The sequence below is a fragment of the Mytilus edulis genome, chromosome 2 (genome assembly GCF_963676685.1).
Source record: "Mytilus edulis chromosome 2, xbMytEdul2.2, whole genome shotgun sequence".
NCBI lineage: Eukaryota > Metazoa > Mollusca > Bivalvia > Mytilida > Mytilidae > Mytilus > Mytilus edulis.
Window position 1 is genome coordinate 106831297 of NC_092345.1, and position 105401 is coordinate 106936697.

The window sequence follows — 105401 nt, forward strand, 5'->3', positions numbered from 1 at the left end:
CTCTGTTTCCCCGGGGTATACGGTGTGTTTATCATGGTTTTTATATGATTCTTCATGCTCTGTTTCCCCGGGGTATACTGTGTGTTTATCATGGTTTTTATATGATTATTCATGCTCAGTTTCCCCGGGGTATACGGTGTGTTTATCATGGTTTTTATATGATTCTTCATGCTCTGTTTCCCCGGGGTATACGGTGTGTTTATCATGGTTTTTATATGATTCTTCATCTTCTGTTTCCCCGGGGTATACTGTGTGTTTATCATGGTTTTTATATGATTATTCATGCTCAGTTTCCCCGGGGTATACGGTGTGTTTATCATGGTTTTTATATGATTCTTCATGCTCAGTTTCCCCGGGGTATACGGTGTGTTTATCATGGTTTTTATATGATTCTTCGTCTTCTGTTTCCCCGGGGTATACTGTGTGTTTATCATGGTTTTTATATGATTATTCATGCTCAGTTTCCCCGGGGTATACGGTGTGTTTATCATGGTTTTTATATGATTCTTCATGCTCTGTTTCCCCGGGGTATACGGTGTGTTTATCATGGTTTTTATATGATTCTTCATGCTCTGTTTCCCAGGGGTATACTGTGTGTTTATCATGGTTTTTATAGGATTCTTCATGCTCTGTTTTCCCGGGGTATACTGTGTGTTTATCATGGTTTTTATATGATTCTTCATGCTCTGTTTCCCCGGGGTATACGGTGTGTTTATCATGGTTTTTATATGATTCTTCATGCTCTGTTTCCCCGGGGTATACGGTGTGTTTATCATGGTTTGTATCTGATTCTTCATGCTCTGTTTCCCCGGGGAATACGGTGTGTTTGTCATGGTTTTTATATGATTATTCATGCTGAGTTTCCCCGGGGTATACTGTGTGTTTATCGTGGTTTTTATATGATTCTTCATGCTCTGTTTCCCCGGGGTATACGGTGTGTTTATCGTGGTTTTTATATGATTCTTCATGCTCTGTTTTCCCGGGGTATACGGTGTGTTTATCATGGTTTTTATAGGATTCTTCATGCTCTGTTTCCCCGGGGTATACGGTGTGTTTATCATGGTTTTTATATGATTCTTCATGCTCTGTTTTCCCGGGGTATACGGTGTGTTTATCATGGTTTTTATAGGATTCTTCATGCTCTGTTTCCCCGGGGTATACGGTGTGTTTATCATGGTTTTTATATGATTCTTCATGCTCTGTTTTCCCGGGGTATACGGTGTGTTTATCATGGTTTTTATATGATTCTTCATGCTCTGTTTCCCCGGGGTATACGGTGTGTTTATCATGGTTTTTATATGATTCTTCATGCTCTGTTTCCCCGGGGTATACGGTGTGTTTATCATGGTTTTTATATGATTCTTCATGCTCTGTTTCCCCGGGGTATACGGTGTGTTTATCATGGTTTTTATATGATTCTTCATGCTCTGTTTTCCCGGGGTATACGGTGTGTTTATCATGGTTTTTATAGGATTCTTCATGCTCTGTTTCCCCGGGGTATACGGTGTGTTTATCATGGTTTTTATATGATTCTTCATGCTCTGTTTCCCCGGGGTATACGGTGTGTTTATCATGGTTTTTATATGATTCTTCATGCTCAGTTTCCCATGGGTATACGGTGTGTTTATCATGGTTTGTATATGATTCTTCATGCTCTGTTTCCCCGGGGTATACTGTGTGTTTATCATGGTTTTTATATGATTCTTCATGCTCTGTTTCCCCGGGGTATACGGTGTGTTTATCATGGTTTTTATAGGATTCTTCATGCTCTGTTTCCCCGGGGTATACGGTGTGTTTATCATGGTTTTTATATGATTCTTCATGCTCTGTTTCCCCGGGGTATACGGTGTGTTTATCATGGTTTTTATATGATTATTCATGCTCTGTTTCCCCGGGGTATACTGTGTGTTTATCGTGGTTTTTATAGGATTCTTCATGCTCTGTTTCCCCGGGTATACTGTGTGTTTATCATGGTTTTTATATGATTCTTCATGCTCTGTTTCCCCGGGGTATACGGTGTGTTTATCATGGTTTTTATATGATTCTTCATGCTCTGTTTTCCCGGGGTATACGGTGTGTTTATCATGGTTTTTATATGATTATTCATGCTGAGTTTCCCCGGGGTATACGGTGTGTTTGTCATGGTTTTTATATGATTCTTCATGCTCTGTTTCCCCGGGGTATACGGTGTGTTTATCATGGTTTGTATATGATTCTTCATGCTCTGTTTCCCCGGGGTGCACCGTGTGTTTATCATGGTTTTTATATGATTCTTCATGCTCTGTTTCCCCGGGGTATACGGTGTGTTTGTCATGGTTTTTATATGATTCTTCATGCTTTATTTCCCCGGGGTATACGGTGTGTTTATCATGGTTTTTATATGATTCTTCATGCTCTGTTTACCCGGGGTATGCCATGTGTTTATCTTGTTTTTTATATAATTCCTCATGCTTTATTTCCCCGGGGTATACGGTGTGTTTATCATGGTTTTTATATGATTATTCATGCTGAGTTTCCCCGGGGTATACGGTGTGTTTGTCATGGATTTTATATGATTCTTCATGCTCTGTTTTCCCGGGGTATACTGTGTGTTTATCATGGTTTGTATATGATTCTTCATGCTCTGTTTCCCCGGGGTATACTGTGTGTTTATCATGGTTTTTATATGATTATTCATGCTGAGTTTCCCCGGGGTATACGGTGTGTTTGTCATGGTTTTTATATGATTCTTCATGCTCTGTTTCCCCGGGGTATACGGTGTGTTTATCATGGTTTTTATATGATTATTCATGCTCAGTTTCCCGGGGTGCACCGTGTGTTTATCATGGTTTTTATATGATTCTTCATGCTCTGTTTTCCCGGGGTATACGGTGTGTTTATCATGGTTTTTATATGATTCTTCATGCTCTGTTTCCCCGGGGTATACTGTGTGTTTATCATGGTTTTTATATGATTATTCATGCTGAGTTTCCCCGGGGTATACGGTGTGTTTGTCATGGTTTTTATATGATTCTTCATGCTCTGTTTTCCCGGGGTATACTGTGTGTTTATCATGGTTTGTATATGATTCTTCATGCTCTGTTTCCCCGGGGTATACTGTGTGTTTATCATGGTTTTTATATGATTCTTCATGCTCTGTTTCCCCGGGGTATACGGTGTGTTTATCATGGTTTTTATATGATTCTTCATGCTCTGTTTCCCCGGGGTATACGGTGTGTTTATCATGGTTTTTATATGATTATTCATGCTGAGTTTCCCCGGGGTATACGGTGTGTTCGTTATGGTTTTTATATGATTCTTCATGCTCTGTTTTCCCGGGGTATACTGTGTGTTTATCATGGTTTGTATATGATTCTTCATGCTCTGTTTCCCGGGGTATACGGTGTGTTTATCATGGTTTTTATATGATTCTTCATGCTCTGTTTCCCCGGGGTATACGGTGTGTTTATCATGGTTTTTATATGATTATTCATGCTGAGTTTCCCCGGGGTATACGGTGTGTTTGTCATGGTTTTTATATGATTCTTCATGCTCTGTTTTCCCGGGGTATACTGTGTGTTTATCATGGTTTGTATATGATTCTTCATGCTCTGTTTCCCCGGGGTATACGGTGTGTTTATCATGGTTTTTATATGATTCTTCATGCTCTGTTTCCCCGGGGTATACGGTGTGTTTATCATGGTTTTTATAGGATTCTTCATGCTCTGTTTTCCCGGGGTATACTGTGTGTTTATCATGGTTTTTATATGATTCTTCATGCTCTGTTTTCCCGGGGTATACTGTGTGTTTATCATGGTTTTTATATGATTCTTCATGCTCTGTTTCCCCGGGGTATACTGTGTGTTTATCATGGTTTTTATATGATTCTTCATGCTCTGTTTTCCCGGGGTATACTGTGTGTTTATCATGGTTTTTATATGATTCTTCATGCTCTGTTTCCCCGGGGTATACGGTGTGTTTATCATGGTTTTTATATGATTCTTCATGCTCTGTTTCCCCGGGGTATACGGTGTGTTTATCATGGTTTTTATATGATTCTTCATGCTCTGTTTTCCCGGGGTATACTGTGTGTTTATCATGGTTTTTATATGATTCTTCATGCTCTGTTTCCCCGGGGTATACTGTGTGTTTATCATGGTTTTTATATGATTCTTCATGCTCTGTTTCCCAGGGGTATACGGTGTGTTTATCATGGTTTTTATATGATTCTTCATGCTCTGTTTCCCCGCGGTATACGGTGTGTTTATCATGGTTTTTATATGATTATTCATGCTGAGTTTCCCCGGGGTATACTGTGTGTTTATCGTGGTTTTTATAGGATTCTTCATGCTCTGTTTCCCCGGGTATACTGTGTGTTTATCATGGTTTTTATATGATTGTTCATGCTCTGTTTCCCCGGGGTATACGGTGTGTTTATCATGGTTTTTATATGATTCTTCATGCTCTGTTTACCCGGGGTATGCCATGTGTTTATCTTGTTTTTTATATGATTCTTCATGCTCTGTTTCCCCGGGGTATACGGTGTGTTTATCGTGGTTTTTATATGATTATTCATGCTGAGTTTCCCCGGGGTATACTGTGTGTTTATCGTGGTTTTTATAGGATTCTTCATGCTCTGTTTCCCCGGGTATACTGTGTGTTTATCATGGTTTTTATATGATTGTTCATGCTCTGTTTCCCCGGGGTATACGGTGTGTTTATCATGGTTTTTATATGATTCTTCATGCTCTGTTTACCCGGGGTATGCCATGTGTTTATCTTGTTTTTTATATGATTCTTCATGCTCTGTTTCCCCGGGGTATACGGTGTTTATCATGGTTTTTATATGATTATTCATGCTGAGTTCTCCGGGGTATACTGTGTGTTTATCATGGTTTTTATATGATTCTTCATGCTCTGTTTTCCCGGGGTATACGGTGTGTTTATCATGGTTTTTATAGGATTCTTCATGCTCTGTTTTCCCGGGGTATACGGTGTGTTTATCATGGTTTTTATAGGATTCTGCATGCTCTGTTTCCCCGGGGTATACGGTGTGTTTATCATGGTTTTTATAGGATTCTTCATGCTCTGTTTCCCCGGGGTATACTGTGTGTTTATCATGGTTTTTATATGATTCTTCATGCTCTGTTTCCCCGGGGTATACTGTGTGTTTATCATGGTTTTTATGTGATTCTTCATGCTCAGTTTCCCCGGGGTATACGGTGTGTTTGTCATGGTTTTTATATGAATCTTCATGCTCTGTTTCCCCGGGGTATACGGTGTGTTTGTCATGGTTTTTATATGATTCTTCATGCTCTGTTTTCCCGGGGTATACGGTGTGTTTATCATGGTTTTTATATGATTCTTCATGCTCTGTTTTCCCGGGGTATACGGTGTGTTTATCATGGTTTTTATAGGATTCTTCATGCTCTGTTTTCCCGGGGTATACGGTGTGTTTATCATGGTTTTTATAGGATTCTTCATGCTCTGTTTTCCCGGGGTATACGGTGTGTTTATCATGGTTTTTATAGGATTCTTCATGCTCTGTTTTCCGGGGTATACGGTGTGTTTATCATGGTTTTTATATGATTATTCATGCTCAGTTTCCCCGGGGTATACGGTGTGTTTATCATGGTTTTTATAGGATTCTTCATGCTCTGTTTCCCCGGGGTATACGGTGTGTTTATCATGGTTTTTATATGATTCTTCATGCTCTGTTTTCCCGGGGTATACGGTGTGTTTATCATGGTTTTTATATGATTCTTCATGCTCTGTTTCCCCGGGGTATACGGTGTGTTTATCATGGTTTTTATATGATTCTTCATGCTCTGTTTTCCCGGGGTATACGGTGTGTTTATCATGGTTTTATGTGATTCTACATGCTCAGTTTCCCCGGGGTATACGGTGTGTTTGTCATGGTTTTTATATGATTCTTCATGCTCTGTTTCCCCGGGGTATATGGTGTGTTTATCGTGGTTTTTATATGATTCTTCATGCTCTGTTTCCCCGGGGTATACGGTGTGTTTGTCATGGTTTTTATATGATTCTTCATGCTCTGTTTCCCCGGGGTATACGGTGTGTTTATCATGGTTTTTATATGATTCTTCATGCTCTGTTTCCCCGGGGTATACGGTGTGTTTGTCATGGTTTTTACTAGTATATGGTTCTCGTTGCTCAGTCTCCTGTGTTCATCATGGTTCGTATAGGGTTTTCAGGGTACAAGGCGTGTGTTCATCACGGCTAAATATGGTTCTGCTGTTGTCTGCCTTTTGGTCGGGTTGTTGTCTCTTTAACACATTCCCCATTTCCATTCTCAATTGAATTCTTGCTCAATCTTCCGGGGTACACGTTTGTGTTCACAGTTTTTATGGGGTTCTTGATGCTTAGTCCCTCGGGCTGTTTAACAATCTTTCAATATGACTTGCTACATTTGTTAAGATGAATGGGCAATGTGCATTTTTAAATATGCTATAGAAACTATAACAAGTTTACGTCAAAATCCTCTTGCAGTGAATGTAATTTGTTTCCATTTTACATAAAAACCAAATGCCGCTGTGTGTGATCCCCTACCGTCAGATACAAACGGCGTCTTGGAAAAAGTGTCCATCGTTATATGATCCTCGCCTAAAATATTTAAAGCTACAAGACGAGAAACCGAAGCTGGATACAAACACAGCTATTCATATAACCAAAAGGAGTCATACTATCTTCAAAACCAGTTTCACAAAAGGAACCATTCAATCTAAGGCCAGCTTTTATAAAGTCTTGAAAGACCTCGGGGATTTTTTTGGGGGGAGGGGTGGGGGTCAGTTAAGCAGCCCCGAAATTATAAAATCTACAGGTCTTAAAATTATGGCTAATAACGAAATACATTTAGTGCATTTGATACTGCTCAATCGGACTGTCCAGAAGTTGTACCAGTCCAAGTGTAGTAAGTAAACATTAGATCTTTAATTTCACTGCACATCATTTGTAATTTTGGAACTGCATTCATCCAAAACGCCACGAGTGAAGAATAAAATAGAAGACAAAGGTGAATAGATACATTAAAAATAAGGATTATTTTTTTAATTTCAACTGGTTCCATCAATTTCATTCATATTTAATACAAAACAAAATAAGTCAGTCGAAACATGTACACAAATAAGTGTCAACTACAGGGAAAGGGGAACTAACTCATCTTATCGACTTAACATCAACAAAATGTTTAACATTGCATTGACAAATACATGTTTGGAGGATTGGAATTCAAAAGATGCAGTGTTTTAATGTCAACTCATTTTACCAGCCAGCTTTTTTTTTTAACACTTCTGAAGCAAAATCATTACCAATCTCTCGCAAACTTGAAATAAAATTACGTAGTCTCAGAGTCTTTTATTTAGCTTGGTGCAGAAATATATTATCAAAAGCAAACGTGATAATCCTTGGTGTTACTGATTCACCATTCAATAGGAACTCAAGCATTTTGTAACGATATCGCCTCGTCTTATTAATATTAGTGTTGGGGTTGCGACTAGCTCATGAACAAAAACACATCTTACGTTCACGACATTTAATGAAAGAGAGAGTAAAACAAAAAGGCGTTTCCGGACATCACTTGTACAGTTCCGTAAAACATATAAACTGAATTACACATAAACATATAATATATATCTAAATATATAACATCCCCCGGCAGAAAGAAAATTCCCAATGAATTTTTGCATATGTGGAATTCATACCATAATCAAATAAAATACATGATCAATAATACCAATATATCTTTCTAACTTTCATAATATTCAAACTTTCAATATATAAAAACAAACAAGTAACTGGTATGGATAACTTTGTGGAATAAGCATCTTGTAACAAATTGCAGAGTACTACATGTATAGAAAATATCTTGTTCGTCATAAACGTGACAGTTAATATCATATGATATAAATTACTATGAAATCACCAGAGACCTTACTCTTATTTTGTAGATAAATGCTAAACGTGATAAAATATGCACACTTTCAAAGAGTCTCACACAAAAATACAATATAAGACCAGCTCATACTACTCTCATGCACTCTGAATTTCTCGTGAACCATACTATTCACAGCAATACTACTCAGGTTATTCGTGATTAACATATAAAAGTCACTGACAGGTATTCATACAATCTCATTTGGTTATCTATGCCTTACTATTCCAATTTCCATGTTTTGGGGGTATTTAACTTATTTCACTAACAATCCGCACTACAGAAAAAACAATGTTCATTTCTTAAAATAAAGTGTAGTTTTCTTTATAAAGTTTTGACAATACGATTAAGTCTTTAACTAATCCTTGCAACTTTCGAAATTACAAACAAAAGTTTTATACGATACGCAAAATCCTATATTCAAAATGAAAAAAAAAACTACAAACTTCTTTTAACTACATGTTCTAAAGTCAATGAATTTGCCTTTCAAAAGTAGTTTAGGCTAACTGCCTTTAAATTCTAATAAAAGCTTCATTACAAAAAAAACCATGTTTATCAAACAAAATTATTCATGTTATCAATAATCAATACAAAATATTGCAATAATCATATATGTAAGTGATGCCGGAATGATATAATAAAACATCAATGCATAATAATACAAAATATAATAGGGAACACACAATAAATGTTCACAATTCTCTTTCTTTTGCCTCTTGGTCTTCATTTACGGATATCCAGTATAACGGATATCTTACTATGAGATAAATCTCACAAGTAAGTTTGCGAAAGAATAAAATACAGACGGCAAACACAGATCCTTGACGAATTATTAATATCATGAGTCGATGTTCCGAATTTCGATAAATGTTACGTTGTACATAGCTACTTCATTAAATTGTCATGAGATTAATCTCACAGACGAATAGTAACTTGTGAATATATACAGTTGTATTGCGCATGTAGTCATGAGAAAACTCTCACAGACAAATAGTCTACTTGTGAATATATATATAGTTGTATCGCGCATGTACTCATGAGATAAATCTAACGAGTATACAAATGGTGGACGCTAATTAAATAAAGATGATGATATGACAATAAAAATGTTTAAATTTTTGGCGGAGGTCGAGATTTTAATTTGGCCTTTGCTTTCGGTCCAAGCTGATGTTCTTGAAGCCACATAGCGTGTTGGGCTGGTTCACCAACTATATGAGCAAGATACGCTCTTTTTCCATTCATAATTTTGTGCGCTAGAAATCTTTTCACTTTTAACTGACTTGCAGACGTTGATTCGCTAGATACGTCAACCTCACTAAAATGAATGAAATTATTATCTTTGAACCTAGCGGGTAATTTCTTAGTGCGCTTTGGGCGAGACATGGCTGTACTATTTTCAACAATCAAAATATTGTCTGATTTGCTTGTATTATCAGAATCGGAAGTATTTTCAGATAAATTGTCATAATTGGTGTTCTGGTTGTCCTTAACAGGCGTATTATCCTCATCCATAGATGTATAATCTTGGACTTCAACATCGTCTAGTTTCGTATGAACAGGGTCCATAAAATATTTTGACGGATTTGGTTTTCTCACATACGCAGATTTCAGTCTATTGATATGCACTGACTTTGGTAGAATTTTGTTCGTGTGTGGGTCCTTCAGGGTGTACATATGAGGGCTATTTACTGCAGAAATCACATATGGACCGGCAAATTTATTCTTAAATTTTTGTCCTGACCCGGTTGGCTCTTTCAACAAATAAACATAGTCGTTTTCATTAAATGAAATATTTGATATTTTGTCCTTATTTACTCGGTCCATCATTTTAACTTTTGAATTGATAGCATTTTTCTCGACTTCAGTACGTATAATGTTTAATTTTTCACATTGCTGTTTCAGATACGTATGGCAATCTTTAGGTACAGACGAAAAGTCGGTGTCCTTAATATGTAGAGACAACGGAAATTGGGGTCTTTTCCCAAACACTATTTCAAAAGGCGAAAATCCAACACTTTGGTTTGGCGTATTGTTCATACTAATACTAAAATACTATTCCCGGTAATACGTCCTCCCATGGTTTTCCTTTTACAATAAACGGTGTTAGTCTTTCCGATAAAGTTCTGTGAGGTCTCTCACATGCTCCCAAACAATGATGAGCGAAGCTAGGGGTATATTCCTGAATAATATCCAATAAACGACAAACTTCTCGGAAACATTTACCAATAAATTCCGATCCTTGATCACTAACGATAGTTCGACAAACTCCAAATTGCGTGACTAATCTAAAAAGAGAATTTCCGACTGTTAACGGATCAGTGTTAGGTATCGGCTCTGCAAACATGTATTTACTAAATAAGTCAATTGCAGTAAAAATGTAAGAATTGCCACTTCGAGAGACAGGAACGGGTCCATATTGAAGGTCCATTTCCCAAACTTCAAAAGGTGCACACGGCGTAGGAAATGACGTAATGGACGCTTTTGTTTTTAGAGTGGTATTTTTCCTGCTTTGACATTCATGACATGAACGAATATAATCAGTTACTTTTTCACTCAAATTCGGAAAATAGTACTGTTCTTGGATTAAATCAAGAGTATTTTGTATACCACAATGTCCACCTAATGTCGAATCATGATGTAATGCAATTATTGTTTTCAATGAAATTTCCGGGACAACTAGCTGAAAATTATTCATTGTTTTTGCACGCACTGATTTCCTATTTCGTGTATGAAATAATATTCCATTGATCAAGTGAAAATTTGGTATTAATAAAAGAAGTCTGCGCGCTTCTTTCTGCAGCTTTGGTAGTTCGTTTCTTTCAAGATACTTAATTAACGGTCTGCAGTTTGTATCATTACGCTGCAATTCATGTATCGACTCTATGCTAAATCCCTTTTCCCGAAAAATGTCAATCGATTTCAAAATATTTACATTTGGATCACTATCAATACCAGTATCAGAGTCTCGTTTGTTGGTATAATTGTTCGTAATTTCATTTTCACTGGTATAAGCAACCTGCGTTTCATTAACGTCAGTAGTTCGCTCAAATATTTTGTCCGAATCCTGTACATTATCACTTGCAGTGCTTTGGTTAAATATTTTGTCTGGCTCTTCATTTTGAGAACTTTCAGTGCTTTGATTGAAAAATGTTGCATCACATTGAGAAGTAGCACTATCAGTACTTTGATCAAATATTTGATCCGATTTTGGTAAATTAGTCGACTGAGTGATTTGTTGATAAACTTTTTCAAACTGGTTCAACTGATCAGAAATCGATATTTGAGTATGTTTTGAGTCACAATCGGTCAGTTTATTCAAAGGTTCTGATTTTTTCACTACGTTATATTTCTTTCGTGGGTAAAGTTGTATCGTTTTTCGCGGTTTACGTTTCTTTGCTACACGTGCAAACTGTTGATCAATGTCTTCAGTGTCGGCATCATATTCATTTTGTGCCTGTAACAATACATTTTTGAGTGGAACACTATTATCGACGGTGTACATTGGAACTGGCGCAGGCAGACAAATATTGTTCAATTGTAAATTTTTACTGTCGCTAGTATCCGAGTCATGTAATAAAGTGGTCAATTGAATACCTCCTGGAACAATTATTTGACCTGTATTTTCCGGTTCATATGGGAAGTACGGATCTTGCTCGTCTGGACTTTCAAAGGCGTTATTAGTCTCTTGCGTGCATCGTGACAAAGCATCCGGAGCTTGCATTTCCCTCGCAGGTTTGTATTGAATTTCAAAATTATATTGCTGCAAAATAGCAATCCATCGCTCATAAATGGCGCCTTTCAGTTGGTTGCTAAATAGCGGTTTCAACGCTTGGTGGTCGCATTCTATAACAAACGGCTGTGTACGTAGGTATGATGAACATTCTAAAACGGCGGTAACCATGCCAAGTAATTCTAGCTTTGTTGGGCCATATGATTTCTGCCATTTACTAAGTGCTTTAGATCCGAATCGTATAACACGAATTTCATCAGTTTCGCTCATTTTCTGATATAGCACGTAACCAATCCCCTTACAACAAGAGTCTTCAGCAAGTCTAAATGGTAAATTGAAGTTTGGAAAGGCTAAAATAGGAGAATCTAGCAGGAGTGATTTAACATTCTGAAATGCACGTTGTTGTTCATCGGTCCAGCTAAAACGTTCATATTTCTTTAAAAGTCTCGTCAGAGGTTCCATTTCAGCACTGAAATTTTTAATGTATTTACGAAACCAATTAAATAAACCAACAAGGCGGCGTAACTCTTTCACATTTTTTGGTATAGGATAATCAACGATGGCCTGAACACGGTCCGGTGGTGGCTCAATTCCTTTATTTGAAATTTTATGACCTAAGTATATGCAAGAGTTCTGAGCAAAAGTACACTTTTTGGGTCCCAGCTTTAAACCAGCATTCGAAAGTCTTTGAAAAACGTTCCGTAAATCTTCAATATGCTGATCGAATGTTTCGGATGCAATAAGGATATCATCAAGATAGCACAAACATGATTTAAAAGTTAATCCTTTAAGTACTTTATCCATCAACAGTTGAAAAGATGCTGGAGATGAGCTCAGTCCCATCGGTAATCTTAAAAATTTAAAAGTACCAAAACATGTATTAAAGGCTGTGTAACGTTGACTGTCTTTTGAAATCGGTAGCTGAAAAAATCCAGACGATAAGTCTATTGATGTCAGAAAATTCGGAGTTTTTGTAGAAAACGATTCAGTGAGATCTTGTAAATCTGGAATTGAATACGAAAAGTGCTGAGTCATGGAATTTAAATACCTAAAGTCACAACAGAAACGAAATTTTGACAAACTAGTCTCTTTCGATGAAGCATTTGCTTTGCCTTTTTGGTACGTTCTTTTCGACACAAGTACAACCGGACTTGTAATAGGGACATCTTCTGTTTCGTCTACCGGTGCAATTACACCTTGTCTCAAAAGTTCATCTAAATGATGTCTTAGAATATCCTTCTTTTCAGGAGTTAAACGATATGAACGTTGGTGTTTCGGTTTAAAGTCGGGCTTCAAACATATTTGGTGTTGAACAACATTGGTAAAGCCTAAGTCAGGGTTTTCCTCGGTTACAAATAATTCTTTATTAGAATGTAAAAATTCAATCAATGTCGATTTCTGTACTTCAGTTAAGTATTCGGGAATATTAAAATAAGAAATAAATTTAGAGTCGATCTCAGTATCTTTAATCACCGGTTCAGTCGACAATTGAATATTTTGAACAAAATGAGCGTCATTATTTTCACTCAAAGGCATACATACATGATCCTTAGAAAATGGTTCAATCTCCGCTAGAATCTGTCCTTTATTCAAATGTACAGTTTCATTAGTAAAATTCAATATTTTAATCGGGACTTGTTTCTCTCGATTTACTGTCACTACAGCTTTTGATATTATGACTCCTCGGTCTTTAGATATTTTAGAAGTACATATACCTTGCATTCCATATTGCACTTTTCCATTTACGTGTCCCCAAATAAGGACTTCTGAATTCGGAGGTAAAGAAGCAGGACTTTGAGTTAGAACTTTGAACTGTTTAGATTTTATGCAACAATCACTAAAGTCAAGAACGATATTCTTGGAATACAAATAATGCGTTCCTAAAATTAAAGGATGCGATGTTTGCGCTAAAATATATACATGAATCCAGTGCTTTCCTTGAGGCACAGTAATCTTAACCTTAGCAGTTCCATAAATTTGCACTGTTTGGTTATTCGCTAAAGTAATTTTGTCACTCGTAGCACTGAACTCGGACTTCATTGAATCTGGTATTGAGTTAAAAAGTTGTGAAGACATGACATTTATTGAACTACCTGTATCAATCAATGCTGAAATTTCCAGATTTGCAATTCGCACAGGCATATACAAAAATTTACTAACAAATGTTGAATCGTCGTCACTTGTACATTCAGTTGATTCTGAATAATTTACCGATTTATCAGAAATGTTAACATGGGCAGACGCGTGTACAGAAATTTTATCTAGATCTCGCCCCGGGGGTCCTGCCCTGTGAACCCCGGGTTCATTCGGTTTCCCGAACAGTTTACACACTGTGGACTCTTATGGCCCGTTTGTCCACAAATATGACATATAAAAGAGAAATCTATATTGCCTTGTTCATTCCAATTGCAGGCACGCGCAAAGTGTCCAGGCGCATGACATTTACGGCACAAACCACGGTCAGGTGGATATACCTGACGATCTCGAGTTCGTGAACGAGAAAAATTATCATTTCCTTGTACATCACGAGTACTGTCTTTTTGCTGAGAAAAATTGGTTGCAAGTTTTGAGACAGCTTGAGTTAGACTGTTTATTTGTCCTTGCAGTTCACTAACTACATCAGTTTTGAAATTGTTTAAATCTTTCACCGCAGCGGGTGTGTTATTGGCAGATTTAGTAACAGCAGCTACAAGTGGTGCTTCGTCCTTTCGATAACCGTAAGCTTCGCCCATTTTGGCAGCTGCTAGGCAATTTGCGCTATCACTATGGTGACCTGCCCGAACAAAAAAGGCGAGTTGATCAGGCAAACCCTTTATAAATTTAATCAATATTTCGTGATCACTTTTGTGCAAAATTGTTGCTTTTTCAAGTAGTTGAGCATAAAAATCGTCAATTGATTGCCCGTTTGAAAGTTTTAATGTTTCAAATATTTCACCTTCAAGAAGTATAGTTGGACTTCGAAAATCAATATCAATATATTGCTTCTTGTAAACCTGTTCAAAAGTTTGCCATAATTGCTTATTGTCGGCTGGAAGAGTATTGAACCAAGTAAGAGCTGGGCCACAAAGGTGTAAATGAAAAGCGGCAATTTTTCTAGCATCCTCTTCCGGTAATATATGATGTAACACGGCATAAGACTCAAACTCACTCAAAAACTGGAATGCATTTTCATGTGGGTATCCCCCAAATTTACGGCAATTGGCTAACTTTTCCATTTTGTGAAAAGAATTATGTTTGAAATTTGATATGGGAGGTTGAACTTCGTCGTCAAGTGTTGAAGAAACTACGGTATTTGGCGTACTAGAATCGGTAAAATCTGAGGTTTGAAATTTATCAAATTGTGTCCAGGCAGGGGTAATTGGTGTCTTTACATTTGGCAGACTAAACGAAGTATTTAACTGTAGTGGAAAAGCCGGTGGTTGCAATAAATAGCCAATATCGGGTTCTATGTCGTCTGTTATTTGGTTATATAATAGAAAATCGTCTGTAAATACAGACTCGTTGTCAGATTCCGACATTTACCAAATAAAAATACAATGTTTTATATATATATATATATATCACACGGAAAAATCAGTAATGAGAAAAATCTCACATACTGTACGCTCAGCTGTAAGTAGACGAGTAGAAATGAGATAAATCTCACATTCTACATAAATGAAAATAAATACAGGCAATGCATACTATAATTAATCTTTATTTTTGCAATCTCATATTATTCCAATTTATTCCGTCTATACAAGACCATATATATTTGAATATACCCACGGACGTCCATGATGTTTTCTGACACGGGGAAGAATCATCTACTATGTATAAATGACGATTCAATGTATTAAAATAAATGTCTCTATGTTTGTTTGGATATATAGTTTTAAAATAAATATTTGTTCGAATAATTCACTAGTCTAATGCTCTCATAATGTATCCATATTGACGAATCAACCACGTGTGTCGTCCTCGTGTATGGGGTCTACATGTATTATCAACGGGAGTCACATTTTTAAAAATAATTAAAATGTCTTTTAAAAACAGCAAATATTCTCATAAAATTGTTAAAAGTCTCCCAATAATCTTTTTAGGGTCACTCCACCATGTAACGATATCGCCTCGTCTTATTAATATTAGTGTTGGGGTTGCGACTAGCTCATGAACAAAAACACATCTTACGTTCACGACATTTAATGAAAGAGAGAGTAAAACAAAAAGGCGTTTCCGGACATCACTTGTACAGTTCCGTAAAACATATAAACTGAATTACACATAAACATATAATATATATCTAAATATATAACAATTTCACACTGTATACATTACAAAATATTTTTTTTTGTATTTTCCCCCGTCTTCTTTTCAAATGCATTTTCCACCTTTTTTATATTCATATACTTATTACAGAGCATGCCAGTATTTTTTGTGTAAAAGGAGACAGACTCATAAAAGAAAATTGCTTGTTCTGAATCCTTAATATTTACTTCATTTGTACAATATCATTTAATATTGATTTATCTTAATAAATATTATTCAAACTAACCCTAATACATGACCGAATATAAACGTTTGAGACAGTTTTCCTTGGAGAAAGAAAAGATGTTACCGTGAAAAAACCCATGAAACTTAAATAGCAAAAGGAGAAGTTTTCGATCGAGCATATAAGTTGGACTTTGGACTTTAGTGTATATATGATATGCAAATTAGAAATGACACTTTTTGGTTAGCCTTTGAACCTTTGTTTGTGTTAAGTATATCTAAAGTGTAAAGATGTCACTGAAAGAAACGGCGGCACTTCTCGCTGAAAGTCGCAAAATAGTTAACCAATCAAAAGAAGATGATTCGTACGTTCTTTTAAACATGATCCTCCAAGTCGTCACGACCATGGATAACAGAATGCAAAAAATAGAGAAAGGTGTAAATAAAATAGATGAACTGAAAAATATAATCACATCTATAGTAGCGAGAATTGGGGATCTGGAAAAAACTGTTCATGCCATTAAATTAAAGAATTCTGAAATGGAGAGTAATATTGAGGGCATAAGCAATGTATTTGACGAAGTAAATAATATAAATAAAGAATACAAAGCAAAAATACAAAATCTCTCGTCGAAATTTAACCAACTTGAAAACTCAACAAAATCTGAAATCGGCAAACTCAGGGTAGAAAATGAAAAGGTACAAAAACTTGAATCGAACATACTAGACCTCCAGTGCAGATCCATGAAAACAATTTAATATTTTCTGGCCTAGCATACAATAAAGATGAAAACTGTCAAGCAAAATTGAGAAACTTCATCTACGAGGAGCTGCAAATTAAACACCACATAGAATTTGGCAACGTCCATAGATTTGGGAAAATTGGGATGAATAGAGCTAAACCAATTGTAGCGCGTTTTTTGTATCGACAAGACCTCGAATGTGTTCTCCGAAAAGCATTTCACCTCAAGTGAAAGCCATTCAGTATAAACGAACAATTCCCCGCAGAGGTTGAAACTCGCCGTAAAAAATCTTTATCCTATTATGAAACAGGCGAGGCAAGAGGGGAACCAGGTGTCATTAGTGCGGGACAAACTATACATAAACGGAGAACAATTCACATTCACAGAACATAGTAATATAGATGATCAGCACAGAGGGCAACCGAATGAAGGGTTCAGAGACGTAATGATGACTCCAGCAAATGCTAACGGTCGACCTTACAAACGGCAAAGATTTGGGTCAAGCCCAAGTAGTGAATCAACTCACCTATAGGAATGCCAAGAAGAGCATAACCAACATTTGATAGATGTAACTTTTAACTGTAACAATACGTTAAAGACTACAAAAACTGTAAACATAAAAAATGATATAAATATTTTGTGCCTAAATTGTTGTGGGGTTAAAAAAAGATTGAACTATCCAGAATTCCAAACATTATTGAAAAATAACGATATCATTTGTTTAGTAGAAACAAAAACTGACGATATAGATATTATTGATTTACCAGGTTATGAATTTAAAATGAAAAATAGAAAGAAAGTGTCAAGAAATAGGTCAGGTGGTATAACTTTAGGATACAAATTAGAACTAGCAAATAAAATTAAATTTTTACCAACTGACAGTCAATTTGTTCTTTGGTTCAAAGTGTCGTCAGAGTTACTTAATATTGATGATGACATAGTTTTTGGCATAGTATATATTCCTCCGGAATACACAAATTACTCATCTCAAGATGCTTACAGTCAGTTAGAAAATGAATACATAATTTTTTCTAGTAATTATAAATATGTGTCATTACTTGGCGATTTCAACGGACGAACAGCAGACGACGACGATTTTGTTATTATACATAATGATAAACATATAGATAATTTAACAGATTTTATAGAAAATAAAGTTACTGTATATGCTTGAAGAATTGAATATCCCAAAGAAAAGAAAGTCTTTGGACAGGGTAAAAAATGGATACGGGAAACGATTGTTAGATTATATGATTATTCATGCTGAGTTTCCCCGGGGTATACTGTGTGTTTATCATGGTTTTTTATAGGATTTTTCATGCTCTGTTTCCCCGGGGAATACGGTGTGTTTATCATGGTTTTTATATGATTCTTCACGCTCTATTTCTCGGGGTATACGGTGTGTTTATCATGGTTTTTATATGATTCTTCATGCTCTGTTTCCCCGGGGTATACGGTGTGTTTATCATGGTTTTTATATGATTCTTCATGCTTTATTTCCCCGGGGTATACGGTGTGTTTATCGTGGTTTTTATATGATTCTTCATGCTCAGTTTCCCCGGGGTATACGGTGTGTTTGTCATGGTTTTTATATGATTCTTCATGCTCAGTTTCCCCGGGGTATACGGTGTGTTTATCATGGTTTTTATATGATTCTTCATGCTCTGTTTCCCCGGGGTATACGGTGTGTTTATCATGGTTTTTATATGATTATTCATGCTCTGTTTCCCCGGGGTATACGGTGTGTTTATCATGGTTTTTATAGGATTCTTCATGCTCTGTTTCCCCGGGGAATACGGTGTGTTTATCATGGTTTTTATAGGATTCTTCATGCTCTATTTCCCCGGGGTATACGGTGTGTTTATCATGGTTTTTATAGGATTCTTCATGCTCTATTTCCCCGGGGTATACGGTGTGTTTATCATGGTTTTTATGATTCTTCATGCTCAGTTTCTCCGGGGTATACGATGTGTTTATCATGGTTTTTATATAATTCCTCATGCTCTGTTTCCCCGGAGTATACGGTGTGTTTATCATGGTTTTTATATGATTCTTCATGCTCAGTTTCCCCGGGGTATACGGTGTGTTTATCATGGTTTTTATATGATTCTTCATGCTCTGTTTCCCCGGGGTATACGGTGTGTTTGTCATGGTTTTTATATGATTCTTCATGCTGAGTTTCCCCGGGGTATACGGTGTGTTTATCATGGTTTTTATATGATTATTCATGCTCTGTTTCCCCGGGGTATACGGTGTGTTTATCATGGTTTTTATATGATTCTTCATGCTCTGTTTCCCCGGGGTATACGGTGTGTTTATCATGGTTTTTATATGATTCTTCATGCTCTGTTTCCCCGGGGTATACGGTGTGTTTATCATGGTTTTTATCTGATTCTTCATGCTCTGTTTCCCCGGGGTATACGGTGTGTTTATCATGGTTTTTACTAGTATATGGTTCTTGTTGCTCAGTCTCCTGTGTTCATCATGGTTCGTATAGGGTTTTCAGGGTACAAGGCGTGTGTTCATCACGGCTAAATATGGTTCTGCTGTTGTCTGCCTTTTGGTCGGGTTGTTGTCTCTTTAACACATTCCCCATTTCCATTCTCAATTGAATTATTGTTGTTCAATCTTCCGGGGTACACGTTTGTGTTCACCGTTTTTAATGGGGTTCTTGATGCTTAGTCTCTCGGGCTGTTTAACAATCTTAGAATATGACTTGCTACATTTGTTAAGATGAATGGGCAATGTGCATTTTTAAATATGCTACAGAAACTATAACAAGTTTACGTCAAAATCCTCTTGCAGTGAATGTAATTTGTTCCCATTTTACATAAAAACCAAATGCCGCTTTGTGTGATCCCCTACCGTCAGATACAAACGGCGTCTTGGAAAATGTGTCCATCGTTATATGATCCTCGCCTAAAATATTTAAAGCTATACAAGACGAGAAACCGAAGCTGGATGATACAAACACAGCTATTCATATAACCAAAAGGAGTCATACTATCTTCAACCAGCTTCACAAAAGGAACCACACGATCTAAGGCCAGCTTTTGTAAAGTCTTGAAAAACCTCGGGGATTTTTTTGGGGGAGGGTGGGGGTCTTTTAAGCAACCACGAAATTATAAAATCTACAGGTCTTAAAATTATGGCTAATAACAAAATACATTTAGTGCATTTGATACTGCTCAATCGGACTGTCCAGAAGTTGTACCAGTCCAAGTGTAGTAAGTAAACGTTAGATCTTTAATTTTACTGCACATCATTTGTAATTTTGGAACTGCATTCATCCAAAACGCCACGAGTGAAGAATTAAATGGAAGACAAAGGTGAATAGATACATTAAAAATAAGGATTATTTTTTTTTAATTTCAACTGGTTCCATCAATTTCATTCATATTTAATACAAAACAAAATAAGTCAGTCGAAACATGTACACAAATAATTGTCAACTACAGGGAAAGGGGAACTAACTCATCTTATCGACTTAACATCAACAAAATGTTTAACATTGCATTGACAAATGCATGTTTGGAGGATTGGAATTCAAAAGATGCAGTGTTTTAATGTCAACTCATTTTACCAGCCAGCTTTTTTTTTAACACTTCTGAAGCAAAATCATTTCCAATCTCTCGCAAACTTGAAATAAAATTACGTAGTCTCAGATGAGCAAAATAGTCTTTTATTTAGCTTGGTGCAGAAATATATTACCCCCCCCCCCCCCCCGTCTTCTTTTTAAATGCATTTTCCACCTTTTTTATATTCATATACTTATTACAGAGCATGCCAGTATTTTTTGTGTAAAAGGAGACAGACTCATAAAAGAAAATTGCTTGTTCTGAATCCTTAATATTTACTTCATTTGTACAATATCATTTATTATTGCATAGCAATATAATATTTCCCACAGAAAGTAACCAACACTTAGCGTGCAATAAATTCTAATATTGCACTAGTGCAATAAATCTTCAAAATTCATGACGTCATCAACGACAAAATCTTAGTTTAAACCAATTTTTACTTTAAAATATTATATTGCTATACAATAAAAGGGTTATTGCATGAATATTGGGGAATATTGTCCCTCGTAGAACATATATTGCACTCGCAAGCTCGTGCAATATAAAATTCTACTCGGGACAATATTCCCCAATATTCATGCAATAACCCTATAATATTGATTTATCTTAATAAATATTATTCAAACTAACCCTAATACATGACCGAATATAAACGTTTGAGACAGTTTTCCTTGGAGAAAGAAAAGATGTTACCGTGAAAAAAAACATGAAACTTAAATAGCAAAAATAAAAAACAAAGAGCAGAATAATCGTTATTTGGAGCAGGATGTTATGACTCCCTAATTTTTGGTGCGAGTACATATGTTACTCAGTCTTCTATGTTGTATTTTGGTGCGAGTACATATGTTACTCAGTCTTCTATGTTGTATTTTGGTGCGAGTACATATGTTACTCAGTCTTCTATGTTGTATTTTGGTGCGAGTATATATGTTACTCAGTCTTCTATGTTGTATTTTGTGTATTTTTGGTGCGAGTACATTATGTTACTCTGTAAGATCTGCCCCTGTCATGGCGGCACCCACGAAATTTACTAGCTAAAGAAAAAAGTAATATGTCCACTAGGAAAAAGTAATTTGTTGGGAAAAAACAATGTAAACAGTTGACAACTTAAAAATTACGTCTGCTTTAATTCAGAATAATGTGTAAATATCTTTAATTATATGATTATATGATTACATAATCAACATCAAATGTGAGAACATTGATTGTTTTTAACATATCGGGACTTGTCAGGTACTACACGATAATATGACAACTTTAGAAGCTATTGCCGATCTTAAGTCTGTTGTCATGGGTATTGATTCAAAGGTAACACTCTTTACATCAAGGCTAGACTCTGTCGAACAAAACTTAACACATCTAATTACTGAGGTCAAGTCAGATGTGGTGCAAGTAAGGTCAGATCTTAGTACTACACAAACTGAGGTGGAAAAGCTTAGAACAGATCATAACGAGCTAGAGAGAGGTATAGGGCACATAGAGTCACAACTCAATACTCTAGAAATGGAAAAAATGGAATGTCTGAAAAAAAACCTTGACGACAAACTTTTCGCATTGAAAGAAAATCAACTTTTTCTTGAGAAACATGAGCGTAAATACAATATTCTCATTTACGGTATAAGACAAAAACAAGATGAAAACATATGGCAAGTTGTAGACAATTTCTTTGTGAAAGATTTGGGAATAGAAAAGTTCAAAGCAGAGAGTTCCCCCTTGCAAATGCCCACAGGATCCCATCAAGAGCCCCAGTTGTTGGCCAAAAAAGACCAGATGCTATTATTGTGAGATTTATGCATTACGAAGACAAACAAGTGATAATGCAAAATGCATACAAAGTTGCAAATAAAAAAATCCGAATAGTTGATGATTTACCTGTCATAATGAAAGAGGCACGAAATGATCTCGCAAAAGCTGCATTTAAAATAAGAAATGACGAGAAATTACAAACCAGAATAAAAGTAAGAGGCATAGTCCTGGTCCTAGAAACACGACTCAACTCAAAGGATGTGTGGAACACGCGCAAAACAATTAATTGTGTGAGATGATACGAGTACATGTATGACTGTGACTAGTTATGGAAACTGTAAATACAGGCTACACGATAGTATATTGTGCTTTTCTTTGTTGTTTCTATGACTGAAATACTTATCATACAACTTATACATATTAAATTTGTTCAATCTTTTGTAGGACTTGCTTGTCAGTAAGTATATTGCTGCTTTGAATTTGTTTTTGCTTGTGCATCTGTTTTTTGCTTGTGTGCTTTATTTTCATGTATGCTTTTGTTTGAAGTTGCAATCATAAAGTACAATGTATATATACATAGACTGCATGTTAGTTCATAGTCTTATTATTTAAGCTTAATGTTTTCTCTTCTTTAGTTTAAACCATAAATACATGTGTTACTTATCATCTTTCTTTGGTACATACAGGAAGACCTGAATACTGAAGAAAATGCCTTATGAGTCCATTATAAAAACAGATGTTTTAAAAAAGGAAAAAGGAAAAAAATGATGTAAAAATTATCTATAGATGAGTAAAGAAATAAACTTAGATCAATATTTTAGCATTCTAATATTTAGTGCTTTCATAATGACCAATCCTGTGAGATTTGAACTACAGGGACAACAACCCAACAACACGCCTTAAATCAAACAAACACAAAGTGTTAAATCTGTAGTGTTTTGGAATTTGAAAGGGATATATTCTTTGGACTAAATTGTTGATATTTCAAACTTTAAATTTTCTTTACCTAGTATGTTTTACATCAGCATCTGCACCCTTTTATTAAAATTAAGACTACATAGTACTGTATGTACCAACCATGTTCCTCCTTGATACATGTATGTACAAATGTACAAAAATATACTGTTAGAATTATTAGTTTTAACAGGATTTTTGAAATTCTATTCATTGCTCTAACATAATTTAATGCTTCCTTATGCTGTATGTTTAGCTTTCACTTTAACTATTTAGTGCTATTTTGCTGTACTTAGGTTTAACATGTGCATTTGACAAGAGCCACTACTTTGCAAGTTTCTTGACTACATATATACTTGCACTATTTATAGTCTGGTCAAAATCAAACTATATATTGTTTTAAGATAAGAAATATTCAGTACCGGGTAAACAAACTATGAACCTGAATGCATAAAGTACCAGCTTTCTTTCTCTCTAAAACATATACAGCTGGGCAAAAGAGTAAAATCTCTATACACACAAATCATACATAGATGTCTGATTTTTTATATAAAAAAGAAATAAATTGTTTTTCTTCATTATCTTTAACTTTTAACTTTACTATAATGTATTTGGATATATATTTGGATAAATTAATATAAGAAATATATATATATATATATATATTTAAATGACTAAGTTAACTATCATATCAATCACTGACTCTCACAAATCATTATATTGATTTATGATGTAAGGGAGATAATCATCTCTAGCTAGTTTTAATGATAAAGATATTACACATAGAGAATTGTAATTTTCATTCGTTTAAACGGGCAGTGCATTAGAGTGAAATTAATTTCTTCTGGGTGTTTTCATCAATGTAACATAGGGGGCGTTTAGGTTTCCCGCTTCAAAATTATTTTCGCGGTATTTTATTGCCCGTGTAATCATTCAGCACGACACCGTCAATCTGAACAGTTCGCTTTTTTCTTGGTAAATTTTCATCTTCACTGGTATTAAAGAGATAATAGTAACTGCAATTACGATTATCCCAATATGGCGACGGTAGATATAGGTAAAATCTTTACACTCGTTTTTCTTAAATGTAGCATGTTTTTGTCAATAGTTACTCAGCTGCAAGGTTTATCTATACCATTACATCATATTTGAATCGTAACGGTGCACTGGAATTGTCTAAGAGCTGTGAAAATAGCTGTTGAAAAATTCGGGATGATAATCGTAACTCTATGGTATTTTTCTTCTTTGATAATCGTAATTTTCTTTATATGATAATAGTAACTGAAACATAATAAATGTGTCTTTCAGCATTTCAATGGTATTTTGTGTGTTAAAAATGTAAATGCCCAGTTAAACGATGACATTAACGCATATAAAAATAAATGAAGAAACTTACAGGTTAATATCTAGGATAAATTTACCTATATATCTCTAATTGATGAGAAAAGGGATGGATTAGCTATATCCCATATTCCAAAAGTGCAATCCTTTCAATTCATTGCTCAAAATGAAAGTCACGTATACCACATTTTCATATGTCAAAAAAGATATATGCCTGTTTCATTGATTTCAGGAAGGCATTTGATACTATTAATAGAGATGCCCTCTTTTACAAATTGTCTTATTACAACATAGATGGTCCCTTTTTTTAGTATAATGAAAGATATGTATAAAGAGGTTTTGTACTTGGTAAAGATCTCGGAAGGTATCACTGATTTTTTTTAATTCCTCAGTTGGGGTAAAACAAGGGTGTATTTTAAGCCCTACATTATTTTCTTTATATATTAATGATTTACCATCTATTTTAGCCTTACCTATAGTCTTACGAAGCATTTGACAGACGAAAAAAAAAACACAAATATGTATATTGATAAATTACATCAAAGGGCCAAACATGTAGATTATCACAGTCGGAACTGGTTTAATTACAAAGATTTTTATAGATTTTAAAACAAATATTTTGTGCTTCAGAAAAATGCATGAAAATTAGGAAAGGCTAATTTATGTTTTCATTTAATAGAAAAGTACTAATTATATGGCAAGTATGCAAATACAAAAATGTTCCTTGTTTAGTACCTTCAATATTTTTCTCTACAATATCTTCCATGCATATGTATGCAGCATACTTTTCATATACCGAGTATTTATGAATTTTTAATAAGTTTGTTTCTAATTTTGCGGAATATGCGTTATTTTATTCTCATCTTTGCAGTCATTCTTTGAATAAGTATTTCTTGTAAGAAAATTTAAAGCTACATCAATTTTATTTTTTGATTTTCGGGCTTTTGGCCAAACTATAAAAGAACACAAATCCATGTTTGTCAATGAACTCCACGTTACTTAATGTCATAATACACAAAGAATCCCATTTAGGGCCAAACATTCTCTAGTCTTATATAGCATTAAATGTTTTAAGGATGTCATATTATCATAATTCAAAATTGAATTTGTGTTGTTTATAGTTTATATCTGAGATACTGAAATTTCAGTGACAGTCATGAAGTAGCTAATATGAATAAAAAGATGTGGTATGTTTGCCAATGAGACAACCTTCCACAAGAGACCAACATGACTCAGAAATTAACAAATATAGGTCACCGTACGGTCTTCAACAATGAACAAAGCCCATACCGCATAGTCAGCTATAAAAGAAATGACACTGTAAAACACTTTTCAAAGTTATCCCTTGTTCATCATAACTTTTAAGTTGTGATATCATCCATGAAAAATGATCGAAGTGACATGAAAACTGTAGCCACTAATTTCTCGTCAAACGGTTTTTGACGAATACTAAATGTCTTTCCTACTTCGTTATGGCATAATAGGGTATGTTCTAGAATTAAATCAGGAGTGGCTTCCCGGGGGCAGAAATAGCACATATAACCACCTACAATAAAATAATTTAAACAATATTAAAAAAGAGGGACGAAAGATACCAAAGGGACAGTCAAACTCATAAATCTAAAACAAACTGACAACGCCATGGCTAAAAATGAAAAAGACAAACAAACAACAGCACACACGACACAACATAGAAAACTAAAGAATAAACAACACGAACCCCACTAAAAAACTAGGGGTGATCTCAGGTGCTCCGGAAGGGTAAGCAGATCCTGCTCCACATGCGGCACCCGTCGTGTTGCTTATGTGATAACAAATCCGGTAAATAGTCTAATTCGGTAGGTCACATTCAGGAAAGGGAAGGGGATTGTAGTTACGACGTAAGGAACATATCCGATATCATTTGTGATACGGTTATTCCATAACGGTCAACCAACTCGTGATGGCGTCCGTAAAATTTACGAAGGGATGATTTCAACTTCACCATTTGGAACTCTTGGTTTAATAGCTTCCTTATGAGTAGCAACCCTCTATCAAGAAAATCATGATAGGAAATGCAAGCACGGGAATATCGTATCAATTGGGAGATATATACCCCGTATGCAGGTGCTGCTGGAATGTTGCTACTTAGAAATGGAAAGTTCACAATTGGAAAACTGAAATCATCTCTTTTGTCGTAAAGTTTTGTTTTCAACCGACCCTCATTGTCAATTTCTAGATGTAAGTCAAGATATGAGGCCGACTTAACTGTATCTGTAGTATCCTTTATCTCTAGCTCGATTGGATAGATGCGTTCCACATAGTCACCAAATTTTGAATTATTTAGTGAAAGAACATCATCTATATAGCGAAAAGTAGAGTTAAAGGTTAGTGCTAACTTCTTATCTTTCTTCCTAAGAAGTTCCTGCATGAAGTCAGCCTCATAATAATAAAGAAACAAGTCGGCAAGTAGAGGGGCACAGTTTGTTCCCATTGGAATGCCGACAGTCTGTTGAAAAACACGTCCTCCGAACGTAACAAATATATTGTCAATCAAGAAATCAAGCATCTTGATAATATCAGTTTCAGAGAATTTTTTGTTCGAATCAGAGTGATCCTTTACAAAGTAGGATTTATCCCTCCCTAAGACAAGATACTTGTATCTACGTTGGCCATTCTTTTTTACGAAGCAAAGCAATACCAACTCTTTCAATTTGTCTTTTAGTTTGGAATGTGGAATACTAGTGTACAGAGTAGAAAAGTCAAATGTTTTAATACTGTTACAAGATGAAAGAGAGTTAGATTGTATGTACTCTAAAAGATCTTTGGAATTTTTAAGTATCCACATCTGATTTACGCCCCCTCTGGAATAGGCAGTTTCACAATAACTTTGAAGCCCGTCTTTGATTGCTGATAAAATAGATGTTAATAATTTAGAAAGAGGTTTCGTGGAGCACTTGGAAGACCTAGCAATATACCGTTGTTTGTAAGGACACTTATGTAGTTTAGGTATCCAATACAGTGATGGCAGATCCAGTTCTTCATCTTTGGTTGAAATTACTATATTTACTATTTACTTCAGGATAAATTATTTTTTGTTTACTGTCTTAATCAGAAATCTGATGTAAGGTGACACATGCGTGTCGCCTGACAATTATTGTCATGTATCATAATTTCCATCGCTCATTCACATATTTTGTGGCATACCTAGTTTAATAAATTTCTGTATATTAACAAAGTTCGTGTTTTCCCATTTCCAAATTTCTTGAGTCTTGTTCACCCTTCCAAAAATTTTATAATATACTAGTATGTAGCTGTTTTCATAAGAACAATTAATTATATATGCATAAAAAGAAATGTCATAAGATGTTGGGACGTTTCGTAAATAATTCATCGCCATAATTTCATAATATGCTATCAGATATACGTTTTAGTGTCAATATCAATAAAACAGTTTCCAGTTACGATTATCTTTTTTATTTTTAAATACCATAATTACGATTATCTTTTTTCCGAGTTACGATTATCATCCCGAATTTTTCAACGGCTATTTTCAAAGCGCTTAGACAATTCCAGTGCACCGTTACGATTCAAATATGATGAAATGGTATAGATAAACCTTGCAGCTGAGTAACTATTGACAAAAACATGCTACAATTAAGAAAATGAGTGTAAAGATTTTACCTATATCTACCGTCGCCATATTGGGATAATCGTAATTGCAGTTACGATTATCTCTTTAATACCAGTGATCTTGAACTTAGCCATGGATCCAGAGAATCCAACACCACTTGAAGAATCTCCTGATGTTTCATTACAGGACATTTTCAGAGCTGTTAAACAACAAGGTGACATTAACTCTAAACTCCGTCAGGAGTTCATTGATTTAAAAAATGAGGTTCAGGGGTCCACTTTAGCTGTCGCGTCGCAGGTTAAAAAACTCAAAGTTGATAATGAATATCACTGGAAATATGAGGGTAATAAAGTGCAGCATACACTTAATTCTGAATTTGTTGAAGACCTTAATCAAGTAATTTGGGCTATTGAACATTGTAAATCAGAATACGCACGTGAAACTGTTGTTGATGTTATTGACAAGCTTAAAAAACGTAACAAATTAATTAAGATTGCTGATAGCAGTGAGGGTGGTTGGGATACTGTTAGGCAGTATGAGACAAATCCGGTTGCAAGTGATACCGAGGATGAAAACAAAATCACCAAAGCAGAAAATAGAGCTATTAAAAAGCGCAAATTCAAGGCGTCAAAAAAGGTCAAATCTTCTACTAATTATGTTAATAATTCTGCTCAGAATGTACCTAATATTCCAGCAAAATTCCAACAGCAGCCCTTTCGGGAACCTCAGTCCGGTTGGTATTCCGGATTCCCGTTATATTCAAACATGCCCAGCACGAGCGGAAGTCAGCCTAGAGTTCAACAAGGAGCCTGCTATGGTTGTGGATCTAACCAACACTGGAGGAATAGATGTCCATTCAATCCTAAAGCAGTCGGCAAGCCAAAAACGGAATGATTTCATAAAAGATGAGTATTTAAATATTTCTAGTGATAGTCAATCGAGTGCACACTATCTTACACATGATTATTTTGAATATGAACAAGGTCAGGCTAAAATTATCGTCAAAGGTAGATTAAAGAGACATATTGATTTTTGGTATAGCATTGGTTGTTATGATTTCATTATTGATACTATTTTACACGGGTATAAAATACCTTTTTATACTACACCGCCTTCCGTTTGTTTACAAAACAATCGTTCTGCTATAACACACAGTGATTTTGTTTCAGAAGCTATTGATGATCTTTTGATAAGAGGACTTATTATTGAATGTACTAATGATAAACCATTAGTCGTAAATCCATTAACTGTTTCTGTTCAAAACAATGGCAAAAAACGTTTAATTTTAGATCTACGTCACGTAAATTTACATCTGTGGAAGACATCTGTGAAATTTGAAGATATCCGTGTAGCTATGCAATTTATCAAACAAGATTTTTATTGTTTTAAGTTTGATATACATTCAGCTTATCGCCATTTAGACATATACGAGCCGCATACTGATTACCTTGGTTGGGTTTTCTTGGACATATGGTGAAAGTACAAAATATTTTAAATTTCTCGTCCTACCTTTTGGATTGAGTTCTGCCTGTTATATATTTACTAAAGTCACCAGGCCGCTAATTAAAAAATGGAGAGGAGAGGGTAAACAAATTCTTATGTATTTAGATGATGGATTTGGCACCCATTCTGATATTAACTCGTGTACAGATATTGCCGCACAAGTTAAACAAGATCTTATTGATAGTGGGTTTGTACCCAAGGTTGAAAAATCCATGTGGTCTCCCAGTAAAACATTGATATATTTAGGCTATTTTATTGATACAGACAAAGCTATTCTGAGCATACCAGTTGATAGACTGTCAAAATTGTTTGATACCATAATACAAGTTGAACAATCTTTAAGAAATTTAGGTAAAGTTTATGTGAGAACTGTAGCTTCTGTTATTGGCCAGATTATATCCATGTCGTATGTCATAGGAAATGTGGCTTATATTATGACTAAATATCTTAGTATTGATGTAATGTCAGCTTGTTCTTGGAAATCTTACATTGAACTTTCGGTTCAAAGTAAAGAGCAGCTTATATTCTGGAAGAAAAATATTAAATGTATTAATTTTAAACATTTTGTATCCGATTTTTCGTGTCACACTATTGTTTATAGTGATGCTAGTGGCACTGGATATGGTGGATTTACAGTAGAAAATCCTAAGAATATTGCTCATGGTATGTGGCATGAAAACGATGTACATCATAGTTCTACTTGGAAAGAACTTACGGCTGTTAAATGTGTATTTCATTCTTTGATAGATTTTATGAGAGATAAACGCATTAAATGGTTTACGGATAACCAAAACGTTGTTTCAATTGTTCATAAAGGCAGTATGAAGCCTTATTTGCAAGATATTGCATACGACATTTTTGTGACTTGTTTAAAGTTCAACGTGTCCCTAGAGGTTGAATGGATACCCAGGGCTGAGAATGAAATTGCAGACTATATTAGTCGTATCATAGACACTGATGACTGGGGTGTTGCAGTACACGTTTTTGAATATTTGGATTCCCTGTGGGGACCTCATGAAATTGATTGGTTTGCCAGTGATCATAACCATCGATTACCTGTATTTTACTCCAGGTATTGGAATGTACATTCAATGGGTATTGATGCGTTCACTGTCAATTGGCAAGGTATAAATGGGTGGTATGTTCCCCCAGTTTGCCTATTATTGAAAGTCCTTATGTACATGCAGCAGTGCAATGCATATGGTACTGTTATTTTACCTTTGTGGAGATCGGCGAATTACTGGCCGTTTTTGTGTCCCAAAGGTGATAGATTTATTGATCAGGTGTTGGGTTTCTATTACCTACCTACTAACAAAGCTAACTTTTTACCTGGTAGAGGGAATAAATCAGTTTTTGGTAATATTGATTTACCATTTAAGGTGTTGGCTCTTAGAATGGATTTCAGGGAGACATTAATTAACAATTAGTATTAACTTGGTGGTAGTTATAATTTATGTAATGGTTGACAGTTTTATTGCATATATTTTATTTTATTGGTGTACTGTATTATGTATTATATTGATGAACTATATCAAAAATTTGAAGGAACCACATATTTATTTAAAATTATGCTATTAAATATGTTTTTCCAGGTATTCAGAAACGATATTACAGAGTTACCAAATGATCTTGACAGTTATTTAGCAATTATTCCCGATTTGTTAGCGCAAAGTAAATCGGACAACACAGTAAAGAAATACTACTATGGTTTTTTGAGATGGAAAAAGTGGGCGGAAATCAACCACATTTCTGATGTTGATATTTTACCGACAAAACCGTTATATTTGGCTTTATATTTAGCTTCTTTAGTGCAATTTTCTGCCACGTCTAGCCCCGTATGTGATGCATTTTATAGTATAAAGTGGGCGCATTCGATTATTGGTGCAGATTCTCCTACAGATTCTCAATTAGTTAAATGTGTTTTTGAAGGCGCTAAAAGGAAATTAGGCTCACAAATTAAGAAGAAAGAGCCGATAACTCCTGAGTTATTGCAGGCTATGTATGATAAGTTATTTTGTGTAGAAAATCTTTTTTCACAACGTACCATTTGTGCATGTATATTGGGATATGCAGGATTTATGCGTGTATCAGAATTGCTAAATTTGCGTTATTTTGATATTAATTTCAAATCATCACACATTTCAATTTTCATTGAAAAAAGCAAGACAGATATTTACAGAGATGGAAACTGGCTGATTATTGCGAAGACCGGGACAACGTTGTGTCCAGTTCGTAATTTGGAATTATATATGCAATGGAGTGGCATTCAATCCGATTCAAATCTGTATTTATTCAGAAATTTGTCGCAAGTGAAAGGAAAATTTGTTTTTCGTTCAACGAATAAGCCTTTAAGCTATACAAGGATGAGGGAAATTTTCATTGATGCTTTTTCACCATTTGTTCCCGATATAAAATCATACGGATTACATAGTTTACGATCTGGGGGTGCTACAGCCGCAGCGAGATTTGGAGTTTCAGACAGACTTTTTAAACGTCATGGACGTTGGAAGTCGGACACTTCAAAGGATGGCTATGTTTAAGACGATTTATCAGAACGTATGATCGTTTCCCAGAATTTGGGAATTTAATAAATTTCTTTTTGTTTTATTAATTGCATTTTGGACTATAAACAATTTTAATACTATAATAGTTATATATATAGCTTCCCGTTCTTTGGGTTCAGCATCGGCGTTGTCGTGCGACTATCCACTTTACAAAGTCTTTGGTATTTATTATAGCCTTTTTATGGCGTGTATATTCAGAGTGTTTATATATATTTGGATATTTGGTACATATATTGATTATATTTGGATATTTGGTACAAGTATTAATTATAATACTTGGATATTTGGTACAGTATTGGTGTTATGTCTACATTGATGGGTTGTTTATACCAGGAGAATTGTAATTTTCATTCGTTTAAACGGGCAGTGCATTAGAGTGAAATTAATTTCTCCTGGGTGTTTTCATCAATGTAACATAGGGGGCGTTTAGGTTTCCCGCTTCAAAATTATTTTCGCGGTATTTTATTGCCCGTGTAATCATTCAGCACGACACCGTCAATCTGAACAGTTCGCTTTTTTCTTGGTAAATTTTACTTCTGGTTAAAATTTTATTCAGCTATTTGAGAGTTTTTTGTTTGAAACTGATGTTTGAATTATATATTATATGTGTATATATATATGTATGAATATGAATTATGTTTATTTCTTATTAAATATAGAGCATCGGCGTTGTCGTGCGACTATCCACTTTACAAAGTCTTTGGTATTTATTATAGCCTTTTTATGGCGTGTATATTCAGAGTGTTTATATATATTTGGATATTTGGTACATATATTGATTATATTTGGATATTTGGTACAAGTATTAATTATAATACTTGGATATTTGGTACAGTATTGGTGTTATGTCTACATTGATGGGTTGTTTATACCAGGAGAACATCATTTCTGTTATTTAAAAGAAAATAGAACAATAGTGGATATGTTGCTTTTTGAACAACATAATTTGTTTTTAACCATTTGATTTTCTTGCTTTGTCTCTTTTTGATTATATATGATCTCATTTTTTTCTTCTTTCTATTTTTACATTTTACAAATTGTATGTCTTTTTTCTCTATTTCATGTTATTGGCACAGTAATGTATAATATATTATGCAGCATTGTTGGTGTATTCTGGTTACAATTTGAATTCTTCTCAGACATGGCAGGTGAGATCAGACATCTCAAAGATATTTTCACATTCACACACTTTAAGTACACAGCTGTATGGGTTTTTCTTGGTTTTCTTTTATGCATTTAACAAAATACATATTTTTGTTTTTTTAAAATAGAAATATCATTTGAAAATGAGTAATAATAGTATAAAATTTCTCTCATACAACTGTCAAGGTCTTAATTCAATAGAGAAGCGAAGAGATGTTTTTGATTATCTTAAATCAAAAAACTGTAATATATATTGCTTACAGGATACACATTTTTCAGAAAATGATGAAATATCAATAAAAAATCTATGGGGAGGAGAGTGCATATTTAATTCATTTGCTACAAATCAAAGAGGGGTAGCAATTTTATTGACAACAAACTTTGAGTATAAAATACATAAAGTAAAAAAAGATGATCAAGGAAATTTGTTAGGAATTGATATGGAAATCGAAGGAAAGAGAATGACCCTAATAACCTTATATGGTCCAAACAAAGATACACCAGATTTTTATATAAAACTGAGTGGAATGATAGAAACTTTAAACAATCCATCAGTTGTTATAACTGGAGACTATAATTTAGTACAAAACCAAAGTCTTGATACATATAATTATCAAAATATTAATAACCCAAAAGCTAAGGAGAAAGTTCTAGACTTAAAAGATCTTTATAATTTAACAGACCCCTTTAGGGAAATTAATCCAGATTTAAAACAGTTCACATGGAGAAAAGCTAATCCCATAAATAAGCAAGATTAGACTTCTTTTTAATATCCCAAGACCTTAATCAAAATGTAGTTGATGTACAAAATCACATTATGTTACTCAGTCTTCTATGTTGTATTTTGGTGCGAGTACATATGTTACTCAGTCTACTCAGTCTTTTATGTTGTATTTTGGTGCGAGTACATATGTTACTCAGTCTTCTATGTTGTATTTTGGTGCGAGTACATATGTTACTCAGTCTACTCAGTCTTCTATGTTGTATTTTGGTGCGAGTACATATGTTACTCAGTCTTCTATGTTGTATTTTGGTGCGAGTACATATGTTACTCAGTATTCTATGTTGTATTTTGGTGCGAGTACATATGTTACTCAGTCTTCTATGTTGTATTTTGTGTATTTTTGGTGCGAGTACATTATGTTACTCAGTCTTCTATGTTGTATTTTGGTGCGAGTACATATGTTACTCAGTCTACTCAGTCTTTTATGTTGTATTTTGGTGCGAGTACATATGTTACTCAGTCTTCTATGTTGTATTTTGGTGCGAGTACATATGTTACTCAGTATTCTATGTTGTATTTTGGTGCGAGTACATATGTTACTCAGTCTTCTATGTTGTATTTTGGTGCGAGTACATATGTTACTCAGTATTCTTTGTTGTATTTTGGTGCGAGTACATATGTTACTCAGTCTTCTATGTTGTATTTTGTGTATTTTTGGTGCGAGTACATATGTTACTCAGTCTTCTATGTTGTATTTTGTGTACATGTGTTTGTCTTTGGCCTTTTTCGTTTGGTTTTTTGTTACCATGTCGTTGTCATTAATTTCGACTTATTGGTATGAATGTTTCTTAGGTATAAATCGCCTTCTTTGATGTATTAATTCCTGTGTTATTTGATGGCTTTGGTTAAATGAGTTGAAAGGATCAGTTTATTCCAATCATATATTCTCTTATCTATTATACTTGCACTTTGTAAATACAGCCGATTCATAAACCACGCCTTTTTGGGGGGAGATTTTATATTCATAGATGGTTTTCTTTTTGTTAACCTATACTTGTTCCCAGATATGATCTCAATGTTTCATCTCAAAAAGACACAACTTACGAGTTTTACCAGCATAAATGCTGTTGGATAGTGGACAAATTGAACTCCTAGGAAGACTCGAGATAAAGAGGAGGGGTATAGAATTATAGTATACGTTAAAACTCTTAGAAATTCAAGAGGATCTCTGTTCTCAAGGCAAAGACATATATATATATTTATTTAGCTGATCTGTAACAATAACATCTTCATGCCTTATATATCATGTACTGTAGTACGCCGCTAGATTAAAACTGACGTGGAAAGGTAACACATGCCCACCGAAAGCTCTTTTTTTGAGAGCCCAGGTGGTCGTGTGGTCTAGCGGGACGGCTGCAGTGCAGGCGATTTGGTGTCACGATATCACAGTAGCATGGGTTCGAATCCCGGCGAGGGAAGAACCAAAAATTTGCAAAAGCAAATTTACAGATCTAACATTGTTGGGTTGATGTTTAGACGAGTTGTATATATATATATATACTACATGGGTGCAATCTTTGTGATAACTTGAACCAACTATTATCGTCATATGCAAATTAACTGACTGAAATATTTAAATGATTTATTTGTGCATGTTTTTTTATAAAATATATAATCTGTCATATCTCCATATTTCTATCGGATTCTAAAATCATTATTGTAGTCATTATATACCGATCTAATTACATAAATGTTTTTTTTACACCACAACAAACGGATATGCCATGATATTATCCGATGTTGTTCTCGTCAGTTATTACACAAACATAATTCAAATCGAACGTAACTGGAACCAGACGTGTCTATTTACAATAAATGGAAAATTTAAACTAATGTCATAAATTCCTTTTTTGAAATCTGGCCATCTCCATCTTTGTCAATACTTTTAATCATGTCATCTATTTCAGCGTCACTACAACCACATTGTCGGCAGGCGGTGGTTACCTCAGCACGTGATAAAGTACCATCTCCATTTTTATCCATTTCATTGAACGCCTTATCAAATGCTTCACTGAAAAGAAAAAAGAAACTTCTTGAAAGCATGATAACATTTTGAAAATAACAATTAGCTATTTCATTAAAGAGTTGAATTTCCTCCTTTATAGACATCTTAGTTTACTCATCGAATTTGAATCCGAAATATAACAGCTTTGAATATGTCGAAACCCCTTGGTATTTAGACCACAGCTTTAAGTAGACGACGATGCAGCTAGTCTCCAAGTGAGGTCAATGGCCCCTCCTGGATAAAACCTTTAAACTTGTATACTAGTCAATCATTAATCAGAACACTCTCCATGCACCTCTAGTTCACGACTAGTTCGACGTTATTTTTAAGAATATACACTGTAAAAATGGTGTTTAGATTCTTAACACAATTCTAAGCACATCTTTTGTGCACTTTTTTTACAAGTTTAGATCTAAACGTGTCTCAGTACAATGTGTTTAGGATTGTGTTTAGAATCGTGTTTAGCTTAGAAAATGTGTTTAATTTCTATACACTTTCATTTTTAAACGTGTTTAAATTCACGTCATGTTTAAATAGTATGTGCTTACTGAAAAATATGTTTAGAAATTAAACACAATCCTAAACACGTTTAGATCTAAACATGTATCACAAGTGTTTAAATTCTAAGCACGATTTTTACAGTGAATACTAGAAACAGATTTGAATCCGCTACCAACTTAATAAACTTATCATTCCAGAATTAAACAGACGCGTTTCGTCTACAAAAGACTTATCGGTAACGCTCGAAGAAAAAAGTTAAAAGGCTAGATGAGGAAGTTGAAGAGCACTGAGGACCAAAATTCCGAAAAGTTTCCCCAAATACAGCTCTGGTAATCTATTCCTGAAATAGAAAAGCCTTAGTATTTCAAAAATTTCAAGTCTTTCCTTGTATTCTAACATTTGGTTCATATGTCATACGCAATCAATCTTTAACTTTTCAGAAAACATGAATACATTTGTGTATTTAATACTTCCATATCTTTGATCATCCACTCCAGTCATATTGCAGTAAAATTGGGTTTTAAAATTACAGGAAATTCCACGTAAATTGACAATATGATTATATTCCAAATAAAGTGCGACTTTAAGTACAAACACTGCTGTGTTTGTTGGAATATAGGGTTTTCCCACGTCCATTTATCGCAATCAAAGAATTGAACACTTTCTATTTCATATACTGGCACTCTTAAGTGGGAGTGAACTATATGTTTTTTCATCATCCGTGCTGCATTAATTTTTTTCTTAACGATAGTAACGTCATTTCAAACCAATGTCGTTTGAATTCTATGCTGAAAGTTTATTGTATTGGTTGCTGTGAAGTATAAATCACTTTACTAAGTATTGAGTATGTCATATAAAAATGTACATTATTCTGTAAGAAGATTAAACCATAAATCCGTCAAATCAAGGCAACATTACGTAATAATAAGCTTTGTTGGATAGTTGTCTCATTGGCAGTCACACCACATCTCCTTATTTTTATATTGTCTATCAATACATGTATTTTGGATTAATAATTGGCATACTTAACTAAAATCAGATATAAAAAAATACCTTGGGAGTGAATAATCAACCTATATTTGTCGCACATCTGTAAATGGTGTAGAAACATATTCTATTGGCGAATTAAAATTATTCGAGATTTAAAAATTTAAGGTCACAATAAATAGGTAAAATATGAAGATTTAAATTTTGATTTCCTTTTAAAAAACTACAATCAATCATGGTAAACATTTTATAATATTTGATAAAATCACAGAAAAATACTCTTTTAAGTACATTAAAACACGACACTAAAAAAATCAATAAGCAGACAAAAATTATTAGGGTGATAAATACCGTCTATTTAACTTCCTGCATAACTGGTTCAGAAATTCATCTCTAGTTATCTTATCATCTTTGTTGTCATCCAAACCCATAAAGATATCCTGAAATCCAAAGGTATTGACACAATCAGATCATATAATTTGAAACTTTATGGACATTACAAAAGGGCGTCAACCCAGGTTATATCATTGAAACTATGATGCAAGTGTTACACTGGAATGTGTAAAAGTTGTCGACGTTCTGTCAGCATATAGGGAACTAAAAGAGGTTGACTGCCAAGATTTTAAAGGTTTATAATAGTGTACTTTATATGTTGATAGAGTAAGGGGAACAACTCGTCAATTCTAGAGTTTTTGTAAAACAAGGTTGAAATGCTTTATTGCCAATTTGGATTTTAGATTGAATTCTGGCTAACAGGACAATGGTAAACTTATCGTAGCTGATTTTAGTGAAAAGTGAATAATAAATGTATATAGTGAAAAATTATCAGTGTAGAAATTTTGATATTATCAATGACTCCAGAAATCAACTGTCCTAGATGACCAAACTGTAAGAAGCGATTCAACGATTTTCAAGCAATTATAGTCAATAGTAAAAGTAGTTACATATTGGTAAAATGAGTTACATGCATAACAAATAAGTTACATGTTTGTAAAATATTACATGTTTGTAAAATAAAACTTACAGTTGCAGCTTCCACTGAAATGCTTTTCTGGAAATAGCTTGTTAATCCCTTTAACAATTCCAGTTTTGTTACGTTGCCATCTTTGTTGGCATCACAGACATCAAAGATCTTGTTGGCTTCAGACTCACTGATAGGCATTGTGTACTTTGGAAAGGTTCAGCGAAAAATAGGACGACTTTCTTGTTACGCGTTTCAAACTTTTAAATGAATGAAATGTTTTACCTGGTCGGTTTATTACCTGTGTTAACACATATTTGTACGATGAAACCGTTCATACGTATAATATTTTAAATGCCTTCTCGGAGGGTTTATAATGTTAGGCTATGTCAATGATAACTCTTCCTCGAAAAAGTCATTGGTCATTTATGACTAAATACCAGGAAATTCAGTCCAAAATAATCTGCGTAGAAATAAGTAAAATATTACGATGTAAAAATGCGTGTCAGGTGACAAATAAAAATAACTATTGCTCTTATGGACCAACTATTTGTTTCCCTGTATATATTTGTCTGAATTGTACAATTTTCACCTTGACTGGTTTTTTCTCTCTCTCAAGAAATTAGGTGGTAACTCAATTCAAAGAATTGCATTGAATTGAATTGAGAGAAGATGTTGATACATGTCTTTCGTACAATAAAGTTATATTCGATTTGTCGTAAAAAAGATTGTCCCGAGATGCATTATTGGAATAAAATATTAAATTCTGATTAAACAATGAAAACTACGAGGATTTGAAGTCGAAATGGGATATTACACCATGTCAAAACAGTGAAAATCACTGAATGTGTAAACTGTTAAAGTATAAACAGATATATCAAATTAATATTGATATAACAACATGTTTTAAAGTTGTTTTTGACACTTTGTTTCAGTTATTCATGTAAACTATCAGATATAAAGCTTTATCGATTGAAAAGATATGGACAAGGCAACTAACATGTGAGAATATTATTTTAGATCTAATTTCTTATATATGGGATTATATCTGATATATATTAATGGTTGGTGAGAGGCAAATAGCATATTATATATGTAAAACCAATCATTTTATTTCAGTGTGTTTGTTGTTTAATTGTGTAAACTTTTATGCTAAAAGAGATGAGAGTAAAGTATCAATGAAGAAGCACTATAACGAAACAATCGTGAGAAAAGAACTAAAAGCCAGTGCACAACCTTCAATGGTACGATTGCCTTTAAATGATAGAACTAAATAGTAAAAACCATTGTATACCCTTTCATGATACTATAACATATATTAAGTGGAAAACTCAAAGCCGTCAATGATACGATAGCCTTAAAATGAGAGGAGAACGAAAAGCCACTGTATAACCTCAATCATACGATAGCCTAACTACAAGCCACTATACAGCCTTCGGACCTACATGGTGATCCGTTAAATACAATTCTCTCGTCATGTCTTATCTGAATCATCATCACATGTTTATACCCAGAAGCTAAACAGATGACAAATCTAACCCGATACACATGTGGATACAAGATAAGTGTGTGTAGTGATGGGCAATGAGTAAACCATGTACACTAAATAAGTAGATCTTTTAAAGTTTGTTATAAGTAAATGTGCATGTGTCATAAAATAAAATGGGGCTTTAGGACAGGATCCTGTCAGTTGGTCAAACGACTGAATCATTAGAATTGTATGCTTTATAAATGATCCAACGACAAAACCATGGGACATCGAAGCAAATGTGCTACAGGTTAATTTGCGAAAGAGGCAATACAAAACCAGCATCACTGTGTCTCACCACTATACAAGTCTATGTATAGGTTGTGAGATAAAACAAGTAAAGACTTCTCTTGACAAGGAACACACTGACACTAAGGCAAAATATTACCACAGAAATATGTTTGGTGTTTTCAATATGTCATTTAAAGATTCAACTGTTAGGTAGCTATACAATTGAAACTGAGGCAATTCATAATCCAAAAGGAAAAATTAAAGCAGTCTTTGATTCCAATGTATTATTTCTAAACTGGGTCCACTAGATCTTAAATTTTCATTCTATGCAGTAGTACGTGATGCCATTGTAATGCTATCGCCCGTTAAAAACCCTATCAATGTAATTTTATGTTCTGTTATGAATTAAATATCTAATTATTGTACTAATACCTACTTTCGTCTTCTTATTAAAGATTTGACTATTCTCAGTTTCTATGTACTACTATATAATACTTCTTTCATATTTTATATTTGACATAACAGTGGATTAAGTGATTGATGTTCTTTGTTAATTCTCTAGTGACTGTTTATTATTATCACTATATCATTACTAAACTAAAATAGGCTGGTGATTACTATACTCAAATGTCCACGTTTGTCATTCCTTACTACTTACTATCTAGGCTGATGATTACTATACTCGTATGTCCACGTTTGTCATTCCTTACTATTTACTATCTAGGCTGGTGATTACTATACTCGTATGGCCACGTTTGTCATTCCTTACTACTTACTATCTAGTCTGGTGATTACTATACTCGTATGGCCACGTTTGTCATTCCTTACTAATTACTATCTAGTCTGGTGATTACTATACTCGTATGGCCACGTTTGTCATTCCTTACTACTTACTATCTAGTCTGGTGATTACTATACTCGTATGGCCACGTTTGTCATTCCTTACTACTTACTATCTAGCCTGATGATTAATATACTCGTATGGCCACGTTTGTCATTCCTTACTACTTACTATCTAGGCTGATGATTACTATACTCGTATGGCCACGTTTGTCATTCCTTACTACTTACTATCTAGTCTGATGATTACTATACTCGTATGTCCACGTTTGTCATTCCTTACTAATTACTATCTAGGCTGATGATTACTATACTCGTATGGCCACGTTTGTCATTCCTTACTACTTACTATCTAGTCTATTGATTACTATACTCGTTTGGCCACGTTTGTCATTCCTTACTAATTACTATCTACGCTGGTGATTACTATACTCGTATGTACACGTTTGTCATTCCTTACTAATAACTACCGTATGTCTATTTTATCAATCTTTCATAGACATGTATATTGATATGATTTTAGGTTTTTTTTGCTTTTACCCTCAAATGGTCATTTTTATTATTATCTCATTCGTAATGTCCAAACATTTCTTGTGATTAAGACGTAAAATAAAAGTCTAATGAAAAATTCCGAAGACAAAAAAACGTTTTCGTTTTTCCGTATTTTAAACGTTTTTTTTTTCATGGAGATTTTACTTTTAGTAAATTAAGAGAGGGTTTGCGTTTTTAAGACATCAATAACTTTGTCAAACTTTTAGATTTGAAAAATTCGACAGAAGCTTCTTCAAAATTTAGAAATAGCGTCTTGAGAAAGCCACCCCCAACCCTTTGCATACTGATAACTAAATTCAATTTTTATACGCCCGTTTACGGGACGTATTATGGTATACCGTTGTCCGTCCGTCCGTCCGTCGTCCACATGTCGTACAATAACTCAAAAACGCTTAATCCAGTTTGTATGAAACTTTGGTGGATTGGAAATATCTATTGACATGAGCTCCCTTTCGATTTGTATAAATTTTAGATTTGAGGTTTCCAAGTTTTGGGGTTTTATTCATTAAAAAATTGTGATTTGCCAGTTTTCGCGTACAATAATTCAAAAATGCTTTGAGCTGTTCTCATGAAACTTTGTAGAATAATTTATATTTATTGACCCAAGCTCCCTTTCGATTTTTATAAATTTTAGATTTTACGTTTCCGAGTTATGACATTTTATTCATAAAAAGGTGGGATTTTTCCAGTTTTCGGACAATAAGTCAAAAATGCTTTGAGCTGTTCTCATGAAACTTTCTAGAATTGTTTATATTTATTGACTTAAGCTCCCTTTGCGATTTTATAAATTTTAAATTTTACGTTTCTGAGTTATGCGATTTTATTCATAAAAAGGGTGGGATTTTCCAGTTTTCGGGAAATAACTCAAAAGTGCTTTGAGCAGATTTCATGAAATTTTGATGACTAGTTTTATATCTATAATTACCTCCCTTTATTTTTATTTTTTTTAAAATTTCTGTTAAAACATTGAGGAGTAATGGAACTTTATTAGTTGAAAAAGCGACGGGCGTATCATGCGCTCATGGCGCAGCTCTTTATTTCAGAAGACAGCATTACATGTTTATCCTGACAGCAACCTTAGCAATTGGTACGTAAGTTTCGGAGGAACCTTTGAAGATTTGTTTAATATTTTCATGATTTAGTCTCATTTGCAATATTCATTCTTAGTTGATATTACTTATATTATCAGTGCAAATTGTTGTTGTCCTCTCTTTCATTTTATAATTTAAAAGGTTTTCGTCTTTCTTCAAATATGACTTTGTTTGATTTGCATCATCCTTTATTCTGTATATAAATGTTAAAATCATTACAATATTTTATACTCTTATTGCATTTCAGTAAGAAAAATACTGGTGAAAAATATAACAATAAAATTCAAAATCATTCATATGAAATATTTTTGTGATTGTATTTTAATTTACTGTAAAGATATGTCACGGTAAGCTCCTTATATTCCTCTAACAGACAAAAATAAAACAGAATGATTGTCTCAGTAAACTATCCCCTATTTGTCTTGGCCCCATATTGATTGGTATTCTCTCACAGCGTCTTTCAGTTTCTGGACGCCTCGTTTTAATTTCTCATCATCACAGAAACTAATGGACAATCTGATACAGTTTTTATAGCTTTCCGTTGGTGATGTGCTAAAACATAAAACAAACACACATTTTACTTCAAGAAAAAGTTACTAGTACAATCAACATAATGATCGAGTATCAATGATAATTCCTGTCCATTTTGAAAACCGTCCAGTTTTTTAGTTTAAATCCGATATTAATATAATGTCCTAAAATGTACTTATAAAAAGAAGACGCGGTGTGATTACAAATGAGACTACTCTCCACAAGAGACCAAATGACACAGAAATTAACAATTAGGTCACCGTACGGCCTTCAACAATGAGCAAAGTCAATACCGCATAGTCAGCTATAAAAGGCCCCAAAATAACAAATGCAAGACAATTCAAACGAGAAAACTAACGGCATAATCTATGAACAAAAAAAATTGAACGAAAAAAAATATGTAACACGTCAACAAACGACAACCACTGAATTTCAGGCTCCTGACTTGAGACAGGCACATACATACAGAATGTGTCGGGATTAACCATCTTAGTGGGATACCAACCCTCTCCCTAACCTAGGATAGTGGTGTAACAGTACAACATAAGAACGAACTTGAAAAAGGCTAACTGATCAGATGGATACAAATAGAAATACATCTATCATAAACAAATCTATAGTGAACATGGGTGGGTACTTGAACATCACAACACCAAAAAGACACCAAGTACAGATCTGAGAGTACTTGCTCAGCGGTTACTAAACAGCTAGTTCAAATAACCGAATAACTTTCGAGGCATAAGCCTAGTCAGTTGCTTAGCCAAACTTTTTACACACATTATAAACAATAGACTAATTAAATGGGCAAACACGTATGATACAATAACTGATGCTCAATTTGGATTTAGAAACGGACTTTCCACTGTTGATGCAATCTTTGCTCTGCAAAGTATTATTTCAAAAACATTGTCAGAAAAAAAGAAACTGTATTGCTGTTTTGTTGACTATACAAAAGCTTTTGACACTATTGATCGAATGAATTTATGGTTTAAATTGTCTAAAATTGGTATACAAGGAAAATTACTGTCTGTTATTAAGTCTATGTATTTAAATGTCAAATCATGTGTTACAATAAATGGGTTTTATACAGATTTTTTCAAAAATAATGTTGGTTTAATGCAAGGGGAGGTATTATCGCCCATTTTGTTTGCTTTGTATGTTAATGATTGTGAGATGGAGTTTATAAACAATAATTGTAAAGCTGTAGAGTTGAAAGAATTAAGTTTGTTTTTATTAATGTATGCAGATGACATGGTCATTTTTTCGGAAACCAAAGATGGTTTGCAAGAGATGTTAAATGCATTGTATATTTATACCAAGAAATGGAAATTAACTGTAAATATTGATAAAACCAAAATTGTAATTTTTAGAAATGGTGGCGTAGTAAAGGATGAAGATAAATGGTTTTATGATGATGTACAAATAGATATTGTTAACAAATTTACTTATCTAGGTATTGTTCTTAATTTTAATGGAAAATTTGCTGTTGCACAAAAAAAAGTTGCAGAACAAGGTAGAAAAGCTATGTTTTGTTTATTTAGTAATATTAGACAATTTTCATTTAATTATGCCACGTTATTGTCATTATTTGATACATATGTGAGTAGTATTCTATGTTATGGTTCTGAAATATGGGGTTTTCATAAAGCGCAAGACGTAGAAAAGATACATATTGATTTTTGTAAAAGAATTTTGAATGTTAAAACACCGAATGTCATGGTCTATTGTGAACTTGGAAGATTTCCAATGTTAGTAACCAGGAAATTACGTATATTTAAATATTGGATAAAAGTATTGAATAATAACAATTGTATATTACATGGTTGTTACAATTATTTATATGATATGTGTTTAAAGAATCCAAATGACAAAAATAACTGGGTTTGTAATATACGAAAGGAATTGTTCCATCTTGGTTTAAATGATTTGTGGTACTCACAAAATTCTTTATGTAAAGATCATATTATTGTTATTAAACAGAGACTTTGTGATATTGTCAAACAAGAGTTTGATGCTACTTTAGAAAGTTCATCAAAATCTTTTTTGTATAGATATATGATATCCAATTTTTCTTTGCAGTCATATTTGTGTAAACCCATACCCGATATTTATAAAAAGTGTATTGTTAAATTTAGATTGTCATCACATAATCTAGCTATAGAGAAGGGAAGGTATTCCAATGTTAATAGAAACCTTAGAACCTGTACATTGTGTATTGATGATATTGAGGATGAAATGCATTTTATTTTATCATGTCCATTATATTCTAATCTGCGTGAATGTTTGATTAAACCATATTATTGGCGTAAGCCATCTGTTTATAAACTGTTACAATTATTAAGCACTACTAATGTAAAAGACTTGTGCAACTTGGGAAAATATATATTTAGAGCACTGAAGCTCAGAAATGACTGTTTTTAGTAAAATGATTTGTAATTCATTTGTTACAAATATTTGCTATTTGGAATTATATTTATATGTATTTATTTTTTTGTGTATTTAAAACTTCTGTCTGTTTTGTCATGATCGTATATTTTTGTAATATATATTTAGTATATATTGATTATACATGTACCTATATGTTGTAAAACATTTGGTTAATAAAGAATTGAATTGAATTGAGAGCAACTAACTACTAATAATAAATAAAAAAAACATGCATCTAAGACTAAATTATCAATTAGTAAACATCAAACATCCAATGGATTTAGTGTGAAGACATCATAAACTGTCAAAGAAAAACATGACCTTATACAATGCCAAGACAGAGGTATCGACAGATTGTAGATCCATAAATGTGCATATGCATATAACTTTACAATGGTTGAAACGGTGATGCTCCATATGTTCACAATTGATGAATTGGTTGTGCTCTATACGTACACAATAGCTGAACTGATGGTGCTCCATACGTCCACAATAGATGAACTTGTAGTGTTTCATACGTTCACAAAAGCCGAACTTGTGGAGCTCCATATGTTCACAATAGCTGAACTGATGGTACGTCATGCGTCCGCAAGAGTGGCACTGGTGGTTCTCCATACATCCGCAATAGCTGAACTGGAGGTGCTCCATACATACACAAAAGCTGAACTGCTGGTGCTCCATATGTCCACAATAGCTCAACTGGTGGTGTTCCACTTGGTCCATTTGGATGGTAGAACTTGTACCTTCCTTACAATATCAATAAAATAAAATCCGACAAGTGAAAAAAATATTAAAACTAAACAGATAATATTTACCTTGATCCTATGATAAAATTGACGCCATGCTTCTCTATCCCAATCTGAAGAAGTAATTTGGAATCCAACGACGATGGCAATTCTGCCCACAAGAAAAATCCACCCTAAAATGCAATGAAACTGTTAAAATAAATGTTAAATCTACCCTTAATAAAGAGTCAAATAATAGAGAAAAGACATCAAAATGCTATCTTATTATATTTATCGATAAAAGAACAAAATGAACGGAAGATAAGTATGTATTGGCATTACCTAGAAAACTCAAACCTAAGTTCATTCTACAGCTGGACTGTACATTCATGGCCCCCAAAAAGATATAATGAAATACTTGTATTTCAAAGTCTAACGTGGGAATTGCCGCCCATTTTCTAGTTTTGTATTATTGTTGGTTTTTTTTCATTTGGGAAGATATTTTCTCTAAATACCACCCCAAATCCACTCCAAGGTATAGCTATCTGTTCAACAACGTATCACTCAGTATAAACAAATTTCCTTTAACAACATATACATTATTACCTTTGGTTTTTCGCAAACAATAGTTACAGGGAAATCTTCACATAACAAATCGTACAACAAATTCATTCTCCGCTGAAATTATACTTCATAATTAGCATTATATATCTCAAAGTAATCAAAAGAGTAAACGAACAAAAATAACGTGTGTCGAATTAAAAAAAAAACACAGCATATACAAGAAATTAAAATAAGGGTGTTTTTCCCTTTCTACATGCACGATCCTAAATAAAAATGGTTGTGACTTCATAATTAATATTGGTCATATCGGAATTAGCAGTCTTCAAGAAAATGATATTTCATGATACAGGTTTTTTTTTGTTGTTTTTTTTTCATTGGATAAATTAATGTTTAAAACACTTAATCAAATGCAAGTTAGTTTTTTCTTTAAAACTGATAGTGTTGTTATACATATCGCACATATATATTCCTTATTTTATGTAAATGTTCTGCATAATTAAAAGTGTTATAACGGCATATATGATCCTTAATTAGGTAGATATTTTGTATAATCATTAGTGTTTAACTGCATATATACTCCTTATTTTATGTAGATATTTTGCATAACTAATAGAGTTTTTTAAGTGTACGTTTTACCGCATATATACGCCTGATTTTATGTAATTAATAGTGTTTTTACCGCATATATACTCCTTATTTTATGTTATTAATAGTGTTTTTACCGCATATATCCAAACATATATGTAGGACTCTAAAGTGCGATGGTACTCTAAAGTGCGATGGTCACGCTAAAGTGCGATGGTCTACGCTAAAGTACGATGGTGTCTCACGCTAAAGTGCAATGGTTGTTTTTTCGCTAAAGTACGATTGTATATCACGCTAAAGTGCGACGGACCAATAGGGTAAGGTTCTATGCCTTTATAAAAAACGTTAAAGAACACTTAATGTAAATATAGTCCTTTTGTATAATCTAGTATTATAAGGTATAACATATGTGAAAGGCATTATAATTTAACCGTAGTCTTAAGTGAATGATTCTAAAAGACCGACCACGTAATAATTGCTGAAAAGTAATATAGGTGGCACAGAATACTATATGTCTTGTACAAGTCAATGATTTTTTTTACAATTTTGGCGTATTTACAAATATTGTGATAATTGGTGTAGCTTGCCGTTCACACGTAGTCTATCACTTATTGGAACACCTCCTCTTACAATCGTCCTTATAATTAAAGATACAAAATGTAATTATTATCGGAATGTGTAACATTTATTTGTTTAATTTAAATGATAGAGAAAGGCGATGTTTGCCGAGCTTAATTTACGCCTTTTTTTGTAGCGACTACACATTCATGTTATATTATCCTGCAATGTGCATGCTAATGTTTTAGCCAACAATTTATAATTTACGCATGAAAACATGTCACTTTATTTTGCCGACGTTGCTTTTCAATAAGAGCGACAACATTTTAACGGAGACCGCACAATAAACTGCAACAAAAACAATGATTTAAATGCATCCGTTCGCTTCCAATAAAAGCAGGATAGAGGATATCTATGCAAATACTACTTGTATCGACAGAGACTATAGTAAAAAGGTCGACAGCAGGATATAAGTTCTTCTTCAAGCCACCAAAATAAAACACCTTTGCTTTACCCGACATAGCACGGTATTGTTTAAATTAATTAAATTAATTAAATCATTGACATTTGGTTTAAAAGTTGTTAATCAAATGTCTGTAGTTATTTTCCGGCGTGTTCATTTTTAGTTTGTATAAACGACTGTTAACGTCATAATCCAACTACATTTCTAACGTCTTTACTTTCGCGACCATCGCACTTTAGCGTATACCATCGCACTTTAGCGTATACCATCGCACTTTAGCGTGTCCATCGCACTTTAGCGTCCCCATCGCACTTTAGAGTCCTACATATATACTCCTGATTTTGTATAATTAAGTGTTTTTACCGTATATATACTCTTGATTTTATGAATAAATAGTGTTTTTACCGCATATATACTCCTGATTTTATGTAATTAATAGTGTTTTTACCGCATATATTCTCCTTATTTTATGTAATTAATAGTGTTTTTACCGCATATATTCTCCTGATTTTATGTAATTAATAGTGTTTTTACCGCATGTATACTCCTGATTTTATGAATTAATAGTGTTTTTACCGCATATATACTCCTGATTTTATGTAATTAATAGTATTATTACCGCATATATACTCCGGATTTTATGTAATTAATAGTATTATTACCGCATATATACTCCGGATTTTATGTAATTAATAGTATTATTACCGCATATATACTCCTGATTTTATGTAATTAATAGTATTATTACCGCATATATACTCCTGATTTTATGTAGATGTTTAGTGAGCATCCCTTGTTTCAGCGCTGTTGTCATCAGTCTTGAAGCGTAGTGGTTAAAACATCCTCCACTCCATGATGTGTTACTGTAAGCAAAATCAAGCGCTAACTTTCTTCATAAATATATTTATTTTTGAAACGAAAGAAAAAAGAATCATCCGACGATACTATTATTTTCTTAAGACAACCCATTCGTAAGGTTTTCGCGGAACCAAGTGTTTCAAATTCTTTCACTGTTGTCTTTGTTTACAAATATTACTTTACCAAAACAAACTACATAAAAAATGATAACCAACCACAAACACCTGACTCTCACCTAACACATCAGGCAACACAAACTACCAACAGTTGACCATTACCAAACACATCAGACAACACTTGACTTTCACCAAACACATCAGACAACACATATGTTCAACACCAAACACAACACCAACCATCAACACTCGACTGATGCGAAAGATAACATACCACACGAACACCTGACTCCGAAGAATATTAGTTACATAGTGTGCTCCCCATATGGAATTTACTGACCCCATATATACCGTATTAGGTCACTAGCACACTATGTAACGAATTTATCTTACCGACTATCTTAACGTGTGAAATGTAGACCTATCAAAATGAGCAAGTCCTCAATACTGTTAGCATTAAGAAACTACTTCCATTGATCCTACAAAAACAGATACCAACAATAACAACTTGTGAGGGTTAAATGTGTTATATGAATTTATTTCAATCTTAATCATCAATTTCTTCGTCTGTTGAAACCTTTACGATTTTTTCTCAGTACCGTTTTGTTTTTATAAAGGGACGTAACACCACTACTAACAGTGAATGAAATAAACCCCGCCTCCCTACTACCTTATATGGAATATAAAGGGACGTAACTCCACTACTAACCGTGTATGAGATAAGCCCCGCCTCCCTACTAACCTAATATCAAATATACACGGTCTCCACGAGGGCGCTTTTAACCAATCACATTCGTAGAAATGTATAGGAGGTAAGATAAAAAGCATTACACCACACCATTCGTCAACAGACTCCCGAATAAAACAGCACATACATCAAGAACACCTGACTCCGAAGAAAACAAAGACAAACAACAACAAACTACAGGTATCAGGTCCGTTCGCGCCCAATATAGTTTCGCTTCGCACCCTACACGTTCGCACCTCACATTTTCGCCCCCCGCGTCCGTTCGCACCCTACATGTTCGCGCCCAATTTTTAATAAAATTTAAGTTAAATTGTTAGCATGGTTAGAAATTATTCATATGAATATAAGATCATATAACAAATGATTGTATTCTATTTGAATAAAATTTGAGAATTTATTGAATAGATTTTTTTTTTATAAATCTGATGATTGATTATTAAATGTTGATTATATATGATTATTGCTAATTGGTATTTATAAACAGCCTAATTTGGTGTTATTGTTTACTGTTGTTTATAAATCATGATTATTGTTTTAAATTGCTTTGATGTAAATACTAATAAAATAAATATTAATTATAGCAATACACTTACCATGCATACCATTTGTTCAACATGTTGTCAGATTCGCACTTAATTGACTAGAAACAGTGAAAAACAAATTATTTCAATACACTAACCAAAACACGATTAAGAATTATTCAACACATAAATGAAATAGTTGTTGTCAGAATAACATAATCCGACTTAAAAACAAGGACTTTTTTCATATAAACTTGTCATGACACAAAAAAACTTGTCAGTATCTCGAATTATTTAGAAACAATGGCAAATATATTTATACCAATACACCTCCAAAAAATCGGTAAAATTGGGTGCGAACGTGTGGGGTGCGAACGAACTTTTCGCACAATTCGGGTGCGAACATGTGGGGTGCGAAAGTGAATGGGGGCGAATGTGGAAGGGTGCGAACGTGATTGGGCGCGAACAGACCCGGATTCCAAACTACACATGAAAATGAAAGCCTGACCCGTTGCTGATCTGGACAATTGGTCTTATAAGTAAAACACATTAGAAATCTCTGCAAGCTTTTCTATTCATTTTTTCAAGCTCTTATTTACGATATTAAAATATATTGTAAGGTGTGAAATGCCCGGCATCTTTAACAATATAAAATTTTACGTTTTTTTGAGAATCATTCTTTTCACACGGAACTGTTAAAATTGTAGCCGGACAAGTTTTAAAATGTTCACATCAAAGGATGCGCTAAGAGGAATATCGTCATAAAAACTTGTTATGGCTAAGTTAGAAGTAGTTTTTTTTTGTCGTATACGGTTTTCAAATTTCTCATTGTGTACCAGTTACCAGTTATAGTACAATATTTAGATAACTGCATTCAGCGAGTTGAATACTGACCAAAACTAAACAACTATAGAGAATTAACTTGCGGTAATTATTAATCCACTTACAATCTTAGAGTATAACTTACCATTTAGCAACAAGCTCTAGAATTCTCTCTGGAGCTTCTATCCATCCTAGTCTTATGCCTGGTGCTAGGATTTTAGAGAAAGTCCCGTTTGATAATACATTACCTTTGAAATCGTCATCATTCCTAAAAAGAAAATTATACTTATGGAATTCAAAAGTCTGAATCAGCATTGATGAGGGAAACACTATGATTAAATCGTTGTCCTTTTCAGACCACTGAATATTATGTTTGAAAACTTTATTCAATTTCTATTTCAGATTTAAACATCATTTACAACTAACGTAGCACTTATTAAACAAAAGATCAATTCAAGTTTTAAATGTAATTCATCAGGTTTTAAGAGACTGCTCATGGAACCCAAATATATGTGTTTACAGACAAAATTGATGTGTTTACAGGCAGACTTTTCGCTTACTTGTCATCGTAGAACATGAGTCGTGGTGGTGGACATGTTCCTGTGTAGGACAATAAATTATACACATCTTCTGTGAACAATAACATATCATATTTTCTGGCAAGGTGTACTAGTCTACGACATCTTTCTGAAAAATATCATAAATAGTAATTCTTATTATTTCCCTTCTTTTTTCCAGATCCCAATTTGTTACCTCCCCCACCCACAATCCAACACTCAACTTTCTTTATCCCTATATCTCTCAGCCCGACTTCTCCACTTTGGTAACCCCTGTATTCCAAAAGGCGTGACATCCCCCTCGAATGTATAGACATTACAACTATGCCCAACACTTGACAGTACGAGTTTTTAAGGTTAAAATTGAGAAAGGAAATGGGGAATGTGTCAAAGCGACAACAACCCGACCATAGAGCAGACAACAGACATCAACAACATACTGATCTAACTCACATGCCCTCGTTTGCTTGGGTGTCTTCTAGTCTGGACTGTATTATAAATTATAACAGGTATATATCAGAAGTTGTTTATAGGTAGTCTACAATTTGAAGTAAATTACAAAATCTTTTCAGTAGTTTTTTTTTATTGTTTTTTTTTTCTTAATAATTTTTATGTTAAAATCCGCTAAGTACGTACCTGTAGACGTTGTTTTTATGTTAAAATCCGCTAAATACGTATCTGGAAACGTTTTTATGTTAAAATCCGCTAAAAACGTACCTGGAGACGTTGTTTTTATGTTAAAATCCGCTAAATACGTACATTGAGACGTTGTTTTTATGTTAAAATTCGCTAAATACGTACCTGGAGACGTTGTTTTTATGTTAAAATCCGTTAAATACGTACCTGGAGACGTTGTTTTTATGTTAAAATCCGTTAAATACGTACCTGGAGACGTTGTTTTTATGTTAAAATCTGCTAAAAACGTACCTGGAGACGTTGTTTTTATGTTAAAATCCGCTAAATACGTACCAGGAGACGTTGTTTTTATGTTAAAATCTGCTAAATACGTACCTGGAGACGTTGTTTTTATGTTAAAATCCGCTAAATACGTACCTGGAGACGTTGTGTTTATGTTAGAATCCGCTAAATACGTACATTGAGACGTTGTGTTTATGTTAGAATCCGCTAAATACGTACCAGGAGACGTTGTTTTTATGTTAAAATCCGTTAAATACGTACCTGGAGACGTTGAAATCCCTCGAGGGTTTGAGAAAGTGGTCATCAGATACACCATTCCTTTAAAAGGTGTTTTCGTCTCAGAACCAGCTATAACTTTTTCTTTTATAGCTGTTTCCAATGCTTCAGGAATAATACCATCCCCGTCAGTAGGCACTGAAAATGAAAATGTTTATATCAAGGATAGAAAGTACTTTAATTTGAAAACAGGCTGGTATTTTTTTATGTTACATTATGATTTTCAATAATTATAACTCATAAAATAAAATGCTTCGCTGACCGCAGCCTGATACGACCACAGAGGTCGGACTTGAACAGTTGGTGCAAGTTTGGACACACATTCAAGCATGATACTGGTTTAATTTGGATTTGGATCAAATTTTTGACATAATATAGGTTTCTGACACAAAATAAATGTGGTAAAAAATCTTTAAAATTTGATATGAGTAGAAATATTTGTATTCATTTTTTTTTTAAGATTTCTTGCTATTGCGCAATACTGTGCAATTGAAGATTTCTTGCTAATACGCATTACTGTGCTATAGCGCAATACTATGCAATTGAAAATTTCCTGCTATTGCACAGTATTTTATATAACAATTTACACATCAAATTTGGTGTGTATCTCCTGTCATATCAGCATTTTTTGCTTTAATATACTAATAAGAATTACAAGAGTGCACACACTGAAATGTCTCGCCTTCTTTACTAATCATTGATACTATGTTGATGCTCCTAAATATAAAGCATTATTACAACAGTTGTCAACTGTCACATAAACTTAATATTAACCAAGAAAACTAAACATTGACCAATGAACCATAAAAATGAGGTCTACCTATTGCTTATAATTTAAGAAAAATAGACCAAAACACAAAAACTCAACACTGAGCAATGAACTGTGAAAATGAGGGCAAGGTCAAATAAAACCTGCGCGACTGACAAATAGATCATAAAATATTTCCATACAACAAATATAGTTGACCTATGGCATATAGTATTAGATAAAAAGACCAAAAATCAAAAAACTTAACTTTGACCACTGAACCATGAAAATGAGGTCAAGGTGAGATGACATCTGCCTGCTAGACATTTACACCTTATAATCATTCCATACAACAAATATAGTAGACATATTGCATAAAGTATGAGAAAAACAGACCAAAACACAAAAACTTAACTTTGACCAATGAACCATGAAAATGAGGTCAAGGTCAGATGACACCTGCCAGTTGGACATGTACACCTTACAGTCCTTCCATACACCGAATATACTAGAATTATTGCGACATAGTATCTGAGATATGGACTTGACATCCAAAAATTAACCTTGTTCACTGATCCATGAAATGATGTCAAGGTCAACTGAAAACTGTCTGATGGGCATGAGGACCTTGCAAGGTATGCACATACCAAATATAGTTATCCTATTACTTATAGTAAGAGAGATTTCAACATTACAAAAAATCTGAACTTTTTTTTCAAGTGGTCCCTGAACCATGGAAATGAGATCAAGGACATTGGACATGTGACTGACGAAAACTTCGTAACATGAGGCATCTATATACAAAGTATGAAGCATCCAGATTCCAGGTCTTCCACCTTCTAAAATATAAAGCTTTTAAGAAATTAGCTAACACTGCCGCCGCCGGATCACTATCCCTTTGTCTAGTTTTCTGCAACAAAAGTTGCAGGCTCGACAATAAATCAATGGAAATTTTATAAGAAAAAATATTATAAATATTATAAAAAAAAAAAAAACCCAACATTCTTTTTAACCGCCCTTTCAGTAATTACCCACAAACTCAATCCCAGCTTTCCCTTTGTGGTATGGTACCTTGCTGTACTATTTTTCAGAGAGATCCATACACTTCACCTCAAGTAAGGGAGCTACCATTTGATTTTTATGGGGGGGCTAGGATGAAAAATTTTGTCCTGCATTTTTTTTTAGTTGTAATCTCTGTCCTGCCTTTTTATTTTTCACTCTATTCGGTCCTGCTTTTTTTTTTAGTTTATCCTGACTTTTTTTACATAAATTGTCATCCTGACTTTTTTTTTTTGCAAGTGTCTCATCCTGCCTTTTTTTTTTACTCAAAACTCCTGTCCTGCCTATTTTTTTGAAATTTCATCCTAGCCCCCCCCCCCCCCCCCCCCCCCCCCCCCCCCATAAAAATCAAATGGTAGCTCCCGAATTGTCTTGAAACTAGATAGAAAAATGCTTGTTTGTGGTCCCTTTTTTGCCCCCTTACTCCTGAACGTTTGGGACCAAAAACTCAATCCCAGGCGTCCCTTTTAGTTGTGATACCTTGCATAACAATGTTAGAGAGATCCAACATATAATCACAATTTATTGTCTGTAAACTAGAAAATTGCTTGTTTTTTGCCCCTTTTTGCCCCATTATTCGTGAACCTGTGGGCCAATTATCCCCAAACTCAATCCCAGCCTTCCCTTTGTGATGTAAAACCTTGTGGTACAACTTCAGAAAGATCCATACACTAACACACAAGTTATTGTCTGGAAACTAGAAAAATGCTTATTTTGACTCCTTTAAGGCCCCTAACTCCTAAACTGTTGGGACCATAACCCAAAAAAATCAATCCCAACCTTCCTTTTGTGGTTTCAAACCTTGTCTTTAAATTTCAAAGAGATCCATTCACTTGAACTAAAGTTATTGTCCGAAAACCAAATGTCTTCGAACGACACAGACGACGACAACGTGATACCAATATTCGACCACAAAAAATTGTTTGCGGCCGTATAAAAACAAAATTGGTGATCAAACTTCCATACCTAACGCTCTCTTAATGGAAAACAAGCTTATCGAAATCTACTGGCATAGTTTTTTAATACTAGTATATTTACCTGGTATGATATTCATTCCTAGATCTTCCCTTAGTATTTTTATGGCTATAAAATATGTTGGGTCTTCAACGAATACTGGAGTACTCCTATCAAACATTACACTCGCTGTCAGGTGGAGGCCTTGTGTGGCACCAGCAGTGGCCATCAAATTGTCGCTGGAATTAAATAAAGTTCTAATAGAAAAAAAAATTCTTAAAAAAACTTTAATCACAAAGTACTTCTGCAAAGTGGGTCCACATGATAGACGGTTAAAAATTTAAACTGCCACTGGAACATGTAAGGATACATATTTTCCCTTGCAACATGCCACCTACTGACCCCTTTTAAAATTACTAGTAGTTGTTGCAAATGTTATAACGTGCAGAGAGGTCGGTTAGGCATCGGATGTTACGACTGTTCTGACTGTAAATGGCTGAATAATTATATATTGCTCTGATTCAAATGCAACTCTTTCTTTTTAGTTCTGGTAGATATGATAAGTTTATCGACAGATGGGAGTGACAATATTGCTATATGCCAGCCAATCCGTTAGTTTAACTATAAAATAATTTCGCGCAATGTTTCATTATTTTATTCTTGAGTTAACACCTGCTTGTTTACTTCATATGTGTATTCAAATAATAGAAACATCGTATTTCGTTTTATATTCGTGGCGTTTTTGAAGACTGTAGTGTTTTGATTTTTATTCGTGGTGTTTTTAAAGACTGTTGTGTTTTGTTTTTCATTCGGGATGTTTTTGAAGACTGTAGTGTTTTGTTTTTCATACGTGGTGTTTTTGAAGACTGTAGTGTTTTGATTTTTATTAGTGGTGTTTTTTAAGACTGTTATGTTTTGTTTTTCATTCGTGATGTTTTTGAAGACTGTAGTGTTTTGTTTTTCATACGTGGTGATTTGAAAACTATTGTTTTTTTTATTTATTCGTGGTGTTTTTGAAGACTAAATTGTTTCATTTTGATTCGTGGTGTTTTTGAAGACTAGTGTTTTGATTTTTATTCGTGGTGTTTTTAAAGACTGTTGTGTTTTGTTTTTCATTCGTGATGTTTTTGAAGACTGTAGTGTTTTGTTTTTCATACGTGGTGTTTTTGAAGACTGTAGTGTTTTGATTTTTATTTGTGGTGTTTTTGAAGACTAAAGTGTTTCATTTTGATTCGTGGTGTTTTCGAAGACTATAGTGTTTCGTATTTTATTCGAGGTGTTTTTGAAGACTGCAGTGTTTTTTTTTTCATTCGTGGTGTTTTTGAAGACTGTATTGTTTTCGTTTTTCATTCGTGTTTTTAAGACTGCTGTAGTGTTTTCTTTTTCATTCGTGGTGTTTTGGAAGACTGTAGTGTATTGTTTTTCATTCGTGGTGTTTTTGAAGACTGTATAGGTTTTTTTTTCATTCGTGGTGTTTTTGAAGACTAAGTGTTTTGTTTTTCATACATGATGTTTTTAGAGACTGTTATGTTTTGTTTTTCATTCGTGATGTTTTTGAAGACTGTAGTGTTTTGTTTTTCATACGTGGTGATTTGAAAACTATTGGTTTTTTTATTTATTCGTGGTGTTTTTGAAGACTAAATTGTTTCATTTTGATTCGTGGTGTTTTTGAAGACTAGTGTTTTGATTTTTATTCGTGGTGTTTTTAAAGACTGTTGTGTTTTGTTTTTCATTCGTGATGTTTTTGAAGACTGTAGTGTTTTGTTTTTCATACGTGGTGTTTTTGAAGACTGTAGTGTTTTGATTTTTATTTGTGGTGTTTTTGAAGACTAAAGTGTTTCATTTTGATTCGTGGTGTTTTCGAAGACTATAGTGTTTCGTATTTTATTCGAGGTGTTTTTGAAGACTGCAGTGGGTTTTTTTTCATTCGTGGTGTTTTTGAAGACTGTATTGTTTTCGTTTTTCATTCGTGTTTTTAAGACTGCTGTAGTGTTTTCTTTTTCATTCGTGGTGTTTTGGAAGACTGTTGTGTTTTGTTTTTCATTCGGGATGTTTTTGAAGACTGTAGTGTTTTGTTTTTTATACGTGGTGTTTTTGAAGACTGTAGTGTTTTGATTTTTATTAGTGGTGTTTTTTAAGACTGTTATGTTTTGTTTTTCATTCGTGATGTTTTTGAAGACTGTAGTGTTTTGATTTTCATTTGTGGTGTTTTTAAAGACTGTAGTGTTTTGTTTTTCAAACGTGATGTTTTTAGAGACTTGTATACAAAGTGTTTTGTTTTTTATTTGTTGTGTTTTTGGAGACTGTAGTGTTTCGTTTTTCATTCGTTGTGTTTAGAAAAAGTAATTATATTTTGTTTTTCATTTTTGGTGTTTTTGAAGCCTGTAGTGTTTTGTTTTTCAATTCATGGTTTTTGTTAAGACTATAGTTTTCCTTTTATCATTCGTGGTGTTTTTGGAGACTGTAGTGTTTTGTTTTTCAAACGTGATGTTTTTAGAGACTTGTATACAAAGTGTTTTGTTTTTTATTTGTTGTGTTTTTTTAGACTGTAGTATTTCGTTTTTCATTCGTTGTGTTTAGGAAAAGGAATTATATTTTGTTTTTCATTTTTGGTGTTTTTGAAGCCTGTAGTGTTTTGTTTTTCAATTCATGGTTTTTGTTAAGACTATAGTTTTCCTTTTATCATTCGTGGTGTTTTTGGAGACTGTAGTGTTTTGTTTTTCAAACGTGATGTTTTTAGAGACTTGTATACAAAGTGTTTTGTTTTTTATTTGTTGTGTTTTTTTAGACTGTAGTATTTCGTTTTTTATTCGTTGTGTTTAGGAAAAGTTATTTGTATTTTGTTTTTCATTTTTGGTGTTTTTGAAGCCTATAGTGTTTTGTTTTTCATTCGTGGTGTTTTTGAAGACTGTAGTGTTTTGATTTTCATACGTGGTGATTTCAAAACTATTTGGTTTTTTTTATTTATTCGTGGTGTTTTTGAAGACTAAAGTGTTTCATTTTGATTTGTGGTGTTTTTGAAGACTATAGTGTTTCGTATTTTATTCGAGGTGTTTTGAAGACTGCAGTGTTTTGTTTTTCATTCGTGGTGTTTTTGAAGACTGTATTGTTTTCGTTTTTCATTCATGTTTTTAAGACTGCTGTAGTGTTTTCTTTTTCATTCGTGGTGTTTTGAAAGACTGTGGTGTTTTGTTTTTCATTCGTGGTGTTTTTGAAGACTACAGTGTTTTGTTTTTCATACATGATGTTTTTAGAGACTTGTATACAAAGTGTTTTGTTTTTCATACGTGATGTTTTTGAAGACAGTAGACTTTTTTTAATCGTGGTGTTTTTGAAAGACTAGTGTTTTGTTTTTTCATTCTTGGTGCTTTTGAAGACTAGTATTTTGTTTTTCATTCGTGGTGATTTGGAAGACTGTAGTGTTTTGTTTTTCATTTGTGGTATTTTTTCAGACTGTAGTGTTTTGTTTTTCATACATGATGTTTTAGAGACTTGTATACAAAGTGTTTTGTATTTTTATACATGATGTTTTTAAAGACAGTTTTTTTTTCAATCGTGGTGTTTTTGAAGACTACTGTTTTGTTTTTCAGTCGTGGTGTTGTTGCATTTTGTTTTTCATTCGTGGTGTTTAGGAAAAGTTATTGTATATTGTTTTTCATTTTTAGTGTTTTTGAAGCCTGTAGTGTTTTGTTTTTCAATTCATGGTTTTTGTTAAGACTATAATTGTCCGTTTATCATTCGTGGTGTTTTTGGTGTAGTATTTTGTTTTTCATTCGTGGTGTTTTGGAAGATTGTAGTGTTTTGATTTTCATTTGTGGTGTTTTTAAAGACTGTAGTGTTTTGTTTTTCAAACGTGATGTTTTTAGAGACTTGTATACAAAGTGTTTTGTTTTTTATTTGTTGTGTTTTTGGAGACTGTAGTGTTTCGTTTTTCATTCGTTGTGTTTAGGAAAAGTAATTATATTTTGTTTTTCATTTTTGGTGTTTTTGAAGCCTGTAGTGTTTTGTTTTTCAATTCATGGTTTTTGTTAAGACTATATTTTTTCTTTTATCATTCGTGGGATTTTTGGAGACTGTAGTGTTTTGTTTTTCAAACGTGATGTTTTTAGAGACTTGTATACAAAGTGTTTTGTTTTTTATATGTTGTGTTTTATTAGACTGTAGTGTTTCGTTTTTCATTCGTTGTGTTTAGGAAAAGTTATTGTATTTTGTTTTCCATTTTTGGTGTTTTTGAAGCCTGTAGTGTTTTGTTTTTCAATTCGTGGTTTTTGTTAAGACTATAGTGTTTCGTTTATCATTCGTGGTGTTTTTGGAGACTAGTGTTTTGTTTTTTCATTCGTGGTGTTTTGGAAGACTGTAGTGTTTTGAATTTCATTCATGGTGTTTTTGAGGACTGTAGTGTTTTGTTTTTCATACGTGATGTTTTTAGAGACTTGTATACAAAGTGTTTTGTTTTTCATACGTGATGTTTTTGAAGACAGTAGTTTTTTTTCATTCGTGATGTTTTTGAAGGTCTAGTGTTTTGTTTTTCATTTGTGGTGTTTTTAAAGACCATAGTGTTTCGTTTTCCATTCGTTATGTTTTTGGAGACTGTAGTGTTTTGTTTTTTGCCATGATTTTGTCGGTCTCACTTTGACTTAGGAGTTTGATTCTCTCTTTTGGTATTTTCAGCCTTTTTTTATTGGTTTAAACAGTTTTGATCGCTTTTCGTTGGACAACATAAGACTATGGACATGCAATTACCTGTCTACGTCATTCCCGTATTCTGATGATAGAAACCTCGCTAACTCGTCCAAAAAATCTGGATCCCCTTTCATAGGACCGTACTGGAATATGTATTTCTCATCTTCATTTGTCTACAAATTAAAAACATCCTGATAAATCCAGAAAAACACCCTATGTGATTTACATATGATCTTGCTCCTGAAATGATGAACAGCAGCAAGTATCGGTATTGCAATGAGTTAAAGTCAAACGAGTTTCTTATAATGTTTAGGAATTATTGAACGGTCATGTATATTTGAATTGTAAGTCAAGCCTCTTTGAACGATTTTATTTTTCTTAACATACTGGACGTTTAAATTTTGCCTTCTTATTAACTTTTCGTGTTCTATTGTCGAAGTTTATCGACTGTGACCTTGATAGAGCGATGTGTTAAGTTCCAAGGGAGGAACAGACTATGCAATACCATGACCAAAAACAAATCCATGAAGTAACAAACAGGCATTTACTGAGCCCAAGCAGACCTTGTATTCTCCATCAGGAATCGTTGTCTCCATTCCGACCGAATTGTGTTGCGAAATTTTACACCCAACGCTGGCCAACAGACGCTTTCAGTAACTTGAGCATTGTTTAATAAGGTAAATTTGCTATTTATTTTTGTGTTTTTCTAACCTTCTATAACAGTATTAAAAAATGTCACCGAGTACCTTTGCAAGCATCATACAGTTTTTTCTTAGAAATTAAACAATTCGTATATTCATAACTGTTCATTTTGCACGTCTTTCAACATAGCTATTATATTTGAATGCACACGACAACACGTCCACGTTATATAGAAACAGATGTTGTTTCCACTGAAATAAGTAAAATCTACGGAAACATTGCATGCGACGTCCACAAAAATGCAACTTTAAAAAATGTGCATCTTTTATAAGTTTTTATAAACTTATGTCAGTTATACTAAACATTAATGAAATATTTTTTTCGTTTGATGCTACATCTATTGACCACTGATTATTTCCTCATGCATTTGAATTATTATTTTATGTTTCTTTATTCACTCTGTAATGATTATGTTATGTTGTAATTAATGTTATGCTCTTAATGGGCTCTTTAATTTGGAAAATAAAAATATTGTATTGTATTGTATTGTGTATTATATCTTACATAGTTTAGGTCAATACTGAGTTGTCACAGGTGTGGGTTTTCTTATAACACCGTGGCCTACTTACTGATCGTCATATTAGGGTGACTGGTGTATCTAGGATTTTGCAGTACTTAGCAGATAATAATTGGTCTAGATCTTTAATGAAATGTGCAAATTTTGAGAGTAGTATGTATTTCACGTGTAAGAATTTTCATGTTAATATAGAAAATTATGTGTTTATCATATTCACAGCTGTATATTTTCAACAAAAAAGCAATATTTTTGGTTGATTCGTTTTTTTTTCAAACTTTGCGACATAAGATAAGATAACTCAGATTGAAGTGGAGATAAAGTACTTTTATATAATAAAAAGTGTTGTGAATTTACCTATTTTTATATGTACTTAAGAAAACAAGTCTGGTGACGACGTTTATTTTCCTTTTCTTATCTGAAAGCATTTCATAAGAGCTTTATTCTCACATTTTTACTTAACAATAACAATAACAATATCAATATACTTTATTTGGAAACACTCAGACACATATTTACATGTGCAACAAGTTAAAATTATATGGTGTAGTTTTTTTTTATCACACATAATTGGATTTTCCATCATGCATAATCTCAGAAAGGGGTGGGGGGGATACCTTTCACTGTTAACCTGTTTTGACCATTTTCAAGGTGTTGTTAACTGTAATTTGAGATAAAATTAAAGTGTTAAACATTTCCAAGGTGTTGTTAACTGTAATTTGAGATAAAATTAAAGTGTTAACTGTTTTCAACCCACTGTCTGTTATCTGATCTTAACTGTAATGTAAAAGAATTTTAAGATTCACACTAATCACATTAAATTTACTGTCCATTTCTTTATTTACGGTGCTTCTTCAAAGGATTGACATAAACAGCATATATGTAACAAAATAATTATGACGTCTTGAAATAAAATTGAGAATGGAAATGGGGAATGTGTCAAAGAGACAACAACCCGACCAAAAAAAAAACAACAGCAGAGGGTCACCAACAGGTCTTCAATGTAGCGAGAAATTCTCGCACCCGGAGGCGTCCTTCAGCTGGCCCCTAAACAAATATATACTAGTCCAGTGATAATGAATGCCATACTAATTTCCAAATTGTACACAAGAAACTAAAATTAAAATAATACAAGACTAACAAAGGCCAGAGGCTCCTGACTTGGGACAGGCGCAAAAATGCGGCGGGGTTAAACATGTTTGTGAGATCTCAACCCTCCCCTATACCTCTAACCAATGTAGAAAAGTAAACGCATAACAATACGCACATTAAAATTCAGTTCAAGAGAAGTCCGAGTCTGATGTCAGAAGATGTAACCAAAGAAAATAAACAAAATTTTTATTTTTATTTTGAAAAAAAATATAGCCTTTCAAGACGTCATAATTATTTGGATTAATATGTATACGTAAATGTCTATGGAGATCTTTGAGAATAGTAAATCCTTGATAAAATTGAGAATGGAAATAGGAAATGTGTCAAAGAAACAACAAGAGAGCAATCATTTAACGTCAAGAAATTGGGAGAGTGTAGAAGTTAAATGGTCGTTCCCTGGACAAAAATGTGTACTAGTTCATATAAAATGAACGTCACAATAAACTCAGAAACATATAAAGGAATGAAAATTGAAAAAAAAATACAAGACTATGGCAGAGGTTCCAGACTTGGGACAGGTACAACAAATGTGCCGATGTTAAAAGTGTTTTGTTAATTCTCAACCCTCCCCTATGTGTACCTCTAACCAATGTAGTTCATTTCTGTCTCCTATTTATAATTTATCCGAAAGTTAACAAGAGTGGCCACTTCTCACCAAGCTAAAACCCTGGTCAGTCCCAAGATAAAAAATTAAAGATGATATAGAAAGTTTGATAATTTACATTGACCCAGAGCACTTGAATGGAGTGGTTAAAAAAAATTGTACTGTTTGAATTTGCAATTCGAAAATAATTGAACAGTGTGGCCTGGTAGAAAAGGCAGAAAAATGAGGACTTGGTTCTCAAATTGATGCAATATTTGCTAGTCTAAGACTTCAGAAATGTAAAGATCTTCCCTCAAAGATGGGCAAAAGGCTTTTTCTATATATATCAGCTATTATTTCTTGGGATTTCGTCTGAAATGGTAGAGGCGTTAGCTTCTTCGTCTTGTGACCCCTTACATGGTACTTTGTGATTTATACATAGGTAATGATTTGCTATAGAAACCAGTAAGCCTTTTCAATTCCTTTTTATAAAGGCACTGGCTACGGTTACATGGAAATGTAACAATAATAAAAATATTATTGTTACATTGGAGACTAAATGCCGGAATGCATGGTTGGGTAAGGATCTGTTTAATTACGAATGTAACAATAATTATTGAGGCTACGGTTACATAGCGTTATTGTTACATGCAAAACAGCAATGTACGATGGGACTAATAATAAATAATAAAAAATGAAGACATTCATTTTATATTTACAATACATACATTTAAATTCTTACATACAATTTATTTACTGTAATTTTTTATTTACAATGACAATTTCTACAAATCAAGTAAGTGGTTTTTAAAGTCCGACACATTTTTGATGAACGAAATTACGTCCTCCACGGTTACGTGTACATACAGAAGTTCTTAGTATTTAAGTTACAGTTAGCAAACTTTGCTTTTGATGTTTAGCAGGAACAATTCTGCTGAAGATTCGGAGATGCGGACCACAGCTTGATCTGGTTTGTGAACTGAATTGTACGGAAGCGACTGATGCCAAATGTGATGCGCTAAAATATATCTAAGTAAATGAAAACCAAAAACAGTGAAAACAATATATAATTTAATCAAACAGGTACAACTTTTATTATGTAGAGCCAAATGTATGTAGAAATGGAGCATTCATTGATTTCTAATTACCTTGGTTATGGAGGCATGTAGCTAATGCACTAACCTTAACGGTAGTTGGAAAGCTTGGCTTTCCTTGGTTGGACTGAAGGTCAGTCCTCAGAGGATTCAACAAAATAATTTCAAATCACTTATCTAAAATATATAGGTCTTCTGAAGAAGGTAATCAAAGGTTTTGCAACGATGCAAATATTCAACTTTACAAATGATAAATATCTTTAACCAATGAATTCAAATACCAAAATCTATGCAATTTAACAAATATGTACTGAATAAGCTTCATGTTATTGTAAATCATTAAATAAAGAAATATGAAATTTATAGTTTTAAACAAGGGAAATAACAATGCTGTAATAATCGCAACTGCCACAGATGTATCAATTTGGGTCAAGTTGTATAGCTGTATGAAATTTATGTCTTGATTTTGTTTAAGTTTCGCCGGTTTAAAACGCATCCCAATTTTTTAAGTTTTTCACCCTAAACAAAATTGGTTCAAAGTATAATGACAGTAATAAGAGTAGGTGTGCAGTTCAATACTTTTAAAAAGTGAAACCATTGGACTATATGTTTCGACTTTGACACTCCTAATCTTGAGTAGTATCTTTAAGAACATCAAAACCATTAATACGTAAAACTATTCAAGTTATACACCATTTGATTGTTGAATAATACTATTTATTATTTATCAGTATTACAAGTATTGTTTAGTACATAATAAAGAATTAAGCAAAACAACTATAGAAGATTTAAGTTTAATGAATCTAGCGTACAATGCTGTTTTTCATGAAACAATAACGTAAAGTAACCGTAGCCTCAGTAATTATTGTTACATTCGTAATTAATCGGTTCCTCACCCAACTTTGCATCCCGGCAATTAGTCTCCAATGTAACAATAATATTCTTATTATTGTTACATTTCCATGTAACCGTAGCCAGTGCCTTTTATAAAAGCTTATAAGCTACGAATCGTATGATTACACCGATATGTAACCATAATTTATCAGGGCCCCCACCATAATGGTTGCGCCCTATAGTAATAACTCTGTCTGACTGTAACTCTTTCCTGAAGCATTTTCAATAATTCATGTCTGAAAAATTGGACTTCGGATGGTAAGGCTTTTCATGACGTATTGATTTTTCTAGGTGTCAATCACTCTGTCTGCCAATTTCCGTCCGTTAAATTGTCTGTCCATGTGTCCAGCATTAAAAAGGGTAGTTGTGTGCAATATGAAACTTTATCAGGTGTATTAAAGGTTCCTTAGGGCTTGGCATGTCTGCCACTTTGTACAGTAGTTCTGAACACATTGAAGGTGTGCATATCCCATTTTCGTAGCTTTTGCGTTGATTTTTTTTTGGGGGGGGGGGGGGGGGTAAACTGAAGTTGGAGTTAACTGTTTTAAGCATTTCAATTTGTTGTTAACTGTTTTTGTCAAAATTGAGGTTTTGTTTTGTTAACATGTTAACGGACCCGTGCCCCTATCCCCCCCTTTTTTTCCCTCTCATCTCACAGCGGGCAATTGTCTCAGAATTATTTTTTTCCCTATAAACCTTAATATAAAGTGTTAAATTAAAGTATGTAGGATTTTTTTTTGAGAGACAGTGCCTGTGCATAATCGATACAAAATCTGTCAATTTTGATATAGCTTGAAAAAAGTGTGGTGACCCATACTTTTTATTATATTTTGGAAAAAGGCACTATAAACAACATTTTGACAAATGATTCAAATTTCTATTGATTTTAATTCAGTATTTATCCACATTAACCGTCTCAAAACAAAATAACTTTAAAAAAACTCATGCAAAAATGCTTCTTGTCCTCAAACATCAACACTTCAATGAATTTAAAACACATAAACAGGGAGATAACTCGTGTTATTTTTACATACCAGTGTTATCCTGGTCGATTCCAGTAAGATCTCCTTACAACCAGAGATTGTGTCTGTGCCTGGAGCACCCATTGCAAGTGGAATAACAGGATTATCTTCTTTCTCATTGTACAGTTCTAAGTCCTCAAATAAATCTCTTTTAGACTGTTTCGCCATCTCAATGTTAACCGGTAGAAAAATATAATGTATGGAGAACAGTAAGGGACACCCTGATTTACTGATAAGTTTAACGTTGAATAAAACTGATCGAAACTAAACGTCAAGTTCTTGTACCTATTCAGATATAAAAGTTACTTTGGGCGATTTATGATATTTTATGCCTGATTACAATCATTTTAGAGTGTCAATTTAAATAAAAAACAATTAAAAAACGAAACAAATCAAACAAACAAAAATAGAATGAACCTTACACATTATCAAAATCACATGGTATTATACAAGTCTCGATACAAGTTACAGATATCTATCCCAAAATATCGATTTTCATTTCATTCCTTTTCAGCGTGATCATGAGATTTCATTTATTTCAGCGATTTCAGTACGATTTCATTGTAAAATCTAGTGGCAACAAATTACTTCCCCTGCACTGAACACAGAGAAATATTTTTTTTCAATGTTTGACACATGTAACCAATGTAACCATTTCGTCGTGGAGGTAACAAAACAAGGTAACTTTTACAACATTGATAACATATTTGTTACGTTTGGAGGACATGTTTTTCAACAGACTGTCGGAATTCCAATGGGAACCAATACACCTTATCGCTATTTGTCCGCCATTACTGGATATCACACAGGTTCCCATAAAATTTTGACGTCATAAAGCAAAATATCTGACGCCACAATAGAAAAGTGATTGTTGTTCACGTCAAAAGTTCAAGCGGCCGGGTCAGCCGGGATTAGCGATAAGGTGTAATCGACTTGTTTCCTTGTCATTATGATGCTGACTCCATACATGAACTTCTTAGGAAGAAAGAAGTTCCGCTATATAGATGATGTTCTCTCACTAAATAATACAAAATTTGGTGACTATGATGATCTCTCACTAAATAATAAAAAGTTTGGTGACTATGTTGAACGAATCTATCCCATCGAACTAGAGATAAAAGATACTATACAGATACAGTTAAGTCGGCCTCATATATTGATTTACATCTAGAAATTTACAATGAAGGTCGGTTGTAAGCCCAGTAGTCAGCACTTTTTGTGCTGACATGAATTATCATTGATATTGTTATATTTATAAATTAACTGTTTACAAAATTTTGAATTTTTTGAAATACTAAGGCTTTTCTACGTCAGGCATAGATTACCTTAGCTGTATTTGGCAACACTTTTAGGAATTTTGGATCTCAATGCTCTTCCACTTCGTACTTTATTTTTTTTTTTTTTTTGGATTCGAGTGTCACTGATGAGTATTTTGTAGACGAAACGCGCGTCTGGCGTATATATAAAATTTGGTCTTGGTATCTATGATGAGTTTATTGAAAACATAACTTTACGACTAAAGAGATGATTTCAGATTCCCAATTTTGAACTTTCCATTTCTATGTAGCAACATTCCAGCAGCGCCGGCATACGGAGTATATATCTCCCAATGGTCCCCAATTGATACGATATTCCCGGGCTTGTATTTCCTATCATGATTTCCTTGATATATATATATATTAACTTTATTTCCTTCTTATCGAAGATTTTGCATGTATTAAACAGTTTTGTACAATAATAATATTTACATATTGGTCAAGACATCAGAGTGATTAAATTATTTAAATGTCATATATTGATAAGAGTGATTGAGTTAACTGTTATAAAAAACGCTGCACATCCGTTGAACATGTGTAATACAAGTTTTTGAGAAATAAATACTGTTATCATTATCCAGATCATATTCCGTATAACATGACAAAAGTGTTGCTGTGTATGTGGATGACGTTAGATTGTCTAGATACACACTGAACACAATCGGATTAATACTTATTAAGTCCTCCCAAAGCTTCGCTCTTAAGGTGGTATGGGAGTCTAAAAATAAAAATGATAGAATTTATTCATACTTTGCCAAAACGTAGTATCTATTGATATATGTTGAAAAATGTCATAAAAATGATAGGTCACCGCGCATTTTCTCAAGCTACAGGGCGTGACAAAATGACACATTTTGTATGGATTATACAGGAAAAAACACAATTTTGTGATTAGAAACTAAACAAAATGATAGAATTGTTAAATACTTAAGGAAAAGATAGCTTTCAGACAATGCTTTGAGAATATCAAAAGAAAAGATAGGGTCACCGTACGTTTTTTCCGGCTAAAATACAAAATAGGAAAATTCCATGTAGAATCCTTCAGAAAATGCACCGTTTTAGAGTTACCTCCCCTTAAAATACCAATTTAATTTATTTTTAAGAACAACCAAAACTAATCATCATTTGCAAAAATAACCAATATTTATAAGTTATATTCTTATAAATTGATTCTTTTTAATGAAAATTCACATTAAATATCTGCATTCCTGCATCAAATTTTGCTAACTTGATAGAAAATCTGGACATTTGGTTCTCTGTTTTTTACAATCCAAGATGGAGGAAGACACCCATAACACCTCAAGTCTGATAGACGATCGCACATACACATGATATGATCAATAACGTTATAGAAAAACTGTCCACATTTATCGCATAAGAGAGGCGACTCTTCTGTTTGGATGACGGAACATAGATCAACAATATATTTAGCTCCTTCTCTGAAGTTAGGATTAGTTTTAGCACAAACGTTTCACAGATGATATCGGATATATATGTTTCATATGTCGTAACTACAATACCTTTCCCTTTTCACGAATGTGACCTACCGAATTAGACTATATACCTGATTTGTATTAACATAAGCAACACACACGACGGGTCCCACATGTGGAGCAGGATCTGCTATACCTTCCAGAACAACTGAGATCACCAATTGTTTGGTGGGGATCGTGTTGCTTAGTCTTTAGACTTCTATTTTGTTCCTTGTGTACTTTTATTTGTCTGTTTGTCTTTTTATGTTTTAGCCATGGCGTTGTCAGTTTATTTCTTATCTAAGGTGGCAGGTACCAGTTTTGGTGTACCAGAACATGTGTCCCACGCAGAAATTTTGTTATAGTTAAGTATTGAGGTATATAACTGCATCATGTGGACTGAAAAAATAAATGAATGTAAATTCTAGGCTACTGTACTACACAAGTAAGTAGTTGCATACACAGGTTGGGGATTTCCTTCACATATAGGTCCAATCAGATGTCAAAATTGTGGTCTCCTCACTTGACGGCATCCAATCAAAGTGGGGAAAAAATTCAGTTTTATGTAAACAAAAATATCTTGAGATTTTGATGGTAAGGATAGGTTCGGACAAGGCTCTAATTCACTGAATATCCTTTCTCTCTTGAATTTTAGCTAAAATTCTTGTCGGCTTTTAGCAGGATTCTGCAGGTGAGGATTAGATTGGTATCAGATCATCACATTTTTTGCCTTATTTGTAATGCATTTATAAATTTTTAAATCTCCATGCTGGACAGACACCCAAATTTAAAGGTTTTCTACATATTTACATAAGCACGCACACATCTTAGTTCCTTGAAACCATACATTTTATTTGTATATAAGCTTGAATGAATTTTCAAGAAAATAAAATCATAAATCCATGAAATTCTAAAGATTTATTGTAAAATAACTGGTTTCTGCCACCTAAGAGTTTAAATGTCCCTCTGGTATCTTTCGCCCCTCTTTTACAGTATCGCCATTATCATTCTATGTAGTTTTGCTCTTGATGAGTCAGTATTGTTATGCCCCACCTACGATAGTAGAGGGGCATAATGTTTTCTGGTATGTGCGTCCGTTCGTTCCTCCGTCTGTCCCGCTTCAGGTTAAAGTTTTTGATCAAAATAGTTTTTGATGAAGTTGAAGTCCAATCAACTTAAACTTAGTACACATGTTTCCTGTGATATGATCTTTTTTATTTAAAATCTAAATTCGATTTTTGAACCCAATGTCACGGTCCATTGAACATAGAAAATGACAGTGCGAGTTTTAGGTTAAAGTTTTTGGTTAAAGTTTTTAGTCAAGGTAGTTTTTGATGAAGTTGAAGTCCAATCAACTTGAAACTGAGCACACATGTTTCCTATTCCAAAATTTTAATGTCAAATTAGATTTTTGACCCCACTTTCCCGGTACACTAATCATAGAAACTGATAGTGCAAGACGGGCATTAGTGTACTATTACACATTCTTCTTTAATTCTGCAATGAGATAGAGAGGATATTCTTATTTGATTACAGCAGAGACATATATACACATATGTATATATGTCTCTGATTACAGTAAATGGTACAAATATACATATCACCACTTCGGGCTTACAACTCCATTTTCTACATTTTTTATTAAGACAAAAAATATATGTTCCTTTGTTCTGATTTACTTGTCTTATTTATTAATTCAAAACCGCATAATTCGTCAGGAAAGATATGAAGTCAATTGTGTATAACCGCATTAAGCATAATCCACTAGGGAACTAGCGCCTAACTCAAGTGATAAACATGACAAACTGTTGAATACAATTTTTGCATTTCAAAACTAATTGATAATACAAGCAAACAATATTAATAATGGTTAATATAAGGTCCAATTTAACAATGAAAATCTATATTCCAGACAAAGATGTATTAGGACATAAAACTAAGGTAAGATAAATGCTACTGATTTCACCGTGTAGAACGCCACTTGCGGGGTGTCGGCTATGTTTGACATGGGGTGGCAATTTTGAAGCGACGAAAAAGTAACAAGGTAAGTTCAAGCATCAAAATTTCTTATTTCTAGAACTCTCAGTACCATATAATGTATTACACGGAAGGAACCGTAACATAATATATTTCCTGAAAGCAGAAGCAGTCGTTTTCAGTGCTCAGTTTTCTCAAACACCTCGCCCTAGTTTTCCGTGTTACAGATTTTGAGGCTTTATATGCAAATTTCGGTATAAAAACTACTTTACACAGCCATCCCCCGTATCATTTATATAGAATTGTATTCCTCTCATTGACTTATACCAAATACCAGTTTCTTAGTTAAAATTAATTGATTTTAAAACTGTTATTCATCAAAATATAAAGTGTCGCTCGGGGTGTCAGATTTTGCGTCGCAAGGGGTAGAGGCTTGTCATAAAAAAAGAATACATTTTCTTATAAATCGATCTCTATCTGATACTTTTTAAATTCAAACACACCTACACAAATATGAACATAAATGTAACAGAAATTTAACCTAGAAAAACACAGGTTACATCAAATTCTTCAAATTTTATTCAATTCCGGTTCATTTAGAGATATGTATATAGTCAGAGTAGACCTTCAAAGTAGATATGAAATGATAGATGTGTAACAGAAAACGGATAGTTCTAGCTGGGCGATTACGAACGAAATAACTGTCTTAAATCATTTTTTCTTGTAAACCTGTTCCGTTGTATATTTGTGTACAAGTCGTTGTTTTCTCATTGACAATTGTAGTATCATCGTCTTCAGGATTAATTGAAGTTGTGTTGTCATTCGCTGAAAAAGATGCCGTTGAGTGTTTCATTGAAGAGAGTGTTCTAATTCTTTTAGGAGTAATGGATTTTTGCGGCGTGCACGAGTGCTTTTTAGATGAACCTGGTGATGAACTATGATGCATTTTGGCTGGTAGAGGCTTCGGGCATATCTTATATTGAGGACTATTTTGTGATGTTTTGGTTTATTGAGCCATATCCTTGACTTTTTTACCATGAAAGTGACTGAAAAGGAAAAGAAATCGTTTACCAGCTTGAAAACTAAATATTTTAAGCCATTTTTTTAACTATGAATGAAATCAAAAGCACATGTTTTCGAAAAACTAAGGATTTTCTTAACCCAGGCATAGATTACCCTAGATGTATTTGGCACAACTTTTTGGAATTTTGGATCCTCAATGCTCTTCAACTTTGTACTTGTTTGGCTTTATAAATATTTTGATATGAGCGTCAGTGATGAGTCTTATGTAGACGAAACGCACGTCTAGCGTACTAAATTATAATCCTGGTACCTTTGATAACTATTATAAGACCAAAAACAGGCAAAATGAAAAACCCTTATTTTGTCATGGTAAAGTAGATGTGAATGAAATCAAAAGCATATATTTTATAAGACCAAAAACAGGCAAAATGAAAAATCCTTGTTTTGTCATGGTAAAGTAGATGTGAATGAAATAAAATGTATCATATGAAGACTAATATTATTTTTTATGACAAGCCTCTACCCCTTGCGACGCAAAATCTGACACCCCGAGCGACACTTTATATTTTGATGAATAACAGTTTTAAAACCAATTAATTTTAACTAAGAAACTGGTATTTGGTATAAGTCAATGAGAGGAATACAATTCTATATAAATGATACGGGGGATGGCTGTGTAAAGTAGATTTTTATACCGAAATTTGCATATAAAGCCTCAGAATCTGCAACACGGAAAACTAGGGCGAGGTGTTTGAGAAAACTGAGCACTGAAAACGACTGCTTCTGCTTTCAGGAAATAGATTTTGTTGCGGTTCCTTCCGTGCAATACATTATATGGTACTGAGAGTTCTAGAAATAAGAAATTTTGATGCTTGAACTTACCTTGTTACTTTTTCGTCGCTTCAAAATTGCCACCCCATGTCAAACATAGCCGACACCCCGCATGTGGCGTTCTATACGGTGGATTTGTTGTCATAATACAAAGCAGATTGCAAAATTGTTTTCAGATAGACCATATGCAACTTTATCTTACCTCCTATACATTTCTAGGAATATGATTGCCGTTAAAAGCGACCTCGTGGAGACCGTGTATATTCCATATTAGGTTAGTAGGGAGACGGGGCTTATTTCAATACACGGTTAGTAGTGGATTTACGACTTAGGCAGTGTTTGATTATTTAAAAGTATTGGAAGTTCTGTTTAATATTGTTATATCAAGGTTGTTGATTATACAATACAATACAATACAATATTTTTATTTTCCAAATTAAAGGGCCCATTAAGAGCATAACATTAGTTACAACATGACATAAACATTACAGAGTGATTAAAGAAACATAAAATAATAATTGAAATTCAAATGCATGAAGAAAGGATCAGTGGTCAAGGGGAGATAATTTTGATATATTATTTATCGTTTACATTAGTTTTTAGTGCAGACCAATTGAAGAAGGTTCTTAAAATTGAACACTTGAACACTTTAATACAGAATTAAGAAGATATGGTATGAAGGCAAACAAGACAACTTCAGTCTAAATTCAACAAATAAAGATAGTCGGTAAGATGAATTCGTTACATAGTGTGCTATAGTGACGAATTTACTGACCCTGTATATATATCATATTAGGTCACTAACACACTATGTAACTAATATTATTTCAAACAGAGTTGTTGTTTTGGTATAGGCGAAAAAATGGAAGAAAAGCTGAAAGAATGTAATGCTGATTCTTGTTAATTTAACATATTAAGTCTATAGATTCATGTTCCCTTTGCTTTAAAAAGAGGTGTTCAACGTCTTTTGAAATGACAAAAGACCCGTTAGTTCTCTGAGTTTTCAAAGTCTTTTATCATGGTAAAAGACCCGTTGGCTTTTTTAACATTTTTGGATTCGAGCGTCACTGGTGAGTCTTTTGTAGAAGAAACGCGCGTCTGGCGTAAATACAAAATTTAATCCTGGTATCTATGATGAGTTTATTTAGTACTCTGAGTGGTCAAAGTCTTTTATCATTGCAAAAGACCTATTAGTTCTCTGAGTGGGTAAATTCTTTTATCATGGTTAAAGACCCGTTAGTTCTCTCAGAGGTCAGTCAAAAAGACCCGTTAGTTCTCTGAGTGGTCAAAGTCTTTTATCATGGTAAAAGACCCGTTTGATGTCTGATTGGTCAAATTCTCTCTTGGTTGGCATGAATGAACTCAAAGGTGAGATCCAAAGTCTACATCCGACAACTACAGCCATACCATATCTCTGTATTCTCACAACGCAATAAGCTTTTTCGGTTTATTGTGAGCGGTCCTGGCTGAATTTTTCTTCAATGAAAGCTATTAACAGCATATTTAATCAAATCTGTAATGGTACACACTTGCCACAAGGATGGTTTCGAGAATGTAGTTAATACATATGCCATGGTGAACTGTGCCATCTATGGCTTTATTTGCCGAATTTCAATGTCAATTCTGTTTTATGAAAACCATTACAGACATATGTTGTCATGTCTGCAGGCATTCAATACACTATTTATACTGGTTGTTAGTGTATTGACTATAACGACACTGTAAATATCACTGCGCTGTAAGTAATACTAGTATTAGCTTTGTGTATATCTATTTAATTGATAATGAATTACAATACAAATACCTAAAAGACAGTGAGTCTGACATGCTGATAATTTTGATAATGTTTGGTCAAAAACAACTTTGAGTTTACATTATTTTTGTTTTGTTTTGATTATTATCTTTTTTTTTCTGTTCATGAAACACGACCAACTGCGCTAAAGTGCCATGTATTAAAAAGCCAATACATCAAAACTAATTGGACATAGAAAATGTAGACATTAATCAGCTGATAAATTTTCCTGAAGCCAGTTGGAACCAATGTAATTTTACTACAAAACAGAATTAAGAACTAAAAATATGAAATCAAAATCTGTATCTTTGTTTGCGTCAATATAAAAGTATTAGCTAACAGGCACTAGAAAGGGCTAACAGTCTACCATCAGCTGTACGGACACAATGGCAGTATACATTTTTAAAAATAACATCCATAAAGAAACATTGGATACAAGGCACCACTCTAGACAAACAGTCAACCGATACGGACACAATGGTAGTACATGTAAAAACACTCCTATAAAGAAGCATTGGTTAGCAGGCACCATTGTGGACAACGGTCCACCACCAGTGGTACGGACACAATGGTAATAATGTAAAAAAAGACCATATTGAAGCATTGGTTAGCAGGCACCATTGTGGACAACGGTCCACCATCAGTGGTACGGACACAATGGTAATAATGTAAAAAAAAGACCATATTGAAGCATTGGCTACCAGGCACCATTATGGACAAACAGTGCACTAGCTGCGATACGGACACAATGGTAATAATGTAAATAACGACCATATTGAACATTGGCTACCAGGCACCATTATGGACAAACAGTGCACCAGCTGCGATACGGACACAATGGTAATAATGTAAATCACGACCATATAGAACATTGACAATCAGACACAAATATGGGCTAGCAGTGGTATTGTTGACCTGCCAGCCTCGGCAATGGACTTGGTAGATCAGTCTTTTATGGATTCAATGAGATTTTTTTTTATTATATCTTCTGGTGTAGTTGCAATTAACTCAAGTTGCAGCTTATTCAAGCACATTCGGCGTTTTTGTTTGGATCCCTCTATGAACCGATGAAGATTTTTCCAGAAATGTGCCGAGTAATTTTAAACATTTTATTTACTTCAAGAACTACATATACAATGACCATTTTTGTGTATACTGGATGATTTGAATTATACATTTAGTGGTCATCGTTCGACTTATATATTTCAGGTTGATTTATCGAACATTAACTATGATTAAATACCTTGGGGTTTGTATGTACATGCTGTTGATTGTTTCATCAACGTTGGCGTCAAATGGTAAGTTCTATTTTACAGCCTACAGATAATGAAATTAGTATTTATTTTATTGTTCATTCCAAACAACAGCATTGTACGACTGCGGCAAATTAAGAGTTTTGGGGCATGTTTTGTTCAAGGTCATTTGTTTTATGTTCAATATTAACCAACATGCTAAAAACATAGGTCAATGCGACTCAAGTTCATTCATTCGATTCTACAATATTTCAACTAACAATATAAAAAGTGCGAATTATTTCGGGAATGGGGTTGGAAATGGAAATCAATATTTTAATTAAAGTGAATTTAATTTCAGCCTGTTACAGAGACGGTAATTGGTATGGGGATGGTGAAGACATAGGTTTCCATGACGACTGTTATGGATGTAAATGCAGTGATGGCCTTATTTTATGTATCGACCAACAGTTGACGTGCGAAAGACCTGCATGTGGTGAGCGAGCTGTGTCTATACCAGGTCAATGTTGTCCAGTGTGCTTGTAGGACATTCATATCAATAACTGGTTTCACCACTGTGACGATGCATATACTTATTGTAATGAATAAAATTATATTTTGCCATTATGAACAAGAAGTTTTGCTAGCCTACATCTTTGTTAATGGTTGTTTGCTTCAATTGACGGACAGTGATAAATATATTCCATGTTTCAAGTATCTATCCATCTTCGCTAGCCCGTTCTCGGGAGTGGATCGTAACCCTTTGCTAGCGAAGATGCTCTGACACAACACACTCTATTAATGATAAATTGAGTGTATTACATTATTATGTACATGTACAATGCATAGTTATTGTCAACAACAAACAAGCTATCGTTAAACATGTTAAATACGCTTCTTTTATGCATCCTTTACATGTTTAATTAGAAATGGAAATAAAATTAAAAGTCAAGTGAAATTCTGAATTTTAAAAATAAACTAGTTCCAATAATTCTTCCTTGTTGTGGTATAATGTAGGCCACATCCGTTTCGAGACCAGATAAGTAAATGTACCTATTGTTAAACTTAACTCGTTACATAACCATTGATATTGTTAAAAACAGAATTTTCAAAAATAACTCTCCATCAAATTTAAAATTTGTAAAAGTAAGCCATTATAGGTCAAACTTGTACGGCTCTCAAACAGAGCCTATGCTCACAATTCACAGCAAAATATAAAGGGACCCTAATTTACTAGTGCAAAACCATTCAAACAGGAAAATCAACAGTCTAATCTATATAAAAACGAGAAACGAGAAACACTTATCAAACATCAAAACACGACAACCTCTGAACACCACCAGGCTCCTGACGTAGGACATGTACAAAAAGATGCAGCAGATTTGAACGTTTTATTAGGCGCCAACCTTCACCCAACCTGAAAAAATAGTGTAACATCACAACTTCGAAAAAAAGACACACTATGAAATATGAATTGAAACGGCCTAACTCAATCAAAAGAAATATCAACAAAAAGACAAATTTTAGCTATGCAAAAGTTGCTTTTTGATCTTTCACTGTCAGTATGGATTTCATAATTACCCGCCCCAGTTTTTGACATACGAAAAATGACTTTTATGGCTTACAAAATCATTGTTTAGCCTGTGATCCTGATCCATCTGGAATCCACTCTGTTGCCTACAAAAAAGCAAGCATGGTCACAGAGAACACATTAAGCTCATGTAAACTGTATTATTGGAGTTTTTAAAGCAATGATTATGATGGGGCGCATTTTCCTTGTTTGCAGTAACTGTCTATATTCTGTCATTATAACCAATGCACTCGTATTTAAACAAGAGGTGGAAGGTACCTTCACCAAGCAGACATTATAACCAATGCACTCGTATTTAAACAAGAGGTGGAAGGTACCTTCACCAAGCAGACATTCAAATCTCATTAGTCAAAGTAGATCTGACAAAGCAGTGGCTAAAAACAAGAGGTGGAAGGTACCTTCACCAAGCAGACATTATAACCAATGCACTCGTATTTAAACAAGAGGTGGAAGGTACCTTCACCAAGCAGACATTCAAATCTCATTAGTCAAAGTAGATCTGACAAAGCAGTGGCTAAAAACAAGAGGTGGAAGGTACCTTCACCAAGCAGACATTCAAATCTCCTTAGTCAAAGTAGATCTGACAAAGCAGTGGCTAAAAACAAGAGGTGGAAGGTACCTTAACCAAGCAGATATTCAAATCTCATTAGTCAAAGTAGATCTGACAAAGCAGTGGCTAAAAACAAGAGGTGGAAGGTACCTTCACCAAGCAGACATTCAAATCTCCTTAGTCAAAGTAGATCTGACAAAGCAGTGGCTAAAAACAAGAGGTGGAAGGTACCTTAACCAAGCAGACATTCAAATCTCCTTAGTCAAAGTAGATCTGACAAAGCAGTGGCTAAAAACAAGAGGTGGAAGGTACCTTAACCAAGCAGATATTCAAATCTCATTAGTCAAAGTAGATCTGACAAAGCAGTGGCTAAAAACAAGAGGTGGAAGGTACCTTCACCAAGCAGACATTCAAATCTCATTAGTCAAAGTAGATCTGACAAAGCAGTGGCTAAAAACAAGAGGTGGAAGGTACCTTCACCAAGCAGACATTCAAATCTCCTTAGTCAAAGTAGATCTGACAAAGCAGTGGCTAAAAACAAGAGGTGGAAGGTACCTTCACCAAGCAGACATTCAAATCTCATTAGTCAGATCTGACAAAGCAGTGGCTAAAAACAAGAGGTGGAAGGTACCTTCACCAAGCAGACATTCAAATCTCATTAGTCAGATCTGACAAAGCAGTGGCTAAAAACAAGAGGTGGAAGGTACCTTAACCAAACAGACATTATAACCAATGCACTCGTATTTAAACAAGAGGTGGAAGGTACCTTCACCAAGCAGACATTCAAATCTCATTAGTCAAAGTAGATCTGACAAAGCAGTGGCTAAAAACAAGAGGTGGAAGGTACCTTAACCAAGCAGACATTCAAATCTCATTAGTCAAAGTAGATCTGACAAAGCAGTGGCTAAAAACAAGAGGTGGAAGGTACCTTCACCAAGCAGACATTCAAATCTCATTAGTCAGATCTGACAAAGCAGTGGCTAAAAACAAGAGGTGGAAGGTACCTTAACCAAGCAGACATTATAACCAATGCACTCGTATTTAAACAAGAGGTGGAAGGTACCTTCACCAAGCAGACATTATAACCAATGCACTCGTATTTAAACAAGAGGTGGAAGGTACCTTCACCAAGCAGACATTCAAATCTCATTAGTCAGATCTGACAAAGCAGTGGCTAAAAACAAGAGGTGGAAGGTACCTTCACCAAGCAGACATTATAACCAATGCACTCGTATTTAAACAAGAGGTGGAAGGTACCTTCACCAAGCAGACATTCAAATCTCATTAGTCAAAGTAGATCTGACAAAGCAGTGGCTAAAAACAAGAGGTGGAAGGTACCTTCACCAAGCAGACATTATAACCAATGCACTCGTATTTAAACAAGAGGTGGAAGGTACCTTCACCAAGCAGACATTATAACCAATGCACTCGTATTTAAACAAGAGGTGGAAGGTACCTTCACCAAGCAGACATTCAAATCTCATTAGTCAAAGTAGATCTGACAAAGCAGTGGCTAAAAACAAGGTACCTTCATCAAGCAGACATTCAAATCTCATTAGTCAGATCTGACAAAGCAGTGGCTAAAAACAAGAGGTGGAAGGTACCTTAACCAAGCAGACATTCAAATCTCATTAGTCAAAGTAGATCTGACAAAGCAGTGGCTAAAAACAAGAGGTGGAAGGTACCTTCACCAAGCAGACATTATAACCAATGCACTCGTATTTAAACAAGAGGTGGAAGGTACCTTCACCAAGCAGACATTCAAATCTCATTAGTCAAAGTAGATCTGACAAAGCAGTGGCTAAAAACAAGAGGTGGAAGGTACCTTCACCAAGCAGACATTCAAATCTCATTAGTCAAAGTAGATCTGACAAAGCAGTGGCTAAAAACAAGAGGTGGAAGGTACCTTCACCAAGCAGACATTCAAATCTCATTAGTCAAAGTAGATCTGACAAAGCAGTGGCTAAAAACAAGAGGTGGAAGGTACCTTCACCAAGCAGACATTCAAATCTCATTAGTCAGATCTGACAAAGCAGTGGCTAAAAACAAGAGGTGGAAGGTACCTTCACCAAGCAGACATTCAAATCTCATTAGTCAAAGTAGATCTGACAAAGCAGTGGCTAAAAACAAGAGGTGGAAGGTACCTTCACCAAGCAGACATTCAAATCTCATTAGTCAAAGTAGATCTGACAAAGCAGTGGCTAAAAACAAGAGGTGGAAGGTACCTTCACCAAGCAGACATTCAAATCTCATTAGTCAGATCTGACAAAGCAGTGGCTAAAAACAAGAGGTGGAAGGTACCTTCACCAAGCAGACATTCAAATCTCATTAGTCAAAGTAGATCTGACAAAGCAGTGGCTAAAAACAAGAGGTGGAAGGTACCTTCACCAAGCAGATATTCAAATCTCATTAGTCAAAGTAGATCTGACAAAGCAGTGGCTAAAAACAAGAGGTGGAAGGTACCTTAACCAAGCAGATATTCAAATCTCATTAGTCAGATCTGACAAAGCAGTGGCTAAAAACAAGAGGTGGAAGGTACCTTAACCAAGCAGACATTCAAATCTCATTAGTCAAAGTAGATCTGACAAAGCAGTGGCTAAAAACAAGAGGTGGAAGGTACCTTCACCAAGCAGACATTATAACCAATGCACTCGTATTTAAACAAGAGGTGGAAGGTACCTTCACCAAGCAGACATTCAAATCTCATTAGTCAAAGTAGATCTGACAAAGCAGTGGCTAAAAACAAGAGGTGGAAGGTACCTTCACCAAGCAGATATTCAAATCTCATTAGTCAAAGTAGATCTGACAAAGCAGTGGCTAAAAACAAGAGGTGGAAGGTACCTTCACCAAGCAGACATTATAACCAATGCACTCGTATTTAAACAAGAGGTGGAAGGTACCTTCACCAAGCAGACATTATAACCAATGCACTCGTATTTAAACAAGAGGTGGAAGGTACCTTCATCAAGCAGACATTCAAATCTCATTAGTCAAAGTAGATCTGACAAAGCAGTGGCTAAGACGAATAGACTAGACTGAACGACGGGAGACCACTCTTAAAACTATTGATAAAATCGATCCTGCTCAACTGAGTCGTCAAAATGCCCTTGGTAAGTATTAAAAACATACAAGACTAACAAAGGCCAGAGGCTCCTGACTTGGGTCAGGCATATAATTATTTTACATCTTAAATTGAAAGAAATGTAAACTGATTTCATAACTAAAAATCGATGGTTTGCATAGTAAGGTATACAAACAAACAACAATCATATATGGTATTTGCCAATCACGGCGCCCAAAATGAGCAGAATAATTAAAATATAATTTAAAAATCGGTTAAACAAAGGACATCCATATATAACATTATTTATTTTTGATTAAATTGATTAATATTAAATATCATAGTAACTGAAATAAGAGATTTCATATCAAAGTATAAATAAAAGTATATATATATATATATGACCCATTCTTTGTTACTTTGTGTCCTTTATTGGACAGCACGGCTTCATTTCATACTAATATCGACTCATACTAATAATTAATTAGATGATAAAGTGGTTGCTTACTGGTTCCTGTGGGTTCTGTAATAGAGGCGTCCGTGATTGAATTTAAACGGTTACCACGAGAAATAAGGGTATATTGAATAGGGACAGAAATTTAGACTTGCAATAGGTCACCCTTCTCAAAAGAGTTATTGCTAGGGTTCTTAACGTGCAAAGAGCGTTGCATTATCTTTATACGAGGCACTGGATTTAACGCCTCCATTCTGACCGGACGTGGCTTCCAATTTTTATATTCCGCACAGACAAACGGACGACCCACTTTGGCGAATGATTTACTGCCGGTCGGACGAAGACCAATATTGAGCATACTTCTATTTCCCAAGTCACTCTTGGGGGAAGGTAATTAGACGTACAAAATATGTAAATGCATATATCATCATATATATAATCATATATCTATAACTTTATATTATAAAGAAATCTAATTTGATATTGTATTCCTGTTTATATTTAAAACCTCTAATAATTTTCAAAAGAATTTTATTTTCATTTCCAAATACAAAGGGATTTGTAATTAAGTTTTTAAAATATTTTTTTTATTTTTACTAAATATTTTGCTTATAAAGTGATTTCTAACATTAACAAAAGCTTTTCATGTGTTAAAAAATAATTCATCCCTCATTACAGACCATTACAGAGTTTGCATAATCTATTATTCAAAGAATATTCGATTTGGCGGGAAATTAACTCCCCTGTCTATTCGGAAGTCAAAAAATTGAAATTTTATCCTCATAATCGTAGGGATAAGAGAGGTGTCGAAAGAATGACGTACAGTCCAAAAAATGAAAGTTCAAGTGAATTTTAAATTGTTGGTGCTTTTCTTCACGGGGTTTACAGCATCTACTACTGCAGATCCAACCCTCCGTCTGATTAACTTGGTAATGTCAAATATTTATGAACCCGATCTTTCAAATCAAATCAAATAGTTAATTTTTATAAAAAGTAAAATCGCAAAAATATTGAACACCGAGGAAAATTCAAAACGGATCAATTAAATAGCGAAATCAAAAGGTCAAACACATTAAACGAATGTACAACAACTGTCATATTCCAGACTAGGTACAGGCATATTTTAATGTAGAAAACGGTGAATTTAAACCTGGTTTGATAGCTAGCCAAACCTCTCACTTGTAAGGGGGTCTCGTTGGGGGGTTCTGATCCGAATCCTGCTTACTGTATTGTCAGATTCCTGTATCCCGCTTACACTATGTACGACAGCAATTCTCATTTTTTTTTGTAATTTCCCGTGTCCCAGTAGACTTCATTTCCCGCTTTCACAGCACAATAATTTGGATCAGCCTATGTGTGACTGGTATTTGGCACATGGACTCCCTATTTGGGCCCAACTGTAGAATTTTATCATCGTTTACGCATCCATATCCTATTATTGTCAAAAAAAATATTTCTCTAGGTCTGTTATGATGTGAAAAATTATATGGCAGCTAATTAATTGTCGTGTTTAGAAGCTGTAGTGTACCGATTGTCACCTTAGTAAACAATCAACAAAAAAGCATGGATATTGAGCATTTGTATAAGATTTACAAATAGATAATAATTTCTTTGAAAGATAGATCCATGCGTATTGTGATCACCAGATTTTTTACAAGAAAGGTTCACTGCATATGGAAAACACATCGGCGAATTGTTTACTGGAAGCAAACAATTAAAAAAAATAAACTTCCTCTAGATTTGAACAAATTATAGAATTTTCTTTAGAAAAAAGTATATGTACAAAAATTTCATAATCAAAACTAGTCATTTAGTTATAAAAAAAACCATATGCATCCTTTTTTTAATTTGCGGTTTCATGTGACTTTAAGTCTCAAAAATCCATAACTCACAGATTAGAATGGTAACAGACTTCTTAGTGTTGCCCCACTTATCTAGTTTGGCAAGGGACTTATCACATTTTGATTCAAGACAGCATGACAAACAATGAGCCACATAGTTGATAAGAAGTCATAGTGTTTGTGTGTATATATATGACAATTTATAGTTAAATTTTATATCAAAGTTTAACCTTTGAACTTCATCTAACAACAAACATCTAAAGTTAAGTTTTGTTTTACAGAAAAAAACCTATTTTAATATTACTTTTTTTGACTCGGATTGATTATTTTTTTCCGACAGGTTACTTACTCCATGGTAAGACATCTAAAAAATTGTACTGATTGTAAGCTTGATTTTACTCTTTTCAGTTGCTCTTAGTTGACTAAGTATCAAAATATCATGTAATATACCACAGACTGAGTAGGTCGTGATCTGTAGAAAAAACAAACTACATAGTCAAATGTTGGTAATATGAAAATAGTGTATAAATGAGTTTTTGTCAAATAAACTATCTGTAAAGTTATTTTGTTTTAGGTGTATCGTCATGGAGATAGGTCTCCAGTGGTTATATATCCTACAGATAAAAACAAAGTTGACAAGTGGCCACAAGGATTGGGATGGTTAACTAAGGTATGTACTTACATGTATATGACAAGAGGTTTGCTATTCTATATACATGTATGCTTTTGAAAGGTAAAAAATAGCCTCAAAACAAGATTTCTTAAGGACACTATGGCTGAAAACCCCATCTTTATAACATGTAAATTATGTGTGTTTCTGAACATAGTCTGAAGTCAATATTTTTTTCCTGCCTGCTCCAGAGGAAGCATCAAGTTTTACCCTCATAATTCTGTCTACATGTCTGTCTCTTTATCTGTTCATCCATTCATCTATCTTTAATCAGTCTGCACTAAAAAAAATAATTTAAAGGCAAACAAAATGTCCCAATGTCTGCCTTATTTACATGATTGAGATTTTGTAATAATGATCACATGACTTGCATGATGTTAGTTTGTATTGTTTCATATTTACGTCTTGATTGATAAAAATAGGCGGACAAGTTTCAAAGTCGACCAGGTCAGAAGAAGGAGTTTCTTTCTTTGTCTGTCTGCTACTGTAATTTCTTCTTAAAGGTAAATTGATGTTACTGCTGATTTATATGTTGTTTTTATTGTTTTCAGAAAGGGATGTTGATGCACTACAATTTTGGTCAATGGTTAAGAAAAAGATATGAAGGTTTCCTGAATAGTTCCTATGTACACACTGAAGTAAGTCATTGCATGATTACGGGACATTTGCAGTAAAGGTTCAGAAATGTTGAGAAATATTGTTATTTAAAGGGTTACGGTGCTCAATACTAATGAAATAGATTTTTTTTTGTTAAATACAAAAAAAATGAGATGTAAAGAGGTTGAAGAAAATCATAAATTGGAGACAAAATAAAAATTTCGTTATTACTTCATGAGCAATCTTTGTGCATAAACAACATGACCAATAATCAATTTGTCAATTACCGATTTAATTCAGTTATTACACACTTTTTAAACAAATTACTTTACTTTGTCAATCGTAGACTGGTTCCATGCAAGACAAAATTTCCTTTTGCCCACTCAAAGTATGATAAGTTTAAAGTGATATATAGGCGTTTAACAAAATTTATATTGAAAAAATATCAAAAGTGTTTAGCTTAACAGCAAATTAAAAAAAACTTCAAGGTAACTCACATTATGCAGAGATAAAATTGCCTATTCTGCTAGCTCTCCATTGTCAATTTCATGTCCCTCCTAAGGGAGACAACCAAAAAAGGGATCCCTAATTACAGGATCAATTACAGGAATAGATAAATAGACTATTGTGATGTTGAACATATGAAAATTACCAAACTGAATGATATTATGTTACTCTTACAATTAAAATGCGGATTAAATTACATCAAATCAGCATTTTTAAGTTTGGTGTTGTGTTATTTTCATTTATAGAGAATGAATCCAACATTTGTTAATCCAAGCAATACAATATGGTATCTCTACTTTGTTATGACATGTTTACTGTTGATTTGACAGTAAATTTAAGCAATCTAAAATTTGATACACTTAATGTGCATTAAACTAAAATCACATTACGTATAATGTTGTAGTAGACAGATTTGAATTAAACAGAAACATCTTATTGTAGATAGAAGTTGCCAGTTCAAATGAAGACAGATGTCTAATGAGTGCCTATTGTAACCTAGCTGGTTTATACCCTCCTCACAGAGACCAAGCATGGAATCCAAACCTAACTAACTGGCAGCCCGTACCAGTACATACCAGACCCAAGAAAGAGGACAATGTAAGATCCCCCCCACACACTTCATGGAGACCAAGTATGGAATACAAACCTTACTAACTGGCAGCCCATACCAGTATATACCAGACCCAAGAAAGAGTATTTTATAAAAATAAGGAAATGTAGTATGATTGCCAATGAGACAACTATCCACCAAAGTTCAAATGAAGTAGCTGTAAGCAACTATAGGCTATGTAATGACCTTCAACAATGAAAAGAAAACATACTGTATGGTCATCTATAAAAGGCCCTGACATTAAAAGTAGGTAACACTTCAATTGAGAAAAACTAATGGCCTAATTCCTAACAAAACAATTTATGAAAAACAGATATGACATTGTAAGATTATACCCCCTAGAGGAGACTAAGTTTTGAATACAGACATTTCTAATCTTTACCAGTACATACCAGACAAATATTTTGACCCATTTGGGGCACCATTTATTCTGGCTGTGGTTTGGGTGTATGTTGCCTCATATTAAGATTTCTTTTGAAATAAATGTTTTGTGTAGAGTTTATTTTTTGTTCTCTTTTATTTTGGCCATTGTGTTGTCTTTTTTCTTCTTCTTTTTTAAACTTCTGGCTCCCCATAAAAGAATCCATTGGAATTGCAGATATCAAATTTCCGACAGTATAAATACCACAACTACCTACATAAATACTTTGTTTTGGTAGGTGATAAATATGGGAGAGAATTGTCCACGATATGATCAACTGTACCAGGAAACCATGAAAACAAAAGAGATAGCTCAAGAGGAAATGAGAAACAAAGTAAGTCATAATCATTCTTAAACTAAAAAATCAAAAGATCTATCATTCCATTTTTAAGGAGTTAACATGTCAAAATTATGTATATGAGCTGATAGACAATAGACTATCGGGCAATCAGAAGACAGGTTACATCCAAAATTCAATCAAAAACTTTTTTTTTTTATTATACTAACTTGTAGATGAAATGTAGAAATGAAGAATAACCCACAATTGAGTATCATATGTTTATTATTTTGTAAAATTTCAGGATTTTTACAAGTTTGTGGGACAGATGTCAGGAATGGATCATGAAAATATTTCTAACATTTGGCAGATTGCTGATACACTGTTTTGTGAGGTACACAATTATCTATTCATATTTTGTATACAGTACTACTTTATAAATACTTGGTTTTGTTTAGATCAATCTTTTTTGACGAACTAACAGATGTTTATATCCTCTATATAGAAATAAGGACAAATGGTATAAATAGACAATAGACAATGACCAATGACAACCACTGAATTACAAGCTCCTGACTTCAGACAGACAAATACAGAGTTTGACCGTGTTAAACATGCACTCATGAGCACTCAACCCCACCAAGAACAGTGGTGTAACAGAATAAAATAAGAGCAAACTAAAAAACAATTAAAAATCAGAACAAGCAAAGCACAATAAGAACTACCAAAAAGACTAAAGACTCACATTTAAATTATCAATCTAAGAGAACCTTCAATAACTGATTATAAGTTAAAAAAAACTATTTACAACTAAAAAGTCCATCAGACTAACTTATCAATCAGCATATGTCCATTGGATTTAGTTTAAAGAATTGTTAAACAGTCTGAGAAAAACAGGATCTTGTGCCATGCCATGAGTATCAACAGGATGTCGGATAGTTAGTTTACAGAACTGTATACAGGGATCTCCATGGATGAAAATTGAACCATGGAGGAACTTTCACCATTACAAACCATGTCTACACTGTACAGTGTGGCGCGATCGGAAGTATTTTATCCCTCCATACAAGGAATGGTGAACATGCTAATTCATTGCTTATTTAAATTATATTTATTTCAATTTTCATTATAGAATTAGAAGTATCAATATTTTCATTTATTGCTGTTTTTAACCATTCAAATGACAAGTCTTCATGGTCTCCCCTTAGTCGAGAATGACCAAAAGCTGTCATGAAGGACCCCATGTAGATTTCTTGTATTTTTGGTAATTGTTATGGGGGTTAAAAATCATCTGATGTGGAGCTTATTTTTCATGGACACTGTCAAATTCAGAACCCATTACCGGTATGGCTGATTTGCAGCAACAACATAACGATTCGTACGGGTTATGTTAAAGGTTAAAGAGATTTGTAAAGCAAACGTTGACACCAATGAAAAGGTTTTTAATGACTTTATCTGGCAAATTGATGCTGTGCAACATGCATCTTTCGAGTCTGAATAGAAACCGGAAACGCGGATGTATCAATTTGATTGTAATATACGAAATGAATTCGGAATTACGATACAATACTTTTTTCAACAGGAAATATTTAAGTTTTTACTTTTAAAGTAATTCTAAATTATCGTTACAGCAGTACTCGAGTTATTTGCGATGAAACAATATTAACTGTTTTGCGTCTTGTACTTCTTAAGAAAAGGGGGATGCTGATTGCGTAAGTCAAAATAAAGCACGTGTTCGACTTGTTAAACTGTTTTCTTTGTAACTGGATTATTAATATATTTATTTAACCTAAATTATCATAATCATTTGCTGAAACTTAGTTGATTAATTCGACAAATGGATCGTCTATCCTCAGATAGTATTCTCCTGTCTGGTTTGTTGATCTACCTGTATACAAGCTCAGGTACAAGTGATTAGCGATCTTAATCCGGATATCCCTCAGGCGTTAGAACTGTATTGATTATAACATAAAAAGCCCAAGGGTTATGCAATTACATGCATTTGATTATAATTGATAAAAAAATGGCGTCGGGCTACAAAAAACGAAGATGTTTTGAACGATGGCGGAAGACAATTTAACGATGGTGCAAGACAATTTAACGATTGTGCAAGTCATTTGACGATGACGCAAGTCATTTGATGATGGCGCAAGACATTTGAACGATGGCGGGGCGCCATCGTTAAACAGGCCATGGAGATCCCTGGTATATGAATACATATTAAGTCATGATTTCATTTATTAATAACAAAATCAATGTGAGAATCACTAAAAACAATATTTAAAGGATTGATAATTTAACACTGTCATTCTTTGATTGCTAGTTGTATCATTGGCATTCATAACACATCTGTTTATTTTTATCAGCAACTCAAGCACTTTTGGTTTATAGTGAGATTTGACATATTTTTTCAGAAAGCCCACAACCTAACAGTATCTCCCTGGGCTAATCAGCAATGGAAACAGGAAAACATGACTGTGTATGAGAAATTACGTTTCCTAGACAGCTGGCAATTCAGGCTTTTGTACAGTGGACTTGAAAAAAGTCGACTAATGGGAGGTATGATATACCAGTTTTATGGAAGAGTTATTTTATGTAGTAACAATTGAATTACAAAATCATTTGTGTACATTAGAAGATTTTCACTAGTAGTTCTCAAAAACTTTATTTTCTAGGATAAAAACTGGGATCAAACGCCCCTACTCCCTATCCCATGAATTTAAACAAAAATTGGTACTCCATAAATAATAACGAATTTACAGTATTAAAGATCTATCTGATATAAAATCATCTTCAGATGACTATAAACAACCCTGAGAAGTTTTATAAAAAGGATAAAAGGAATCAATTAAAAGTCAATAACAAAAATATTGAAATCTGAGGAAAATTCAATTTTGAAAGTCCTTATAAAATGTCAAAATCAAAAGCTCAAACACATCAAATCAAAGGATAACCACTGTCATATTCCTGACTTAGTACATGTATTATGTAGAAAATGGTGGATTAAACCTGGTTATACAGCTAGCTAAACCTCTCACTTGTATGACAGTCACATCAAATTCCATAATGTGACTATCAAACAGACTTTCAAACACCAGACTCTTAAATATATAGGTCCATCTTATAAGATTATTCTTTTTCAGGTCCAATTCTTGGTGAATTTGTCCAGCAGATGGTAGCTGCCTCTCAAAATAAAACTAACACTAAAATGTTTATGTATTCAGGGGTAAGATAAAATAAAAGTCTCTTCATTTAATATAACATTTGAGCTGCATCAGATAAAAATTGACCTTATGCAAATGAATATCAATACATATGTTTAACCTTAATCAGGTTGAAAAATGTCTATTGGAAGTCTGTCTCTGTTTGAAAATTGAGTGTTATAAGATCCATAAAAAACAGATTAAAACTTCATCTTTTATTTCGTACTTGAATGTTCCAAAATCAATCAAAGTATTGCACATGTACATGTATACTTGCACTAGCATTTCTATCTAACCAGCTCATTTCATGGCAAAAATAATGTTTGCTGTAGAGGCTTGGTAAAAATAAAATGGAGAACAATTTAAAATTTAAATGCCTTGAAGAATGAACTGTAAGGAATTTATTGATGTGGATAAAGTTTATCCTATAACAATGTGATATGACTGCTATGAATTACAAAGTCACTTTCAAGGCAGGAGAAAGCCAAAATTATTACCAAAAGAAATGCTTCATTATTGTATTTATAAAAGTGCTATATACACAACCAAAAAACCTAAAAAATTCGTGTATTTCTGTACAAAATTAATAGTATTATAATCTTCATGTAGTCTGAGTATAGACTTGTAGGAAAAGCCACCTACAAACCCCTCAAAGTGTTGTTGCAAAGGTTCTGAACATTTGTTTTAGAGGTAATTGAACTGCATCGATTTACAATGTGTAGGTGGGAAAAGTTGTAAGATAGTTAGGGAAAATTAAATTTAGATATCATCATTTGAAGACTTATAAACATCATTAGAATATTATCGAGTTTAGCAACTATCTTCAAAACAACATAGTATATCAATAGATCTTTTTCACAAAATTTAGATGATTGTAGTTTTCCTGTGTTACCAGAAATGTTGCTTCTTGTGACTAATTGCTTTTGTCTGTTACAGCATGATACAACTGTTGCTGCTTTGCTCTCTGCTTTAAATCTATTTGCGAATGGAACCAGTCCGCCATATGCAGCATCTGTTTTAGTAGAACTCCATCAGAACTCTGCAGGGAAATACTATGTTAATGTTCTGTATAAAAATACTACTGATAGAGCATATCTTCTAACTGTACCAGGTAAATATCTTCCTTTCATATAAATCTATCAAAATACCACTGATAGAGCATCTCAAAACCTTGTGATTACCTCCCTTTCAATGAACATCAAAACATCACTTATTCAATATTTTTGGTAAACTTTTTAATAGAAATCTTTTTTTTAACCAACTTCTTGATAGATACTTAATCAATAAATTTTTCAAACAATAAATTGAATAAAAGAATAAATATATTAATTTCAGGATGTGCTGAAGATTGTCCTTTAGAAGACTTCCAGAAAATAACCAAACCGTATATACCTGTGGACTGGAAAAAAGAATGTGGAGTCAAGTCTGATGATAATACAGTTTCATTTACAACTTGTAAGTTGATTACTAGAGCTACTGCTTGTCAGCAGTGCCTACAGTAATAAAACTGTCTGTCCATCCGTCTTCAATTCTATCTCTTTCTATATAAAGTTGATACTGCCTTAACAGATTTAGATTCAATTTCATGCAAAGGTTTAATACCTTATATAGGTTCCTTGTAAATTTGAATAAAAGTATTCACTGACTTATTATTAAAGGGCTATAGTTCAAATCAATTCCAGGAATGCAGAATTAATTCATTACAAAGTGCTATAATTCCATTGACTCTTGATACATAGATTTGTTATAACTCCAAAGACTGAATACTATCAAGTTGAATTTTGGTGGTGTGACTTAAACCAATCTATAGTTATGTCCCTTTACAAATGGAAAAATTGCTGTATTTTTTAGTTTCTGTTCTCTAACTTTAGTTTGACTAAATCAAATGTAATGAAACTTATACGGACTCCATCACGAGTTGGTTGACCGTTATGGAATAACCGTTTCACAAATGATATCGGATATGTTCCTTACGTCGTAACTACAATCCCCTTCCCTTTCATGAATATGACCTACCGAATTAGACTATTTACCGGATTTGTAATCACATAAGCAACTCGACGGGTGCCACATGTGGAGCAAGATCTGCTTACCCTTCCGGAGCACCTGAGATCACCCCTAGTTTTTGGTGGGGTTCGTGTTGTTTATTCTTTAGTTTTCTATGTTGTGTCGTGTGTACTATTGTTTTTCTGTTTGTCTTTTTCATTTTTAGCCATGGCGTTGTCAGTTTGTTTTGGATTTATGAGTTTGACTGTCCCTTTGGTATCTTTCGTCCCTCTTTTATACACAACGCTTATTACCACAAAACTCAGATCAAGTACAAAGGAGTAGGTCCGGTAAGGCCCCTTTTTGGCCCAAAAATATAACAGTTTTACAAAATTGTTAAAATGTAAACTTTTAGTTATTTATTGGACAGATGAATGCTTCTGCTACATAAATATGGGCTGTTTTTTACAATACAATGCACTTATATCGGGTTGTAGCACCATCAAGTCATGCTAAATTACTGAAATCTTCAAAATTCTATCATTTTAGTTAAATTTTAGATGGTTTCCGTGTAAAACGAAAGTGGCCGCATTCGTGTTCATCCTTAATATTGCAATGTAAGTTGTATTTTATGATAATATATAACATATATAAAGGTTTCATTTTTGACAAAAACAATCTGAAAAGTGACGTTTTTTGGCATATTTGAGAGATTTTTCATATTTGAGCTTCAATCGGATCGTTTTTAATGACTTAATCAGTTAAAATCTTTCACATAAACTAATTGAATCAAGTGAAATAGACACTTAAGTGTTTAAAAAGTGGTCAAAATCTTTCGTCAGATGAAACTGAAATTTGAGGCCAAAATGAGTCATTACCGGACCTACTCCTTTGGGCAGCACACTTTTATTATTCTAGAGTTATTCCCCTTTATAACTTTATATGAATTCAAGCAGATGCTGACTTTTATTCTTGAACCAATCCATTCTAATCTTGGTATTTTGTATTTTTCAGACCAGATAACTAATGCAGTATGAGCAGGTGTAATCTTGATCTTACTCATTTTAACATTAGTGTTTTGTATTTTTCAGACCAGATCACTATAGCAGTACTAGCAGGTGTAATCTTGATCTTACTCATTTTAACTGTAGTGTTTTGTATTTTTCAGACCCGATCACTATAGCAGTACTAGCAGGTGTAATCTTGATCTTACTCATTTTAACATTAGTGTTTTGTATTTTTCAGACCAGATCACTATAGCAGTACTAGCAGGTGTAATCTTGATCTTACTCATTTTAACTGTAGTGTTTTGTATTTTTCAGACCAGATCACTATAGCAGTACTAGCAGAAGTAATCTTGATCTTACTCATTTTAACTGTAGTGTTTTGTATTTTTCAGACCCGATCACTATAGCCGTTCTAGCAGGAGTAATCTTGATCTTACTCATTTTGACTGTAGTGTTTTGTATTTTTCAGACCAGATCACTACAGCCGTTCTAGCAGGTGTAATCTTGATCTTACTCATTTTAACTGTAGTGTTTTGTATTTTTCAGACCCGATCACTATAGCCGTTCTAGCAGGAGTAATCTTGATCTTACTCATTTTGACTGTAGTGTTTTGTATTTTTCAGACCAGATCACTACAGCCGTTCTAGCAGGTGTAATCTTGATCTTACTCATTTTAACTGTAGTGTTTTGTATTTTTCAGACCAGATCACTATAGCAGTACTAGCAGGAGTAATCTTGATCTTACTCATTTTAACTGTAGTGTTTTGTATTTTTCAGACCAGATCACTATAGCAGTACTAGCAGGTGTAATCTTGGTCTGACTCATTTTAACTGTAGTGTTTTGTATTTTTCAGACCAGATCACTATAGCAGTACTAGCAGGTGTAATCTTGATCTAACTCATTTTAACTGTAGTGTTTTGTATTTTTCAGACCAGGTCACTATAGCAGTACTAGCAGGTGTAATCTTGATCTTACTCATTTTAACTGTAGTGTTTTGTATTTTTCAGACCAGATCACTATAGCAGTATGAGCAGGTGTAATCTTGATCTAACTCATTTTAACCTGTAGTGTTTTGTATTTTTCAGACCAGATCACTATAGCAGTACTAGCAGGTGTAATCTTGATCTTACTCATTTTAACTGTAGTGTTTTGTATTTTTCAGACCAGATCACTATAGCAGTACTAGCAGAAGTAATCTTGATCTTACTCATTTTAACTGTAGTGTTTTGTATTTTTCAGACCCGATCACTATAGCCGTTCTAGCAGGAGTAATCTTGATCCTTCTCATTTTGACTGTAGTGTTTTGTATTTTTCAGACCAGATCACTACAGCCGTTCTAGCAGGTGTAATCTTGATCTTACTCATTTTAACTGTAGTGTTTTGTATTTTTCAGACCAGATCACTATAGCAGTACTAGCAGGTGTAATCTTGATCTTACTCATTTTAACTGTAGTATTTTGTATTTTTCAGACCAGATCACTATAGCAGTACTAGCAGGTGTAATCTTGATCTTACTCATTTTAACTGTAGTGTTTTGTATTTTTCAGACCCGATCACTATAGCCGTTCTAGCAGGAGTAATCTTGATCCTTCTCATTTTGACTGTAGTGTTTTGTATTTTTCAGACCAGATCACTACAGCCGTTCTAGCAGGTGTAATCTTGATCTAACTCATTTTAACTGTAGTGTTTTGTATTTTTCAGACCAGATCACTACAGCCGTACTAGCAGGTGTAATCTTGATCTTACTCATTATCCTGGTTGTGGTGTTTATTCGGATGAGGAAGATACAAGTGTCATACAGAAACTTTAGATGACCAACTGCAGAATATGAATATGTACAGCTACAATATTATGATGATTACTCTGACTGATTACAGTATTACCGTACACCAGATACATGTATTTGACTGATTACAGTAATACTGTACATCAGATATTTTACTGATTACAGTATTACTGTACACCAGATATTTGACTGATTACAGTATTACTGTACACCAGATATATGACTGATTACAGTATTACTGTACACCAGATATTTCTATTAATTGACACCCAATAGTTGCTCAATTCAACAATAGTATTACATAACTGTCAATATGTTATACAGTTGATTAATATGACATATGATCTTTCTATGCTTTTGCACAGTTACAATAGTATCAGGTGTACAGGGATACACTTTGAATGTCACAAATATACAATTACTGTATTACAATATTACAATGATTTTTGAAGCCAGAATTTTTATCATTTTTCACATACATATATTCAACAAGCCTTTCTTTCTCAGGAATTATTTATTACACCCCCATTCTCAAAATGAGGACTATATTGCAATCATTTTGTCAGTCCATCCACATTCATCAAGCATGCCAACAATAATGAGTTGTAATAAATTGTAAATGTGTGCGCTCTTTTCCGACCGTGCAATCTTAAAAAATAGTCAATAATGCTGATATAATAGTAATTTTCTTCAAGCTGAAGTATTGAATTGAATGATGTGATTTCAAACTTCACATAGTTTTTGAGAATCGTAGTTGGAGGTCTTTGTATTCATTTAACAATCAGCATTAACATTCACTGTTATTTAACCTTAATCCTAGAAAAAAATTCTTAATCAATAGCACATTTATTACGATATTTTGCAATGCTTTTTAAACTATTTATTATAGGGACAAGCTTTAACTACATGTCTTTCAAAAGTAAAACACTTTTTTTTGCTTTCTTGCTTGAAAATAATAAGAACTAACAGAAAACACTAAACTTTACTAAGCCTCCATATATGATTTATAAAAAGGAATGTTTTTGTATATATGTAAAAATTTAATTTATATTATTATAAGTTCATATTTTCTTCAGAATTGCTCAAAATTTGTCTCATGTTTTTTGTAGATATGCAGATATATTTTTAACATTTGTACATATAAATATATATATATGATCAAAATTGTGTGTCATTCCAAAGAGCAAATTTTTAGCATTATATGTATTTGGTAATGTATTTTTATTGTAAATTCACAATTTATGTACATGTATTAAACAAATACAAAAAATAAAAACTTTACAGCAAGATTTTCTTTTTGCCTTATAAAATAAGGAGATGGGGTAAGAATGCCAATGATACAAACGTACACCAGAAACCAAAAATGATAAAGCAACAATTCCTATATATACATGTAGGTTGCCATATGACATTCAAACTGAGCAAAACACATAGTGAATCATTGATCTAGTCTTGCACACACCAGTTTGACATTATATGTCCTTTTCAGGCGTAAATGAGCCAATCAAACGGAAGCATTTATCGTATCACTGTTTGTACAATGTATTACACTGTAGTTTTCAGTATTTTAGATCTAGTACCATGACCGTGGTCCAAAATTTGACATGGTTGAAAATTCAAAACAACATGATTGTTGACTGTAAAAAGTATTTCACAAAAAATATACTATAATACTGAAGACTGTCAGATTGGCTTCACAAGAAATAACAATATTATAGATGACTACATACAGGGCCCTCATTTGGTACCAGATATGTCATCTGGTGAAACAGTTGGGGACATCACCTAATTGAACTTTCACTGGAACTTTTGATGTCCTTTGGTATGTTTTTGTGTGTAGGGTTTTGTAGAGTGTCGTGTGTCTTTTCTTATTTCTTTTGGTCATGTTGCTGTCTGTCGTTCATCCTTTGTGGTTTTGATTGTCACTTTGGTATGATCTCTCTTGTTTAACTGCCATTTGACATTAACTTTTTCTTAAACAATTTTTTTCTGAAACTGCTCATTAGATTGAAATCAAATTGTGCATGCCTTATATGTGTATGTCAATTTATGAGGTACACAGGTTTCGAGTGTAAAATGCAAAAAGGATCAGCAAGACAAGATGTATCTATGTTACATTGACCAATGAACTATGAGAATGAGTTCAAGGTCCGATGAACCTTGCCAGACAGACATGTACACCTAACAATCTTTCAATGCACCATATGTTGACCTAATGCTTAAAGTATCTGTGAAACTGAGAAAACCATGAAAACTTTACATTTGGTGTACCAATATTGAAAAAAAATGTATGCAAGATAAGCCCTACCAAACGAATATGTACACCTAACAATCATTCCATAAACCAAATATAGTTGACACACTGCTTAAAGTATCTGATTAACTGACAAAACCATGAAATCAACATTTACTAAAGAACTATGAAAAATGATGTCACGACTAGGCAGACATGTAACCTTACAATGATTCCATATATCAATTATAGTGACCATATTTCTCAGAGCATCTGACCACATAGACAAAACCACAAAATCTTACAATGTCCAATGAACCATGAAATAAAGGTCAAGATCATATGAAAACTGCCAGACGGACATATGCATATCTAACAAAAAAAAATTTTGGACCTTTTTTGGCTTAAAAACATAAAATAATAGAGAATTGCACTAATGTAACGGTTCCTGACTTGGAGCATGTATATTTTATAGTTAAAGTGTCAGGGTGTGACATTTTTTATGCCGAGTTTTCTTCATTAATTGTCTATGGTATATTAAAATGATTGGATGGATCTTAACAGCAGTAGACCAATAACGAGAAATTCTAAACTCAAGGGTATAAGGAGTAACTTAACATTTCAATACCTAGGCCAGGATTTTATGAACGAGAGGCGTGATTACGGTTGAGGGTCCATGGGGTAGCTGAGAAGCTCCTGAATTTCAACAATTTAGCATCTCTGTATCTGTATCTGTGTAAGGAATTCCCTCCTTCAAAGGAGCACTTCTTTTCAGAATCGGTTTAAAAGTTCACAATATATATATTTACAGGACTATATTTACAGGGGTCTTTGGTAAACAAAAAAGTAAAAATCTACGCCCGTGGGGTGAATGCTGGCTACATTCAATGGCCCTTTCGTTTGTTTGACGGTAGAGCTTTCAAAAGTTCATTCCTTTTGGTATGTAACGCATAGCACAGTTTTCTATTTATATACTCCACTTTGAAGCAGTTGTCCATGCATTTGCATCTACAGCCACATGCGCATAATAATCTACTTGGGTCTAAAATAAGCTGTTTATTTATTACTAAGCTGGTTAGGTTAAAGCATTTATCACAGTTTTTAATGCTACGAAGAAAGCAGTCTAATTCATACAAGTATGGTATACGAATATTATTCAGAGGTTTACAATCTAGAATAAAATGTTCAACAGTTTCTGAATTTTCGTTGCAGAGAAGACAAGTTGGATCTATTGAATTCTGGTTAAATGCAGCCTTATTGCTTTGCAGGTAATAAGTTCCTGTTAATAGCTTTAATTTTGGTTGTAGGCGGCTAATATCTTGTGCAGAGGTACCAACACTTGCCAGACATGGATGAATATTGTACCATAGAATATTATTTGCAGATAAATTGCGAAGAGAGCTGAATAATGATACTTTTGTCCTGAGTTGTTCGTACCAAACGTTGTCCACTGCCTTCTTAACAATTGCTTTCCATCTGTATCTACTGACCGGGTTCTGTATCAGTTCATGAGCTGATTGTAGGTTATATTGTGCAAGTAAGCAACGTATTTTAGAAAACCAGTTTTTGGAGTTAAATCCGGATATCGAGAGTTGTCTTTCTGCCAGATCTTTTTCAACGGATGATTCCATACCACAAATCTTGTTGTATATGTTTAAGGCTGCTTTGTGTATAATGCCTTGGAGTGGTATAACTCCTGCTATAGTATAAATTGCTGCGTCCGCCGTGTTGTTGGGGAGCGACAAGATCTGTTTAATTGATTTTCGATAGAATACTTCTAGTGGCTCTAATTGTTTATTGTCTGGAAGAAGAATGTCAATTCCATAGATAAGAACGGGAAGAACATAAACGTTGAAAATGTGAAGACATGTTATTGGATTTAGCCCATTCTTTCCATGCAGACCAGCCCCCATCAGGCTATACATAGTTCGTCTTGCCTTTGAGATGTTTTCGTCAACATGGATGCTGATAGTTTTTTTTAAATCAGAGCTGTGTTTTATGCCAATATGCACAGCTGAATCTGGCTCATTCATTTCTATGTTATTAATTTTGAAGCTGAAGCCTGTATCTTTTGAAGGTGGTTCATGTTTTAATACAACACTTTTTGTTGGTTGGAGTGAGTATTTCTCTTGCTTGCTGTAATTCTCAACCGTACTTATCATTGATTGGAGTTCATTAGGAGAATTGGCAATGAGAGCAACATCATCTGCGCAAGTTGGGGATCCACAGTATATATTTCCGATGTAGGTGCCAAGGCCACTGTTTTCTAATTGGTCCAATACATCATTGATGTAAACTTTGTACAGTTCGGTGCTTAATATGCCGCCTTGTCTTACTCCTTGTTGTACAGGAAATGGTTTTGACATTAGACCGTTCCATTTTATAGAGGTTGTGGCGTATGTACTCAGTTGGCGGATAAGTAGCCAGAGGGTCCCACCGACTCCTGATAGAAAGAGTTTACGGTGTAAGCTGTTAAGATTGACAACATCAAATGCAGATTTGGCGTCTAGCAGAGCTACAAAAACAGGAATCTTTTGGTCCATTGATTCTGCTATGGATTCTAGGAGTATGAGTGCGCTATATAAAGGCGATACCCCAGGAGTGAAACCTCTTTGTAATCGGTTTTGGAGAATATCGATGATGTCTCTTAGTAGTTTCCTCAGTAGTATTTCAACGATTTTCCCGATAATTGGGAGTACAGTGATTCCTCTATAATTTTTTGCCTCATTTGGTAGTCCTTTGTTTTTGAATATTGGTGTTAAGATTCCATGTTTTATGCAGTCTGGTATGGTTGCAGAGGAGCAGATGTTGTTGATTATAGATGTTATTGCCTGCAGTAATGTGTCTCCACCATATTTGACATGTTCTGCTGTAATACCGTATATATCAGGTGCCTTGTTGGTATTCAGTTGGTTTATGGCTTTGTCAATTTCTTCAGCTGTGAAAGTTAATGGTACAGCATTTTGTTTGCAGATTTCTTCAATAATGTCTATATCAAATTCTTTGTTGGCATGATCCGAGTTTGTGGTATTTGACTCAGGTGTTGCGAGCTTGCTGAAATGCTCGTTCCAACCTTGAAGTATTTCTTCCCGAGAAGAATAGGTTTTGTCTTCTACAGTCAGATCTGATATGGAAGATTTTTTGGTTTTCCTTTGTGCATTTACAAGTCTATGGAATATTTTGCTATCTCTTTGCTTAGCGTTCATGATCTTCTGTAGCGATTCATCTCGTTGCCGCGCAATTTCTTGTCTCCGTGCTTTGCGCAGTTGCTTTTTAGTTTTTTTCCTTTCTTGCATAGTTTCGCCAGCTGTTGGTTTTCCTTCTAATTTCCATTTATCAAGTGATGATTTATTCATTTTCAGTGATTGCTCAATTTCATCATTCCAGATATGTCTGTTTCGTTGGGTTGATATTTTAGATGATGGTACTATATTTTTTTGAGCTGTAACTATGGTTTCCATAAGTCTTGTTATTGCAGTTGAATCATTCAAGTAGTCAATGGGATTTTCTTGAAGGCATTTTGTTAAACTATCTTGGTATTGTTGTAAATCTATCTTATCCCATTTGATTTTATTTGACACTACTGGTTGGTCTTGTTTTTTCTTGCTAACAATCTCGGTTTCAATTTCCGTTAAAAGAGGATAGTGGTCAGAGGTGTTGTTTGACAACATATCCAGTCTAATGGTGTTGTAAACTTTATCGGCTAGACTGTCGTGTACAAAGATATAGTCAATTGTTGATGTTTCATTGCCATTTGGATGAATGAATGTTAATGGGGTTGCTTTAAACAATAGCTTCTTAGAACTTATGAAGTCTTCGAGTTCCTTTAACCGTGCTGATTTAATAGATGTTTTCATCAGATCACAGTTCCAGTCTCCACATAGGACAGGTGTACATGTGTCGGAGTATTTGAGAATTATCTCGTGGAGCTGGTCAAGACATTCTTTGAACTGTTCGTTTGCCTGTTTTGACCCTCTACATGGCATATAAGCACAGATTAACAGAATTGGCTTTGGTTTTACATTTATCTTTATACATATAATTCTCTCTGAGCCATCATTAATTTTTTCTACAAGATGATCGAGATGCTGTTTCCAAAGTATAGCTACTCCACCATATCCTCTAGGTTTTTGAGTTGGAGGTATAGGGTTGTTTTCGTCAACTGACTTGCATGTCCAAGATGTTTTGTTAAAGAGTTCTCCTATATTGTCCTGTTCAAACTTGAATAGCCAATGTTCCTGAATACATATAAAATCGGTAAAATCTAAAATGTCTTTTATGCAAGATTGGGAGTTATATACATTTTTACAGTCATTGGCCTAAAAAGCTTATCAAATCCTGTTTACACACTTACTCAGAAGAGATATAGCGATACTGCTGTCAGGTCGTTTAAAATGATATTGAGTCTTTGCATCGGGATTAAACACATTTATTCTAAAAGCAGTCGCATGTTCATGTCGTATATTTATGTATCTGTCTTTAAACAATTTTCAATTGAGAAGTGCCATAGAATCAGAGACAGGTATAACACTTTATATTTAGAAAGAGACCAAAGGTTTTGTAAGAAATTTACTCTAAATCTGTTTGAAGATGAACAACATTTTTTACTAGTTGTCCAGAAGATGAACAACATTTTTACTAGTTGTCCAGCATACAAAAAAAAAGATATTTTTCAAGGAGATAGACTGTATTCGTCCTAATTGAGGCAAAATTTGTTTGGTTATTTACTAATGAAAATTTGTCTGTACTTAAATATTTATGGAGCTATATTATTACATGTCTAGATGTTAGACGAAATGTTAATTAGTATTATATAATAACAGTGGTAATTATCCTGCCTGGAATTAAATGTTTGTGATTTTTTTTTTTATAGAATGAAGATAATACCATCTGTCGGAACTCAGTTTTTAATGTTTCATTTCAATGTATAAAAAAAAATTCTGTTACAAATCATGATGTATTGTTTTACGTGTATACATGTTATGCTGCCCATCAACGGTCCTTGCTTGGAATAATAAATATCATTATTCTTATTCTTATATTTTATGATGGTATAATAATTAACCCTTAACGGGTTTTGTGCTTGATTTTCATATGATTTTCTCATAAGATGACATAATCTTTCAATCAGTTTACAGTTGAGGTCTGAGGCTTTGACAAATTCCCTGCTTCCTTCTCAATAATACTATAAGTCGACTGCTAGATTTCTTTTTTCTGTCACACGTGGTGTTGTTTCGTTTCTGTCTTATTTGATTTAAACCCACTTCTCTTATTTGCATCGTTTTAATGTTGTTCTTTTTCACCACAGTGTTCATTTCAGCCTGACTCACATAAACACGATAATAATTTCTATATGAATAATAAAATCTAAAAAGAAAATGAATAAAAAATCCATTGAATTTTAGGTTTAACGGAGTGTTCATGTGCTTCAATAATGCCATGATTTGAACTGAAGAGGAAAGCTATAATAATGACCATAATGATAAGGATAATAGTTGTCTTCCCAGAAATAGGTGTCTATAAATATAATGTGATATGAGTGACAATGTAACAACTTAGCTCCAAGTCACAATTTGTAAAAAGAAAAATATTAAAGGTCAATCAAAGTACTGCCTTCTACGGGAAGCCTTGGCTCACACCGAAAAGCAAGCCACCGGATGACAATATACACCAAAAAAACAACGGTTTTATCTATATGCAAAAAAAACAACCAAGAAACTAAAAACTCTTATGAAACCACATCGACAAACGACCATCACTGAACAACATATTCCTCACTTAGGACAGGTGCAAAAAAAGGCGCCAACCTTCGCCCTAATATGATACATTATTATCTATTTATTCGATTGGATTGAAGTATTAACAAAAACAAGTAAACATACACTTAAAGAATAAAATTAACCTATGACACAATATAAATACAGTATGTAAGATAATCATGTCAAAAGATAACTATACCCTGAAACAAAATGGCGTTAAATAAATTAACGTTCACAAGTAAGTCTAAATATATATAAACTATATATGAACATTGTCGGAAAATATAAAATTTATTTGTATGAGCTTTAGAAACATGTCGAAAAGCGAGGCTTGTCGATTTTTCTTCTGATTCCTCGTGAGTACACTGAATATTGTCCGACGATGTAAATATATTGTTTTTATCCTGAATTTACACCCAACACATAGTTTCTAAAGTCTAAGCCATTGTCTTTAATTTATAAAAGAAATCGACATAGTATATACGGCGAACTCGAGGAGACCCCTAAAATGAACTGTTTAGCAAAAGGAGTATCAATATATACCATTTGCTCAACATGGGAGCGGGGTAGCAAGTAACAGATCTAATGTATCCCATTGGTGGCCTTCGGCTGTTGTTTGCTCTTTGGTCGGGTTGTTGTCTCTTTGACATATTCACCATTTCTATTCTCAATTTTATCATAACTTTCAAAAATGAAACTTATATTTTCTTATTCAGACATATATACAAAAGGTATAACTATACTGATCACTTAAATTACTAAAAACTACATTTCTAAACAATTCTAAATCTTACATTCATGCATGATGAAGTGAAATTAATCTTCAATTACACCCATGCAAAGTGGGGAGATATATTGGCTAATACTATAGTAGTTGGGTTCTAGAGAATTTCATAAATTTAATGAAAATACAAACCTGATTTGTTTAGTTGAAGATTTTAATGCTCGAACGTGAAATTTCAGAGATTATATAGAAATAATGATACAGAAGATTATTTTGTCAATAATGTTATAGATACCACAGAACTTACTGATATTAAAATTTTAGATGAATTGTGTATTCCAAAACATAGAAATAGTCCTGATTTAGTTGTCAATAATTTTGGGAGAAAACTTGTAGATTTTTGTAAAAATAATAATGCATTTATATACAATGGCAGAATTGGAAATGACAAAGCTGGGAAATCAACCAGCAAAAACTTGAGTGTAGTAGATTATGCCTTGAGCACGGCTCATTTATTGGAATTTGTAAAACATTTTGAAGTACTAGAATTTAGCAAACTGTACTCGGATATTCATTCGCCACTCTCACTTGTTTTAGGAGAGATTAGGCCTGAATCTATACATCAAAACGAATGTGATAGAAACATTCCAGTAAGAATTAAACCATTGAAATTTGAGAAATCATTGGATTTTAAAAATAATATTGATCTTTCACGAGTTGAAGCAGTTCTAGAAAATCATTTTAGACATTTTGAATACAAATACGACGGATGTTCAGAAAGACAGCGTGAATCAAGTTGTACAAGAAATTTCTAATATACTTTTAGAATCTGCAAAAAATTCTCTTGGTTTAACTTTTGGAAAGCAAAATTCTGAAAATTCTAAAAAGCAACCAAACAAGTTATGGTTTAATTCTGACTGTTATAAAGCTAGAAAAGAGCTTAGGAGAGCTAAGCGGCTATATAAACATTATGGTTCAAATGTATTTAAACATTTAAAATGTCTAAATTGTATTATAAAAGTATTATGGATGAAAATATAATTAAATTTAATCGTGATATGCGTAAAAAGATGAAATATATGAGGGTAAAAAATTCGAAAGAATTTTGTAAAATCCTTAATCAAGATAGAAAAAGAGAGAAATCACAAATTTTCTCTGGAAATTGGATAGTATGATAGATAGTTATGTTCAATTATTTAACTTAGTTTTTTAATTCAGGTATTTGGCCTGAAGCATGGCTTATAGGTCACATGATACCAGTATACAAAAACAAAGGAGACAAGATGAATCCTGAAAATTATAGACCTATTACATTGTTATCTTGTTTAGGAAAAGTTTTTATATCCATTTTGAATGATAGACTAGATATTTTTATAGAAGAATATAAATTATTACACGAAAACCAAGCTGGTTTCAGGCATGGTTACCCAACAAATGATCACATATTTGCATCATTGTATGCATTATTTGAATTACTCTCTCTCAGAAAGAAAAAGCTGCACTGTGCATTTGTCAATTTCGAAAAAGCATTTGACTTTGTTCACCGTAACTCATTATTTTTTAAGCTTGTTCATACAAATATTACTGGCAAATTTTTAATAAGAATTA

General features: G+C 33.8%; 3 protein-coding genes and 1 pseudogene across 5 annotated transcripts; 2 read left to right on the plus strand and 2 right to left on the minus strand.

Moving 5' to 3' along the window:
- Window positions 1-28235: 28235 nt before the first annotated feature.
- LOC139513858 (uncharacterized) lies at window positions 28236-32871 on the plus strand (annotated as a pseudogene).
- A 2796-nt stretch (window positions 32872-35667) lies between these two features.
- LOC139513859 (calmodulin-like) lies at window positions 35668-38864 on the minus strand. The gene is made up of 3 exons (XM_071302714.1): window positions 38620-38864; window positions 37947-38035; window positions 35668-36113 (listed from the first exon to the last, which is right to left on the minus strand). Exons 1-3 carry the CDS (start codon window positions 38755-38757, stop codon window positions 35927-35929), a joined length of 414 nt encoding a protein of 137 aa, XP_071158815.1. The 5' UTR covers window positions 38758-38864; the 3' UTR covers window positions 35668-35926.
- A 4100-nt stretch (window positions 38865-42964) lies between these two features.
- On the minus strand, window positions 42965-67095 carry LOC139513878 (uncharacterized HTH-type transcriptional regulator YjiR-like). 2 transcript variants are annotated; one of them, XM_071302810.1, is made up of 10 exons: window positions 66885-67095; window positions 60972-61084; window positions 56313-56467; window positions 53453-53605; window positions 52277-52403; window positions 51862-51984; window positions 49400-49514; window positions 47088-47159; window positions 46572-46675; window positions 42965-43350 (listed from the first exon to the last, which is right to left on the minus strand). In XM_071302810.1, exons 1-10 carry the CDS (start codon window positions 67038-67040, stop codon window positions 43212-43214), a joined length of 1257 nt encoding a protein of 418 aa, XP_071158911.1. In that variant the 5' UTR covers window positions 67041-67095; the 3' UTR covers window positions 42965-43211. The 2 variants fall into 2 exon arrangements, with proteins under 2 accessions (XP_071158911.1, XP_071158912.1); XM_071302811.1 differs by lacking the exon at window positions 66885-67095 and adding an exon at window positions 61475-61522.
- Window positions 67096-82943: 15848 nt separating this feature from the next.
- Window positions 82944-96364, plus strand: LOC139513860 (lysosomal acid phosphatase-like). 2 transcript variants are annotated; one of them, XM_071302715.1, is made up of 11 exons: window positions 82944-83100; window positions 84587-84682; window positions 85234-85320; window positions 86228-86383; window positions 87056-87151; window positions 87399-87488; window positions 89509-89653; window positions 90238-90320; window positions 91234-91408; window positions 91633-91752; window positions 94993-96364. In XM_071302715.1, the coding sequence occupies exons 1-11, from the start codon at window positions 83005-83007 to the stop codon at window positions 95103-95105; spliced, it is 1257 nt and encodes a 418-aa protein (XP_071158816.1). In that variant the 5' UTR covers window positions 82944-83004; the 3' UTR covers window positions 95106-96364. The 2 variants fall into 2 exon arrangements, with proteins under 2 accessions (XP_071158816.1, XP_071158817.1); XM_071302716.1 differs by lacking the exon at window positions 94993-96364 and adding an exon at window positions 93375-93535.
- The last annotated feature ends 9037 nt before the right edge of the window (window positions 96365-105401 follow it).

Coding starts and splice junctions, on each gene's coding strand:
- LOC139513859 (XM_071302714.1), bottom strand. CDS start 38,757: ATGCCTATCAGTGAGTCTGAAGCCAACAAGATCTTTGATGTCTGTGAT. Junction 38,036..38,619: donor TTTCAGTGGAAGCTGCAACT/GTAAGTTTTATT, acceptor TTTGGATTTCAG/GATATCTTTATGGGTTTGGA. Junction 36,114..37,946: donor TGCAGGAAGTTAAATAGACG/GTATTTATCACC, acceptor TTTTCTTTTCAG/TGAAGCATTTGATAAGGCGT.
- LOC139513878 (XM_071302810.1), bottom strand. CDS start 67,040: ATGGCGAAACAGTCTAAAAGAGATTTATTTGAGGACTTAGAACTGTAC. Junction 61,085..66,884: donor AATCGACCAGGATAACACTG/GTATGTAAAAAT, acceptor TTTAATTTGTAG/ACAAATGAAGATGAGAAATA. Junction 47,160..49,399: donor AAATCAGGAGTATATATGCG/GTAATAATACTA, acceptor GTATAATTTCAG/CGGAGAATGAATTTGTTGTA.
- LOC139513860 (XM_071302715.1), top strand. CDS start 83,005: ATGAAAGTTCAAGTGAATTTTAAATTGTTGGTGCTTTTCTTCACGGGG. Junction 83,101..84,586: donor CCCTCCGTCTGATTAACTTG/GTAATGTCAAAT, acceptor ATTTTGTTTTAG/GTGTATCGTCATGGAGATAG. Junction 87,489..89,508: donor CTGATACACTGTTTTGTGAG/GTACACAATTAT, acceptor ATATTTTTTCAG/AAAGCCCACAACCTAACAGT.